General features: G+C 32.9%; 1 protein-coding gene across 2 annotated transcripts; it reads right to left on the bottom strand.

Moving 5' to 3' along the window:
• Positions 1 to 7,344: 7,344 nt before the first annotated feature.
• Positions 7,345 to 10,685, bottom strand: LOC149568559 (putative protein phosphatase 2C 2). Of its 2 annotated transcripts, XR_016362580.1 has the most exons (6): positions 9,714 to 10,685; positions 9,346 to 9,525; positions 8,876 to 9,046; positions 8,610 to 8,789; positions 7,925 to 8,499; positions 7,345 to 7,748 (listed from the first exon to the last, which is right to left on the bottom strand). XR_016362580.1 is itself a non-coding variant. In XM_089821457.1 (5 exons), exons 1-5 carry the CDS (start codon positions 10,470 to 10,472, stop codon positions 8,329 to 8,331), a joined length of 1,461 nt encoding a protein of 486 aa, XP_089677583.1. In that variant the 5' UTR covers positions 10,473 to 10,685; the 3' UTR covers positions 7,901 to 8,328. The 2 variants fall into 2 exon arrangements, 1 of the variants encoding a protein (XP_089677583.1); XM_089821457.1 differs by lacking the exon at positions 7,345 to 7,748 and having other exon boundaries at positions 7,901 to 8,499.
• Between the last annotated feature and the right edge of the window lie 133,494 nt (positions 10,686 to 144,179).

Below are 144,179 nucleotides of genomic sequence, written 5' to 3'. Positions count from 1 at the left end.
AAGGTATCAAGTTGATGGGCTATACTGATGTAGATTGGCTAGGGAGTACAACGGACAAAAGGAGCACTTCAGGATGTTGTTTTAGTTTGGGATCAAGATTTGTATCTTGGTTCGACAGGAAGCAAAAGTATGCGGCTCTAAGTTCAGCAGAAGCAAAATATATAGCAGCTAGCATGGTGACATGTGAAGCTATATGGCTTCAAATTTTATTAGTAACCTTGTTTGGTTAGAAGGTTGAGACTATTATGATACACTATGACAATCAGAGTTGCATCAAGTTGTTTAAGAATCCAGTGTTTCATGATAGGTCTAAACATATAGACATCAGATATCACTTCATCAAAGATTATGTACAACAGAGGGTTGTTCAGCTACAATACATACCTATGGAGGAGTAGGTAGTAGACATTCTGACAAAGGCATTGGGGAAGGAAAAATTCATCTTCTTCAAAGATAAGTTGGGTGTCATGCAAAATAGCTTCCTCGCTAAGAGGGAGTGTTAATTTTAGGTAGCTTGGACAATTGTTTGTCCATATGTGATTAATTGGCAAATAATTCTTAGAGTTATGAAAAATAATTTTTTTTTTATTAATTAACTCCTTTTAGAAGCCACTAGTAACCTATTGGTTAGGTTGTTTTAATCGAGAAGCAACTAGAAACTTCTTAGTTGAGTTTTCTTTATCAAGAAGCAACTAGAAACCTCTTGGTTAAGTAGTATAAAAGGGGGGTCAAGGGAGGCATTTTGAGAACAAAACAGTACAGAGAACAACAAGAGTTGTAGAAGCATTTGCAGTGTTAGCAAATGATTTTGTAGTGATAGCAAACACTCTTGCAGTGTTAGCAAGGTGCAATGATAGCGTTGGGGATAGCAGTGGGGAATATCAGCTTGAGAATTAGGAGGTTGTCTAAATTCTACCTGTGAGAGGCAAGGAATTTTGTGTCCCTTGATTTGTTGAAGTTAATATATTTTCCATTTGCAAAACTGGTTTTCCCTTAGGGTGTTTTTTAGGGACGATTTGTCCAAAAATATTGTGTTCTGAATTTCTTTCCATATTTTATTAGTGAAGTTGCAGTTATTTTATTTTTCAATATTAGTTGCGAATTTGTTTCTAGCAGTTTAATAATCATTTACAATAGGATATTAATAATCAATGACTGCAATAGTGTTTATTTTCACACAAACAATTTCATATCATTTGTTAAATGTCTTCACTCAATAGAAAATTTGTTACATTTGAATTGTATTTCATGAAGGTGTATTTGAAGTCATAAAACATTTTAATTCATATAAGAAAGAGTGTGTTGTGAACTATAAAGAAATAAAAATGTAATTAAATTATAAATTATAATATTAGAATTGTACCTTAAATTTTATGTTTACTTGTTTTTGGACTTGGTCTATATTACCATACTAATCCATCTATAGATCTAACAAGTCCATGACCCTTATGATTCAATGGACTTATAAAATAATCATTATAAAGACCACCAATTCTTTGATGAAGGGTACTCCCCTTAATACCATAAACACATAACAAAAATCAAGAAAGAACTGCAAATGCGAGAATAAAATATCAACTTCTTATTTGCACCGCAAATGTAGAATTATGAAATTCACAAGTACAATATGCTAACCCACATGGGTACCTCACTATGATGCAAGCTACCACCCAAAGTTGTCCCAGACAATGTTCGATTCTTACTTAAATAAGCAATTTTATGCCACTCAGGAAGGTTCTAGACATTAAAACTTATTACCTAGGGCCAGCAGACCCTAACAATACATATAGAGTCGGCCAAATACATCTTTGACAATTATTTTAGATATTTTAGGTAGCCCAACTTTGAAAGGTCATAACTCATGAACCGTTGTTCCGATTGGCACTTTTCAAAAATGCCAGCTTATGATCTACAAGCTTAAAATTATGCAAGTGGCCTTCCATTGAGTTTTCGAACCTCATCCAGGCACTCTAAGGCTTCCAATGGTGAGCCTGAAGATTTTTTCTCCAAATTTTTCCACTGAAAAATCCGTAATAACTTCTCTGATACTTAAGTTAGAGCAATGAGATTTTCATGGTAGGCTTATAACTCTAAAATAAACCTTCATATAAAAAATGAGAACATTCCAAACTTGTATGAAAAACTTACTAAAAATAGCATGTTCCCATAAATAGTAACCACCTTGTCTACTAGTCCTTATTAAAATAAAAAAGACTAAAAAGAAAGTTTTTTTTTTTTTTGGATGGAGGGTTCAGACTTGTGAGGCAGCCCAGTGAGACACGAAACCTATGAGCTACCAACCAGCGAAGACCACCACATAGACTTTTTAGGAACCCGATATGGGCCCACTCATGCTTGAAACCTCTTTGGCTTAGAGCCAAGGACTGAGGGGCATCCATACCATCAAAATCACCCAAGGCACGATCTTGACCTCATCCCTTATGATGTCAGAGCCTTGCACTCAACAAGACTTGATCCCCAGTGGGCTCTTTGTGAACCATTCAACTTCACTAGTATACCAAAGTATTTTTGGTTGATGAAAGATTGCTCTTACACCCAGGATGTTCCTGCATCATCTTTACTATGAATTAATCATTGTAAAGATAAAATAAAATGTAACGCCCTGCTCGAGAACCCAAGAGAAATAAACCTAACATGTTACAATGTTTACTGAACTATTTTTTTTTTTAAATTTAAAAGTTTAAACAACATCCAGATAACATTAAAGCGGAAGCAATATGAACATACACATCAAATCAATTACAGATATAGTTTCAATTCCTCAAAGGTTCCTTTACGTTGAGTCACATTTAATGATTTTAAATTAATTAGTTTAAGTTCCAAGTACAATGTCTCATGATCATAAAGAAATAATAGATACATAATCGCATAAGCAAATGCATAAGTATAAACAATACAATGAAAGTACATCCAATCAATAACATCCACTACACATGTCGCAGGGTATGTGAAAATAGATACTGTACAACAGAATACATGATAACATATATACATCATCTGAAAAGAAGTCTGTAAGATAAGAGATAAGAATGATAAAGGTACATCTTCTGCAACGAACATCCAATAGCTGGCAATGTGAAGGGGGAACCCAAATGGTAAGAAGGCACTACCTCCCGACCGCGTGGTTACCTAGTCAAGCTTCCACTCCCACCATGCAAGGAAGATAAAGAATGATCCACATACGGCTATCAAACATAAAACATTCCTAGGCATGGAACTCCTAAAGGCCACAACTATCTCAAAGGTAACACATGCTACTAAAGAAGATAAAACAATCCAAAAGTAAGAACACTCAATCCAATACCGACACCACATAACCAAACATCATACACAAACCAAGTATAAACCAAATACCAAGATCATAAGATAAAGCCAACAAAAGATAATCATCTCAAGTCAAAGGCCACATGTCAAAAGTACAACATTCATGAATCACCAATCATCATCAATGAAAGTAAATAACCATGATAAACACATCCGACAATAGATACACCACCAAAGATACACAAAAACTACAGAGGAGACTCAGGCTACATACTAGGGAGTGTCATCACATGGCTGCTTGACTTACCCTTGACTGATCTCTTAAGAGACCCCGAACCCTCAAGCGTTGAGTTACCCAGGACTAGTTACTTTGAACCCCGGACCCTCAACATCACACATATGGAAAACTAGAAAGCCCTCTCAAGAAGACGAGGCACTCATCTCATTCCCATCCTTAGTCTATACAAGCATTCAAGGCATGGGTAGATCAAATATCTCTAACTTATCTTTTTAGTGTGTTTTCCCCCCATAAATTTTAATTACTAGGTTATCACTTATTACATAACTTGCATTAGGTTACCCTGGTACTGACCACTTTGGGTCCCGGACCCCTATGCAAGCCACTCCCAAGTCACGTACCTAGACAACCTCTCCTAAGCACATAAATCCACAGTTGTGTCCCATACCACAACATTCATAAAGATCAACTCGGTTCCTTAACAGGCAACCTGATAACAAGATGGTTCTCCCATCCAAGTACACATCATGACAACTAGCCACATAAATGGTATAACAGAAATCTCACAAAACCTCTGGTGTACGTCCTAGGCGGGTCAACACCTAATCGACTCCAAAATCCAAAAGCATAGATAGTACAAGCAAACAGTACAGTTCATAGTTTGGTTTGTTTCGAAAACATATAATTGAGTTAAATGTAAGGTTATAGTTTCGGTTCAACGTTTGTTTCAAGTTATAAGATTCATAGTTCATTCCACCCAATAACCCATTCGCTTAATCGACTCAAATATATAAAGTTATGATCACTTTTCCTTAAGGAATAGTGTGAGTATACCCATTTATTTAAATTATTAAAATAATAATCATTGATTTTTTAAATAATACTACGTTATTTAAAATCAATTTTATTGTTAATAATGAAGTAACAATATTAATCATTAATTAAAATTCAATTAAACTAATTTTAATTAAATTAATTAATAATTATACAAAACCTAACTATATTACCAATTTGCCAAAATTAATAATTACTGATAAACAAAATCTATTATTAAAAAGAATAATTAAAGTTATTAATATTTAATAATTGATTATTACAACTCGTAATAATTGATATTTAATAATCTTTAATTCATTATATATTAATAATTAATGATCTAAATTTAAATCCAAATTAATTTTTACTATACTAATTAACAACTTTATAATAATAAAATTTAGCATCCAAAACAATATAAATCTATTCTTATAAAGCGATTTAAAATCGCTGTCTCATACTAAAAGTCGTGCGACTAACGCAGGCCTGTTGGGTACTGCAGTGACGTCAGGTGTATGGAAAGAGGGGTGTGGTGGGGTGTAAGCCCGCCCACCCAATTTGCCTTGTTTATAATATATTTTTTTTAAAACAAAACTAAACCTATCGGCCCTTAAAAGAAGTCGTGCGGCTAGCCTTAAAGGCTGCCGCAGGCTTTAATGTCGCAGCATTAAACAAGCCATGCGGCTCCCTGCATCAGCAGGTCCGCCAGCCAATGAAAAGGTAAGTGGTTTTATAATATTTGTTGATTTTATTTTATTTTTATGTAATTTTATTTATGAATTATTATATGTGAATTTTAAGAATTACTTCATAATTTTATAATTTTTATTTTATTTAAAAAAATTAATGAACTACATTTCACAATTTCACAATTATATATATATATATATATATATATATATATATATATATATATATATATATATATATATATATATAACATTTACCTAATTATCCCGATGAGAAAATTAAGTTTAACCTTTCTAATTTCTAATTCAAAATTTTCTTTTTTCTTTTATTTCAAATTATTTTTTCAAATTAATTTCATTCTTAAAAACTATTGAGAGCGGATGTTTATCTTTTAAATCTCAAGCTTGATTTCAATATCCAATAGATTCTCATATTTAATTAATTTCTTATTCAAATACAATCCTCCAAAATAAACTCAATGAAGTATCCATCTAAGCCATGTACAGATATTTCTCAAACAAGAACAATATTGCATACCCGAAAAACAACACATGCAAAAGACACGGAGCAGACAAAAACTTGAAGAGCAAAACTACTATACAATTAAACCACAAGATCCTACCTGGATCTGATGCTAACCTCTGCAAAATTCCTACCGTAAGCAAAATCTTTCAAGCCATGTAAAATTCGTTTCTTTCCAAACCCTTCAAGTTGCCCTCCATAAACCTGTGTCTGAAAAACTTCTCTCCCCAAAATGAACCCTCAAATCCCTCTAATATAGAATCTAATTACCTTTAGGGTTTCTGTCTCCACAACTCTAAAATAATAATTACTTTATTTAATTAATTCTTTCATGCATAATTAATTTCCTTTTTAAATTAAAATATTCTTTTTATTATACCTTCATGCACTTTAAGTGAATTGTTAAATTACTTTATTTAACTTTCCACTTTACTTCACTCTAAATTAATTTATTAACTTTAATCTCATGTGCACATTATTAAATTATCTTTATTCAAGTTCACATGTTTTTTTTTTTAATCTTTTAATTAATCTCTTATATTTTAAACTCATTCATGCGAACTTAAATCTTTTTCATAATTTAATATATTTTAACTTCTTAATTTATTTTTGAACGTTTAAATTTGATAAATATTTATTAACTTAAATAACAATAATATTTAGCATTTATTTAAAAATGAACTCTAAATATATTATTATTAAATTAAATAAATATTATCACGTTCTAAATTTAATCTTAAAATTTTTATCTTCAATTTAATTCTTTATATTTAATTAATTTCTCAATTAATTAAATATAATTAAATATTCATAATATCATAATAATTTTCCATTAAATTAAAACATTAATTTAATCTATTAATTAGACTTAATTAATAGAAATTCATCAAACACTCACAAAACAACATATGCACAAAAATACTCACGGGTTTAAAAAGGGTAGACAGTATGTTACGAGTCCTCCTTGCAGGACAAGTATTTTAGGCTATGGCTAGGATTGGACCTGATCATTATCTTCCCATTCTCACCATTTGAGTATTTGTAATAGGGCACGCTCATCTTGGCAATTCAGGGAAGTCGATGCCCGGTACCTGCATCCTGCATAAAAGACGAGCATGTACATGTATATAATATATCTAAACTAAACAGACAATGGCGGGGAGTGGTTCATCGTGTAGATCCCGACTAGCAGGTGACTATGACTCCCTCCCTTAACCACATCAAACACGTCAGACAGAAAGATAAAATAAACACGCACACCATACACATGCAAGTATGTGGTAAGTATTGTAAAAATCACAAGTCTAACATCAAATGCGTACATATAACAATGCATCTCTACCAATACAACATAATCATCATTAAAGACATCATGTTAACATTTTTATGAAAGAAACCACATTTACTAACTAGGATCATCAAAATACCGTTAACAACACATGAATGAAATCAACTAAGAAATAATAACCGATACATTTGTAATTCAAGACATGAAATAATATCATAATATTGTAAATCCAATATCTCTAAACTAATCAATGCATAAAATCAACCTAAAGCAAATTGACAATGATAACAGAAATGCGAACTAGGGGCAGGCACTACATAAAATTCACTTTATATGTAGTATCTCAATTAAATTTAAATATGTTTACTTTTATTTGGATTTAGTTTATATTACCGCACTAATCCATCTATAGATTTAACAATGTCCATGACCCTTATGATTCAATGGATTAAAAAATAATAATTATAAACATCACCAATTCTTTAGCATTCAATGGATTTAAAAATAATGGTTAAAAACATATCCAATTCTTTACTAATCAAATGAAATTCACTCTATACATAGTATCTCAATTAATTTGAATTCGTATCATATTTACTAATTCAAATTTGAACTTGTCTAATAAATGATTAACTCTTTCTTTTTTATGATGGGTTTAGACCTGTGAGGCAACCTAGCAAGGCACGAACCCTGTAAGCTACCAACTAGCGAAAGCCACCACATAGTCTTTTTAGGAACCTGATACGGGCCCTCTTATGCCTAAAACCTCTTCGGCTTAGAGCCAAGGACTGAAGGGCATCCACACCGTCAAAATCACTTGGGGCACGATCTCAGCTTCATCCCTTATGATGTCAGAGCCTTGCACTCAGCAAGACTTGATCCCTGGTGAGCTCTTTGTGAGCCATTCAACTTCACCAATAGACCAAGGGCCCATTAACAATGATTAACTTATTAGATAAATGAACTTTTTAAATAAATCACTATACAAAAACTGCAATTATATTCTTATCACAGAAAAAATGAACTTAAAAAAAATTAAAACATACTTGTAGATTATCTCATAACAAAGGCCCCCCATCCCTTACCTTGAAGGACTAATTTCTTGTATTATAGTGAGATGAAATTTTGTGAAGAAGACTGTCCTCCTTGATGGTAAAAGAAAGTTTACCCTCTCTGAAATGTTCGAAAAAGATTGATGGTATTCTACGCCCGATTCATTTTAAATGTAGTGACCTCCATTGTAAAATTCCGCTCAGCCGCAATCCAGCTGAAAGCATTATGGAGGTGTGAGAAAGAATATCTAGACATGACGTCTACAGGCGTGCAACTCCATCTCAATAGATTGTTAAGTGCACACAAAATAAGAGAGATTGTGCACGTCATTCTTTCCTCGTACAGAATCGAGGGCAACAACAGTTGTCCCTCAAAACAAATAATTTAATTGTCTCGTTGATTCGATTCGTTACGTTTCCAGCAAGTGAAAGAAGAATCAAGTGCAGAAGTGTTTGAGGTCGACGATCATGACAGTGACATCATCCTTGCTTCCTCTTCTCACCGCCACATCCACAAGCCTCCTGCATGCCTCGCTGAACCCTTCTCTGCTTCTATCTTTCTCTACACACAGATGCCTTGCCGTGTCCACTGCCTCTTCATTGCTAACCTGAACAAGCCAAACACAAAGAAATGAAGAGAATTATTTGATTGATAACTGTGGAGAAGTTAGGAATGAGAACAATGGGTTTCGTAAGCAAATGGGTATGACATTATTACCTTGTCCCACAAGCCATCGGAAGCCAATATCAGAAACTCACAATCAGCCGTAATTGTGAGCTTCTTCATCTCTGGTTCCGCTGATATCAACTCCTTCATGTGAACGTCACCTATGCTTCTCGACACTGCAAGCAATCCCTGCACTCTCCACACGCCATTAACACAATCCACATATCCACCCTGCATATTCATTTAGAGATGTCAATGTAAATTATGACTAAAAGGCCCAAAGGAGGAAGGTGATCTTTTAAACAAGATAATTATACCAGTTCTTCAACCCTTTGACGCTCGTCTTCCCTGTCGAGCCTGTGGTCACATGTTAGGGCTTCAGCAGTCCCATCTCTGCTTAACACTGCGCGGCAATCTCCTGCGTTGGCGACCACCATCACATCTCCCCTGATCAGGGCCGTCACGCAACATGTCCCGCTGCTCATATTCTGAACAGTTAGACAAATCAAAATTTTGTAAGCAACGTTTTGATTCCTTTATGTTTCGAGTATGAACCTTGACTCAAACTTACTTAAATACAATTTAACCGACTTTCAACCTTAGATGTTCATTCATCCTTTGTAGTACTTCAAAAAGTTTACTCGTTAGATGTCAATTCATTCAATTATCAGGTGTTTCATTCAATGTAAATACGGCCAATAATTCAAAGGAATAAACTATAATTTTGAAGCAGAGACTGAGTGTAATATAAATTTGAAGCAGAGTTGGTATTTGGAATGTTTAATACCTGGTTGGAAAAGGCTTCGTCTGTGGTGAGGTAGGCTGTTCTAACCACGTCTTCCATGTCGAAGTGACGCTCACCTTTTCCCCTTTCCACCACTGCATCTGCAATGTTTTGGCCGACTCTCTCTGCTGCGAAATCCGCAGCCATGCGGCCGCCATGCCCATCAAACACACCGAAGAATGCCTGAAAAGACAAATATTTCAGGATTATGTTATTTAAAATCGAAAGAAAACTCTCATGGGTTCATGACAAAATATTAATGTAATATTCTTTATTGTTATTTCTAGATTTCAGTAGGCTCGAATTTCTAATTAACATCCTTATAGAATCGTCAGAGATGAGATTATATGCAGAATTAAATATTGACTGACCTGCCTGGAATTCCCCGAAATGTCAACAATTGCCTTGAAAGCGTCTTCCATAACTTCTCTTCGACCCTTTTTGCAGGCAACAGAGTAGTTATACCCTCTCACGTTCATTTCCTTTTCCAACTCTGCCAAGTTTTCCTTTTGAAAACACGGCGTTAAAGAGATGGGCAAGTGCGGTATTTGCAGCATTGGAGGACGCCGCCTGTTTGGGGCTACTGGAGGCCGATTCAATGTCAACCCATTTCCTTCAATAAATCCACTTGTTCCATAAATCTTGCACTGATCACCACATCCAAATTTCCCTGAAAGATCGCTTCCCTGCGAAAAGCCATCACAATTCTGGTTCAAAGCAGTCAAAGTGGGTCTTCGGGGAGAAGCCAATAGAAATTGGTCGGTGGGTATTTGGTTAATGGGTGTTCCCAATCTCTCCTGAAAATGCACAGAACTATTTCGAATTCTTTGTCCGGGAGAAGAGGTTTTTAATTTTCCATATGGAGGAGCAGAATTCACTGGAGGAGACGCCAGTGGCTGCGGGATTTCAGAACAGATCTCGACGCTCAAATTATGAGACGATCGTCTCCCAACAGAATTGGGAGAAGAACAAGTCGAAACTCCAACGGGAGACGACGAAACCCCTTCAAATGCTGCAGTTAACGCCATCTTCAATTTGCTGTAAGATTTGCACGTCCGGATAAACACAAAACACATTGAAATTCCCTGAAACAGTCGATAAAACAATCTCACAAGCCTGGCAAGATTCATTATTTAGAGCCTCTCTGATTTCCTCACAGGGATATCTCGTTGTCCCCTTGCAAACGAATTCCAGGCGTCTTGTTGAAACTCACCAGACTTTAAACTTGGCGTAACAATGCTTCCCAAACAAAACCTGTAAAAACGAATACCTTACGGAAATTGAGAACACCTATAATAAATACTTGTAAGCAAAATAAAAGAAGGCAAGATTCTAAATGTGTTAGAAAGAAGACTTAAAATGGTAATATAAATAGAGAACAAGAAGACTTAACGTCGAAGGAAGCTCGTGATGACCCGCCACTTATGACGTTGAAATAAGGCAGTTAGGTCCCTGGTACAGTTAATGCGCCGCGTGAGTAGTACATATTTTCTAAAAAGGAAACCGCGTGGGGCACCTTCTTTCCGACAAATGAGAGGAAATGGGTAGCAGCAGCCGCCTGTGCCATTAAATGTTTGAACGCCGTGGCGGTCGGGACAGTCCCACGACTTTCCACTTAAATTCTTTCAACCGGTCGCCTCACTCGGTCGGTCGCTTCTTTCTTTCAACCTTTTCTTGCAAATAAAAGCACTTTTTTAGATCAAAGGAGAAGATTTAATCAAGCCTTGGTCAAGCCAAGATAAGATTTTATCCCACACGAAAAGATATAAAAATTAAAATTTATCGTCTCCTTTTAATTACAATAAGATTGTATAGTTTGAAAAAGTTAAAATATAAAATTAGTTATAAAAGTAGTTAAGCGTAGGTGTGATTGAATTGCATATAGAAGATTCACAAAAAAACTATTTAAAGTAAATTATTTTATATTCTAATTAATTAATTTTAAATTGACAAATAGTTAAGAAAATTATGTCTTTTATTTGTAACTCGTGAGTCTCTTATGCATTTAGCTTTTTACAACTTTGAATACTTTAAGCTTTTTCTTCCAATGACATAGATTATAGTAATTATCAATATATTTTTAGAAAAAAGGACTAAATCTTTGTCAAGGCTCTCATTTCATATATTAGATTTTTTTATAATTTCTTTTGAAAAAATTGTTATAGATGAGATGCATGGTTGTTGAGTTGTTTCACAAAGATTAAGAAAGAATCCTACGTTAAGTCTAAATCTTAGTTTTTTAATTTGTTAATGGTGAAGAATAGTCGAGAATAAAAAATTCAATTTTTTTTAGAAGATTAAAGAAAATCCAATTTTTACAAGATAAGCCAATATTTTATCAACCATTTCGTTCCAATATAAGATTGTCATTTTTTTTAAATTCTTACCAAGGAATTTAAAATTGATAAATAGTTGAAGAAAATTAGATCTTTAGTAGGTGGATATCTTAAGCAAAGTATCTTATAGTTTTAAGAGTTCATTTTAAATTGATGAATAGTTGGAGAAAATTAGATCTTTAATGGGTAATTTTTTAGGATTTTGAACTCAATATTTTTCCTCCACTTCTATAGATTATAGTAATTCTCAAAACTGTTTGACATAGAAGAGATTAATTCTTGGTGGATGTCCTTATCCATAGATAAAGACATTTCTTTGTCCTTCCTTAATTAGAAATATTCATTATAGATGTTACGTAAATTTTTTGGGAGTAGTTTCACAAAGTTTAAGAAAAATTTGAGTAAAATTCTTAATTTTATTTTTTACTGGTGAAGAATAGTCAAGAGTCAACATTTTGAACAATTTGGGCCTTCTTGTAGTTTCTCTTGATTGTTAACTTTTATTGACCTTTGACCCTCCTTGTCCTTTTAGCATCATTTATATACTCTTGAGTTGATCTACAATAATTTATCTTATTATTTATCTTGCACTTCTCATCTTCATGGTGGATCATAGAGTTTGATTTGAAATGTTGATGTAAAAACACTAAACCCGATCAATCCTAGAAATTGCATTGATCCAATTTTATAAGATGAAAGAAAATTTTTTAATAAGAAAAACACTATTTACAAGACAATATAAGATCTTATCAAGCCTGGTCAACACTTTTATTCCAAAATGAGATTGCCCTTTTTTATTATAAAAATAAAATATTTATGTTTAAATGTATACAAATAAATAATATGATAAAGTTGTAACATTAAATCTATTTTAAAAGTAATTTCAATAAAGAATAGTTGTGAATCTATATAAAAAATTAATGACAATTTCATTTTTAGTAAAACAAGTTCATATTTTCAATCACCAGTCTTAAATTGACAAATAGTTGAAGAAAATTACATCTTTCATGAGTAAATACCTTTTAAGAATCTAACATTATAGGGTTTTGAACACTAGCTCTTTCCTCCTCTTTGACAGACGATGAAAATTCTAAATGGGATTCATTCTTGGTCAAGGTTCTAAATATAAGACTTTTTGGTCCTTTCTTGAAAAAAAATTCTTTATAAATGAAATATAAAATTGTTATGAGTTGTTGGTGCAGATTAAGAAAGAATATACTTTAGGTCAAATTTTTAATTCTTAATATCTTAATAGTGAAGAATAGGAAAATATGGGACCAAAATTTTTGAGCAATTTGACAAATTTAACAAGAAATATAATGAAAACATGATTTTTCAATTTCTATATTTAAAATCAAGGATAACCAAGAGCCCAAATCTCTAAGAATTAACTTCACATTAGAAATACTTATGAAAAACCAAATTCTCACAAATATGAACACATATCATAATATAAATAAGATATTGTCTCTTTACTTATGTATAAGATATAATTTTTGTATAAGTCATTTCGCAAAAATTAAAAAAGGTTGTGTTTTAACTAAAAAATTAATTTTAAATTTGGTAACAAAGAATAGTGAAGAATTTGAATCTCATACAACAAAATGCAATTTTTAAATTTCTTAAATAAAAATAAAAAATAAAACTTGAATAATCTAAATGTAAACTAAGCAAGTTTACATATATTATAAACTAGCATTTGCATATTTTTATACGTGCAACAATAAGTTGATAGAAAGAATATATGATATGTTTGAGGAGAAGAAAAGTGGACATAATTAATAATGAGAAAGATATAGACTTCATTGAATTTGCTTCAGTTCATGTAATATTTTGAATTTCAAGACATTTTAAGATCTCTTGTGAATATTATCTCCAAAACTATTTGTAACAATTTCATTTAATAATTGATTGTAGAAAATACAAAAATACTTCCTTTTTCATGTTGTAAAATCATAGTAATAAATATGAAATTATAGATGTAGACTTGAGCATCACCTTGACAATATTTAAATTAAAAATTTGCCAACTCAACTATATTACATTTTTTCATTGAATTGATTAAGTATATATTTTATAAAATGTTATGCTATGTGTTGGTATTTATGACATTTAGTTTAGTTTTATTATCCAATGATTGCATTCTATGTCTTATTCACATCATTTTTATAATACATCATTTCAATTGATATTGACCTTTCAATGCAAATATAAGCACTACTATCCTTTAAATATTAAAAAAAAGCTAAGAAAATGAACTTTTAATGCAAATATAAACTACTACTATCGTTTAAATATTAAAAAGGAGCTAAGCAAGTGAATATAATGAAAATAATAATAAAAAAGCTCTACGTTAGACAGGTTCAAATTTAAATATATAGGACAAATCTAAAACCTATCTTAAGATTTGAGACCAAATAAAGTATAAATTCAACATAAATTTTGAAAACATTTAATTAATTAAAAATTTTACATTTATAATACATTAATAACTATAATTTTAAATTGTAACAAAGAACAATATTTTTTTACCATAAAAGTAAATACATGTATTTACTTCTATAATCTAGCACTTCATTTTATATTTATTTTATAAAAATTATTATTTTTTAATCAAAATTGATTTACATTTAATTAATTAGTTAAATTAAACTTAAAGAAAATTTTATATAATTTTCTCTTCTACAAAGAAAATAGTGAATCCATTGTGTATGAACATGTAAATGATAGAAAATAAGCTTCACTTTATTAAAATTTGGGAGGAATATTTTGAAGCTAAAATAGTAAATATTTATGATATTTATTATCAATTTAGGATCAAATTATTTGGTACTATCATATGAGTAAATAATAAAGATTTGTCTACAAAACATATTTGCAAATCTTATATATATATAATCTTGTTCTAATTTAATTACAATATATTTGATAAAATATTAGATTAAATAATATTTAAGACTATATGGCAGTAGAGTGGGACAATCTATTAAAACCCAAGCAACAAATAATTCTTTATCGTAAGAGATTTATGCATGTACACTCTAATTATCATAGATATAATCAATGTACGCAAGAATGAAAGCTACAACTGATAGCCCTGCAACCACCTAATATTGCACCTTCCTCCCAATTAATTTAAACATGTTGTCAATTAAGAAATATAAAAATAAAATAAGTAGTTACCTTCTCCACTTGAATATGCTTATTGATAAATTTGAGGAATATATAGCCACTTTAGAGAAGGGAAAACATAGATATCTCAAATGCATGGTCTTCATATAGAATTATTTTACTTGCATACCATAATATTATACATTACTTTAACTATTTTATTTACCATATACTTTTATGAATTGTACATCTAAATAATAATAAAAGATACATTGAAAATTAAAGATGTGTATGCTATACATTTGAGTGAATTTTAAATCTTATTATTCCTAATCTAATAAATTGATGCAATTAACACTCATTTATCTTTTCATTAAAAATATAATAGTTAGCTTCATTACTTAACTAGAATTAATTGGAACATTTACTTAATTGATGGAGGTTATAGCAATGCAATTCCTAACGATATCTTGGTTGAAACCTTAAAACCCCCTTTGCATAAGCCAAATCCCCACCTAAGCATAACTTTGTAGAAAATGTGGGTGAAGGAGAGGAAAATATAGGAAGAAAGGAATAAATATGTATCTAGATGATTAGAAGTGTAGGGAGACAAAAAGTGAAAAATGATACTAGGGAATAAGGGTAAAACAAGGTGGTGAAGTAATTACCTATTGACCAAGGTGGCAAGGAGAGCAGGGAGAAAGGCACATATGCAACACCTCTTTAACTCCCCTTCCCTTCTCAATACTGAAAACTCAACTATCAATGCTAATCATGTGGACATCCACATTTCTGATACTCATAGCCACAACAATGGCCCTCACTTTTACAAGTAATTATGGCAACCACTTTAAACAATTTCAATGAAGTAGAAGTAGAAATTGAAAATGAGTATATAAGTTGAATATATTTGAATATGTGCAAGCATGAGGGGGATGATGTTTCAAGTGGAGAAAAAGTGCTCTAAAATAGTGGTTGATTCCACTAGCCACAGCTCTTGTAGACTAGTGACTGTGGCAATGTCTTGTAGTACAACAACGCAGGTAGGAACCTAGTGGCTAAGCAACTACAAATTGAGATGCTTCCATGGTCAAGATTGTGGTTTGGGGTCTACAGCTAAACTTTGTATGGTGCTTGGCTTAATTAATGGAGAATATTGAAAAGGATGAAGAGGTTTACAATTCATTGAGCAAGTAGTTTGGTATTTATGAAAAATTGAAAGCCCCAAACAATTGTTGTAGTCTAAAAAGATTACTTATGGAAAAGGGAAAAAAAAATGAATCCGATGAAAGAGGAGAAAAATAGAAGAAATAAAAATTATAAGAATAGAAATAAATAAATAAGAATAATATTATAAAATTATAAAATAAATGAAATCAAAATAAGTTTTTTCAGGCTAGACTGACAATTTACTAGTGAGAAATTATGAAATCTAGGAGAAAAGCTCCCACATATCAACCTATCAGCTTAATTATCAAGTAAGTTACCTGAACATTCATGATAGTGAAAAGTCTTAGAAACTTAGTCAAGTACACCTACTTTTAAATGAATGTAATGGGTATGTGCAGGATCATGGTGTACCAAACTATGGCCTTAAGTGGCAGTGAAAAATCAGAAAATCAGGGTTATGTCAACTTGACACATAATTTTAAAGTGGTTATGGACTTTATATCAAAAAGTTGTAAGAAAATAATTTGTAAGAAATTGAATGTAGTTTCTAAACAACTAGGCCTTATCAGGAGAAAAAAATAATTGATTGGTCAAAAGGTTGAATTTTAATGCAGTACTACAAAAATTTCAGGGCAAAAATAAAAAGTAGGTGTATGTCTGACCACCTTAATCAAAATAAAATGATAATATTTTTTTAATATAATTATAGATATGAAAAGTAGACTCATGCCCAAATGTGACGCATATTTTTTGGTATTTTTATTCCAAATAAATAATTAAATATGAATTTTTTACCAAAACTTTTTCGGAAAAAAAAAGTTCCGTGTCTGACCACCTTAATTAATAGAAAATTTTACCAAATTTAATTTTATTTTATTTTTTCTTATACTAGGCGAAGCATAGAATGTGACGCAACTTTTAGATTTAAAAAATGTTATACCTTTTGAAAATTATAGCTGTTTTTCAATCAGTATGTCAATCAGCACTTTACAATAATCTTCATTGATAATTAACTAATAAATAGTTATCGATCTCAGAATTTGACAGAAATTATATTGATGGAATCTTCAGAGCGATATTAAAAAACCCTTTTCATTTCATTCAATTTCAATCAAAATAGCATTGTCAGACAACTACCCAAAGTCTGAGTATCACTAAAACCCTCTTCAAACACGTCTTTTGGGTTGACCGGGTAGGCTTGGTAAATACCAAGCCTAATCAAATATCGGATTTGAAATCGGATATCGGATTTCAAATCGAATATCCGATATGGCTAGGTGAATTTTGGTGAGAAATTTGAAATCCCAACCCATTTTGGAGGGAAAACTGGATTTAAGACTTATAGCTTATGATTTATAAATTATTTTTATTATATTACTATGTAAATATGTATTATAATATTATATATATATATATATATATATATATATATATATATATATATATATTTATAACGTAATGTAAAGATATAACATATAATATATTAATATATAATAATATATTATGTTATTCTCATTATAATCTATAAATATAATTTATATTATTATTATTTTTATTAAATATAATAACGTAATATATATTATAACATAATATTTTATAGCTTATAATTTATATTAAAAAAAATTTATATAACTATGTATATATATATATATATATAATAACGTAATGTAAAGATATAACATACAATATATTAATATATAATAATATATTATATTATTCTCATTATAATCTATAAATATAATTTATATTATTATTATTTTTACTAAAGATAATAACGTAATATATATATATATAAGTATGTTATTAATATATATATAATAACGTAATATTTTTATTAAATATAATAACCATATATATATATATGTGTGTGTGTGTGTGTGTGTGTGTGTGTGTTATTAATATATATTATTATATTAATATGTATGTTATTAATATATATGTATATTATTAATATATATGAGTCAAAGGGGGTCATAGGTTGACCTATGACCCCCTTCGACCCATTACATAACAACATATGTCCCTAGCGGTCCTAGGAACCCTAGTGACATATTAGAATCGTTCTTATGGATCGAAGGAGGTCATAGGTTAATCAATGAACCCTTTCGAGGCATTACATTATGATGTCCCTAGGGGTCCTAGGACCCCTAAAGACATATTAGAATCGTTCTTATGGGTCAAAGGGGGTCATAGGTTGACCTATGACCTCATTCAACCCATTAAATGATGACATATGTCCCTAGGGGTCTAGGACCCATAGGGACATATTAGAATCGTTCTTATGGGTCAAAGGGGGTCATAGGTTGACCTATGACCCCCTTTGACCCATTAAATGATGACATATGTCCCTAGGGGTCCTAGGACCCCTAGGGACATATTAGAATCGTCCATATGGGTCAAAGGGCGTCATAGGTTGACCTATGACCCCCTTTGACCCATTACATGATGACATATGTCCCTAGGGGTCCTAGCACCCCTAGGGACATATTAGAATCATTCATATGGGTTGAAGGGGCTCATAGGTTGACTTATGATTCCCTTCGACCCATTACATAATGACATATGTCCCTAGAGGTCCTAGGACCCCTAGGGACATATTAGAATCATTCTTATGGGTCGAAGGGGGTCATAGGTTGACCTATGACCTGCTTCGACACATTACATGATGACATATGTCCCTAGAAGTCCTAGGACCCCTAAGAACATATAAGAATGCATCATATGGATCAAAGGGTGTCATAAGTTTACCTATGACGCCCTTCAACCCATTAAATGATGACATATGTACATAGGAGTCCCAGGACACCTAGGGACATATTGCAATCATTCTTATGGGTCAAAGGCGGTCATAGGTTGACCTATGATCCCCTTCGACCCATTAAATGATAACATATGTTCGTAGGGGTCCTAGGACCCCGAAGGACATATTAGAATCATTCTTATGGGTCAAAGGGGGTCATAAGTTGACCTATGACCCCCTTCGACCAATTACATGACCACATATGTCCCTAGGGGTCCTAGGACCCCTAGGGACATATTAGAATCGTTCTTATGGGTCAAAGGGGCTCATAGGGTGACCTATGACCCCCTTCGAGCCATTAGATGATGACATATGTCTTTATCGGTCAAAGGGGGTCATAGGTTGACTTATGACCCTCTTCGACACATTACATGACGACATATGTCCCTAGGGGTCCTAGGACCCCTAGGGACATATTAGAATGCTTCATATGGGTCAAAGGGTGTCATAGGTTGACCTATGACCTCCTTCGACCCCTTAAATGATGACATATATAGCAAGGGGTCCTAGGAGCCCTAGGGACGTATTAGAATCATTCATATGGGTCAAAGGGGGTCATAGGGTGACCTATCGCCCCCTTCAACCAATTACATGACGACATATGTCCCTAGGGTTCCTAGGACCCCTAGGGACATATAAGAATCGTTCTTATGGATCTAAGGGGGTCTAAGGGGGTCATTTAAAGGGTCAAAGGGGGTCATAGGACAATGTATGACCCCCTTTGACCCATAAGAATGATTATAATATGTCCCTAGGGGTCCTAGGACTGCTAGGTACATATGTCATCATTTAATGGGTCAAAGGGGGTCATAGGTCAACCTATGACCCCCTTTGACCCATATGAAGCATTCTAATATGTTCGTAGGGGTCCTAGGATCCCTAAGGACATATGTCGTCATGTAATGGTTCAAAGGGGGTCATAGGTCACCCTATGACCCCCTTTGACTCATAAGAACAATTCTAATATGTCCCTAGGGGTCCTAGGACCCCTAGGGACATATCTTGTCATTTAATGGGTAAAAGGGGGTCATAGGTCATCATATGACCCCGTTTGACCCATATGAAGCATTCTAATATGTCCCTAAGGGTCTTAGGACCCCTAGGGACATATGTCATCATGTAATGTGTTGAAGGTGGTCATAGGTCAACCTATGACCCCCTTTGACCCATAAGAATGATTCTAATATGTCCCTAGCGGTCCTAGGACCCCTAGGGATATATGTCATCATTTAATGGGTCGAAGGGGGTCATAGGTCAACCTATGACACCTTTTGACCCATATGAAGCATTCTAATATATCCCTAGGTGTCCTAGGACCCCTAGGGACATATGTCATCATTTAATGGGTTGACCTATGACCCCCTTTGACCCATAAGAACGATTCTTATATCTCCCTGGGGGTCCTAGGACCCCTAGGGACATATGTCGTCATGTAATTGGTCGAAGGGGGTCATAGGTCAACTTATGACCCCCTTTGACCCATAAGAACGATTCTAATATGTCCCTAGGGGTCCTAGGACCCCTAGGGACATATGTCATCATTTAATTGGTCGGAAGGGGTCATAGGTCAACCTATGACCCCCTTTGACCCATATGAAGCATTCTAATATGTTCGTAGGGGTCCTAGGATCCCTAAGGACATATGTCATCATGTAATGGTTCGAGGGGGGTCATAGGTCACCCTATGACCCCCTTTGACCCATAAGAACAATTCTAATATGTCCCTAGGGGTCCTAGGACCCCTAGGGACATATCTTGTCATTTAATGGGTAAAAGGGGGTCATAGGTCATCCTATGACCCCATTTGACCCATATGAAGCATTCTAATATGTCCCTAAAGGTCTTAGGACCCCTAGGGACATATGTCATCATGTAATGTGTCGAAGGTGATCATAGGTCAACCTATGACTCCCTTTGACCCATATGAATGATTCTAATATGTCCCTAGGGGTCTTAAGACCCTTAAGAACATATGTCATCATTTAATGGGTCGAAGGGGGTCATAGGTTGACCTATGACCCCCTTTGATCCATATGAACGATTCTAATATGTCCCTACGGGTCCTAGGACCCCTAGGGACATATGTCATCATATAATGGGTCGAAGGGGGTCATAGGTCAACCTATGACCCCCTTAGATCCATATGAAAGATTCTAATATGTCCCTAGGGGTCCTAGGACCCCTAGGGACTATGTCATCATGTAATGGGTCGTGAACAATTCTAAGACGTGGGAAAATATGTCATCATGTAATTGGTCAAAGGGGGTCATAGGTCAACCTATGACCCCTTTTGACTCATAAGAATGATTCTAATATGTCCCTAGGGCTCCTAGGACCCCTAGGGACATATGTCATCATTTAATGGTTCGAAGGGGGTCATAGGTCAACCTATGACCCCCTTTGACCCATATGAATGAATCAAATATGTTCCTAGGGTTCCTAAGACCCCTAGGGACATACATCATCATGTAATATGTCGAAGGGGGTTAGAGGTTAACCTGTGACCTCTTTTGAGCCATAAAAATGATTCTAATATGTCCCTAGGGACCCCTAGGGAGATATGTCGTCATTTGATGGGTTGAAGAGGGTCATATGTCAACCTATGACCCGCTTTGACCCATATGAAGTATTCTAATATGTCCCTAGGGGTCCTAGGACCCCTATGGACATATGTCGTCAGGTAATGGGTCGAAGGGGGTCATAGGTCACCCTATGACTCCCTTTGACCGATTAGAAGGATTCTAATATGTCCCTAGGGGTCTTAGGACCCCTAGGAACATATGTAGTCATGTAATGGGTCAAAGGGGGTTATAGGTCAACCTATGACCCCCTTTGACCCATAAGAATGATTTTAATATGTCCTTAGGGGTCCTAGCACCCCTAGGGACAAATGTCATCATTTAATGGGTTGAAAGGGGTCATAGGTTGACCTATGACCCCCGTTGATCCATAAGAACAGTTCTAATATGTCCCTAGGGGTCCTAGGATCGGTAGGGACATATGTTGTCATTTAATGGGTGAAAGGGGGTCATTGGTAAACCTATGACCTCCTTTGACCCATATGAACGATTCTAATATGTCCCGAGGGATCCTAGGACCCCTTGGGACATATGTCATCATGTAATGGGTCGAACAGGGTCATAGGTCAATCTATGACCCCCTTTAACCCATATGAATGATTCTAATATGTCCCTAGGGATCCTAGGACCCCTGGGGACATATGTCGTCATGTAATGGGTTGAAGATTCTAATATGTCCCTAGGGGTCCTAGGACCCCTAGGGATATATGTTGTCATTTAATGGATCGAAGGGGGTCATGGGTCAACCTATGACCCCCTTTGACCCATATGAAACATTCTAATATGTCCCTAGGGGTCCTAGGACCCCTAGGGACATATGTCGTCATATAATGGGTCAGAAGGGGTTAGAGGTCAACCTATGACCCCCTGTGACCCATAAGAATGATTGTAATATGTCCCTAGGGGTCCTAGGACCCCTAGCTATATATGTCATCATTTAATGGGTCGAAGGTGGTCATAGGTTAACCTATGACACCGTTTGACCCAAATGAAGCATTCTAATATGTCCCTAGGTGTCCTAGGACCCCTAGGGACATATGTCGTCATGTAATGTGTCGAAGAGAGTCATATATCAATGTATGACCCCCTTTGACCCATAAGAACGATTCTAATATGTCCTTAGGGGTCCTAGGACCCCTATGGACATATGTCATCATCTAATGGGTCAAAGGGGGTCATAGGTCACCCTATGAGCCCCTTTGACCCATAAGAATGATTCTAATATGTCCCTAGGGGTCCTATGACCCCTACAGACATATGTCATCATTTAATGAGTCAAAGAGGGTCATAGGTCAACCTATAACCCCCTTTGACCCATATGAAGCATTCTAATATGTCCCTAGGTGTCCTAGGACCCCTAGGGACATATGTCATCATGTAATGTGTCGAAGGGGGTTATAGTTCACCCTATGACCCCCTTCAAACCATATGAAAGATTCTAATATGTCCCTAGGGGTCTTAGGACCCTTACGGACATATGTCATCGTGGAATGTGTCGAAGGGGGTCATATGTCACCCTATGATTCCCTTCGACCCATATGAATGATTCTAATATGTCCCTAGGGGTCTTAGGACCCCTAAGGACATATGTCATCGTGGAATGTGTTGAAGGTGGTCATTGGTCACCCTATGACCCCCTTCGACCCATATGAATGATTCTAATATGTCTCTAAGGGTCCTAGGACCCCTAGGAACAAATGTCGTCTTGTAATATGTCGAAAGGGTTCATAGGTCATCTTGTGACCCCCTTCGACCCATATAAACTATTCTAATATGTCCCTAGGGGTCCTAGGATCCCTTAGGGACATATGTCATCATGGAATGTGTCGAAAGGGGTCATAGGTCATCCTGTGAGCCCTTTTGACCCATATAAATGACTCCACTAGAAATAATATAGTAAAAATAATAATAATATAGTATAACAATCATATATATATATATATATATATATATATATATATATATAATTTATAGATTATAATAATAATAACATAATATATTATATATTATAATTTACATATGATAATAATAATGATAATATATTATAGATTATAATTTATATATGATAATAATAATAATATGTATTAATAACATATATATAATATATTACGTTATTATATTTAATAAAAATATAGTAAATATAATAATAATATATTATAATAATATATATTATATTTATAGATAATAATAATAATAATAACATAATATATTATTATATATTAATATATTATATATTATATATTTACATATTTCATAACTCAAATTAGTTATATCACTTACAAATTTGTTTTTCCCTCTAATTTTTGTCCCTTTTCCCTCCAATTTTTATGCCGCCGATATCGGATATCGGATCTCATATCGGATATCCGATATGAGATCCGATATCCGATCTCATATCGGATATCCGATAAGGCTTGGGCCTTACTTTCCAGGTTTGGTACCTGGATAGGTGAAAAAAAGTCAGAGCGGATTTTGAAGCACTTTTAGACGTGTTCAAACTCTATTTTTTTCACATTGCCACTTTTTGGGACACCATGATCCTGCACATACCCTAATCAAAGTTCTATTTTTTGTTAAACACCTTCTAGTAAAAAAATGTATGCCAAAGGCGTACCTATAACGAAGAAAATAAACTCACTTTATGAAGCAACAATTAATATCTCAGGAGAACAATGCAAGACAATTGTAGAAGTTTTAGTTGTTGATATTTTTATGTCATATTTTCCTTATCACCGGAAAAGAGAGAACATGCATGAAATTTTTGTGTATATTCATTCTTGTTGATTGGAATTTAGAACACGTGATGGACGTGGTTTTAGTGTGTTAAATATTTTAATATAGTTGTCACCTACATATTTGATAGTTGATTGACTATTTATGTTGTTGTCCTAAAAACTCAAAGTTCTAGTCCAAATGTTTCTTGCTTCATATTTTTTTAAATTCTTTGCATTTTCTATTTGGTAGCAAGGGAGAGAGTTTGTACTTGGTTCATTTTAACGTTTTTTGTTTACAATTTTTTTTCATCAGTATTATTTTTTGTACTAAATATTGACAATATTAAAACTATTCATTTCTTGACATTCTCTCTCTTCACAGGGCCAATCACAACTTAGCTTCATAAAATTCATATAGTTTAACTTTAAAATGGAACGTACAATGAAATTTATAAGGAGTGGATTTTATATGCAAGTTTATATTTGTAAGATAATCATTACTTCTTGTTTTTCCCTCTTATGTCTAATCTCTCACATGCTATAATAGATCTCTTTTACTGGAGTTTTTAACAATTATTTAAAATATCTAGTTTTAAAAAATTCTTTGCTATATTAATAATGTTTATAAAATATTATAGTATTCAATGTGAGAATTAATTAAAATTTAAAGTCATAACATAATATATTTAAATAAATGTAATGTGTAATTATATTAGTATAAAAATATATAATATTTTATAAACATTATTGATATATCAAAGAATTTTAAAAACTAGATTTTTATATTATTGTTAATTATAATAATATGGTTTAATTTGAGTGATTTTTCCTAAAACATTGCTATATAAGCAAGTGCAATAAACGTAGAATAGTCATTTAGAATTTAATTTTAGGGACATTCAAGTGCATTTAACACAATATCAAGTATCCGTTAATGGAACAAATATTTGAATTTATCTAGTATTTTTTTTTTCTAATATATTTGTGTTATCTCTTGTATCATTTTTTATTATATATTTAATTTACATAAATTTAATTTTATTATATAGATTAAATATAATATAAAATATAATATATCATTAATATACAGTAATTATATGGTGTATATATGACATTATTAAATATAAAATTTAACCATTGCAATATAATAAGATCACACAAATCAATAAAATAAAACTTATTTATAAATGTATTATTTTTTGAGTTTATATGACAATTTTTAATCTTTATAAACTAATTTCATACTCTCTTCATATCAATCTTCAAGAGACTTAAACTTATGGACCAAGGTCACTGAACTACTATTTCGTTCAAATGTCTTATTTATATTATGGTTGGATTCCTCTTTCATGTAGATATTTTGATATATTTATCAACTTTATAAGTTTGATATTTACCTAAACTTATTAAATAATAAACATCGCATATTGATTAAGGCTTACATGATGCTTACAATCATCATTAGAGCTAGGGTTTTAGTAAGGGTTAGAGTTAGAATTATGACTTTCTTTTATGTTTTAGGATTGTGAATTATAATGAGGATCATGCTTAGGGTTAACGTTTACATCATCATTATTGTTAAGATTAGGATTAGGGTTTATGATTAAGATAATGGTTAGCTTGAAGGTTTATATGTCATTGTTATAATTTGATTAAGTTTAGGGTTTTGATTAGGGTTAATAGTCAGGGTTAGGATTACAATAAGAGGTTGGGATTTACACCATTGTTAGAGTTATAATTGGGTTTTTAGTTTTGGTTGTGATCTTTCTTAAGAATAGGGTTTGATGCTCATTAGGGTTAAGGTTAGATTTAGGGTTGTCATTTGGATTGTGAATAGTGTATAGGATTACAATTATGATTAGGTTAAGGGTTTTTCTCATGGTTAGTATTTTGGTTTGGGTTAGGGACAAGGTTAGGTTTGCCTAGGTTAGATTTAGGAATATAGTTAGTTTATGGTTAAATTTAATTTTTTTTGGTAGGGTCAGGATTAGAAAAATCACTAGGTTTACGTGATGTTTAGGGTTACAATTGTGTTTATCTTTTGAGTTATGATCTTGTTGTGGATTAAGATTATGACAAGGATTATAGTTAAATTTTTCTAGTAAGATTAATTCTTATGGTCATAAAGCATGATTGTCTTCCTAATTTAGATGTTTTTTATATTTATTTATGTACCTATTTTGAGTGTTAATTATGGGACTTTAATTCCACACACACTTTGACATGATCATTATTTGTCAATAACATCTCAAAATGAATATTAGATTATTCATTCGGTATGTCTACACATGACGATCTATAATCTTCTAACTAGACAAGGTTTTACTATACACTCTCAAAAATGAGAATTCAGTAACTAGACCAAACTAGTACGAAGGATTTGAATGAATGAAAATGTATTCTAATCTATTTTTTTGATATTTTTGTATGCAAAGATATGGATTAATCTAAATGATTTTCAAATTAATCTACGAACAAAGAAAAGAAAATTAAGTTAAATGACTACAATGTAATCTAGATGATGAGCATGTAAAAGTAAAGGAGTTTTGAATGCAAAAGTGCTTTAGTGATCAATCCACAAGCATTTCAATACTCTTCATATGTATACTCTAAAATAAGAGGCCAATGGTCTCTTTTTAAAGAATCTTGGATCGGATCAACAGTTAAGATTAAACTGAGAGTACAGTTTAGATTGAATGTGAGATTTATTCCTCTATTTTTTTATGGAGTTGAATGAGATGAAATAGGAGATCAAATTGATCCATTCAAATATGTGCTCATAATTACTTTTCTAATTAATTAAATAATTAGTTTCAACAATTATGATGAGCATATTTGATTAAATCAAAAAGTTTAATTCATTTTTCATATGAGATTAATTATGAAAGAATATTGATCCTATAGTGCCCACCCATTGTTTACTTTTCCATTATATTTGCCAAACTATGTTTATGGCCATTTCATGCATGTGTTAGTTTCAAGGGTATTGGATTTATAATTATGAAAATATTTCATAACTTGGATTAAATGTATATCAATAAAGAATTACTTAATTGATTATATTTCACATGTTGATTAATGATTATGATTACTGGTGCATTAATGATGCTTTAATGATTCATAGTTAATAAATGTGATTTCTTTCATAACAATGTTAGATGATGCTTTAATGATGATCACTTCATATTCGTAATGATGCATTATTTTATCTAATTATTTGATGTTTGACTTATAATTATTATGTTACTTACCCCAAACTTGCAAGTGTATGGTGTGTTTGTTTGTTTTATCTTTTTGTTTATCATGTTTGATGTGGTTAAGAGAGGGAGTTGTAGTCACCTGCTAGTTAAGATCTACACAATGTACCACTCCCTACCATTGCTTGTTTAGCTTAGATATATTTATATACATGTACATGCTTGTCTTTTATATATAATGTAGGTACCAGACATCAACTTCCCTAAATTCCCAGCATGAACATGCCCTATCACAATAACTCAATGGTAAGAATGGGGAGATAATGTTCAAGTCCAATTCCAACCATAGCCTAAATACTTCTCTTGTAAGGAGGACTCATAACTGACTTTCCACTTTTTTTAAAACATGTGAGATTATCTTTATCTATGCTATTTGATTTTGAGCTTGAGTCTATTTTGGTAATATTGCTTTTATGTGGATTTCGCTATGTGATTTATTTGGTAAATGATTTAATTATAATATTTGGGTTAATCATATGATTAAATATTATTTGATTAAAAAGAAAATATTAATGCATGGAAATATTTAATTAATTAAAATACTAATAAAATATGTGCTTTAATTTAAGTCTTAATTTAGAAGTCTAAATTTAAAAAATCAATTAAAGAGAAAGTAGAATATGATGATATTTAATTAATTATAAATTAATCAAATATGTACTTTAGTTTCAAGATTTAATTTAAAAGTTCAATTTAAGAAGTTGGACAAAAAGAGAATTAAAATATAAAACTATTAAAGAATTAATATTGCTTTATTTAATAATAAGTAAATTAGAGTTGCATTTAAACAATGATCTTTGATTATTATTATTAATTTAAATAATAAACTATGCTTTAATTAGTGCTTTTACTAATTAATAAACTGGACGAAAATAAAACATAAAAAGAATGAAATTTAAAGATAAAGTTATAACTTTCTAATTATGGCGTAGTTATATTTATTTAATTTAATGATAATTATTTAGGATTTTTATTTTAATAATAAACTCTAAATAATGTTATTAATTAAATTAATAAATATATTATTAAAAACACTTCAAAAATTAATTAAAAAGAGAAAGCTAATTATTCAAATTAAGATATTTTGTAATTAAATATCTAAAACAGTTGTGCATGAAAAGATAAAAGGTAATAAAGTAATAAACAGTAATTGATCAATGAGTTCCCTATGGTGATTGCACAATCAAAGCCCCAATTTAGGTGAGAACTCTTTATCAGGGGTCTAGAGCTTATTTTGCAATTACACAGATTTTGGAGAGCAAAGTTCAGAATGGGATCAAAAGAATTGTTGAGAGTTTTGGAGGGTTTGGGATTTACATGCATTCACAAATTGTCTCAAATTTTAGCTGTGGTTTTCAGGTTTTGGGAGTGAAAATTCAAAAATTGAATCAAAAGAATTGTTAAAAGTTTCAGAGGTTTTGGATTTGCATGCATTCACATATTGACTCAGATTTTAGCTGTGATTTTGGGGTAGGGTTTGATAATCCATTGTAAAATTTTATTGAAAGATATGTCTACTTCATGTCTTTCTAGGTGTTTACTTATTGCTTATTAATTTACTATAGTAATTGTTGAATAAGGAATTATGTTGTAGATTTTGAAAAGGAAAACTTATTAATCAATAAAACTTGACTAAATAAAATTATAGAAAAGTTGTAGAAAATTATTGTGACTATATTCTTATAAACCCCTTTCTAATATAACAGAAATTTTGATTATTGAAAATTGGAAGAAAATAATAAATTGAACAGTTAGGGTTTCAACTTTAAATTTGTTATTAGAACTATGTGATTATCATAAAAATTTTAAATATAAATGAATATTCTTCTTACATCTAAAATAATTTAATTGCAAAATTTATTGGAAAAAGAAATAAGATTAATTGAGAAGAATGCATATTGTAACTAAACTTATGCATGTAAGTGAAAACAAATATACTAAAAATAGAAGTTAAGTAGAGTATGGTTACATGTATATGAAAATAGATATGCTAAAAATAGAAAACTAAGTATAGTATAGTTACATGCATGTGAAAATAAATATGCTAAAAATAGAGAGCTAAGTATAGTATGGCTGCATGATTTGAGAGATCAAAGACATACAAAATTATTAATTGCATGTATATTTTATTTTATATGATTTAATTTTTAGATTTATTTATTTTTAAAATAATAATAATAATTTATTAATTTCTAAAATTAAATAAATATTATCCATTTAGTTATAAAGTGAATGTTAGTATTAGTGATTATTTAAGTTTAATTAAACTTCTAGTTGCATATAAATGATTTTATATCTATTAATGCAAGAGGGAGGTTGATAAATAAATATTTATAATTTTATTATATTTTAAGAAAAGTTGTGATAGAGTTGACATTGTAATCATTTAGTTAATAACTATTTGACTTTATGAGAGAAATTATAAATAATTAAATTAAATTTATAATTTTATCTCTATTTGCATTATGAATTAAAGGAAAATTAAATGCTAATATTAGACTTAAATAGAAGTCAAATTAATATTTTAGAAATGAAATTAATATTAATATTTAATCTAGTAATATATATTTATATTATTGATTAAATCATTTATAATTTAACATAATTTAAATTAATAACATTATAATATTGCATGATATTTTATATGCACAAAAAGATTGGATATTTAAATACTTATTATTTTTAAAAAAGTATATTAGCATAACAATTTATACTAACATGTATATTCTTACTTTATTTCTAAACACATCCTTATGACCCAAACTAAACAAGAGAAATTGGTGAAATTAAATCATGTGGCTAAAAACTATGTGTTTTCTAATATTCTATTTATAGTCTTGTGATGTTTATTTTCTTGATAGTTTTTGCTTTGTGGTTTGTTTAGTTGGAAAAGTTAGGATGTGCACTAGAGGCATTTTTGAGATTTCTTTTATGATTATTTGACTAGATGTCATGATGAACTTTATAATTCGAATTGAGATTTATGTTTTATGAACTTTATGCTATTGAGAATTTATGAGAACTTGGATTTCAAGAACCAATGTTATATTTTGGGTTGCCTATTAAGGAGCCAAATTAAATCAATATTACTCTTGTGGTATGGGACACTATTGTAGTTTATGATTTTTGGTATGGTAGTCTAGGTGCATGTCTATGAGAGTGACTTGCAATGGGGGCCAAGGCTCAAAATGGCCACCAAGATAGCTCATTGTAAGTTGTGTAACAAGCGATAACATAGTAATTAAAATATCTTGCCTAGCCTTTTTCTTTAAGATACATTAAAAAGATAAGTTAGAGATTTTTTATTGTCCATGCCTTGAGTGGTTGTATAGACTAAGGATGAGATGTAGATAATACCTTGAGAGCTATGACTAGTTTCCTCATCTTCACGAGAGGGTATCCTAGTTTCACAAAGACTCACTAGGGGGTAGGGTCTTGAAAGTCTGCCAAGGTAACCTTAGAGTTGTCTCATGTGATGACACTCCATAGTATGTAACTTGAGTCTCCTTCATGTTTTTTTTTAGAATTTCTCTAGTGGTGTACTCGTTAGGTATTACCTTTGATGGTGTAGTTATTGTGATTTGTTACTCATTGATTGGATGTCATTTATTGTTGACAATTAACTTTTTATTAATGAGTGATTAGGTATTCATTAGTGGTGTTTTCATTGTTAGAGTTAGTGATCGGCGATTTACTTTTATTGATGATAGTTGTTATCCATTGGTTATTGTGCTTGTGATGCTTGACATTGTTTTGGAGGTGATTGTGTCTTTTTGGATTTTGATACTTGATTTATATTTGGTATGTAGATATTGACTTGGTATGTGGTGTTGGTATTGAATGAGTGTCCTTTTGATTTTGATTATCTTTTCTTCTTGAGTAATTTGTGTTACCCTTGAGGTAGTTTTGGCTATCATGATTCCTTGCCTAGGATTTTTATGAATTAATTATTTGTCTATGGATTGCACATTATCTCTCCTACATGGTGGGAGTGGGAGCTTGATTAGGTGACCACACAGTTAGGAGGTAGTCTATTCTTACCATTTGGGTCGCCCTTAGATTGAAAGATGTTGGATGCTCCATGATACAGGGGTACCATTATCATTCTTTCTCTTATCTTGAAGACTTTTATTCATTTGATGTATCATGTGTTTTGAGATCCTATGGGATATTGTATTGTATAATGATGTACTTGTATCTATTTTCACATTAGATGTGCTTTCATATTATTAGTTGTACTTAATGCATTTGCTTATATGTTTATGTATGTGTTTATTCATTTTATGATTATAGACATTGTAATTGAGATGTAAAGTTATTAATAAAACTTTCTTAAATGTGACTCAACATGAAGGAACCCTTGAGGAATTGAAATTGTATTTGTAATTGTTTATGTGTATTTGATGTGTATGTATATATTGCTTCCATATTATTGTTACTTTGATGTTGTTTAAACTTCAAAAAAAAAAGTTCAGTAAACTTTGTAACATATTAGGTTTATTTCTTTTGAGTTTCCAAGCAGAGCATTATAAATCCAGTCAAACATAACATCATAATAAGATATTCTAATTAATTAAATAATTAGTTTCAACACTAATGATGTGTGTGTGTGTGTGTGTGTGTGTGTGTGTGTGTGTGTGTGTGTGAATGTATTTTAATTTCTTTTTTATGTATATTAGCTAAAGAGGGTGGAATTAATTTTTAATTAAAGTATTTAGGACTTATAACTAAATTAATTCAATTTAGAGATCAATTTAGCGAAGTGGATTCGATACTCTTCATATGTATCCTCTCGAATGAGAGGTCAAAGGTCTCTTCTTATAGAATCTTGGATCGAATCAACAGTTAAGATTGAATGTGAGATTGAATCCTCCATTTTTTATGGAGTTGGATGAGATGAAATAGGAGATAACATTGATCCATTCAAATATGTGCTCATAATTATTTTTCTACTTAATTAAATAATTAGTATAAACAATTATGATGAGCATATGTGATTAAATCAATAATTTAAATTCCTTTTCCATATGAGATGAATTAGGAAAGAATATTGATCCATTCAAACATGACATCATAATAAGATTTTTTTTTATAAACTAAATAATTAGTTTCAACAGTTATGATATGTATGTATGTATGTATGCATGTATTTTAATTCCTTTTTTATGTGTATTAGATAAAGAGGGTGGATTTAATTTAATTAAAGTACTTAGGACTTATAACGAGATTAATTCAATTAGGAGATTAATTTAGCTAATTCAATCAATATTTAGGAACTAAATTTAAAGTGTGTGAATAATACACATTAGGGATTTTCTGCATTCAACACTTAGGTCAAGTAAAAATGATCATAATCATAAATGCCTAATACAATAGGACTTAATTTGATCAACAAATACTAAAGAAAAAAAGGGTGACATATAGAAAGAACTGGAAGAATAAAAAATTAAGAGAACCCAACTGGAAAATCAAGTTGGGAACATACGTGAGAAACTTAAAGTGTATGAAATAGAACTTCTGCAGCTTGTTAAAGATAGTGGGAAAAAAGTGGAGATGGTGACCTTCAGCTTATATGCCACAACTACCAATTTTGGCAAGAAGAGTAATGAGGAGATCATGTCTCCAAAGATAGAGTATGAAGAAGACGGTTGTTGAGGTTCCTAGTTTTTTTGTAGAAGATATCCTTCAGAGCACAATGGAGGCTAGCAAGGAATTAGCTAAGGTCATTAAAGAGCTAATTTAGTTGTTGGTCTAGTTTGAAGGTGTCTAGTCTATGGTTAGGTTGTTGGTTTTGGTTTCCTATTTTTTGTCATTTCCATCTTTTTACTATTTTAACTCTAGGTTCCAAGTCCTTGTAAAAATAGGGTTAGCATTATGTTTAAATCTTTTCTAGTTTCTGGTCCCTATAAAACCTAGCTTTTTTATGCTTTTTTGTGAACTTCGTCTTTTAGGTCCTTGTAAAACTTGGTGATCCCTCTCGTATATCTTTTGTTCTTGTATAAGGCTTTAATTTCCCTCAAAACCTATTTTTTCTTTAATCTAAAATACATAGATGATGTAAGATTGATACATCGAAATTGGTTCAAAATGCCAATATGTCAATTTATGGGTATTATATTTGCCCCTCTTTGAATAAATTTGCAAGGAGCACGTTGATTCAAAGAAATTAGAAGTCTAAAGTATAGATCACGAATTGAGATTGAGTCTAAGGTTCATGACACAGATACCAATTGATGAGATTTCTAGAGTTATCTCCAGAATGAAGCTTAACCCTTCAAACTTTAGATAGAACACCTAGATATCGGTCTTATAGAACAAATATTGTTAAAATTCACAACATTATTCCAAGAATGAGACTTAATTCTCAAGAGTCAGGGTTAGAATGCCTCGATACTGATCCATTAAAATATGACAAGATTAATCATGATTCATAGGATTGTCCCTAAAATGAGGCTTAATCCTTAGGAGTTAGAGTTAGAATGACCTGATATGTGTCCATTAAATTGTGATTGAAAGAAATCTTAGAATTATCTTCTGGAAAAAAAATTAATCCTCAGGAGTCAGGGTTTGAAAGCCCCAATACCTATCCATTGATCTATGATTAGAATTGTTATGAGTTTGATTAGTTGATCAATAAGTAATATTAGATAGAATATGATGCTAGATAGAGGGAAAAAATCTACCTAGAGTGATGAGATTCCCTTAGCAATTAGGACATTATATTCATATTAAGTTGAAGCCAGTTTTGAAAGATTCAAGGATGTAATCATCTTGCCTCCTCAGGGACAAAATTGAAAGATGACACAACAAAATAGTGATGCAAAGCATTAGATTGGAAGATAATGACATGATTAGAGATTTAGAAGAATGTAGAATAGATCAAAAGAGCATGAAGAAAATGTGAAGTTGATTCAGAGTAATTTTAAGGTCTGATTGACAAAGTTTGACCAGAGTTGACTTTTTATGATAATTTTGCAAAATGTGGAGAAATGTTGAATTGATTATGTTTTAATATTCATAAAGTATCAAAAAGATAGGCTGCACAAGAATTCAATCACATCAGTCCCTAAAATTTGAATTGTAATTTTGAGTTGTTTAAGTGTGTTAGATTTTGACTTTGATCCCTAAAATGAGTTCATAGCAATCCAAATAGCCAAGGGGGTGATTTTCAAATCCATATGTGAACTTTGAAAAATTAGTTCAAAACCTCTATAAGGGCCAAAGGATCATTTTAAAATCATTTGTGCATATGTCTTTTGTGGAGAAACAACTCTAAGGCAAAAATGGTTGCCCTATGCACTCTTGTTGTTTCAAGTGATCCAGGCGACACAGTCGATTGACAATCAACAAACCTCTAGTGATCATTATCATCATTTTTCAATAACATTTAGAAATGAATATGAGATTATTCATGCCATATGTCTGGACAAGGCAATTTGTTGCCTTCTAACTTGGTGGGGTTTTACTATATGGTCTCAGAATTAAGAGTTTAATAACCAGACCAAACTAGTATGAAGGATTTGAATGAACGGAAATGTAATCTAATCTATGTTTTTGATATTTTTGTATGAAAAGATATTGAATAATCTAAATGATTTTCAAATTAATCTAAAAATAAAGAAAAGTAAATTAAACTAAATGACTGCATTGTAATCTAGATGATGAACATGTAAAAGTAAAGGAGATTTGAATGCAAAAGTGCTTGAGTGATCAATCCACAAGAAATTTTATATTCTTCTTATGTATTCTCTCAAATAAGAGGTCAAGGGTCTCTTTTTATACAATCTTGGATCGAATCAATGGTTAAGATTAAACTGAGAGTACAGTTCAGATTGAATGTGAGATTGAGTCCTCTATTTTTTATGGAGTTGAATGAGATGAAATAGGAGATAACATTGATCCATTCAAATGTGTGCTCATAATTATTTTTCTAATAATTAAATAATAAGTTTCAATAATTATGACGAGCATATTTCATTAAATCAATATTGTTAATTCCTTTTTCATATGAGATGAATTAGGATAGAATATTAATCCATTCAAACATGACATCATAATAAAACATTATAATTAATTAAATAATTAGTTTCTAATATATATATATATATATATATATATATATATAAAATTAAACCAATGTGTTTTAATTCCCTTTTTATGTGTATTAGCTAAAGAGAGTGGATTTAACTAAATTAAAGTACTTAGGACTTATAATTAAAGTAATTAAATTAGGATATTAAATTAGCTAATTTTGATCAAAATTAAGGAATTAAATAAAGTATGTGATTAATACAGATTAGGGATTTTCTACATTCGACACTTAGGTAAAGTAAAGATGATCAAAATCATAAATTCCTAGTGCAATATGACTTAATTTGATCAACAAATAGATTTTGTAAGATTGATGCACCGAAATTGGTTTAGAATGTCAATGTGCCAATTTAGGGGTATTACACCTATCATTTATGTATTAGGACCTCTTGCATAAAATATTATTGACTAAATAGATCATCAAATGACTTATTATATATATATATATATATATATATATATATAATCTACAAAAATTTCTTTCTTATCATCATCAATATTTCTTTGGCATACCCATTGCACCCTAAGGTGTGATTGCTAGTTATATCTTGGTGCATGTTTTTGTCTTAGGTTGAACATCAAATCAATATAAGCATTCACACAAATTCCATTAATACTAAATTTAGTACAAGACTAAATGACCACTATAAAGGATTTTGGCTATACAAGAAAAGACTTGAATGAAAGGACTACTAGTTAAATAAAACAAGATAGTAAATTTAGTGTATATTATGACTTTAGTTTATAATAACCTATTTTGAATAATGTTAAAAGAAAATAGATATTTCATTTAACAATTTTAACAATGTTTAATTGAATTGGTATAAGATTAAGAATCAAAGCTTTAATATAAAAGGAAAGTTGATTTTGGCATAAAGTGATGATCAAGTTGTATTGTTCTTGTTCTTGTCATTAAAGTTGAATTTTATTCGGCTACTATTAATGAATGTCGAAATAGAGATGCAACATTTCATTGTTTAAATTTGACATTTTATAATCCTATAATATTTTTTAACACTTGTAAATATTATCACACATTAGTTTAGAGTATTACTTTCTTTGCTCAAGTTAAAAAATACAAAAGCTTGAGCCTTCTCTAACATTTTATTCATAAAATGATTGTTGGGGTGCTACATTGTCAGATTCTAAAAGAAGGAAGGATCCAAGGAGAATTACCAAATAAAGGAAATCAATTGAAGAAAAGTCACTGAGGGTAAGCACATGTTGTCACACTTTTCATCAGGAAACTAGAGATAGGAGAGTTATTTTAAGATTCTAAATGTTGATTTGAAGCTACAAATACTAGAAAATTATGTTATAGGTGAATGGTCATAATATTATCATAGAGGCTACTAGACTGAGGATTCTGAAGATAAGGAGAGGAATAATGAGAATCCCTCATCAAGTGGGACTACGAGCACAAATTCAAAACACTTCCAACATTGGTTGTGGGACTCTATATAACAAGTACAAACCAATAAAGAATCAAAATTTAAAGGATAGAGAATGACTATCAAAATTTGATAGATAAGAAGTCATTGCTTCTAAAGATGAAGTTTACAAATTTGAACTTGATGACATGATCATAGTTTTAGAGAATTAAATATACAAAGTGTCATGTCCAAAAATTAGGGCAAAAACACACCAACAATTTTTTTTAAAGACAATAATAACTAAGTTTATTACATACTAACATAAAATGTGTTGTAGAAAGATAAGTACATGGTAAAATTGAGTTCAAGTCTTAATGTTGCACAATTAATTTAATAGTGTTCTATGGTTTCAGTTTTAAAATAAAATTAAATCAAGGATATATTAATTAGGTGTGGTCAAAGTACACATGAAAGGATTCATTCGCACTTCTAGGTTTACACATACAAATTTATTTTAGTTAACATTTAATTATCAGGTAGAGTCAGTTTTGAAACCATACTTTACTAGTTCAAAACCATAATGTTGTTGTGCTAGAGGAACTCTTAGTACGGATTGATACAGTTCGATTGATTATACTATTAGGTCATGAGAAATAGGTACATCATTAAGCCAAGGAGATAATTAGGGTTTCAATTCCTTCTATCAAGTTTGATCTAGTTAGGTTATTATTTAAAAGATTAAGTTTATGTGTTTCTAATCAACTATTAATGGATTCAATTCTTTAACATTCAGAGAACCTTATTGCTTACTAGCATGTGACTAAAGATAAAATAGATAAAATAATATCTTATTCAATACCCTTGTATTTTAATGTAACTTCCTAATACTAATTACTTAGAGAAACCAGATATGCATTACTATGTTATTTTACAAATATAATATTACCTAACTAAAAAGCTATTAAATCCTACTAGTAACTTATTAAAACCATTAAATAATAAACCAATGATTAACTATTAACATAATGAACTTTAACATTACTAAACTTAAACTCTAAATAACTTCCTAAATACCCTTGAATATGTTTGTCAGAAAAAATAGTCTTGACAATTGAGTGTCAACACACTTAACCATTTTCACTGTATATGTCGAGTACACAATGTATGTCGAGTGATCCAAGAACATTCATGTGCTGAGAAATACATGATATAACAGGTGCAAAGAAAACCAAGATATAACAAGTGCCAAGAAAACCGAGATATAACAGGTGCCGAGCAAACCATAAATGTAGTAGATGTCGAGTAATCCAAAAATAGTATGTGCCAAGCATCAGGAATACAATATGTGCTAAGTAACTCAGGATTAGCATAAGAGTTTGTGCCATCACAAACTAAGATGTAAAACAATTTTTTCATGACTCATAAAAAGATAATAAGATAAGATCGAATCCTTACAATTACCTATTAAAGCAACATGCAACCAATCAGAAAATTGGAGATAGCATGCAACCAATAGGTGAAAACAAAGGATTTGAGCGGGAAGTTCAAGTTTGTGAGTGCATAACAAACCCTAAGTCCACAATATCTTTATAAGGAGACCACAAAACCATATTGAAGTTGTTGAAGAAGTTGTTAAAATTGCTAAGACAAGAGTTGAGAAGGTTACTGATGGAGTTATCAAATTGCAAAATAGAGCAATCAACAAAGATGTCAAGGACTTAGTGAAATGGACTGCAAATATACATCTAGTTGATCATAACAAAGCATTCAAAGATCAGATCAAGTAGAGACCAGAATGAGAAGAGTAGATCTAGTACCTGAATCCAAAAATTTGATATTGCATTCAATCAAGTCAAATATTCTAATACTCTCTCACAATTGTATTAGAGGTTGAAATCCTATGTTGATAGGTTAGCTTAACAGCTAGGTAGGAGAACCTTTGGAGAAGGTCATGAAAGTCCTATTAAATTAGGTGGGTTTAACAACCTATTGTAAATCCTTTAATAAGGTGGCACTTCATGTAAGTGTTTGTAAATCCTCTAACCAGGTCACTATTGACATAGTGTAAAGCCTTTAATAGGGTAGGCCTTTCACAACGCAAACTATCAGAAGTGGTTGAACATTGATTGTTGTAGTGATTTTTATGGGTATCATCCCCACCCCAATTTTACCTTCTTATTCATGGAGAATTTTTGGGTTATCAATTTTGGTGTTATGTGTTATTGCATGTGATTGATTTTATGTTCTTTTATATGTTTACATGCATGCAATTTGTTTTTTAGTTATATGTTTAAAGGATAAAAAAGGGTTAAAAAGGTGTGGTACTTCTGATTCAACCCCCTCTCAAAAGTACTCTTCCCATTTGAATATTCCAACAATTGGTATTAGAGCATTGGTTCTCACAAGGAGAAGCCTAATAGCTTGGAGAAAAAGTCAGAAGATGGAAGTCTTCAAACTTGGGAAGACCATTGACAATCAGGTGATTGATGTGTAACTAGCTCTACACAAAGTAGAGGAAGCCAGGGAGGAACTGAGAAAATTCTTGAAAAGAAGGAAGGAGATAGCCATAGCTGAAAATGACATACACTTCCAGGAGATTGAAACCACACAAGTGTTTTCCATTGGAGATTCCAAGGAATTTGATGCAACAATAGCAGAATTAATGGAGAAAAATAGCGCACAAGCTAAAGAAATTAGATTACTCAAGCTTGAAAAAGAATCACAAGCCATAATGCTTTATGAAATGACTAAACAAAAGAAAAAATCTATTAAAGACAAGGCCACGATAGAAGATGACAAGAGAAATCTCACCAATAGGTTGGAAGAGAAGACAATTGAATTTGAAAAGATCTCAAACATGCAGCTAGACACCTTAAGCCAGATGATGAATGCTCATCATGAGCTAAACATGAAGGACATTGAGATCTCCACCTTGAAGATGCAAAATGAACAATTGTAGAATAAATTGAAGAGAGAATAGTAAATAGCAGAAAGTTACAATAAACCCAATCAGGCCATCAAGTACTTTGAGCAATTAACCTACTTTTCATTTTTATGGTAAAAAGGGACATACCTCTAATGTGTGCAAAAGAAAGAATAGTCATCAACATGATAAGCCTACAAATGCAAACTTTTGTCACAAGTGCAAAAAGCAAGGACATTCAACACAAGACTGCAAAACTAAGACCATGAGGACACCAAGATTTGAAGGTCACTGCTACAACTACATAAAGTATGGACATAGAGCATTTGAATGTAGATCAAAGCCTATGTGGACACCTAATCAGCCTGCAAGAGGAATCAATCATGCACATCACTAAATTTGGGATTTTAATACCAGGTATAGCTGTCACTATTGTCAAGAGTATGGACACATTCCTAAAAATTGCATAAGGATACATTTCAAGGGATGTTACAATAGGTGGCTAAACCAAACTACATGTTTTAGTTCTTTGAAGACTAGTCATATCAGCAGAAACTATCCTACAAAGTCAAAAGCACCAAAGATTGAAGTCAACAAAGGAAAAGAGAAGATTGATGTTGAACAAATAAGAGGACAAATGAACAAGACATGGAAGAAGAAATCTTAATGCAACATATCAAATGGAGAGATCACTTCACCCAAGAGGTCAAGTGATCACACCTCATCCAATTAAGCACAAGACAGATACATGGGGTACATGTTTTAGTTGTTTAAAGACTAGTCATATCAGCAAAAACTATCCTACAAAGTCAAAAGCACCAAAGACTGAAGTCAACAAAGGAAAAGAGAATATTGATGTTGAACAAATAAGAGGACAAATGAACAAGACATGGAAGAAGAGAGGTGAATGCAACATATAAAATGGAGAGATCACTTCACCCAAGAGGTCAAGTGATCACACCTTATCCAATTAAGCACAAGACAGATACATGGGGTTGATACATATAAAGATGTATCATACATCAACCCAAGAAAACATAGAAGTACTACAAAGAAGAAATATGCATGAGAAAAGATGCCAAGTTAAAAGTTAGAAGATGATGTCAAGCTACCTTTGGTTGCCGAGTAAAACTTTAGTACATGGTGAGCTGAACAAACTAGTAGATGCTAAGTAAGAGATGTTAGTGGCTGCCAAGTAATTAAAAATGAACCTGTTGGTGCTTTGTCAATCATTCCAGACAAAATTGTAATGGTCCAAGATGTCAGAAAATGCTATAACTATAAGATTGGAGCCATAGGTGACTTAGAAATTTTCAATGCCTTTAATAAGCTATGTGACAAAGTTATATTGAAGGACGAGTTTCAAATAGTTGAAAAGAAGGGTTTAACTAAAACCCTAGTTTTCCCCATTTTGTTTAGGACTGAATGGATCTATATAGTCTTGAGTTGAATTCATGATGGGTCATTTTGGTTAGAAATAGGGCCAGTGAAGGTTACAAAGAAAATTATTCATAGGGTTACTGGTTTTTGAACCCTAGATCAGCCCAAGACCTTGAGAAGTGATAAAAAGGAGGCCATAGAGAATAACATTGGTGCCAAATGGAATAACAGGGGAATGACCATTGATACCATTACTGATCCACTACTTGATTTCACTATTAGAGTCATATCTCACAAATTCTATCAATCAAGCAGATTGAATAGCGTACCATGCACAGCAATAGATGTTACATATAAACTTGTGAAGAAAGACCACACATATGATCTAGAAGAGCTCATGCTATAACAAATTAATGAAAATTTGGGAGCTATAAGGAAATCAAAAGGAGCTCAGTACAAATTTGGATCACTGTTGGTCTACATATTTTTCTATGTTATGAAGGAATTTCCATTAGTTGGAAAGGTTAGATCAGGGAATTTTTTAGTGGTGATTAGTCACCAAATGGTGAATATGTCCTGATTGGGCTATAGAAATTGGCGAAAAAAAACACCATATACTAGTTGACCGGTTCGCCCAGATTTTATAAAATACTCATATAGTGGTCAGAACATTTTCCACTATTATTAGATGATTTTAGTTTGGTAGTCGGGTTCTTCGCCCATATTTCTCTTTAATGTTTACTCTTATTCACCACAGAATTAATTGAGTGTCTCTTTCGACGATCATCATTCGCCAAATTCCCATTTTCCTATGTGAAATTTTTATTTGTCCTAGGACCCAATTCGTCATGCATCACACACAATGGGGTCCCAAATTCCTACCATATTTGCCCACTCGATTACTTGAAATTACGTGGGCTTCGCCAAATATTAGTTCTTATCATATGTAACGGTCGACCCATTTGCCAAAATGAAAATGGTTTATTTGTAGTTGTCTATTTAAGACATGAGTTTCATTATTGAAACATGCCAAAAGGAGCCTTCTTCATAGTATTGCAATCAGTAGAGAACCGGAATGACTACGACTACGAGTCCATAGTATTTTATTGCAGCCTTAATTTGATGGAGATTTCACAGTCAAATTTAAATAGGAAGAGGAGTAGGACTAATGAAGGTGGAGATGTCCGAGAGAGGCCAACAAAATGCAAAAATATATCTTCATAATTTGGCAGGGGTAGATGCAACAGTGTTGGTCAAAGTAAGGAAGGTACATCATCAGAGGAGCCTGTACAATCTCAACCTACACAGGAGTCCATTCAACAAATTGGGGAGCCTAATAAATCTGGTGACAGAGTTGCCGAACCTGATATCTCTAATGAAGATGACTTTGAAGAAGAATATCCAATAAATAACCAGTACCAGGACGAATCAATCGACTTCGGTGATGATGATGGTGCAATTAACAGTAATAGTGACACTAAAGGGAGAGGAAAATCGAAAGAAAAATCTAATCGTCAATAAGAGATGGCCAGGAGATTTAAATTTGATTGGGTAGCAAAGTATCCATTCATTGAGCTCGTGGACAATCCAATTGTAGGTGAGCCACCAGTAGAATGTAGATGTGCAATTTGTAGTTGGAAGTATAAAAAGGAAAAGCGGTTGCAGCTTAAACTAGACACCATAGAGAAACATGTTGGTAAGATTTACGAAACCTCAACTGTAGATGGTAAGGAAATAAAAGTGGTAAGATATAAAAAAAAGGAGCAATGTCAACATAAAAGGAATCCTGAAGAATATTATATGTTTCAAAAATTTTAGATGAAGCTTGGTGAAGTTCAAGGTTCTATTAATGCTATTTTTGCAAAAGCAAGTGAAGTAGAAGAACGTGGAAAAGTTGTTCAATTAAGTAATGTTTTCTATCTTTTGAGCAGAGGGCGTCCAATGACAGACTATCCAAAAATGAGTGGTTTTTTACACTTTCTGAAAGTTCCTAACTATCCTGTCATTCATTGGTCGATAAACAGTAGATGAGAATGGGCAAGTTGTATTGTGCAGGTTGAAATAGAGGATGTACAAAGAAAAATAAGAGTCAAGCTTTATTACATTGTCGTTAGATGAAGTTATGGCAATAGATAATATGTCATGGGTATGCATGCATGTTTATACTATATAGAATAATGTCCGCCAACCACATCTACTATCTGTTGCTAAATTGAGAGACAATGCGACAACAAAAACTTTATTTCAGTTAGTAAAGAGAAATTTAATTGAATATGGAGCTATGGATGAATTGACAATAGTGAACAAGTTGGTCTGTGTTGGAGCGGATGGAGCTTCAATAATGCAAGGTCAAAGGAATGGTCTTTGCACAAAGATGCAGGCTTCTTGTTCACCATATGTTGTTGCCATTCATTGTATGGCCCATAGGATGAATCTTGCTTTTAGAGTTGTGAAGAATTTTCCTTTAGTAAACAAGGTTGAAGATTTAGTAAGAGAGTTGTATGCATATTTTTGTCAAAGTCCCAAGCGTTTTAGGGAATTTCAACACTTTGCTGATGGAATTACCGATGGAAACAAGCTTCTAAAAGATTTTGATACCAGATGGATCTCTTTGGATGGACTAGCACATCGAGTATTTTTCGAATATCAATCTTTGATTGGACTGATGTAAAAAAATTGGGACAATGCAGAAAATCAGAGATGTGGCGACCTGCTTCAGAGGTTAAGCAATATAGAGACACTTTTGACTTTGGCATCTCTTCTTCCCATGCTAGAAGAAATGAGGTTAATTATGAAAAAAGCCCAGCAAAGAGCCATGTATATTGCAGAATATGCTCAGTTGCATAAAATGTCATGCTGAGCCCTCGATAGTCTCTATCGTACTGACCTAAATTTATCTGATGATAGATTTAATCACTGGTGGAAACTAATAGATTTGGATGATCCTAATAATTATTTAAAGATCATTGAAAATGGAGATTTATGTGTTTGTGTAAGGGGATTTCAGATACCAATGTACTACAGTGCCCCAAAGAAGCGAACTACAAGAGTTACAAGGGAAGAGTTTACCAAGATCGTCGAGTCTATAGCATCTACTGCAAGGGGCATAGCCTATAGAGTTTCCTCTAAAATAATATCATGATTCCCATATGATCAATTTCTTGAGGCCATGGCAATTGTGTTTCCTCAATATTGGTCCTTCAACAATAAGGAAGATTATCGTAGAAGGCTGTTGATTTTGATAAAGGAATTTTGAAAATCTATAGAATTCAATGGAGTGACTATCAACAAAATATTAGATGAGGGTCTTCTTAGATAGCAATCAGGCACCTTTGCAAGGACCATGAAGCATCAATATCAATTAATGCGTAACCCACATGAAGAGGGCTCGACAACAAAGCTTTGGACAGAACTAAAATAGACCACATTGTTGCATGAAGAAATTTCAGAGTACTTCAAGCTTGCTGATCTATGTCAAACCATGATATTGGGTTCAGTGGAGGATGAGAGAGTTTTCAGTGCTTTGGGCTTCCTAAAATCAAAGCTAAGAAACAAACTAGACAAGAATTTGGAATCATGCTTGAGGGTATACACATCTAGGTATAATGTCAATACTTTTTGTTTTCATAAAGCAATGGAAATCTAGAAGAAAAGATGCAAAAGAAGAAGGGTGGGACTAGGCGACACCATTAACCAATCTCCTACAGCAACTCCAAGTTGGACAAGTACAATTCGCAGTGGCACTGGCCATGGGATTGGGAGTCTGAGTCATAGAAGCAGAGGTCAGAGTGAACTTGAAGTTGAAGAAGACACAAACGAAAATGAAGAGAACAATGAAGCAACTAGACTACCAGAACTGGATGATGATGACAACATAGAGATGAATTGGAAAATTTAGGAAATTTCTGCCAAATTAGTAGTGGCAACCAATAGGTATTTTTTGAACTTATTAACTACTATATGATATCCTATCATTCAATGTTCATTTTAGAAAAGAAAGAAATTAGAATGTATTATGTTTCATCATTAAAATTTGAGAACAAAGAGTATTATTACTGTAGAGTGTAGTTTATATCATGTCATCAATGATCATTCATATTTGAATTTGAAATTCCTGAATGCAATTTTGTTTTCTATTTTATTCATTTATTCAACATACATTGAATTGGAAAACATGAAATTTAGATAGAATCATAGATTCAATTCCACAATTAATAATTATTAATGGTTTTCATTTGCAATATTTAGCTAATATGGTACAATTCTTGTAAGCCAATGACCATGAATTCCCTTTTATAGAAAAAAGGGAGCAACAATAGCTTCAGGTCGATTTGCCTAATGTGAAGTCTCAAAATCTAAATCAGTAAGACATCTACAAGTCTAAAACATCTCTACAAATTTAGTTGTACATTTCTGCATTTGACAGGCCGGTTTAGTAAATTAGCAATTTTAGCATAGGCAATAGCATCTGCAAGACTACAACATTGATCCTGTTCAAAAAACAAAGTTCAAACTTGTTACTTTAAACTCAATTCTAGAGTCTAGACTGTAGTATGTAGGATAATATGAAAGATATTCATATATAGTAAAGATATAGAGATGATTGAAACTGAAAGTACTTTCACATACAGACTATAAGTTTCTGTAGTATGCTCCATTCTTCTTCAGTTGGAAGGGAAAAAAATTTGATGTTATGGTAAATGACCTGCATTCTCGTCAGCATTCCATACTTGGAAGAGCGAGTTTTAAGCAATGTTCGTTCCACTAGTGCATGCAAATTTGTGAATGTTTTGATGCACTTTGCAATGCGTTCATGAGTTCTTTCCTGAGGAAGGTTGCCTAAATCAGAGGTTATTTGGTCCTCCAACTTTTGTTTGTAAACTTCTCTTCCAGTGAAACCTGTTGTTGAGAAATCAGGTCCAGGACTCGATAAACCACACTAGTAAATTTAGGCCTAATTTGCGATGTGAAAAGGTCTCAATTTTGACACAAGTTGGTCACTAAAGCCACCAAAGTCATCGTCGGACAAATTTGGTCAGTTTTTTGCCACATTCATTGCGCGTTTAAATTTTGACTACATAAACGTCAATTTACCAACACAAATTTCATCCATTTCTCTATCCAGCCTAAACTGTTATTTTCCCAATTTTGACGTAAATTTGCCCAATTTTGAGTCAAAATTCCAACGACAAACCCTTAGCTTTCGACGCTGGAGCCATACTCGGGACGTAAATGTTGCCAGTTTGGTGTCTCAATTGCGACGAAGATTGGTCGCAATTGAGACCAACATATGTCGCAATTGAGACGCGCTGTCCCATTTTTTTTTAAAGCTTTGCTCTCATAGGAGCGTTCAAAACTGCACAAAACTTGATTACAAAGTGTAATTGCTTGATGCATGAGAGTCAAGGTATCATGCACATTTCTTCCTCCACACCATTGTTTCGTTCGTCAAATGATTTATTTTATACAAAACAATGGGAAGGAGGAAGAAATGTGCCCGATATCTTGTTTCCACCGAGCAATTATGCTTTACAACTCAAATTTTGTGGAGTTTAGAAGGCTTCTATGAGAGCAAAGGCTTTGCAATAATTGGCATAGCGCGTCTAAATTTTGGTTCCTACAGGGAAGAATAAAATTAGGAAATAATTATTTATCAGGAATGAAAGCCAATAATTTCATCTATTTTTCAAACAGATAAACGTGACAAAAAAACTTACAGTCCCAATCACATCATCATAAGAGTGCATATATAACTATAACTATAACTATCTAAAACCAACATAATTTACAAATATCCACAATTCAAATATTATCCCTTGATATTTTCTTTAATAATGCTCCAATGTCATAGGGAATTTAGTTAGAAACTTTAAAATTAATGCTATCAAGTTATGTCATTTCATAGCCACCAAGGATAAGGTCCATAATAAGATTCAATATCTCTTCATCCATAATGTATATTAATGCTATCAAGTTAGTTGTTATATTAATAAGATTCAATATCTCTTCATCAATATACCTCTGGTTCTCGATGGAGACGTGCTCCAATCAATAGGAAACGTCATCATGAAGCAAGAGGTGAGGTTGAAGGATTTTATGGAGGCATTCGAAAGTTAATTACAGAGGAAGAGATTTTAGCCTAGAAGAAGTTGTGGCCAAAAGAATCACTAGAATGATTGATTGTTACATTAGAATTATCTTCATTTAACATTAAAGCTGCATGCATATTGGAATGGCTGACATCATCGTTAAGTGCATTTGATGATAGCACATTTGTTTAGGATATACATAGAGAATGTCAAGAGTGTTGTTGACAAATTTTGTATTTCTTTTGGCTTTAACATTGATGACTATGTTCCAACTGTTTTGGGCTAATATTTGCTTCACAAAGGGCCAATGTATATGAATCTTGTGCTAATAGAATGACTTTTGTTGAAGTTAACCATAATGTATACATATATTTGTAATCATTATAGTTAGGATGACAACTGTTGCAGTTCACTTGCCCATTGAAGAGTTGATTTTTTTATGACGGCACAACAAAATGTTCTGAACCATAGATTGATTATCCTAAAAATCTTTCATCATCCTCTGAAACTGATCAATAATAATGCAATATATTGTAGTATTAACTATTTAAATTATTCTTGCAAATGAGGAACTTAATATAACTTGATTGAGCAACCTTACATTTTGTACGTCGCCATTTTGTATTATACCTCAAATAAAAAAATGATGGTGCCATGTGATCAAGACAGCAAAAATCTCTATGGAATGTACAAACCTTGGCACTGGACTTCTTCTCCATCTAAGAGGCATTCAATGCTAGAGATAGAACCTTGTATCTACTCCACAAATAATGTGCTTACTAAAGTTGTTGCGGCAGAAAGTTCTCATAGGTTAGTTCTAATCAGGTCTGCTGAATAATATGTGAAAACATCAATACAACCAAGGCACTAATTTTGCCCCATTTTCCTCATGTATGAGAGCCTTGAAGAGAAGCTCGGATAAAAAGAAATTAGTCATATGGATTAACTTAATAGTAGAAAAACTGAAGAGAAAAATTGTTGGCAGTGAACTACTTAAGCTGCAAATACAAGAAAAAGACTGGTCGCAATGTATGGGCTATCCTAAGTGGCAAAAATGGTCATATTATAGTGAAGTTCACAGTTTCAATTAATCTAATTTGTAATTAAAAAGAAATTTCACTGTATGGAAATATGAGGGCTTCTTTTACAAACTTTTTTTCATTTATAAGAATTTTAAGAAACTTTTTTTGTCAAATTTTAAACCAAAAGGATTGCATTGAGCTAATGTTTGAAACTCTACCAAGAGGAAATTGAACTAGGGCATCCAAATCTTAACACACTATATTACAACAATTTCATAGTTAAGAGTTGTACTTGTAGACAACATCCAAATCTTATCTAGTGGGTGCCTCTCATATTAAATTTTAAAATTATTTTTTTCTAGTTCAACATGGAATGACCTTTCATGTTGGTTAGTCTACTAATCCTAACTCGTCTCATCTAGGTCATATCAGATCTTGATAAAGGCTAGTTTTCAACAATTTAACTTCTAATAGTTAGTTTGTAAAAGTAGTTAAAATAACTTGTTAGTAATATAATTATCTTCATAAGGAGGTCTAATTTGCATTCTCAGTACAACACTCACCCAAATATGCTTTCAAAAGGTATTTAAACAACAATTAGATCTTGAAAAAATTAGATATGAAAGTGGAAATGATAATCAGGTCATGTACCTCTTCTTCATCTCATTTGCGCTTGTTTTCCTTAACCTTTTCATGAAGATTTGCAATGTACTTATCAAATATCTCCCGACAGAAGCTTTCATCACTAATTGCCCTAAATATTCATATCCAATATATTTATAGCTACTACTAGTGTAAGGTATATGATAACTACCTTTAATTACTCACAATAAGATTAATTCCTGATAGTGACTCTTTTACCTGTATGCTTCTGCATCTTTGAGAAAAGGTATGCAATCCTCCCATTCTGAGGAAGCAACAATTTCTTGAAATGGAAAAACAATATATAACTAATTTATCGTTACATAGATAGAAATTCATTTATGATAAGAATAGAAATTCATTCATATTCAAGATTTTTAATTTACAAAACTCTGTGAAATTTTACTCCTAGTGTAAAAGTAGTAGAGGAAAAAGAGACTACATTAGAAGGATTTTTTCCAAAATGAATAATGTAAACCTTCAAAGAATAAAGCAAAGCCGTGAAATCATCTGCCAGCCTTTCCCTCCTTTTTGCTTCTTTCTCTTCCTTTTCCTTTACTTGTTCAATCATTTCTTCAAACACAAGCTGCAAGCAATACACAGGATGTCAGTAAGACCTAACAAAATCATATATCCCAAAACAACTTGCATTACTTTCAACATTTGCAATTTTTTCAGTTTAACCTAATAAAAATCCATTATCCACTAATGAGAATAGACTAATACATTTGTGATATCGATTCACTTCCAACAACTACTTACCAGTGCAAATGAGTCAAAACATAATATAGCTGATGCAATGATCGAATCAGTTAGGAACCAAAGTCATATGGAACATAAGGATAAGATCCTTGTTTGTATAAATAGTAGTTACTAGGAACATAACAATATGTGACAACATTGTTCAAAGGCAAATACCAAATATAGCTGAGACAAAAAATCTAGAAATGTAACTAAAACAAACCTTAAGATTTGTTTCAGATGCAGCAGCCAAATCATATAGTTCCCCAATGGAGGCTTTGAACTTGTTAAGAGTCCATGCTGATGTTACTGCGAGCTGCAATCATTACATCAAAAAGATTACAATATATTTTACATCCAATGGAAAATCTTAAAGCACAAAAGGCACACCTTTCCTGACTCCATAGCATCTTTTATGTTTGATTTGTCCTCCTGGTAGTGCGAAAGATACATATTCAAAAAATGGTTACATAAAAGGAATCAATCATACATTGCCTTGAGTAATAATGATTGCAAGCCTAATTGTGAAAGTGTAATTAAATCCTGCAATCAAATCATTAAAATATATGCAACTTTCTTACCTGCTTTTTCATCCCTTCTACAACATCTTCAAACAAATCCTTGGGTGGTGAACCAGATGTATTTGAAGCAGGCTCTTTGCTTTATGATCCTCCAGTTCTTTGCTTTATCAAAGAATTGGAGGATCATAAAGCAAAGAGCCTGCTTCAAATGAAGTGTGTCTTTGCTGTAAGCATGCCAGTTGCTTTATGATCCTCCAACAATCTTCAAAATTCATCCCGATTTTTACGTTCTTTTTGGCATAGTTCTTCCTGCATTTAAAAATATTCAATTCATTCCAATATACAAAAATAAGACAGATGAAAACTATGGAAGCACACTACTCTCTCATTCTAGACAACCTTTTGAATTGTTTGTACTTCTTCCTCCTCCAAATCAGATATAACACATCAAAATTTCAAGATGTTCTCAGGTCATTAGGTATGACAACTTTTGGAAAGATAAGATGCCCGTAACCGAAGCCATTATCCACATAATGACAGCAAACAATTCATCAATCAAGATAAAAACCAAACAGCTTTCCAAACACAGGCATTTCACAGCTATGCCATCTCCAGCGTGCCTTCCAAATTTGAGTACAACAATATGGGTTCTAAGATTACACCAAAATCAGGTCCAAAAAGAAAGTCAAATAAATTCATAGGTTAACATGTGTATTCAACACAAGATCACAATTTCCTACAGGCAAGACTTTAAGATAGAAAAAAAAGAATGTGAATTTGAGATTTGTTGGGATACCTTGCAAAGTCATTACAATTTTAGAGATTCCTGACTTCAGAATTCATAAAAGAAATGGAATAATGTTTTAAGGAAAATAAATTGGGGTTATAAAACCCAAGCATGAAATTGAGGAATAGGACAAAGAATGAAATGTCATTAGTTTATCAGGCTAATTTCGTGTTCATGTTTTCTGCTCACCATAACCTTCCTACCCATCTCAAATATTATAATGTGAGCAAATGCTGAAAACTCACCTTGGTTGAGCAACTTGTCCACCCTTTTGATTCCCTCCACTATTGAAAGAACTAAAATATATCAACAAATTAAGTGTTAGTGAAACTACTTGAACAAATGAAAGGGAAAAGTTAACAAATTTTGTAAAATCTAAGGGATTTATTGTGAATTAAGTAGACTTCGAGATCATTTGATTTCTAACATATGATAATAGATCACACTATTGAAACATTGATATAAAAAGCATACAATATATTGAAAAATAACAACAAAAAGCATTACATATTGTAAAAACAATAATATGTACCAGAGATGCAAGGGGTGAGGACGCCATCTCCTATAACCATACAAGTCCCCACAAGGGCTAGTATTAACAAACATCTCTTGGCAAAGTTACTTTGTTCAAGAGCTTCCTTTATCCTAATGGCTCTATTGGGTTGTCTACTTGCAACTTCAAGTGTATATGAGGAGAGTTTCCTATCTTCTTCCTAGTGATTGGGTATCATGCTGACATTTTCATGGCAGAAAATCAAAGAATAAAGAGAAAACGTTCCACCTACAAAAGAAACCATCCCTTTAAACTTAGAACACATGTTTTCACATCAAAAAGATCAAACTTTGACCTAAAAACAAAGTGAAACTAGAGCTGTTATAATCTTACCATCTCCATTATCATTGGCCCACAATACAATGAAGACATATTTATGAGGGGCAAAAGAGTGAGAGAATATATGATCAAAGGCAAAGCCCCATAAACCACACCAATACTCTGAAACGCCAATTGCACAACTGCAACCATGCTCAACATCTGAGAAACAGGATTTGTCATAAAGCGATGTTAGAATAGTTACTAAAATGGTCATAAATTATGTTGTTATAGTAAAAGAATACTTTAACTTAAGAGAAAAAAACTATACAATATTAAAACATGATATCGTGCTTTAAAAACTAAAAAGGTACCTGTAACGAAGAACTTCATTTCGACTTGCTAATTGGTTGTCACTATTAACTATAAGCTTATCTTTAAAGTTTGAGCTTCACTTGGTTTCAAGAATAGTTAAATATTCTCTACTTAACAGGGCCAACCACGTGAAGGTGGAAGCTCATTTGGCCCCTCCCACCCCCCCTAACATCACTCTAAATTCCCCATTAACATTTAATAACATTCAATTCATCCATTTTTGAAATAGAACATTCAATCATTATAATCACATGATAACATTCATTAACACATAAAATTCATAAACACACAACATTCATGAATAATTCATTAACACGCAACATTCAAGAGTAAGTCATTCATGAATAATTCATTAACACAATATTCATTAACAATATTCAAGAGTAAGTCATTCATGAATAATCATCTCTTTTTTGCTTTCTTGCTGTTTCTTTTTTTATAAAATTTCTAAGAGGAATATCAATGTCCTCTTTAGGATCCCCCTCCTCTACTGGTTCTAACACATGTCTCCTCCTCATCCGTTCAAGAACACCATGAGGCCGCTGCACCAAAGGGGGGTCCGCTGCAATAACAAGTACTTCATGAGGTTAAATTCCCACTATTTTATATTAGTGAATTATGAGTTTTTATTTAAGTAAAAGAACTATAAATCAAAAAATTAATTTAAAAGAACAAAACATAGATTTTCTTTACCTGAATGTGCCACATGATCTACCTGTTGATCAGTCTGAACATCCTCTGGCACTCGTTCAGCACGACATGATTCTATATCCTCAACACAAAAAGGTTGCACCAAGTTCAATTAAAGATGTTAAATTGTATTAATAATTACATAATTAGTTTTAAATAACAAATGAGCACCTCCATCGATGGTACGATGCACATCAGGGGCTTCATGATGCTGTGTATGATCTGTGTTAGGATTAACAGGCTGCATTGCAATGTCATGCACATTATTATCAAATAAATTGTTGCTCAAGTATTCAATTTCTAATATATTTTTTGGCATATTTACCTGTGCACATGATGTAGGAGATTGTTCGGTTGGGTCAATGGAAGCTTGCCATAGGCATTCAGCCACCGCTACATAGCCTTGCTTGAAGGCAATTTTTTTGTGTTCTTTTATGGCCTCCAGATTAAAATCAATGCCCTGCATTTTTTTATTAATTAACAAAATTATTTGCATTTTATAAATAATTTTTCTTTGCAATTCATTTATTTCTACTTACAACGCGTGCTTTGATTTTCGAATATCCCCCAGAGCCAAGTTTGTGCTGCCCAACCTTTTCCAACCTCGCCTTTGTTGCCTTTGATGTGTCCTGCAACCTATGAAAAGTTTGAAATATGTTAGATGATATAAAGAGAATACTAGAATCATTGTGGAAACATTTACTTCACTTGGGTTTGATCTCTTTGGAGGAAAAAATGCGCCATATGTATGGGTTCGATTTCCTGGTCAAAATTCATGGGATATTTTTACTGAGATCCTTGAGAAAGCACATATAGTTACAACTCTAGGAAGTGGGTTTAGACCCGCAGGTGAAGGTTTTATAAGGGTGAGTGCCTTTGGTCATAGAGAGAACATATTAGAAGCTTCATTTGTCAATATATCTTCATTTGTCAATATATCTTATGTAGGATTTATGCCCAGATTGAGATTGAGATTTATAAGCAATTGTGTTAGCATATAAATAACATACCTTTCATATTTACAATAACAAAATTTAAATACCAAAATTGAGGATTATGCATGGTAGTATGTTGGAGAAATAAATCCTATTTTAGGGATTTTGACAAAACAGCATAGCGAGAAATATTGAATTCAAAAGGATGAGAATGTGAAGGAACAAGAGGTGCAGGTGAAGGTTCAAATCACATGAAAAGTCATTTGTACACACTATTAATTTTGTTGTACATTATGTTGTATTTTAAGAGTGCTCCCCCAAGGTAGATGTGTTAGGCTTGGTACTTTGTCTCTTTACTTCACTGATATATGTGTTTGAATTAGTCTACACACAAATAATTAACATGTTACCAAAGCTGATAAACCTTTTGTGAGCTTGCAAAGAGCTAAGGAACGGAAGAGAAAGATTGGAAGCAGGGTGATATCAGGAAAAATCTCTTAATGAGTTTCCATCTTTATAGTTTCCACAGGAGAAAAAGCAGGGATTCCCTAAAAAGGATAATCTATTGGTTGGGTATAGACACATAATCCATGTGATCAAAGCTTCAATAGCAACAAAAAATACTAAAAAAGAAGAATGGATTTTAGATGTGGTGGAAATGCTCAGCTTTAAATTCTTTAGGATTCTCAGACTACATTGTTATCTGAAGATAGAGATTAGATTTTGTGATACTTCACACTTAAATCTGATGTATAGTGTATATGCACTTCTTTTTTGATATGCGACAAAGCACAAAATGGAATTGATGACAGTATAAAATAACAATCACTAATGACAACATTATATACTGTTATCATAGTTAACAGAATACTACAGAATATGGGATTTGATTCAATGATGGATTTCATCAGGATTTACATGTAGATTAAGTGCAGATTTGATGCACACATGACCCAAAAGAAAATAGGGGATAGGAAACTCAAGATAGCGAGCAATTATTGTAAAAGAAAGGGAAAGTCAACAAGTATAGTGGTCAAGGCGTTGCCTATTTTTATGACTCAAAATATAACATGGTACATCATATCACAAGATTCGGTTGTCACAACTTTGAGTAAGAATTTCTTAGTTGAATTAGAGTTTGAGTTTAGGGAAGATAAAATTTGAGAAAAGAACCCATAGGAGACATAGGCTCTAAAATTTGTCACTAAATATTAATAAAGGGCTTCATTTTGTCAATATATCTTATGTAGGATTTATGCCCAGATTGAGATTGAGATTTATAAGCAATTGTGTCAGCATATGACTTACATACCTTTCATCAATAGATAAATTAAATTGAGCTAGTTGAAATTGTTGATACTGAAGTTGAACCCTAAATTTTCTCATTAATGTACTAGTAGTTAATACTATTGCATACCTTTTTGGATTTGCTGGTGCACTTTCTTTTGGCAGACGTTGCCCTTTCTCCTTTGCATCCAAAATGAACTCATTCCAGTCCCTCACTGAAACAAAGGGAGGATGCTCGTACTTTGGGTTGTGGATGAGGCTCTTTCTATATGTGTCCCTCACAACCTTAAGATGTCTGGCAGCTTTTTGTAACAATTTCTTACGATCAAAAATATTACTACCAAACTCATGCTCTATATCTTTGATGAGCTCATCTTTTAATTTTTGAGATTGGTAGTTCCACCTTTTAAGAAAAAACACAAAATTGTTAGATATAGCTAGTATAAGAAAAGACTCGAATGAAAGGAAAAATGTTGCACCAATTAATGATATAAAAAAAATAGTGGGATAAAATTAGTTTAGTTATGATGTACGACAAACTAGTACATATGGTGGGCCCGAATCTTCGTAGCGTGAGGTCATAAAGCCTCCTATAAAATGTATCATTTCCTGCAAAAAATGTCATGGGATAATTAATAGTAAAAACCATTAAAATGAATCATATGAAAGAAGACTCCCACTTTTGGTTCTTTGTAGAAAAATTAGTTAGTATCTTCTACTCAAAGCATGAAATTGCAATGTACCATATTACTAAACTAGAGAATTACTGGTATAGACAAAAGGTCATTGATAATTCAGATGATCCTACCAAACCCCTAATAAAAAGGAATTCCAGAATAATTAAACAACTTGCACAATAAGACACACTAAAGGTCATGAGGCATCACTCCACATCAAAAGCCCTTGCATTCACCACTTCCTATCATGTTTACATCTTGCAAGAAAATCCTTATTACAATAAAAAAAAAAAATTATTTAAAGTGCCTGGAAGCTTAGGACATTTCAAAGGCATTAATTCATTATGGTCAATCAACAACGATGTCTCCATAGATCTCGTGCTAGAAACATGGGTAGCTCCAGGAAATGATAGTGAATTATCACCAATAGATGTACTATGATCTGCATTTCGTGGCATACCAAACGGTGCATCTCCTACCACAAAAAAAACAATACACTATGTGATGCATCCCAAGATTAAAGTGCATATTATCAACTCATAATTAACACAAAACCAAATATAGCAAAACAAGGATTTACCAGCTAGATGTCCCCTTGTTGCTGACATTGCAGTCGGAAATCTCGTACAGGCATCCGTCAACCTCGTAGGAGTCTCCTGCACTAGATGACTTGAACAATACATTGTTAGCAAAGACATTCTGAAATAATAAAAGTAAGAGTTAAGAAGTTTTGAATGTTTGAAATAAAAAATTTCTTCTAACTTGTCAACTAAAAGATTATTTTACCAGTGGCAGCCAGAACTCTGCTACTATCACCCTCACCGCATTGTCCTTGACCACGTTCTGGATCAATTCCCAAAAATTCCTGTATAACAAGAATTTAGTAGTTAAAGTTTCTTACAACTCTTTAAAAAAATTGCATCAATAATTTATTTTTTCACATCTTACATATTTTACTTCACAACATAAAACATTATAAAATATAAATCTTTATTGAACTTTTGTTATAACTAAATATTCATTGGAGCTTACTTCATAACACTGAGCTTGCACTTTCAATTTTTATAGCCTCTTCCTCATCTCCTCGGGTTCCATATTTGCCTCATCCAAAATTTTCATTGCTTCTAAATTAATTTTCCTAATTTTTTTTTCAACATTTTTATAAAATTGGGAGTATCAGCAATATCGACCTCATCAGAATGCATAGCTAGTGGCTCGATGGTCACTGCTACTGCTTTACCCTTATCCTGAACATCAAATTGTGAGAGCAATATCAGTAAAACTATCATAAAAACTCAAAAACCGTAAATAAAATAATGTAATAATAGAACATTTTTCAACTATCTAATTTGTACAATTTCAAAAAGGTTTACCCTCACTGAAGAAGGGGTGGGAGTAGCATCCTGCTGACCTCTATCATCTGTCGGATCCATATCATCCTGTCACAAAGATTAAACATAAAAAATTCAGCTAACTGAAAGCAATAGACAACAAAAAAAAACTTATTAACAAAATGGTAAATAGTACTTACACCCCTCATGATAGTAACATTGTTTGTATCTATGCAATTTAAATGGTAATCAATTAGCAGTTCTTCCCCTGCACTTATTGATTTTATTGCACAAACAAAAACTTAATTCCCCTTACGCGCCTCAAATATGCAATTGGGTTGCTTACTAGTTGAAGCAGGTCGCGTACTATTTATAAAACCTGCAATATTACCTATTGCTTTTGGTCTCCCATCAATGTACATAGCAAATCTTTTACTTTGATCATTTTCTTTCCATTGTATATAATTAGCTGATACCCCACAGCTACTCATACTTTTTTTATATCGAACAATCTGCATCCAATCATTGTAATTGTAACATGGACCAACATACTTGAACAATTCGACAACTTTGTTGTAACATACCTTTATCCCATCCATGCAAAATAGGCCCAAACCATGTAATGAGCATGGAGCAATGTGATATATCCTCTCATTAACACAAAAATATGTGTTAATTGGAGGTAGCTCATTGGGTATCCATTCTTTCTCAATGTGTGAGTACTGAAAGGGCACCTTGATGTCGCCTTTGGTCTCATCATCATAAGAACATGACCCCCCATTAGCAAGGAAAAATTGCATGCATTTATCAATTTTTTTCCTATTCTTTTGACCTCTAGTTGATCTCCCTCTTTTAGCCGTACTACATGTAGAGATTTCATCTACCATTTCCTCATTTCCCTCATTCGATGTAGGTAGATCTGACAAGTACCTATTTGGTGGGTCCTGCAATCCATCAAATGGAAAGTGAAAGTGACATATATAAAATGTAGTAAGTTGAAAGTGATTATACAATTATATTTCTATACGGACCTTCTTTGTCTATATATACATTATATGATTATATAATGTCTATTTATAACATACGTGCTCAATGATAAACAAGAAGAATATAAGACAATTATGTCTATTTATTGACTTATTCCTGCTGATCCATGTCACTATGCACAATCCAAGCCAAACGGGTCAAATCTCTTGTAGTCAATTGACTGTTTGCAAAAAGGGTGACAATCAGACACAATATAAACATTGGTAATTATAAATAACCTATGTTGTAATCATTACAAATGAACACAATAAATATGTAATAAAATTTCCTGAATATGTTAATCATTTACCTTAAGTTAGCTAAAAATTACATGATACACGTTTGCTACAAATAACTTAGAAGACAACATGAACAATAGGCAACATCGCAAACATGTCAACAAAAGGGGTGATGATGTACCTATAGTCAATTGACTGCTTGCAAAAAGGGTCATAATCAGACACAACATAAACATTGGTAACTATAAATAACATATGTTGTAATCATTAGAAATGAACACAATAAATATATAATCAAATTTCTTGCATATGTTAATAATTTATCTTAAGTTCGCTAAAAATTACATGATACATGTATGCTACAAATAACTTAGAAGACAACATGAACAATATGCAACATCATCAACATGAACAAATTTACCTTATATATGGAATGCAAGATTGTCAATAGAAGGGGTGATGATGTTTGTAGTCATTGATTATCTTCTTCTTCTTATTCATCATCATCATCATCATCATCATCATCATCACCATCATCACCATCATCATCACCATCATCATTGCCATCATCATCACCATCATAATCGCCATCATCACCATCATCATCACCATCATCACCATCGCCATCATCATCATCATCGCCATCATCATCATCATCATCACCATCACCATCACCATCATCGTCATCACCATCATCTTGATCTTCATCATCTGCTTCTTCATCATCTTCAATATCTTCTTCTTCCATAACATTATACTTTATTGGCCTTCCTCTTGGATCATGTCTAACAAAAAATGACCAACCCTGTTTATTTAGAACCTCTGAGTAAAACACTTGCTCACATTGGCTTGGAAGAACATAGGGCTCATCTCCAACTGGCTCAAACAACCTTGTATTGATCATTGTAAATCCATTATCATGTTGAATAACCGTTCTATCTAGATCATTTTGATTTAGTCGTAACCTGTACCATTTGACGACGAATAGAACTACTTTGAAGGTGTTAAATTCACACTGAATTATATCATCCAAGATGCCATAGTATTGATTTTGAGATTTTTGAGGATGTATGTCGCTTCTAGATGATATATTGGTGACCTCGAAAACTGCAGTTATCCCAGAATCACAAGTTTTCTTTGTGTCATCCAACCTTTTTATGCAGAATTTGTGGGCATGATAGTACATAGCTTTGTGGAGCTTGACCTATAATTTTTGAAGTCTGTGTAAATTATTTGCATCGTGAGTTGATACGAAACATATGTCGAGTTATGATCATTAATAAATTTCTACGTACCTCTCCACCTCTTAAACCATTTACTAGATCAACTACCATCATCATAACATTGGAATCTCCATTACGATGAGCTTTTGTAACCAATGAAGCAAAACCTTCCCATGTTAATGAGCAACCATTTTTTTGACATCGTTCAATCCATTCCGTCATCCAATCAAGATTGTTTGCAATATACAAATGTATTGCATCCCACTCTCGACCACCTGTTTCAAATAAATACGCCAATTAAAAATAACTTATATTGAAGATTTATATGAATTAATTAACTACAATAAAATCTTAGATTTACCTCTCACTTTCCTCGATCTACCTTTGCCCATCAAGTACTCCCCTTTGAATTTGTTAATTGAGTTGGGATCCCAAATACGATCTACATGGATGTTTGCTGCAAACTTAGGAAGATATTCAGTAATGTACACCATGGTTTGGTATACCATATATCCCTCCACCATAGAACCCTCGGGATGTGCTCTCTTTCAAACCAAGCCTTTCAAAAATTTCAAGTGCCTCTCAACCATCCACATTGACCTGGTTGGTACAGGTCCACACAATTCAATCTCCTCAACTTGATGTATGAGGTAGTGTTCTTGTGCATTGAAAAAACTTGGAGGTAGACACTTTTGCATTTCACACATCAAAAGACGAATTTTTCTCTTCCAATATTTTATATCTTCTTTATTGATTTCTTTAGATGACAACCACCTCATGTATTTTCCAAGATCATATATAACCTATTTGACATTGTTGGCAAAGTGGTGTGGGAGAGATAAAGGTAGAACGTACTGTAATATTTGTAAAATGATCTTGTCAATATTTTATAAAAGAATGCAATTGAAACTACATGTAGTATATAAATATATAGTCAATACAAAATAACATGAATTACCTTAATAAATGTATGCCAATCGTGTGTTTTCAACCCTGGCCCAAATTCACTTTTATTTGATATGACATTGTTTATGTTCGCAGAAAATCTTGTGGGAAATCATATTTTTTTATGACTTCTTCTATAGCATTGCTCTACTGCTCTAACAATAACCAACTAAGGGCACTTGTATCAATCTGGTATCCATTGTTATTTGGTTGAATACCATTTTTCATTGCATGGTTGGATTCTTCAATGTCACTACAAGTTTTGACAATTTGATCTTTGTCACACCTTCCATCCAAGATTTTTCATAATGTCTCTGCTACATTCTTTCCAATATGCATAGGATCAAACAAATGCACAATTGGGAGTTTCTCATAGTACGACAACCTATTAAATTGTGTAGGATAAATTTTTAGTCCTTTTGGAAGTTGGACATTGATGTCTTGACTATCTTCACAACCATTAATCACATCATCAGTAAACAAAACATAATATCAAAATATAAATTTGAAACAAAAAGCATCAAATGGAATGACATGACCTCAACGATTTATTTCATTGTATGCCAACTTCCATAGGCAAGGTGTCATTCTTTGTGGCTTTGATGTAGTCTCTTCTAGACCATTGAAAAGATGTTTTTCAGTAATTCAGTACTTATGATTTCTATGCACAAAGTGTATATTCTCATCAAACACCTGCTTTCTTAAACTTTTTGAATGACGAGATTTCATCTTTGGACCACAAACTGGACATGCAAATTTACCCTTTTTCTGAAGACTTACAAGATTGTGTATAATTAGATTAAATGTGTTAACTTTGACATACCAAAAAAGAGGTGTCAAGAAGAGAACATACCACAAAAATGTGTTAGCCCAGGGGCATCGTGTATTGTCCATACAAGCATTGCATGAAATTGAAATTGTCTTTGTCCTATTGGTCTACAAATGTCATACATAGTAACCCCATTCCATAACACCACCAACTTTTCGATAAGGGGTTCAATATATACGTTGATATCTTTGACTTGGTACTTACCTAGTTGAATGAGCAAAAACATTAGATAAATTATTTTGACCATTTGATGGATTAGTAATAATAAATTAATTTAGATGACCACTAAATCAAAAAATACCTGGAACAATCAGTGTCAACATTATGTGCTCTCTCTTTATGGACAACAAAGGAAGGTATGTTATTGTTGATAAAAAAAATAGGCCACACTGAGTAAGTAGATCTCATCTCTCCATAAGGATTGACACCGTCTGCTTCCAATGAAAGCTTGAGATTACGAGGTTCTTCTTTAAAGTGTGGCCATTTTTCCTCTATTTCCTTAAATGTCAAACCATCTGCAGGCATTCGCATAATGTCATCTTGACTTCTATTGTGTGCATGGTAATCCATAAATTGTGCCAAGCTATTGTACTTGAATAATCGTTGCAGACATGGAATAATGGGAATATGTTGAAGAACCTTGTGAGGCACCTTTTTTGTTAATTGATCTGATTGATATCTACTGATATGACAAGTAGGGCACTGTGTTGCAAATTCATGCTGCTTATAATATATAATATGATTGTTCAGACATGCATCTATTGTTTGATACTCCTTTCTGATATCTTTCATGATGGAAAATAATTCTTGGTACAAGCGAGGTAGAATGTTTGATGGTGGTAACAAACACTCGCTTATCAACCTATGACCAAAAATATAATTTCTTAATTTAAAGAATATTAATTGCTACATGAACCCAATGTTAATTGTAAGGAAACTACGAATAAAATAATGAAAGAAGATGGCATACCTTAACATACGTGTCATTGCTACATTGGATAAACCATTCATTACCTTCAACTTCACCAATAGCAATATAGTGGCAAGAAGAGTTGTTTTGGAGCCTTCATATAGGGCTTGCTCTACCTTCTCAAGTAAAGGTACATCAAACTCTACATCATCATCACCATCATCATCATCATCATTATCATCTTGATCATCGTGATCATTTTGATCATCGTGATCTTCATCATCCTAATCTTCTTCCATGGTATCATTACCTTCTACTTCAATATTCACAGCTCCATGTTCCCTCGTTTGGAAAACTGCATTCTTCGAATTGTCATGGTCCATAACATGAAACTCAAGGATGTTGACCTATATGAAAATGATGACCTTATATTAACCATGACCATGATGTCATCATCAAATCATCTCTCATGTAATTTATAAACTATTAAAATACATACCAATGGGCAATACTCGTTTCCCCCTTCAATGTGACCATGTTTCCTACAATGTTGCTTAGCTGTTGTGATTAGATATCTTCGAGTCTTTAACCCCTTACACATTTTGCAAGGACAATAACATTTTCCATCACCTTTTCTTTTTAAGTTAGACTGCATTCTAGCAATTTCCTCCCTATTTTTTTGTGCATTGATATCGTCAGACATGGTCTTTCTTGAATGGAATGACTCGTTGGTGGAAGAAGGATGATTTGTTTGCAACCTACAGATGGAGTAGTAAGAGAAAGACACATATAAAAAGGAGTTAGGTCTCTGAACCAAGTAGGAGTTAGGACATGCTAGAGTGGGGTTAGCCCAAGATATTTTGGAATCTTGAAGAACCTAGTAAAGGGTATCTGGAAAGGTGAAAATAAACAAGTATTTTTACAGCTACAAAGGAGGAATCGAGAGCATTATAAATAATGAAGAAGAAACTTAAATCCATACAACTTCACCTCTATTTACAATTTGACCTTTCTACAAGTGAAATATGACAATTTACAAAATTTCCAATCACATTTTCACTTTAAAAAGAACACCAAATATACCTTTTCTACAATATCTTCTTCAAATTCTTCGCTATCAGATTCTTCAGAACTATAAGCTCCTATGTAGAAAAAAGATGAGATGTACTAAGTAATTTTTGATGGGCAATATTTAAACAAATCGACTATCAAAAAAATAATTTATGAAATTTAGTTGCTTTATTATGTACTGAAGACTTGGCAAGATGTTCCCAAGTCTATCTATAGAATGCCTATCTGCATGGTTGTTTGCAAATAGTCTAGTATAGTGCCTCTTTTGAACAACAACAAATGTCACTGGGGCTGGTAATTTGGCTCAAGAGATGCACAAGCCTATTGACACCACAAAAATTTTAGTTCATCATATAGCATTCAGCTGTCTTCTTTAACAAAATCCAAAGAGAATACAAACAAACTAATGAGCCATGTCTATCTCAATTGAATAGCAAGTACTATAGTGAGTATTAGAAAACTGACCTTGCGAATAGCATCCAGTTCATAAAGTATTAGGAAAGTGACCTTGCTAATTAGTTTAACATAGATTGGTCAACAAAAAATTCATAATGAAAATCTAATTTTTTTCTACACTTGTTCAAACCATATAATTAAACGACAAAAAATGAATTGTATACAAAGACCATATTGTAGGCTGTCCAAGTTGAAAGTGAATAGATGACCTTTATGGGGTGTTGTACCAAGTGGAGCAAGAATGTGAGAGCTTGAAGATGAAGGGCTCCTATTTTGGGGCCAATATTTGGTGGTTTCGAGGTGCCTAGGGAGAACCTTTGATGCTAAGTCTTAGTTATGTAGACTTTGGCGAATCTGGTGAGCTTTCTACGAGTTTGTACCTACTGTATCAGCAGCCACTATGCCCTATTCTAGACCTTTAGTATTATGATTGACATCAATTATAAGTGTGCATCCAAATGTTAGCTACAATTGATTGGGGTGGCTTTTAGTGTGTATCAGTCTAATTTGACATGTGTGATGGCAGTATCAATGTGTTATCAGCATCTTACATTATTTAGAAGAGGTGTAGTTCAATGGGTAAATGTTCAGTCACTGTGGGAATAGTATTCTATGCTTTCTGTTAGGTTAATTTGTGTTGTTGCAACAGTCTGATTTTATAATCTGAATGTTGTATCAGTTTGTTTCAATAATGTTCTTGTTATTTTGCTATATTGTAATGCATCTCACTATAATGTCCCCTTTTTGACATGACATTCAATTATTTAAAAATAAAAAGTAAAAATATAAAAAATTAAAATAACATGTAATATAATTATAATTTAATTAAGTTTAGTGAATGATCAAAATGAATGCAATAAAGAGTTATGAGTATTGAAGGATTAAGATATAAAGGAGAGACCATTCAATATTTAAATTTATATTGGATAAGGTAGAAATGAATACTTATTGATTTAACTCAATTTATAATTGTTATTTAAATATTTCTTAAAATCACATAATCCTTAATCTTTTTTTTAATTCTCTTCCAACTATCTCTATTTAGTGCCTACCATGTTTATGTGCATGTTTTTTATGTGTTTTGGATAATAAGTCTAATTTAATTTGTCTATGGACTAAGACCTTAAATTATTGAGCTTCTCTTTATTTTGTGAAAACTATAGCATTCTCTACTTAACAGGGCCAACCACGTGAAGGTGGAAGCTCATCATGGCCCCTCCTAGGAGTCTCTTATGACCCTTTACGACATTTTAAGAGCTCTAAGATTTATTCTTAGGGATCGTAAATGGTCATAAAGGGTCATAAGGGATCTTAGGACACAACAACTAAGAAATATAATTGTAAGCATCATGGTCACATTTTTTTGGAATCAATGTAATTGAGTTGTATACCCAAGTGACGAAGTGCATCTAGAAAATGAAACTACAACCTATTGGGATTGAGACAAACCTTATAAAACAAAAGCAGCTAGGAATGATCACTTGCCAATATCTGTTAAATAGATTTGTTGGAGGACCTTGTATTCATGAGCTAGGAATGATCGCTTGCCAATAGTTGTTGAATAAATTTGTTGGAGGACCTTGTATTCATAAGCTACAAATGTATTCAGCAACTATTGGCAAGCGATCATTCTTACAGATGAATTCGACTTGGAATCAAAGGTGTGGAAGTTGCTTTGCATTGCTTGGGTACACAACCCAATTATCTTTCCAAAAAAATGTGACCATGATGCCTACAATTATGTTTCTTAGCTATTGTGAAATCTACATATTTGATAGGAGAAGCATTTGAAGTTTATGTTGTGAATCCACTAAATAGGGTCAAGATTTGATTTGGGAATGTTGGTCAGATGATCTGAGAGAAAGAATGGACAGACAGATGGAGAGAGAGATAATACAAGTGGTAGAAAGAGCCATGCCATTTTCAGGATGCCACCATCCTTTTGGTAGATCAAAGGAAAACATGGTAAGGACTATAATACACATTGTCCTCAAGAATATTATCTAGGAGTCTTTCTCTCACTTGTATTATCTCTCTCTCCATCCGTCTCTCAACTCTTTCTCTCAAATCATTAGACCATCATTCTCAAATCAAATCTATTAAATCAACAAAAATAAGTTTGACCCTATTTAGTGAATTCATAGTTTCTTTTGCATTCAAGACTGAGATTAATGCATACGCAGTAGCCTGCCACCCATCACCCATTACATGTCAACTATTAAAGCTTGTCAAATAGTTGCTGAGTTGTACTTCATAAGAGTTAGGTGCTCCTGCACCACAGACAGAGATGCTAATGCAAGGTATGATGTTACTAACTTCCCTCTTAGTGCCCTAGTCCACTAACTCATACATGAAACCATGGGACAAAAAAGAAAAAATGTTGGATTTAAAAGCTTTTTCGATCAGTTATTAGGAGTATGAATGAGGTCTGCATGTTAGATTTGAATGAAGCCCTACGATTCATTCAAAGCCCCCACACCAATATCGGCATGGAGGCTTTGAGTGAAGCCCCTTGAGACCTTCATTCAAAGATTTGGCTTCATTTGAAGCCTCTAAAATTTGGCTTCCCCACTTTCCATGATAGAAGCTAGTTGTTTTACAAGAGTCAAAAATAGTTTGTCCTCCATTGTAGAAGCCACTTGTAATACACAGTTGTTTCATGCAAATCAGAGTCCACAGAATTTACCATCAATCTCTTTCAATAGCTTAGTCCATCTTATCCACTACACAATAATTTAGAGGAATGTGCCAAGGCATTCCAAATCTTTGCCAATGTATAGACATGTGTCTTAAAATGGACCCACATATCAGATAAGATTCAATGTATATCTGCACGAAATGAAGTTGAATTTTGAAACCATTTAGCTTTCATTTATTTCAGTATGGCCCATTTAATTTGCTATATAAATGTCAAAAATGCAAGAGATATTGAATTGAGTATAATAAAGTAGGGAGGAACAACTAATGTCTTTGGTAAATGCAGTGAAATTGAAATGTGTAGCATTTGTTGCACTGCAATTATTACCAACACAAGTATCTCAGTGTAAAAGGAAGAGAAGGCAATCAAGAGGTCGGGTGAGGTATGCATTCAATGTGAGTTCAAGTAAAAGTGTGGAAGTGGAAAGAGAGGAGAGGATTGAGATTGTGGAAGAGATTTTGTCTGGAGAGTAGCCTGAAAGTCTTTCTATACTCAATTTTGAGGATTTGTCAGTTTATTATGAACCATTTGTCTTCCAAGCTTAGGTAGATTTTGTTATAAATGTTTTTGTTATTATGTATTAAGTTTCTATAGATTCAAATCTAAGATTTCCAAGATGAAAAATTTACAATTTAATTTGATTGTCTCAAATTGCTTTTATCAATTTTTGAAATCACACCCATCATTAGAATTGTATAGATCTCAGAAAGTAGAAAAAAATTATGAACTATAATTAATTTTCATGATTCTTAATTCAGATATATAAATCAAAATTGAGGTGTCTGTAAGTGTAAGGAAGCCAAAACTTATGGACAAGAGATTTTTCTATTGAATGTTTATGGCAGAAATGATCAAAGGCCCTATATTTGACAGTCACAAGTTTTTGACAATTTGTATAAAGTTTTCCCTTTTATCTAATACAAGCTTATGAATTTTGAATCTATTTTAGTAAAAAGAACAGCAATACGGGCATCCACTTTAGCTTCCAATAGAATCCTAGGTGGATCCATTTACCACTCAAATTTATGTTTGCTCACTCCTTAGCTTTTTCCTTGGAGTCGAGATAAATTTTAAAGAAAATATTAATAGATTATATAAATAAATCTTTTAAATTCACATATGTGCTAGTTTTAACATCTGAAAAATTTAGTTAATTTTTTTTACATTTACACTAGCCTATATCTTTTTCATAAGAAATATTTTGGTATTATTTTTTTTTTGTAAAGATTTAATTTTTTCTTATAATATATTACTATAATAAAAATATATTAAAGTAAATATTAATTGACATTGTGGTGATCTATTTAGAGCTGGGTCAAAATACATAGGTGAGGTTGTCATCAAGGTTCAAATTTTCACTGGTCCATTGTACTTATAGATTTGTGTCTATGTTGGGTGGCTATACTGAGGAACTTGAATGACTGAAGTGTTTGGCAGTCTTAAATTGAAAAAACAAATGAGTAGTCTAAAGTCTTAAAATTAAAAATAAACACAATTGAATTTATAAAATTGGCATTGAAAAATGTTACCATAGTGACCTTACTTTCTATTAAGAATTTTGTTTTGTCCTGATTGGCATGCAGTTACAAATTCTGAATAGGTGGTGGAATTAAAGATTTCTCCAGATAAAATGACAAGAATTAGATGGAAAGTTTCAAGGATTAATATAGGCCACCCACGTTGCAGCCCTATATGATTGCTTTCACAACCTGCCATCTCCGTGCATTTTTTCTATATGTATGCTAATTTGATTTAAGGAACTGTCAGGCTATGTAATTGTATGATTTGATCATGAGAAAAACTTTGTGGAATAATGAAATATGATACAAGAAACAAGGAATATGCACTATGTTTCAATGAATTTTTAAAAATGTCAGAGTTGATTTTGCAAGATGAGCATCATAGAACTTCACAAAATTATGAAGACAAGGCAGATTTTGTGTTGTTGAACAAGAAAGTATATTTCTAACTGAAGTATTGACATAAAAAGTTTAGTAACTATCCTAGAAAGTAATCTTGATGAAAGAGAGCATATTCTTAAAGTAGTGACTTGGTAGAAATCCATTAAAAGTGTCCATTACAAAACACAATACAACCTGAATATGTCAGTATATGGCAGAGAGTTTTACATGGCATTCTAGGGATAAATAGAATAGTAGTCAAGCCCTATTCAAGAATGAAAAAGCTTGTTATTTTCCAAGGAGAGGACTTCTATCAAGATGAATCATTAAATGTGGAGTGCACTTTGTAACAGACACAAAAGATTGCATGAAAGTTGTGAAAGGGGTGCAGAAGATACTCACTTTTTCCTTGCAGAGTAACAAGTAGTTGGTGTTGCTATTTCTATTAGTGTGAATTATGCAAAGTAGCCAATTGCATTTGATAAGAAACTCAGTGTCAATTCAGATGACATCCATTTCAAAGGAAGAAGACCTGATAAAGATAAGGCTCTTCAAGCCGTAAGGAGATCAAAAGTGTTCCAAATTCTAGAACCCTACACAATCGAGAGAAGACAAAGTGTGCAGAGTTTCCTCTAATAGTTGAGATCATGAACATAATCTAAATAGGAAGTTCATGGAAAGTCGCATAGTATGAGTGAAGAATCTAATGAGATGATACATTGCATATCATAAAAAGGATGCCCCAAAAAAGAGTTACAGACTACAATCCTTATCCCTAATTATGTAATCTGATCTATGCCAGAAGCTAATCATGTCACTAAACATCTCTTTGACTCCCTAAAATCTCTACCCTTAGTTTCACCCTTTTAAGATTTATGTATTCACCCATGTTTTATATAATTTTTTACATTTTTATGTGCAATTTTCCAATTATTCCCTCAATAGACATACCCGTAGTATATGGTAATAAGTTGAAAGATTGACCACATGATGACCGTTTTGACTGTGATGTTAAACGATGTCTTGCATGGGCTATATAATTGTGATATTGAATAAGTTTCAGGAAGGTCCATTTTTATTATGGTGCGTGATGTGGTCTTGTTGAATAAAAGATTTGGGAAAAGATGTGCGGTGTAAATGGCATTCAACTATGAGTGTTGTGGCCTACCACCCAACTCATTTGTTCCCCAATACTATGAGAAGCAATCTCTTCAAAGATTTATGTAATGTTGTTTGGCTTCCTATAAATGCCTATGCAACCATCTAATTCAAGTAAAATATCAGAAATTCAGAGATAAAAGCTGTTTCTTTGAAAAGTTGTTGTTCTGAATGACCCACTGACCATTTTTATCACTATTTGATATAAATGGTTAGTGATAAAAATGGTACTGTGATCGGTTGGAGTTCCTTCACAAATGAGAATAAGTGGAATGTTATGCCTATACAAATCAAAACATTGAGCCAACTTTAATTTTATACAATAACCAATTAATATGAATGCAAACTATCATAAACCCATCAACTAATGTCAAAGCATGATGTAGTAGACTATTTGAAAGCAATTTAAAATGGAAATAGAAATGAAATGCACCCAAATAGATATTCCTAATCAGAAATTAGGAATCCATTAACCGCTGCTCCAAACCAAAAACATGGTAATAGTAATGGAATCACATGGAACTCCTCAAAATTTCAGACGTGCCCTCAAAATTTCTACAATCAAACGCACCAGATTAGTTGTGCTCTCACACCAAGACATGCCCTCACGCCAATGTTGATGCAGACCCTCGCGCCAATGTTGATGACCCTCGCGCCAATGTTGATGGAGACCCTCACGCCAAAGCCAGATGAAAATGATCTATAGTAGAGCCAATGTTGATGGAGACCCTCGCTCGTGCCAAAGCCAAATGAACCTCGCAAAAAAAGCCAAATGAAATGTTTTGCCATTTTTTTTTGTTTTATGCTTCCCTGTGTGTCACAATTCCGACAAAACTAATTGGTCGCAATTGTGACCAACATGGGCTAGTTATTAAAAAAAAAAAAGAATTTGCCCATTTAAAAAACTTGGTTGTAATTTTTGGTCGCAAAATGACCTCAAATGCTTAAGTGCCAAGAGATATCAATTTTTTTGTTTTATTGTTCATCTTGGTGAGCTTTGGCCCAAATAAAGCAAGAAGTTCTTATGCTTCTGTTAGTTTTTAACATTTATGAAATACAGAGGTCGCCTTTATTATTGAACCAATGCGGTCCTGAATTCCCTTACTTGCCAAATGCCTGTCAGCAGTGCTGTTGATTTCTTCCATAATCCGCTTTGCAGTCTTCTGTCTCTAACCAAAACTTTTGTTCTCCTCAAGTTGCTCTTTCAACTTCCCAAAAACATCTATAAGAGCTTTGTAGAGTTCGAACCAATCACACAACCTATCAGCAGAAGTCTTTATGTGCCCCCAGAAGTAATTTTTTATTTTCTTTACTGTATTATTTACATGGTCATTCAAGTCATTTTCATATTTTTTAATAGTATCATTTGCCTTCTTTAGGTCTTCTTTCATTTCTGAGTACTGGTGTTCACTATGTTTTCTTATTTGCTCTGCTTTATTTTCCAACCCTTTTGCTTTCTCTTCCCACTCTTTTGTTTTTACCCTCTCATTTTCAAATTCTTTATTTAACTTATTGTTTACATTTGTAGCATTCTCCAAGTTTCTGTATAACTTTGGTGAAGATTCTTTTTCATCTTGGAGTTTTTTTCCCATTTTTTCCAAATTTTCCCTCAGAGTTTTCAGTTCTGCGTCCATTTGTTCTTGCTGTTCAATTGCTTCTTTAGAGCCAGAGGATGAATTTTTTATCCTTTTCTCTAATTCTTTGCATCTGTTTACTGCTGCTTTCTCACTTTCCTTTACATTTTCTAGGTCTTCCTTTAACTTATCTATTGTGCCCTGAAGCTTTCCTTTCTCTCTCTCCAACTTCATCACTGAACTGTAGACCACTTGGTTGGTCATTTTGGACACATTTATCTTGTCCACATTTTTAATTTTGGATAAATCCATTTGGAGGGTGCTAACTTGAAATTCAAATGAATCTAACTGACTCTCTGGTGGATTGTTATCTCTAGTTGGGGACATAACAACCATGAATTATATCATATCTTTATCTAGGTCATATGTGGGAAATATCCTATTGGTTGCAAGTTCTACATCACGAGCTGTAGTAATTGCTTCTATCTTCATTGTCTTACTATTTTGTCTATTCTTGTTTTTTGATTTTTCATAGTTAGTTACAAATTCATTGTAACAAAAAATCAGGATTTTGTGAGACAATTGAATGTTTGAATGGTGAAATAGCAATAGCACTTGCTCTGATGTATGAGCTTCCACCAATACCATGAGGATAACCAACACCTAGACCCATTAGTGGGGTTTGTGGACTATTTTGAGGGTTTTTTCCTAAAGGATGGGCAATTGTTGGACTCACAGTCACCATTGGCATTGTTGTACTAGTAGTACTACTAATACTTGTCATAACCTTATGCTTCTTTACACTTTCTTGATCTCTGGGACCAATTTTTTTTGCATCTATATACAATGTCCTTTTCGGACCACTAGTTGTAGTTGTACCCATGATATCTACAGCTGTGGGAGTGACAGTTGACTTGGATTGAATCTGAGTGCTTGGAAGTGGAATTGTAAATGAAGTAGGAACAAATTTAATTAACTGAGATGAATCCAATGTGGATGGAATTGACTGAGTTGATGATTGATCTCCATGCCCAAGGCCTAGTTTCTGACCATGTTTTGGTGCTACAGCTGGTGGTTAAGGTGGTAACCAAACCCCTTCTCCACTGGGACCCAGACAACCAAAACCTTGGTAGCCCATTTTTCTACAATTTTTGCCCCTTTGCTATATAGAAGTTTGGTGGATGCATCAACTCCTCTCTGAATTTGTGTACTGGATGAGGGATTCAAAGAATCTTAGTCATCATAATCATCATCAGTATCACTGTGATGTGCTTTAGGTTGATGCTCCTTATTCCACAATTCATCAAATATTCTATCCTCTTCAGCCTCATCACGATCTAAAGAGGTCTTTGGCTCACCGAGATTCTTCCTCATTTTCAAAAATTGATAAATTTTGCTTCGACTCCATCCAACATCTATACAATCATTCGTTAGCTCTTTTGGAATAGGTTGTGTAGATGGTTTATCAGCTTTCTTGTAGAAATTGGACGATGTCATGCCCTGCACTTTTCCTTTCTGTTTGTGCAATGCCATTATTTGTGATGACAATTCCTGTATTGACATATTATTTTCAGCAGCATATTTCTCCATCTATTTTTTGACCTCCTCCTAGGAGTCCATGTTTTTAAACTTTTCAATCAAAGGCATACTTTCATGTTGATATTTTCTTGCAGAAGTCCCAATGCCCTTAAGCCTTGCTCCAATTATGTTCAGTGGATCATACTACCAGTGACTGTCAACATCAAATCAAAAAATTGAAAAAAAGGCTTCTGCCACTTTGAATCCTCTTCTCTCAAATGCGAACCCTCCAAAGGAGAAAGGCAAGGAGGGAAATATCATTTTCTTTTTCTGACCATGAAAGAGTACATCTGTGCTCTCCATTTGTCGTACATATTCCAATGCAAATACCCTCTTCATTACATGTATTGGAATTTTGTAGGGTTCTACCCATGAACCGTAAAACCTTAACACAGTGTACTCTTCCATTAAGTACCAGTCAGCCAATTGTAGTTCACTTCCGAGTTGAATGAAATTGCTATAAGTAACAGGCAATCTAGGCATTGGAGTGCCTGTAATTTTATGGTACATTGGTGCCAAAAAGAAGTCTACAAAATTGTTGTCGTTCCTTCTGTTATCAATCATCCTTATATGAGGTGTCCACTCATATATTGGATTTTGGCCTTCAGTCTGACTGCAAAGCTTGTTTACCTCAAATAATGCATGATGCTTTGCTAGGAGAAGATAGCACAAGTAGGTTGTGAATCTAAATGTCTTCTCTGAACCTCTTTGAATCATTAGTAATTGATGTTGCATGCAACGAACAATGTGCTCAATAAAATGATATCTTACTGGTTCTTTTTTAAAGGGAATATGATAAAGCATTTCAAGAATGTTGGTATCCACTTGTTTGTTACTATCCAATCCCAAACAAAATGCTAGCAAGGAAATACTGTCCTGTGCCCATGGCACAAAAAATTCAAAATCATAAGGAGGCATGTGATTTGGACTCAGCCTACAACCGCTTGTTATTCCTCTGATATAAGAATCTCTCTGTTCTACATCTAATTTTTCATAATCATCTGCCAGCTTTCCCAGGTCAATATGTATGTTTGAATGTTGTTGTTGAAACCCTAGGTTCAACAGACTAGCAAATTCACTCTCAGTTATGGACAAAATTTCCTCCTGAGTAATTTTATTCACAATTGCTTTTCTATTTTCATCATAATTTTCAGTGTAGAGCATAACAATTTTTGGGCAAGGGAATACTTAAGGTAATGCCATGTGTACCGACCCAGCTAGCCACGACGCAATTTTATTTGTAGTTGCATTTACACTAGGGTTAAATGAACAAAATTTTCAAGCCTTATTTGGATCGTTCCACTCGTTTTCAAGTGCAAATATTTTCTCCATTATACCCTTATTTCATGAATAATAGGATCATGTATATCATGGAATAAATCACTGAAACCTGGTGTTTTAAGCATATTGTGGAATTCTGTTATTTTGCCCATGTTATTCTTGGTATTTGTTTTGCCCATCATGGTAAATATTTAAACATAGCTACAAGCCTACAGGGGTGATTCAAAATTAAAACCTTACAGACTAAATTTTTTTATATAATATAAACAATAAAGTTGTAAAATTTAAAATGCGGGATGTAATTTTTCAGGATTTTAGTAGTTACACTTACCCGTTCACATTCACGTTGCCCTTAGTTTCAATTTTTGCAGAGAGCTGAGAGTCTAGAGACTGTAGTTTGTTGCTTTCCTCGGTCCACAATCCTCAACCCAGAAATTAAGAATCCATAACTTTGTTGCACTGTAACTTTGTAAATTGTAATTTGTAACCCCTTTCTAATTTTTAAATTTGCAAACAACGTATAACTGCAAAATTAAAGAAACTTAATGCGCCAAAATTGTACAATCTGTACTCTATAGTATATAGTCGATACACTTGTCACACAGTGCACTTTCAGTATAAATGTGAGTGGAATCGTGGACCACTAGTGTTACCTAACCCGTCATAATGTATTAATGTCATTCATAACATCACTGTTAATTGCAAGTGGAATGTGATTATGTCAATGTGTTAACTGAGCAGTGACACATGTCATGTTTCTGGGACGCGTTTGAAATGACAGGGTTTCTTTTTCCTTTTCATCCCGAAACTCAACTTTGGTCGTTGATCTATTAACATCCAACGGCACCAGTGAATGGTGTGGTGGCCCCATGGGTCATGGGTCCCACTCCCATTAACTATGGTAGTCAGGTATCAGGATGACTCACATCACGAGTTAGACGTGTCAGTGTCACGTCATCACCAAATTGAAACTACATTGTTATTTTTGGTCGACCGAGGAGTTTAGTGACATGTGTCATGTTTTCAGGACGTGTTTGAAATGACAGGGTTTCTTTTTTCTTTCATCCCGAAACTCAACTTCGGTCGTTGATCTATAAACATCCAACGACACCGGTGAATGGTGTGGTGGCCCCGTGGGTCGTGGGTCCCACTCCCATTAAATAAGGTAGTTAGGTATCAGGATGACTCACATCACAAGTCAGACGTGTCAGTGTCACGTCATCACCAAATTGAAACTACATTGTTATTTGTTGGTCGACCGAGGAGTTTACTGACACATGTCATGTTTCCGGGATGCGTTTGAAATGATAGGGTTTCTTTTTCCTTTCATCTCGAAACTCAACTTCGGTTGTTGATCTATAAACATCCAACGGCACCGGTGAATGGTGTGGTGACCCCGTGGGTCGTGGGTCCCACTCCCATTAAATTACGAGTATAGTTAGTATATTATTGTACTTGCCAGTAGGCTAGTACTATTGCATTCAATTTGAACAATAAGTGAATTAGTTTAGAATCAACCAACCAATGAAAATGAACTATTTTTCTTTTTATCAAATATTTCTAAAGTTTTTATATAAATTTATTATTCTCATATATTATCTATACTATTTATCTGAATGATAATTGGTTCTTTTAATTTAGTGTTATAAGACCTCTTTTCTCGGAGGCTACCTCCATGTTCATTTATTTTCGGCTAGATTCTCGCATACTTTTTGACATAAATTTTCTTTTACATAGATTTCAATATCACAATTTGTAAATTGAATAAGAAATAATTATATTATTAAAAAAATTAATAATTCAAGAAAAAAGAGTTTATTGGGTTAATCCTAAGCTAGGTGATTCTGATAACATTTTGATATGCAATAATCTATAAATTATACAATTTTAAATCTAGAGAAGGATTGGTTAGAAACTTCTTCACTAACTTAGTTATTAAAAATTAAAATTAAATAATTTAGTAAACTATTTTAAATGTATATTTGTATAATTATATATATTCTAATAAAATATTTTAATTATTTTAATTAGAATTTATTTTAATTGAAGTTAAAATTAGTAAATTTTTGTATTTATTTTAACCAATATTTGATATGCAAATTAATAAACCTTTTGCAAACATTGGTATATCAATGAAATTTTAAGATTATAGAACTAATATGGAACTAGGTGATTCCATTAGTTTACTAATAATATTTTATATTCACATAGGCTTTTATAAACAATTCAATAGAAAATTAAAAAATGCAAAATATTGCAATGTTACATAAGCATAAGAAGTTAAAACAATGAAATACAATTTTATATGGAACTGAAACTCGAGAAATTTCATTGATATTTCTTGAAATTTACAAATTTACAAAATCGAGGGAAAACCCTAGACTCTAGAAGTATGGTACTATTCATTGTAGAAACCACTAGAATTGATCATGGTTGTGAATTCTTGTAGCCAGTTGTTGCCATCTTCCACTTCATCCAGGAAAAACCATTTTCGAAGAAAATTCAACCCAATTCTTGCGCATTTCCTATGGTGTTGCAACTGCCCAGCAGTCAAGCCCAGTAAAAATGGTTGTAGGACCACATTTTGGCTAGGTTCCAGAAGCTTGTGGACTTCACCAGCCCAAGAGATCCCCACTCCTGAAACTACATGAGCGACAATTTCAATGTCATCACCCAAATATACTACTTTAAAAATCTTCCTCAGGAGCAGCAGAATTTCGGCCCTTGCTTCTCCGAGGTCAAGTAGAGAGGCTAGAAATTGTGACGTAATGTCACTGTTGACACGATACTGATTCTCATTCTTCAAAAACTCACGCCCCAGAACCATTTTGACAGCAACAATAACAAACTTCACACCAGAGCATGGAACAACCTCATTGCAAATTGACAAGAGGTTTTCCTCAGGAACGTGACCTAGAAAGGCCTTCTACTCCTCTTCCAAAATGCATCTCAGGTGAATAGGGTTGTTCATCTTTAATAAAAAGTTCAAACTAACACCAAACAATTAACAAACTAGACCTATCGACTACCAAAAATGATATGAGCAATGATGAAAGAATTAGCTCAAACGCCTATAAATAAGCTTGGTGGGCAGGGTGCCAGGGATTATTTGTTTGTTTCCATCCGACTGCCAATTCAATTACATTAAATTAGCAAATATTCTCAAATCTTGAACATAATTGCAAGTACGTGCCAAAAAGGCCAATTTTAATTAAACACTAATACTGTCCATTGTCCTGTAATGCGTGTGAAGCCACTTAATCGATGGAAAAGGCCAATTGTAATTAAGACTAATAGTAATAGTACTACTTCTAGTGGACTGTAGCATGTCCTGTAATGCGTGGGAAGACGCTTCATCGATGGAAAAGGCCAATTGTAAATTGTAATTAATAGTGACAAGACATCAATATACTATCTCCTGCAACTTAAGTGATACGTGATGGACAGAAATGTGTCACCATTTCAGACACTTGAACAAGGTCGAGGCTTCACATACTAGCGAGAGAATGTCGCTATCACTAACATGGCATTTAATTCTTTTCGGGTGCACTGTACTCTGCATACAACTTACCTTGATACGTGTCAACATTTCGGTGACTACCTCGGCAATTCTTCTTCCTTCAAGAAATGTTGGCCAAAATTAAACCTCAGCCATTGATCTTGGATCATCAGACGGTCTGAGTTCTCAAAAAATACATTTAACATAATTATAGTGGTAGTGGCCAATAATTTATGTAAGTTGGTATGTTAGGTTAGGCTACTTATTTCCCATCTTTTGAAAGTAGCCATACCAACTATAACTTTCTAAAAACCATTCGCCATAACAAATAAATTATTCAATTATTTGGAAAATAATTTTTCCACCTTTTTATAAAAAACGTATCGGTTATTAAAATATTTTCCAACCAATATCCATATTTCAAAACATAATTCGCCATTAATATTAATAATTTTATTAAAAACAAAAATTATAATTGCCATTATTTTATAAAAATTGTCTAAACTATTAAAACAATCGCCACCAAATATCCATCCATTTACACATAATTCGCCAACACTATTAATTTTTTTTTCACCTAAATGACATGTGATTCACCACAATTTTATAAATTTTGGGACGGGGGGTTCCTTAAAGTTATCCCTGGGTTAGATGGGATCCTAACAAGACAATTGTCACACAAATCAATGACTTCTTTGATCAAATGGGAGACAATTTTGATGCTTAGATGACAAGTTACTTTGAGGACTTCAAGAAATCCATGAAACAGAGGATGAGGATACTAGTCTCACTAGTTGAGCAGCATGTAAAGGACATTTTCTTTCTTGTGGATATTGATTACACTTATATACAAGCAATCATACCTAGAGTGAGATGGCTTAGGCCACTAGGTTATGAACTTGATGTTGATCGGGCCTCAGTAGCAATAACAACACTACTTGCAAAAGATACTGACAAGGTAGAAAAACATTTTGGAACTTATGATGTTGTTAAATCTAGAGTGGTCACAAACCTTAAAATGGCCATTGTAGTGAAGAAGAAGGACAAATTGATCAAGAAGATCAAGAAGAGATTTGGTGTTAAAGTAGCAGGCACAGCTGAGGAAAAGGAAGCAGATGAAGAGGATGACAGTGAAAATGAAGAGGATGAGCCTTAAAAAGAGCCTCTACAACTTACACAAGGCCTAGGTGAGGACAAGGAAGAAGGTGCAGAGGAAGAAGAAGCCAACGAAGCACCGATCAGAACCAAGGTCACTAAAAGAAAGGCTAAAGCTCAACCTGCTCCTCAACCCAAGGCAAAGAAAGTGACAAAACCTACAACAAAGAAGCCTACTACCAGAGCCATCACCAAAGCCACTACTCAAAAGGCTAAAGAAGAGGCAAAAAAGAAGAAGAAAGCCACCAAGAAGACTAATGAGGAGCCAAGGAAGAGAAGAAAATATGTAGCTCAACTTGACTCAGATGAAGAAAAGACAGAGTCAGATGATAATAGTTAGTTCAAAGTGGTAAGTCGTCCACCTAAGTCCTTAATTGATAAATTATGTGCAAAAATTAGGAATGGAGACTTAAATTTTTTGAAGAATTTAGATTTTAATAAGCTCACGGAGGAAGAGCAAAATAAAATAGAGGAATCTGTGCATACAATGATGGTAGAGTACAAGCACACACCTCTAGAGGTAGATGGCTCAATGCCCAAAGAGTTGTATAAAATAGTAGAAGACAAATGGCATTTTTGCTTGCAAATGGAAAAGGAAATAAGGGAGTCTACTTTAGCTAGATTATTGCTTGATTTGACTAAGGGTCAAATAAGTAATGCAATCAAGAGGCACAATAGTAGATTTACTCCAAAGCATAGGGCATTTAGTATTTTGCAGAATAAAATTGAAGATGTTGTGAGAAAATCCACATAGTTGTGGAAAATAATTTATAAGAAAATTGATGATGCTTTTGATGAGGAATACAAGGCAGAAGCAAGTGCCAAGATAAAGGAAATAAAAACAATAGGAAAGAATGAAGAAGAAAAGAAGGAAGAAGAGAAGAAGGTTGAGGAAGAGAAGAAAGTGGTAGAAGAAAAGAAAGATGAAGAGGAGAATAAAGAGGAGAAAGAGGAAGAAAAGGGTACAAATGAGTAGCAAGAACAAAGTTGTACAAGACACACAACTGTCACCCCCTAGCCCTCCTCATGCTATTATCACACCTGCAAAGAGTATCAAAATAAAGGATGTTATTGACACTTCTTGTCAAAACATCAATCCATTGAGTGTAGAGCATCTCACAAAGATCCTTGACCAATCAACCCAAGCAGCTAGACTATGCACAAGTCCTATACTAGTCAATGTTGATGAGTTGCAAAATTCAATAGTAAAATTAAAGGAAGTCAAGGTGAAAACACAAGAATTGCCTTCGACCACTCAAACTATTGGACTCCTATTCCTTCCTCCACCATTTGCACCAAAAGCAATCACAGATGCACTTCAAGTGTCGAGTGCAACAACAAGGGAAGACAAAGAAAAATTAGTACAGTTAGTAGGTACACCCCTAGCCATTCATAGTGAAAATGTGAGACAAACAGAAGGGAAGGAAGATACAAAAGATGAGGAGGAATCTGTAATACAAACTTTGGTTGAACTACCCAAAACAGTTACTCCCACTCAAACTCTTCAGAACTCGAGCATTGACATGCTAGCATTGCAAGTTAGAACACTAGGCTCAAGCTCAACAAGGGTAGCTAGGACACTTCATTATTGAATTCTTAAGCTAGATGAAGAAATTAAAATACCCTACTATGAATCTAGCACCCTCACTGAGGAAAAGATTAATGAGATACAAAGTGCATTGGATAGAAGAAGGAGACAAGAGGTATTGAGAAAAGAATATAAATATAAGCAAGCACTAAATGAGATAAAGAACATCTTTAAGGATGTCTTCAACTTCCAGACACCTGATGAGTCAAGGCCAATAGTAGAGAAACTATCTGACATAGTTGACTAGGTGACAAATGAAGACCATGATACAAATGCCAAATTAATGGAATGGTTAGAGAGGAAGTTCCAAGGTAAAGTTAATGAGAATATATCTGGTGATATAACACTATCTCAAGTTGAGTTGGCTAAGGAATTGGAAAGAGTAAAGATTGTACTTGGGAATATATTCTCCCTGTGCAACAAGTTGTATGATTTTTCCAATTTCACATAGGAGACTAGCCAGAGAATAATGAGCTTGGAAAGAAATCTAAAGATTTCTAGTATGCAACTCCCCACCAATCCAGCTCAAAGTGAGAAGCATTTTGCTCAAATTCTTTACACTCAAAGAGAATTAGTTGTATTAATAGTAGAGGAGGCTAATACAAAAGCTAACTTGATGCAAATCAAGTCCTCTATAACCCCTCACTTGGAGGTACTCCATAAGGAGAAAATGTATGCAGAAACAATCCTCAAGAAAGATTCAAATCTTTCTACCTCACATGGACTTTTACATCTAGCAACAGAGATTTCCATCCAACATAAGTCATGGGACATTGCATTAGCAAATTGGGATGCAACTCTGAACATACTCCTAGAGGTAAATAGCACATTTTTTGCTAAACACGGTATTACTCTATAGAACCCTTTGACATCAATGTCAAAAAGGGGGAGAAATATGTATAGGGGAAGAAATAAGGAGATATGTATATAGAAATATTGGAGAATACCAAATTTTTTAAAATTTTACTCATTTTTTATTACATTCTTTCATTCATTTTGAGAATAGAGTGGAAAGTTTGTAAATAGCCAAAGAGGGGGAGTCAAGTAATAAGGAGAAAGGGGGAGATGCAAAATTTTGAACTTCACATAGATCAAATACAACATACAGGCTCAGACTGTAGAAATAGGACAAAGAACACAGAGGATCAAGCACTTAAGCACAGAATTTCAATTTCAAGATTGGACAAGGCTTAATCAACTCATGGGGAGTCATAAGGTATATTGTTACTCGCAATATTTTTGAAATTTTGCATGAGTGCCAAGAAAATAAAGAATGTACTCAATAAGGTTAAGTTCATAAATGCTTAGCTAAGTGTTTTTGACACTCATGTCAAAGGGGGAGATTGTTGGTCAAAAAAAATAGTCTTGACAATTGAGTGTCAACACACTTAACCATTTTCACTATATATGCCGAGTACACAATGTATCCTGAGTGATCTAGGAACATTCATGTGCCAAGAAAATCAAGATATAATAGGTGCCAAGAAAACTAGGATATAATAGGTGCCGAGCAAACAAAAAATGTAGTAGATGTCGAGCAATCTAGAAACAGTATGTGTTGAGCATCAGGAATACAATATGTGCCAAGTAACTCAAGATTAGCATAAGAGTTTGTGCCATCACAAACTAAGATGTAAAAAAAATTTTGCATGACTCAAAAGGATAAGAAGATAAGATCAAATCCTTGCAATTACCTATGAAGTCAACATGTAGCCAATCATAAAATTGGAGACAACATGCAACCAATAGGTGAAAAAAAAGGATTTGATCGAGAATTTCAAGTTCGTGAGTGCATAGCAAACCCTAAGTCCATAATATCTTTAGAAGGAGACCAAGACACCATATTGAAGTTGTTGAAGAAGTTGTTGAGATTGCTAAGACAAGAGTTGAGAAGGTTATTGATGGAGTTATCAAATTGTAGAATAGAGCAATCAACAAAGGTGTCAAGAACTTAGTGAAATGGATTGCAAATATACATCTAGTTGATTAGAATAGAGTAGGGGATACATTCAGAGATTAGATGAAGTAAATATTAGAACAAGAAGAGTAGATCTAATACCTAAATCCAGAAATTTGAGATTGCATTCAATCAAGTCAAATGTTCTAATACTCTCTCACAATTGTATTAGAGGTTGAAATCCTATGTTGATAGGTTAGCTTGAAAACTAGGTAGGAGAACCTTTGGAGAAGGTCATGAAAGTCCTATTAAATAAGGTGGGTTTAACAACCTATTTTAAATCCTTTAACAGGGTAGTACTTTATTTAAGTGTTTGTAAATCCTCTAACTAGGTCACTATTGACACAGTGTAAAGCCTTTAACAAGGCAGACCTTTCACAAAGCAGACCATCAGAAGTGGTTGAACATTGATTGCTGCAGTGGTTTTTGTGGGTATCATCCGCACCCCAATTTTACCTTCTTATTTATGGAGGGTTTCTGGGTTATCAATTTTGGTGTTATGTGTTATTGCATGTGATTATTTTATGTTCTTTTATATGTTTACATGCATGCAATTTGTTTTTCAGTTATATGTTTAAAGGATAAAAAAGGGTTAAAAAGGTGTGGTACTTTTGATTCACCCCCCTCTCAAAAGTACTCTTCCCATTTGAATTATTGAACAACATCTCCTTTCTTATAAACACATAGTAACATACACAACTTGTAAATTATAACTAATAAACCTACTTTCAATTCAAATGAAAGTAGTACTTTAACTAACTAATATAAAATACAATCAAAACCTATTAAATATCACAAAAAAACAATGATCAAATCATTCTAGAAGGGAATGAAATTGAATAAGAGGTAGATTCACTGAATGCTACCTAATCTATCCTAAACTGAAATTGGACGATGGAGAATGAACGACAAACTATCTTAATTCTCTATTTATAGAGATGGTTGGTCAAAACTAAAGGTTTTCATGTGCAAAAACCTAAGGAAGACAAGGACTCTAGGGTATTGCTTGATTTGGTGACCTAAGAGAAGAGTTTGCATTGGCAAGCAAAGCAAGAAGGCTTAAGGGTATGGATACTTGATAGGTGAACAAGCTATTAGAGCTGAAATGTGTGATTGCCAAGCAGAATGGATGATTGAAATAGAGATCTGTAATCTACAAATGGAGTTGTAAGTTGTTATTAGATGAAGCCATACTATTACTCTTTAATAATTATATCAGTCTAAATAATTATATCAGTCTAGGATAAATCCTTTGGATTAAGGTTGAAATAACATTCATTTGTAAATCCTTTAACCAGGTGACATTCCAAGTGAATGGTCTAAAGTCCTCTAGCAAGGCTCACTCTTAACAAGGTGATTGAAATCCTTTAACTGGATCACATTTAACGGTGTGCATTGTAACCTTTAACAAGGTTGGTTTTTCACAAGGCATCACTTTAGAAGAGTGAGAAAGAGTAGCATGTTATTGGTGGTTTTCCCCAAATTGAGTTTCCACGTAAGTCATTGTGTCAAATGTGTTATTGAATCTATTATATTTCATGTTTACATTTTTGCAAATTGATTTGATAGTAACCTACAAGTTTTAAGTGATTACATAATCTTATGGATGCATGCATGATGATAAATATTTCATGGAGTTCACTAAGCTGTGAAAAGTTTTAATAATACATCTAGACCTTGGATAACTAATTCATTCCCCCACCTCTCAATTATTCTAAAGAATTCCAACAATTGGTATCAAAGCCATCTTCTTAAGAGGACTAGTTTGAACACTAGTACATTTGACCTCATTTTTGGACAAATATTGGTCAAAATTTTGACCCAGGTTTGTCAAAATTTTGAAGAACCAATTGGTCAAAAAATTTCTCGTAGAAATTTTGACCAACTTACTAGTTGGTCAAAATTTTGACCAATATGTTGGTCGAAAACTTTTAAAATTCTTGTTGCAATTTCTACCAAACATTGGTTGAAATTTCGACCAATACTTGGTAGAAAACTACCATGAATTTGTCAAAATTTTGACCGATACATTGGTCAAAACTTTTAGAACTCTTGGCATGGTTTTTACCAAGCATTGGTCAAAATTTTGACCAATGCTTGGTAGAAAACTATCAGGCATTGGTCAAACTTTTGACCAATGCTTGGTAGAAAACTATCAGGCATTGATCAAACTTTTGACCAATACATTGGTCAAAACTTTCAGAATTCTTAGTGTGGTTTCTACCAAGTATTGTTCAAAATTTTGACCAATGCTTGACAGTTTTCTACCAAGCATTGGTCAAAATTTTCACCAATGTTTCATAGAAAAAACCCAAGCATTAGTCAAAATTTTGACCAATGCTTGGTAGAAAACTGCCAAGTATCGATCAAAATTTTGACCAATGCTTGATCAAAATTTTCTTTGAGGCATTCTATAAAATAGTTCACATGCCTTGCCTATGATTTAACATTTTGCATGCATCCTGTACTCTCTCATCCTGATGATGGATTACAGAGAGTGATTTGAAATGATGATGGTAAAAAGCACACACAATCAAATCCAAAATAAACTTGCATTACAAATGGATTGTGTGTTGAGATAATGGGTGTTGCACACATTGCATAATATTGTTATTTTATTTTATTTTATTTTATTTTATTATGTAATGTTGCGCCTAGATGGACGTGCAACATGTAAAGATTCTCATGGCATATTATTGATGAGTTGTATTGTAACATTGTGACAATATTTCATGTAATTATTTAATATTGGGGAAAAGAATTAAATGTCCAATATTAAATGTGGGGTCAGTGGGTTAGGTAGCACATGGTTTTAGCACATGGTTTATGTAATACAACTTAGTGGTTTTGTAGGACTTGCTACTATATAAGCAACCATAAGGGTAGTTGTTGTAGAGTAAGAGTGAGAAAGGCAAGAGTCGAGCGGGACAAGGCTTGACAGGTTAGCCAAGGGAGCATTTGTGACGGTTGAAAGCATGGCATGGGATGTGTGGATTCATGTTTGTTCACATAGTTTGCTTGGTTGTGGCTATGGCCATGAAGGCCATGAAGGCTTCCATGGTTGTATGGCAATGGTATTTTTTGTTGAATAATACATGGTGATGGATGCTTTTGGAGGCTGGGTTTTTCCCTCAATGAGGGTTTCCCAGGGTATATCTTGTGTCACATTTTGTGGGTATGTTGTCTATTCTCTTGCATGTGGATTTTAATTCCGTATTTATTTCAGATCTATTATGGATTATGTGAAAACGGTAGTTATATTCTTTAGTGCCAAGTTTCATTACAAGTGGTATCAGAGCTATGGTTTTATTATTGTAACCCTAGATTGAATCCATGGGAATGCATGAGAGGATAAAAGAAAGGGCAAGATATACGAGTTTTTATTGCAGATCTGAAGGTTTTGGATTTGTTGTTATGATGGGATGTTAAAAGATTTTGGGCATGGGAAATTGTTGGGAAAAAAGATTTTTTGGATGTTTCATTTAAATGAGGGTTTTGGGGGGTAGCATGCAGAAATGACCTCTTGGGTAAAAAAAAACCTCACCATTGGATCCGGGTCGACATTTCCATAAATTTTGATATATAATATGCCCTAGTTTGGCCATGTTCAGAGGAAATGAAAGAGTTTTTTGGTTTTAGCCCATGATGGCCATCAAATTTAATCCCGTCGGAATTTTCGTCACTGAAAAAAAAAAAAATGAAAAATCGTACTGAAAATGGTAAAAAGATTGTCTTAGTAAAATGGCCATAACTTTCTCTCAGAATATCAGATTTTAGAGTTCTTATAGGCGTTGGAAAGCTAATTCAGAGCACTATAATATGGTGTAGGTTTGGTTCTATGATTTTGAGATTCTATTAGGTTTTAAGAGTCCTAAAGTTAGATGTTATTTATTTTGAGCACGGATTAGGGCATAACTTGGGCATACGGAGTTAAATTTTGGACTTCGAGTAGTCAACAGAAAGCTCTTGGAGAGCTCTACACATTGGTTTAGATTTGATGCAGGTTTGACATAATTTATTTGTTGATATATTGATCTAAATAGTTTATAGGTATATTTTGACTATGGTAACATTGTGAGTTTATGGCATTAGAAATTTAAGATTTGATGTCATTGTATACTTAGTTCATATTTTAGATTGGTCTCATGATGATATGGTTATCAGTTTTTGGTTTGGATATGTATGATGACTTGTTGGATCTACAAGTTGTGCAGTGTTGTAAGCGGTCTATACTTACAGGTTGCATTTATAGCTTGGTTATGGGTTGTCTTTGCCCATTGATCTTTCATTATTAATGCATATTCAGATTGGTGGCTTGGATTTGGGTTGTCTATGCCCTAAGTCACATGATTTGTTGATTTTATCTTCATGTAGAAGGGATGAGATGTTGTTACTAGGGACAGTCGTGGTGGAGGATTGTGGTTGACTATTTTATGCTAACAGGTTGGACACTTTGAGAGACAGATGCTCGGTTCATGGATGTAATCATGGTGCCATAGATTTTTGGCATGACATGATTGGATATACAGGTACATCTTTGATGTTCATTAGCTTGGATTTTTGATATAGTTATGGTGGTATATCTTCTTGTTTGAGGATCATGGTTATTTAGTTTCTTTTGAGGAGCTAATGATGTGCACTTTGAGTTCTTCGATGGCTTGATGCTTTGGTTGATTCTCATGGTTAGAGGATGGTTTTTCATCATGATGTCATGGATAGCTTGGATACATGGTTTAGTGGGAGCTTGTGACAGTGATGAAATGACAGTGCAGGATTAGTTCCTAGTTTGGTTTGGATCTTCAAGTAGGAGATGGATTTTATGATGCCATGGTAGACTTGGTACCATGGTTGAGTGGGAGTTGTTGGCATTGATATATTTATTGAGTGTTTGCAAATGTCAAAAGTTTATCTTAGATCCTATTGCTGTAGAATTATCTTTGACATTTGCATGGTGCACTTGTTATCTTCATGGTGTGTGAAGATGGATAGATCTTGAGGACTCATGGAGTTCTTGGTTATCTTCATGGTATGTGAAGATGGTTCTTCATGGTATGTGGAGATGGCTCTTCCTGGTATGTGGAGATGGTTTTCTTCATGGTGTGTGGAGATGGTTGCATCTTGAGGACTCACAAGGTTCTTGGCAAAGGTGTGGTTTATGCTTTTATTTGACATGTTATCCTTGGTATGAGGATGGTTTCATTATTATGTCATGGTATACTCTTGATATGCATTTAGAGCTGTGACATGTTATAGTATGTTCATGTAGAGCATATTATCTCTTTGGTTGAGATGGTTAGATCATGTTGTCATGTTTATATTCCTGAAGCCATGGTTGGAACTTTGACATTGATCTTGGTATAGTTTCTTGGTATTGAGTACACTGATCATAAGCTAGATACTTCATGATATTGGTATGTTGCATTCGGAGTTGGCATGGATTGATTGGTTACAGGTGCTCATGGATACTTAGAGACGGTGGTGATGCTGATTTCTCTTGGATTAGAGAAGTATTTGTTGGGATGGTTGATGGTTTCAGCAGGAAGTCCGAGGGGTAGTCACCTGATATGGACTTGAGAGGAGATTGTTCTTAGATGAGTCTTGGTTGGAGACTTGGGTATCTTGATGAGCATTCTCATTCCCCACTCTTGGTCTACTTGGCGGTTTGCTACTTGAGAGGTATAGCACATTATTTTCTCTCAATTGCATTATATTTATGCTTGTCTTTCATGGATATGGATCTTGATCTATGGTACATGAGTTAGTTCTAGAGAGTTCATTTGAGAGATAGTTTAGCATTGGTTATCTCCATGTGCATATGTTGTTATGTTGGTTGAGTTTGGGAGATGGTTTTATATTGGGCATATTCCTTGGATTAGGAATGGTTATTCCTTGATTTAGGAATGGTTTATGAGTTTGATCTTCTTGTGAGAGGCTTACATCCATGATTAGCTATATGGTATGGTTTGGGTGTTGTTAAGGCTTCTTGTTGGGGTTTAATGGAGGAGATCATACTTGCACAGTTTACATCTAGAGGTGTGTGTAGAAGGACATGATACATGTTATGATTTGCATGGTTTCTCTGGTCTTGGTTATCTTCCTTGGATGTTCAATTTTTCCTACATTGGATTCGAGATTGGTTGGAGATTGTGATCAGTGGTTTGTGCTCATGCATGTCATGTGAGAGATGACATGGTTATTTCTTTCTCTTTCCTTTGTTAGTTGTGGAGAATTTGGGAGACTATTGGAGACTTGTTATGAGAGTTTTTTCTTGCAGGATATTGGTTTATGTATTATGGATGTCCTTGATACTACATGGATTCACTTCTTTGAGATGTGTTGAGTGGATTGGTTATAGATTTAACATTATCTTTTTGTAGTGGGAGCTTCTTGGTATATATGTGGCAGGTATTGCTCTTGAGGCTTGTGATTGCAGGTTATAGATTGACTATGTCGGTTATATGAGATTCACTTGTTATACCTTAGAGGTATGGATAGTTGAATGGGTTTGGCACTTGCTGTGGGTGCTGTTTCAGGTATGGATATTTTGACAACTATGGATACATGTGATTACCCTTGGATCAGGTTATTTGTGCTTGAAATTTTAATTGGTACAGGATTTTATGATCTTCTAATGCGATAGGTTGGGTGGTTTTCTCTTTGGATGGCTTTTGTGTATGTCTAGTGGTAGTGGCATAATAGGAGGTGAGATCATTCATGTTTGAGATGCTGGATACTTTGATTTTGTTGTGGGTACCAAGATGGAGCACTTGGTGTATTTTGATCCATGATGGTGGATGTGCTGGGAGGGATTGTTCCCTTGTTCATTTTGTGTGGCTACGGATTGACCCTATACAATGTATACAACAAGTGGGAGATTGTTGAGATAATGGGTGTTGCACACATTGCATAATATTGTTATTTTATTTTATTTTATTATGTAATGTTGTGCCTAGATGGACGTGCAACATGTAAAGACTCTCATGGAATATTATTGATGAGTTGTATGGTAACATTGTGACAATATTTCATGTAATTATTTAATAGTGGGGAAAAGAAATAAATGCCCAATATTAAATGTGGGGTCAGTGGGTTAGGTAACACATGGTTTTAGCACATGGTTTATGTAATACCACTTAGTGGTTTTGTGGGACTTGCTACTATATAAGCAGCCACAAGGGTAGTTTTTGTAGAGTAAGAGTGAGAAAGGCAAGAGTCGAGCGGGACAAGGCTTGACAGGTTAGCCAAGGGAGCATTTGTGAAGGTTGGAAGCATGGCATGGGATGTGTGGATTCATGTTTGTTCACATAGTTTGCTTGGTTGTGGCTATGGCCATGAAGGCTTCCATGGTTGTATGGCAATGGTATTTTTTTCTGAATAATACATGGTGATGGATGCTTTTGGAGGCTATGTTTTTCCCTCAGGGTTTCCCAAGGTATATCTTGTGTCACATTTTGTGGGTATGTTGTCTATTCCCTTGCATGTGGATTTTAATTTCATGTTTATTTCAAATCTATTATGGGTTATGTGGAAACGGTGGTTATATTCTTTAGTGCCAAGTTTCATTACATTGTGAAAATCTAATATTGTTAATTTTGCATGCATGTCTACCAGGACAATCACAACTTAAACATATATAAATCTTGTCCTGGTAGACATGCATGCAAAATTAACAATATCAAATTTTCACAATCCATTTGTAATGCAAGTTCATTTTGGATTTGATTGTGTGTGCTTTTTAGCATCATCGTTTCAAATCACTCTCTATAATCCATCATCAACCTGATGAGAGAGTGTAGGATGCATGCAAAATGTCAAATCATAGGTAAGGCATGTGAACTATTTTATAGAATGCCTCAAAGAAGCTAAGAATATTGAAATACTTACAAGGGTATGAGGCACTTCATATTTGTTGATCGCACAATATGGTTTAAGAACTCCTCCTCACTAATTATTGCACCACAAACCGACAATCTTCATCTTTGTTGTGGGCTCATATCCCCTATGTAAGTGCTAATGTAGAAGCCGAAGTGGATAAAATAAGTGAAAGTGTTTTGAATAATGTTTCTAATCTCAACTTGGTCAAAATTGTTTATTTAAGGGCTATGGACTGGGCAATTCTTCAATGTCCGACAATTAGGGGTAGCATTGCATCCTCTTTAACTATTACATATACATCCCTAGGAGGAAATAGGTTGTTGGCTGCTTCTTCTAGCCTAGAAGGATATGACTACAATAAAGACTAAGCTCAATCAAATATTCCCAAGTTCATAGTAGCTTCTACAATTTCAATTGATTAGAATACAAATGTAGAAAATAACTGTTTACCAAATGTATGTACTAGTGGAGTCAATGTCAAGCACCAAAAGAAAACCATATATATAATACATTCCATTCGGACACATGATGACAAAAAAGATTTTGAGTTCATTTGAATATCCTCAATTTAGTGCAATAAGCTAAGCAAAATGATTTAATTAAGCCAATGAATTTTAAGTTGCTTTCATGATTTGAAATCTGCATTTTGATCCATGTCTAGAGAGTTTGAGCTAAAAAATGGATGACACATTAGCTGCAAATTGGTTGAAGCTAGTATAATTATAGCTGGGACTTGAAATAGAATAAATATTTTCATCAATTCTCACCTCCTAAGCTTTGCATATAAATTACTACAGAGAATAACTCCCTCTAAAGTTCAACAAAGCAATATCTTTCTAGCTAAAGTAAATAGCTAGACTGAATATAATAAAACTAACACATCAAAGATATGTAAATTGATTACAAAATAAACTTATTTGGATGCACATACATGCAACTTAAAAATTGCAAATGTGAACTTACTTCAAGTATTTTCAGCCATCAAATCCACCAGGAGCACCCAAAACTGCTCTTGCTAAAGCAAATTATAGCCAAAGAAAAGATCCTTACAAACAAAACACAAAAATTTTATATTAGCAATAAGTACAAACATATTTAGTAAATAAGAAATGTTGGAATATTCAAATGGGAAGAGTACTTCTAAGTGGGGGGGGGGGGGAGGGGAGGGGGTGGTGAATCAGAAGTACCACACTTTTCCTTTATTCAAACCTTTGAACATATAACTGAAAAATAAAATGCATGCATGTAAACATATAAAGAAAATCACATGCAATAACACATAACACCAAAATTGATAACCCAAAAACCCTCTAGGAATAAGAAGGTAAAACTGGGGTGGGGATGATACCCACAAAAATCACTGTAGAAATAATAGTTCAACCACTTCTGATGCTCTACCTTATTAAAGGCTTTACACTGTGTCAATAGTGACCTAGTTAGAGGATTTACAAACACTTTACATGAAGTGTCACCCTATTAAAGGATTTACAATAGGTTGTTAAACCCACCTAATACATAGGATTTTTCAATCACCTTCTCCAAAGGTTCTCCTACCTAGTTGTTAAGCTAACCTATCAATATATAGGATTTTAGCATCTAATACAATGGTTAGAAAGTATTAGAACATTTGACCTGATAGAGTGCAATCTTCAATTGCTGAATTCAGGCACTCAATCTGCTCTCTTTTGATCTTGATCCTCTGTGATCTAGTATCTGATCTTTGTCCCTTATCCCTTGTGCTATTTTAATCAACTAGATATAAAAATGTTGCTCTATTTCTCTAAGTCTTTCCTTCTTCTCGCTGAATTTTTTCTATATTCTCCCCATACATTGTTCTCTTCTCCTTATGCAATGTGTTTTCAATCTCCTTTTAAATAATGCAAAGACTTAGGGTTAGGTATGGATCTACAACCCATATTGAATCTCAAATTCCTGCTCATACCTTGCATCTTTTTCATTGGTTGGATGTCTCCTCCATTTTTTTGATTGGCTAGATGTAGATTTCATAGGGATTGTAGATGATTTATTCTTTTCCTTTTTCTTTTTCAAAATCTCTCTGTGTCAGCTCCAAAAATGGTTTACATTTGAGTTTGTGAGGGCACAAACTCATATGTTGATTCTGTGTTACTCGACACATATTGGACTATTGGTGTTTAGCACATACTATCGTGGATTTCCTGGCACCAACTACACTCTGTCTTTCTCAGCACATATATGATTCTAGCTCACTTAGCATATATTACATTCTGGCTTGCTTAGCACATACTGTGACTTAGCACTTGTATATCACTCAACACTTATAAATTGCTCAACACCCGAAGTCACTCGACAAACATTGTGGCTCGGCATACATGGTGTTCTTGGCTTCAATACAAAAAGTGATTAAGTGTGTTGACACTCAAATGTCAAAACTTTCTAAGGGCTAACAATCTCCCCCTTTGACATGAGTGTCAAAAACACTTAACTAATCATTGTTTTTCTATCCTTATAAAAGCCTTATCCACAAAATTTTAAAAATGTTCAAAAAAAATTCAAAATACATTATGGAAGATGACTCTCTCCTCTAGAACGTCATACAATTTTTATATTTTTTTAATATGATTTAATAATTTTTTCTTTCTCAAAATTGACATCTTTTCAAGCATTAAAATAGTGCTTGTAGAATTTTTTAATTATAATATACTCTATCTAATTAAAACACTATAAAATCTATATGAGAATATTCTTGACTTTGAGCTCTATAAAATGGCGTTTATATGTTAGTAAAATAATATCATTAAAAATAGTAAGGGTTATTGAAACGTCAATTTTATGAAATAATTTTATTTCTTTAGTAATTGGATACAAACTAGTAGAAAACATGCATTTAATAGACATTTTCAATTGGAAAAGTGTGAGACCATATGTAACTTAGCTATAATTAATTTATCTAGATCATATCTTTGAATAAAATTGACTTTTAAATAGAAATACTCAAATTCAATCATTCTGATAAGTCAGCTTGAAAGGTGAAACAATTTTATACTTTTACCCGATAAATTTTTCAAATGTTCCCTGATGAGTTTTGAATTGTTTGAGCTTAGAAACCTATTAATATTTTCAATAGCTAATCTCAAGTTGGCCAAACTAACCTGCAGATGTGTCTAGATGAAACTTGCACAACAGATTTCTTTCCTTTTTCCCCTAAATTTTTTTCAAAAAGTGTCAATCAGCAAAATAAGATTATTATTTTCGTCCTCTAGATCAGCTATTGTGGCAAGCACTTCTAGATTACTGAAGCTCTTGCATGTCCAAAAAAATTCCACTAAAAAAATGACAAACATGTGGAAAATCTAGAATGTTCTAATAAGGACAAACATTTAATGCAATAACTTTAGATATCACCTTTGAAATTACTCCCAACAAATTTTTCCCTATTTATCTTATCAAAAAATTATTTTACGTCTTTCTTTTTTTCATAAAACTGAATAAGATATTAGATAAATGACATTTTTTATTTTTAAAAATATATTCAAAATTCAAACTTTTGTAGAAATTTAGAAGCTTGAAAAATTCTATAATTCTATTGGACAAATAGATTTTTATGGAACTAAACAATTCTATTAGTTCTCATGCCATGACAAGAACTAACAAAGTAGGCATAAAATGTCATCAATCTTTTTGGAAAAATATAGACAAAAGGTAAAAGTTATCTTGAGAAACCACCAAACTATGTGAATGATTCTATATATATATATATATATTGATGTTACATCTCTAACCATGAAGTACCACGAGGACAATTTCCTTCGAGCATGGCCATAAATTTATTCCTCCAAGGAAAGAATAATAATTTGACATAGTTGACAAGTTAAGTATTTTAAATGATTTAGCAAATTCAATTTTAATATTTTTATTTTCTGTTTCTCATCAAAATCTATTTTAATTTTGTATGGTGGTGTATTGGCAAGTTAATCATTTAGATCTAGTTATTAGTGAATATATTTAATTTTAGATTTGATGAAGGTCATGTTGTGATAGTTTTAAAAAATTATTTTTATTGCTATTAAATAAAATAGGATTTTAGATGATAACAATTAGTAACTTGAATTTGTAAATATGCATTAAATAAAATTTTATGTTTAAAATATTTTTTTCATAATTTTATAATTCTTGATTCATGAGAAAGAATTGGTAATGTTTAATATATATATATATATATATATATATATATATATATATATATATATATATATATATATATATATATATATATATATATATATATATATATATATATATATATATATATATATATTTATGAGGGTCATGTACTCCATTAGATCTACAGATCTATATTTGATCAAGCATATAAGACACCAAAGAATTCCACTAATGGGGAACTTGATTCAAATTCGTGAATAGCATAATAAGTGATTTAGCTTCTTTTTTTTTTAAATATAAATCTAAATATGATAGTGCAGCAATATCTATTAATCAATATGATTATAATTGTTATTATGATTATAGTTGTGAATAAATAAAACTAATAATATATGCTTCTTATATTGGTCATTTATTAAAAATGTAGAGAGTTCAAAGTAAGGAGAAAAAATATCATATAATTCAAAAGTAAATGATGTGTCCATAAAACATCATGTAAGAATCAATAAGTTTGTTCGTTGTTATTTTCTAGACTAGCTATGCATGAGAAAACACAGAATAATTTATTATCCTCCCATGAATTTAATTATTTATTCTATTTTATTTTTATAGGTAAAAGGTCATAAGGCCCAATAGCTAAAAATAAATTGTATATCCATTTTTGTGAGATATCCAAGATTAGGGATGAATTATTATTTTATATTAAGTTTTAACTAATTTAATCATTTGATGCCAACTTTATAACTTCCATATTTGTAGTTCAACTTTTTTGATATCCTTATTGAACTACCTATCAAAATAAAATAAGAAAAGATCAAGTTGTTAGAAATGTGATTACTACATTATCAAATACAAGTCATCATTTTCTAATCTATTGTACAATCAAAATATACTTTAGTAAATTATTTTGATTATACATATCTATATTTTATTTTATTTTTATTTTGATTGTTTTAGAACATCTATATTTAATCTTTAGTAGATTATATCCCAAAAAATTTTTTATCCCTCTACTATTATTACTATCTATGCATAATTATCTTTCTAATTACTAACTTATCAATTTTATCTTATTATTATCTCTTCTCCATTTGCTCCTTTATTAGCAAGGTTATCTACTTCTTTATTTCCTTTTCTATAAATTTGTTTGAAGATTGTTTGTTCGAAATAATCAACTATATCTAAGACATACTCAATTTTAGAGTTTAGGATCCCATTAGAGGTTTCCCTTTTTCTTAGCATATATAAAATAATTTGTGAATCACCCTCTATAATTAGTTTCTTAATTCTGATATCTTGACTGAGTCTTAAGCCTTCTACTAGGGCTTCTAATTATGGTAGATGGTTAGACATTAATCCTAAGGGTTTTGCACATTTAATTAGACATAGTTCATTATCTAAATAAATTATACATCCTAGGCCTACTAATCCTAGATTACCTCTAGAAGTCTCATCAAAAGTTAATTTTGACCATCTGACAAGAGGAGATTCCCATTTACATTCTTTCCTAGCAAATCTTATTTGTTTGAGTATAAATAATTAGAGGATTTACTATATTAAACAAAATTTTCTACATTCCCAATTTGAAAAGGATCCTTCCTCCTTATATGAATTTTTGAGATTATTATTGGCTACCTCACTTATGCATGTCTCTAATTTATTAAAGACGTATGGTATATCCATCTTTGTGTTACAAAAACTTCTTCTGTTCCTTTATTTCCATATTTCCCATAGAAGAATAAATGGGGTTATTTTCCACAAATTATTATAAACATTAAAGCTTCCCTATTTTGGTCAACTATGTAAAAATTATAAAAGATTTTGAAGAAATGCATAATTCCACTTTAATTTCTTACATAATTAGTAAGAACATTATTTAGAAAATGTACATTTGAAAACAAGTGTTCAATCATTTCATATTCTTTCTCACAAAGAAGACATCTTGATGGTCCTTCAAAACCCATTTTAGTAACATACCTAGTGTTAGAATTATCCTTTGAAGAGCTACCCAAAGGAATATGCCTTCTTTTGAAAGACCTATCAAATCCCAATACAAATTTAGAGGAATATCAGTTGTATTCCATTTTTTTAAGTTTATTATCTTTTCATACCCTTATTTGTACTTTCCATCTTTCAATGCTCCCCAAATTATTTATCTTCCCTTTCTTTATGATTTGTTTGTCTTGTATTTAAAAATTGACTAAATATGTGTTTCTCCTAACCTAATAAAGGGATTTCATCTAAAGATTTCCATTGTCATTCTCTGTATACGTTATTATTTATTTTAATTTTGTAATCGCACACATACTTACCCCATAGATTTGTTAGGATATGTTTTATGTTCAATGGTAGATTTTCACTATTTGGAGAAGGAATCCCATCCTATAAGTTCTCCCAAAATAAATATTTTTTTCATAAACAAATATCCCAAGTTAAAGATTTTTAGCTATTAAAGGATGATAACTTAAAGTTCCAAATTCTTGATCCTTTTAGAAGATTTATTGTTCTAAACACAAATAAAGGATTATTGTTGTCTAAACATAAATGATATAAAATTTTGGCCAATTTATTCTAATTTTGTTCTTTGAAGATTATCCAAATCAGTTTAGCCCCTAATTCTTCATTTTGCAAACTCAAGTTTTTAATTCCTAAGCCTCCACACTCTTTAGGTATACATATTTTATTTCTTTTTTTTTATCAAAGATTGTTTTTTCTTTTCTTCAGTTCCTTGCCAGAAGAAATATTAAAGTTTAGAATCTAATTTTCTTTTAACATATTTGGATAGTGGTAGACATGACATATTGTAAGAATTTTCCTAAGGGCAAAATTCACCCAGTAACTAAGAACTCAAACACAAACACAACTATAGACCAAAAATGTATATGATCAATTAATCAGAGTATGTCTGAACACATTGCTCTATTCAGAATGTAATGATTAAACACACTAGGAGTGACTATATATAAAGGCCTCTCAGGAAGCACCTAGAATGTCTCTAGAAACAACCAGGAGATAAGACAACTAAGCACCTTATCCAACATTCTAGATGAATGAATAAGAATGACAAAGTGTCATATGTGTGTAGAAGATTCATGTGTTGTAGACAACATGTGCTTAAAATAGGTGTGGACTCCTTATGATGTCATCATAACAACTCACAAGAGTGCACAAACTCTTAAGTGTCTCACAAATAAAATAATGCAAAATAATTAAATAATGCATTAACCTAAGTAAACTTAAGTAAGTGTAATAAGTAAATACTTATTTACACCAACACCCCCCCTTAAGTGCAACTTAGGGAAATGCCCTTAAGCTCACGAACTAGGATGAAATGCATAATGGGTCCCAGCTACTAGGCCATGTTAGATACCAATGTACATAATGAAAATGCAATCTCTCATAAAGCAGGGAAAGAGGGAAAACCTCATGGGAAAAACCCTCCCCCAAAAAGAGAGATAAATATGGATGCATGGATGGATGGAGTAATCAAGAACCCCCCATTATGACATACATCCATGTATATACAAGAAAGAATGGAGAAGGGAAAAACCTCCTATGAGGAAAAAGTCCCCCCCAAAAAATAGAAGAAGGAGATGAGGTAGTCCACCCCCCCCTTAAAAGTAGTGTGTTGATCAGTGAAGAATGCTCCTATGTAGAAGCTAATCCATGACCATTGGATGATGTTCCTCCCCTTTAGAAGAAACAAGAGCAAGAGTAGCTCTGAGATACATCCCCTGGATGCAGAAGGAATCTCAATGATGAGTGGTATCTCTGAAACCTGTTCAAAAGTCCCTGTGTCAATACTAATGATGGCTTCCTCCTAAACTGCTGAAGAGAAGTGCAGATGGAACAAGGAGTGTGGTAGAACCTATCTCAGGAAACCAATAGTCTTCTCAACTGATGAAGAGACCTCCTGCAGATGCTATACATAAGAATCCACAATCATGCCAACCTAGAAGGATTGATCATGTAGAGAATGTGCAATAACTATAGAAGAATTTTCCTTAGCAAAGAGAAGCGAGAAATCATCATAAAAGTCTCCCATGTCTACTGTGTGTGACTCCAAGAACAGAGCTGAAATGTCTGGCAAGAAATCATCACTTGGAAGACCATGAGTACCCTGCAGTGCTGAAGTACATGAATCTTTCACTGTGGATAAGGATGAAGTATCTACCTCAAATAGAAGACGAATGTCATCAAGAATATCTCCTACATCTTCAATGTGAGACTCCACGAACAACTGTGCAATGTCTGAGAGGAAGTCTTCACATGAAGGTAGAGTAGGAAGACATAAAGTATCCTATTGCACTAATTCAGAAGCATCTATAGCTGAAATAGGATCAGCAGGAGCAACAGGAGCTGGAGGTATGATCTCATCTGAAGAGGAGTCAACTACAACTGGTGGAAGAAGATCTTCTAGGAATGGAAGAATAGTTGGATCTCCATAATGCTCCCAAAGATACATCCATAAAACATATGGATCAGATGACTTAATTTTGAACATCTTTTTTAGAACTTTATACTCCATATAGCAATAAAGAGTAGGAATAAGGAGGTCAACTTGATCAACAGTATACTCAAGATCTGGTGCATATGGCAATACATTGTGCTGAGAGAGATATATGACCATAAGTTGACTCCATTCCTTATAGTTATCTAGGTTCAAGTAGATCAAATCTGACTCTTCCATGATGGACCAATCAAAGAAACCTCCAAAAAAATCAAAGAACCCCCCTTGAAAAAGATGTTGTTGACACTTGAAAGCCACTTGCCAATTTAAGGCCTATTTCTGAAAGTAGTATTTCTATCTACAAAACCTTTAATGTGATTGCAGATCTAGAAAGTAGACAAAAAAATATGCACTTTAAAAAAAATGAAACCTAATTTGGAGTCCAGATGAGCCCGTACCAAGCATTTTAAGTGGCAAAATTTGAGATTTTGGAGTTGCAAAAAAATTCAAAAATAGAGATCTCAAACCACCTACACCAATGTGTAGATCACAAAATCCTACCCCAAAATTAAAAAAATTACTCGCAAAAAGGAGTCTGTATGAGGAAGATATCACTGTTTGAAAATTGTTGTTGCTATTATTTTTTCTAAATCACCGTCACACCTCTGAAAAACAAATGGCTCTAGATTTTGCCTCTGATGTCTGATTTGGATGAAACAAAATCTGATTTGGGGGTTTTTGGACCTTCTGAATGTGATGCAAATATCAGATTTGCACCAACAAGCTTTAATATTCACCTACAAAAAATATCTTATGGCCCCATGGCCAAAAAATTTCCAAAAAATAATGCAGATCCAAAAAAATAGGAGAGATGCAGATGAAAAAAAGTGTAGATCTGAAAATTAAATGTACACATCTAAAATGATCATACCAATTTTGCAAATCGGTCCTTCAGGTGCCGATTTGCAAAAAAAAAAATTGCCTCACAATCGATTTTGGCCTAGGGTAGGTAGCTTTGTAGTCGATTTTCACCGATTCAGCATTTCAGATGCAATGGTGAGGTCAAATTTGGCTCTAGACACTCCCAATTTTTGCAGCACTCTGAATTTGGGCTAAGGTGATGAAGCAAGCGAGGTCTTGAAAGGCTATGTGATGAGAAAATTTCCAAGTTGCTCTAATACCATGTAAGAATTTGTTTAAGGAAAAAATTCACCCAGGAACTAAGAACTCAAACACAAGCACAACTATAGACCAAAAAATGGATATGATCAATTAATTAGAGTATGTCCGAATACATTGCTCTGTTCAAAATGTGATGATCAAACACACTAGGAGTGCATGTATATAAAGGCCTCTTAGGAAGCACCTAGAATGTCTCTAGAAACAACCAGGATATTCGACAACTAAGAACCTTATCCAACATTCTAGATGAATGGATAAGAATGACAAAGTCTCATATGTGTGTAGAAGATTCCTGTGTTGTAGACAACATGTGCTTAAAATAGGTGTGGACCCCTTGTGATGTCATCATAGCAATTCACAAGAGTGCACAAACTCTTAAGTGTCTCACAAATAAAATAATTCATCGACCTAAGTAAACTTAAGTAAGTGTAATAAGTAAATACTTATTTACACCAACACATATGATAAATAGGAATAGTTGAAAGAACTTTGATCATTTTCACTCTTCCAACTTTAGTTGACCATTTGCCTTTCCAACTTCCCATTTTTTTAATCAAATTTTTCTATAATCAATTCCCAAACTTTACCTTCTCTAGTATCCTTTTCAAGTTGGATCCCAAGATATTTACAAGGAAAGGTTCCTTTTCTATATCCCAAAATTATATAGATGTCTCTTTCCACTCTTTTTTTGTATTAATGAAGAAAATTTCTCACTTATTTTCATTTACCTTTTGTCCTAAAAGCTTTCATGTATCTTTTTATTATTATTTTAAAATTGTGAGTTTCTTCCTTAGTACTTTCTCCTAGTAAAATAGTATCATCCACAAATTGTTGGTGGGTTATTTTAGGAACATTTTTAGTAATTGTAATGCCTCTTATCTTCCTTTCAGCTTGAACCTTTTTTATTTCTCTACCAAATGATTCTGCCAAAATTATAAAGAGGAAAAGTGAAATAAGATCCCCTTATTTGATCCCTCTAGAAATACTAAAAAATCTTCAGGTGTGTCATTTATAAGAAGGCATATTTTTGGAGTTGATATATAATTGTATATTAAGTTGATCCATTGATGAGAGAATCCAAAAGCTTCAAGAAAATATCCAATCTACTTTATTATAAGCCTTTTGAATATCTAATTTTATTAGCATAAAAGATTCCTTATTTGATTGTACAGAGTGAATTAATTCCTAAATAACAACAATACCATCAAAGATTGACTTATTAGGAAAAAAAAATTGTTTGTTCCTCTAAAATAAGTTTTGAAAGAACTTTTAAAGTCTATTAGCTATCATTTTTCATTGAATCTTGTAAATTGTATTACATAAAGCTATGGGCCTAAAATCTCATGGATCGTCATATTCTTAATTCTTTGGAATTAAAAATAAGAAGGTATTATTAATTTCTATCAGAAGAGATCCAGAATTCCTAGTTGCCTTAATTGTTTTCCAAAGATCATCTCCTATGATATCCCAACACTTTTGAAAGAAAGAGGCTCAAAAACTATCTGATCCCAAAGATTTATCTAGATTACGTTGAAAAAATAAATCTTTAATTTCTTCTTTAGTAAATTTTCTATTTAATTTCCTATTGTCTTTTGAAGTTATTATTTTAGTGATCGATCCTAACATCTTATTCTAAGCTATTAGATTTGAGGATTCATACTTATTAAGAATTTAATATAATATTTAATAAAATTTTACATGTTATCTGCTTAGGGGTTTGTGTTACCCTACATACATGATCCCTAATTTTTACTATTCTATTTATATTCCTTCTATTGATAGTACTGTAATGAAAAAAATTGTATTCCTATCCCCTTCTAAAAACCAATAATTTCTTGATTTTTGTTTCCAAAATATTTCTTCTTTTGTTAGAATAATTTCTTGTTTAGCCAAAAAGTTCTTTTTCTTTGATAAATTTATCATTGTCTATTCCCCCCTTGATAACTTCATTTAAATTTCTTAATTCCTCTTCATTCTCTAATTTATCTTTTAAAATTCCATTAAAGCATTCTTTATTCAATTTTTTATTTTTCTTAAAGATTTTAGTTTTGACATAAAACATAACATTCACGATCCTTGAAAATCCTCTTCATTCCACCATTGTCTAATGTTATTGAGAAAATATTTGTCTAAAAATCACATTTTTCACATTTAAAAGGATTTCTTAATGGTTTATGTGGTTCACCTATTTCTAGTCTAACCAAGTAATGATCAAATTCTGCATTAGGAAGAATGCTTGAAACCAAAAGCATAATTAAAAGAAACTAAATTCCCTAATTAGAATATAAATCTATCTAGTCTTTTTGCTATATTATAAAAACCTGCTCATGTATTCTTCTAAGTGAAAGTTCCATTAGTTGTTGGAATATCTATAAATTTTTCTTTTGCAAAACTATCTTCGAAGTCTAGCATAACTTGGGAAATGGTCAAGGTATCACCTTATTTTTCTCCAAAGTCTAGGATAGCATTAAAATCTCCCACAATAAAAATATTTTCTAAAGGATTTGTTTCTAGACACTTACTTATTTGATTCCATAATTCTTTCTTATTAAATGTTGAAGTTGTTCCATATACATATTTATTAGAATAAATTAAGTTTTGTTTTTAAATCTTTTAACTTTCCCCCCGTCCAATCACTTCTTCAAATGATCAGGTTAAATTCTTCCTTCCTAGGATCTCATAAAATACCTACCCACCAAAGGCCCCAACTTATTCAACAAATTATGATTTCCAAAATCCCAATTTTCTTCTTAGTTTCTTTCCTCCTTTATTAAGTTTTGTTTCTTGAACTAGAATTATATCATGTATTCAAATAATGACAAGTTATGCTTTAGTAAATGATTTTTATTAGTGACATTAAGACCCCTTATGTTCCAAGTTGTTAACTTCATGCTTAAGTAGAAGGGAGCTTCCCTTTTCCTACATTCAGCAAGTTATTAATCTTTTTCTAGTTGCTAGCCAAACTTGTAACTGCTCTAAGTCCAGCTACAGATTTCCTACTTCATTTCTAGCTTTTCTTACTACATTTTGGTTGAACTAATCCTTGTATGTTAGCTTTAATTCCTAGGCTCTCTAGATTATTACTTGCATTATGCACACTTTTAGAAATAAAATCATCTTCATCTTTATCTAAATAATATTGTTCTAATTCTTACAAGATTTTGTTACTTCTTTATCTTTTCCTACCACTTCTTTGATTATTGATTTCAAAGTTTGACAATTTACTTAGTTTATACTATCCTTCTCTTGTTGAAATACATCCATAATCCGAAAGTCTTCCTAGTTTTAACTTCTAAATGTATCATTTTCCAATTTATTCAACCTCCCATAAATTTATTATTATTATTTTAATTTTTTTTATAATATTAATAATGATCCTTCTTATAAAAAAGAAAAATTGAACATTTTTCTTGACTTCCTCATAACATTATAATACTTTCTAACCTAATTCTTATTTAGAGAAAAAATTAATGTATGGATTAATTCTTATTAAGAGAGAGATTTGAATATAAGTTTATTTCCTTTTAACTTTTTGTTGTTATTTTATAATTAAAAAATATAAGAATTCAATACTTTAATTTTAAAATAATAACATTTAACTAATTTTAAAATTATTCTAAGTAATATTTTATAATGATAATGTTTTTTATTAATTAAAAAATAAATGTAATAAAATAATTATATAGAAAATAAATGTCAAATGTCAAAGTAAAATTAGTAGTTATTTCAAAAATATTGCTTAATTATTGTTATTATATATCTATATGTATATCCCTAAATACCCACATGAAACATTATACACTTTTCAAGGTTTATAATCAAAAAAATTCAATTTTTTTAAAAACCTTGTCAATATCAATAACAACATACTATTCAATTTTTCCCTAAAGAGAAATTCCTAAAAGTGTTTAAAACACCACCATTTTCCAAATATTACAAGTCACAAATAAATTGTAAAATTACAAATAACAAAGCAAAATCCATACAAAAGAGTATCAAGACCAATATAGTAATCCTATAAATGCTATTACATTAGAAAGGATAAAACCACACATAATCATTACTATTAAACAAAATAAATATAAAGATTCCTCACACCAAGCTTTAAGGAATATAATATAAAACTCATCAAAAAAAATTTATCTAACTCTAATCATATTTCAATAGCACAACATAAATAAACTAAATAAATAAAATTATTAGTTCATGACATTTGAAACCAATAAAAAACCTAATAAAAGAAAAGGAAATTTGAAAGTAATAAATTAAAATTAAATCAAAACTCTTATTCTTTCAAATTCATTGCAAACTTGAATAAAGGATTTCATGTACATTGTCTTAAAAGGGCATGGATCCAATTTTATTAGTATAATATATTTATAAAGTATAATTTCTTGTTTTAGGGATAAATTTCCAAAAGGTAAAGAAATCAAAATTAGAAATTTGTTAATTTGAATTCATATGAGGGTAATGCTAAATTTGTTCATTTTAATGATGAATTATTGTGCAAACAAAATTTCCATTCATAAATTGAGTTAACCAATGAAATAAGAAATTTATTATTTGAAAATTGTTAATTTAGAAATAAAATTAAGTTTTGGATTTGAATTTAACATAATGTAGGAAGAAAAATACAATTCTTGATATTAAAAAGTAAAAGAAAATCTATGTCTTGATAGAAGTAAATTTTTATTTTGAAGACTAGTTAATTGTCAAAGAGGATTATACCCTCTAATTCACTTTCTAAGTCTTTCAAATGATCATACCCTCTATACCATAAACCAATCTCAATTTCCTATGTGAAATCCAACAACTTTTTTCTTCTATAGAGGACATGCTGAAAGATAGAGCTCAATTCACTTGCTTTATGTTGTTCGTCACTATAAAAATGATGCCCTAGATTAGATTCCCCTTCACATTATCATTCACATAGGATAATTTGCAAATTCATGACTCATGAATTGAAAATTGATTCATTTATTCTAGAAAAAGACATTCCATTTAAACTAGCAACTTTGTGCATTTAACTCTCTGAAACTATGATGAATAGAACACATTAAAAGCTCAAATTTATGAACTTCATCTTTAGAAGCAGTGGCTTCTTCTTTGTCAAATTTCTATAGCCATTCTCTCTCTCCTTTACATCTTGAATATCTATTTCTTTGTCTTTGATTTATAGAATCTCGCGAAAAATGTTAGAAGTGCTTGGCTTTTCTGCTATAGGTCCCACTTGATGAGGGATTCACATAATTTATATCCTTACCTTCAGAATCTCCAGTGTAGTAGCATCTATGATGATTTTCCAACAATTCATCCATAACACAATTTTCTAGTATTTATAGCTTTCAATCAATGTCCAAAATCTGAAAACAATCCATCTATCTCTAGTTTTTTTTATGAAAGGCATGATAACATGTACTTGACCGTCAATTATTTTTCTTCAATTACTTTCCTTTATTTGAGAATCATCCTTGGCAACTTGGCTTCTTTTTCCTTTCAGAATCCAACAATGTAGCACCCTAACAACCATTTTAGGAATGAAGCATTGAAGAATTGTAATGCCCCACTTAGGAACCTAAGAGAAATTAACCTACTATGTTACAATATTTTACCAAATACTTTTTTTTAACTGTGTACAACACAAGATAACAATGTGGAAGCAATATACACATACACATCAAGTACACATAGGAAATCACAAATACAATTTTCATTCCTTGAGGGTTACTTCAAGTTGAGTCATGTTTAAGAAAGTTTTTTTTATTTGTTTCAATCTTAAGAACAATGTCTACAATCATAAATGAATAACAAATATACATAATCTCATAAGAAAATACATAAATACAATTGATGTGATAAAGAACATCCATGTGACAACATTCATTTCACATTACATAAGGTATGCAATAATAAATACAAGTACATCAAAATACAATACTATATCGCATAGGATCTCAAAATACAAGATACATGATACATTGATACATCAAATGAATGGAAGTCTCCAAGATAAGAATAATTATGATAATGATACAACTACATTAGTGAATATCCAACATTTGACAGTCTGAGGGGGACCCAAATGGTAAGAAGTCACTAGCACCCAACCTTGTGGTCACCTAATCAGGCTCCCATTCCTATCGTGCAAGGGAGATAATGTAAAATCCACATATGTTTATCAAATCATAAAATCAATCCTAGGCAAGGAATCCTAATAGCCAAATCTACCTCAAGGGTACACAAACTATTGATAAAGAAAGATAACCTAAGTCAAACATACATTCAACTCAATCAAATTTCACTATATACTAAACTCAACAAAAGATACCAAGTATAAATCAAATATTGAAATCAATGAAATAAAACACCAAAAGAATAATCATTTCCAAACAAAGTGTTAAATGTCAAAAGCACAATAATTAACAAATAGATTATGTCATAAAAGCAAGTAAATCCTCAATCAATAACTTTAACAATAAATATAACACCAATGAATAACTGAAACTCATCAATAAAAGTCTATTGTTAATGATAAATGACATCCAAATAATATGTAACAACCCATAATAAAAACATCCAACAAGTACAGCACTAGAGACAAATATAAAAAAAACCATGAAGGATACGTAGGCTACATAGTAGAGAGTTTTATCACATGGTCAAACTACTTGAGTTACCCTAGATTGGTCTCTCACTAGATCTTGAACCCTCAAGCATTGAGTTTTCATGAACTATATAGTCACTCTGGACCCTGGACCCTCAATGTGACCCATGTGAAACCAAAATATCCTCTCATGAAGATAAGGAAAACTAGTCACACCTCTTACTAGGTATCATCCCATTCTTATCCTTAGCCTGTACAAGCACTCAAGGCATGGGTGAGGCAACATCTCTAATTATCTTTTTAGTATTTTCTAAATATTTTTATTAATGTATCATCACTTATTACACAACTTATAACGAGTTATCATGGCAACCACTTAGGGCCCGACCCCCATTACAAGTAACTCCCATAAGATGGACCTAAACTACGTTTCCAAAACTCACAAACCATAATTGTGTCCCATACCACAAATATAATAATGATTGAATTCGATTTTATAACAGAGAACCTGAGAAAAATATAAGTTGGTTCTTGAAACCCAAGTCATCATAAATTCTCATCAAATAAAACTCATAACCATATCTCAATGTTGCATCATAAAGTACATCATGACATCCGATCAAATAATCATAAAAGAAACCTCAAAAGCCTCTAGTGCACATCCTAGTTGGCTAGCTAAACACTACACAACTCACATAAAACTATCACAAAATAAACACCACAAGATTATAAATAAAATATTAAAAAATACATAGTTTTGCCTATATGATTTAGTTCCATCAGTTTCTATTGTTTATTTTGGGCCATAAAGATGTGTTTAGCAATAAAGTAAGAATATAATATTTATATAAAAAAAAAAATTTATATACTTATCTAAATTAATAATTATGTAAATGTCAAATATCTTTGTGTATATAAAATATCATGTGATATTATTCTATTATTAATTTAAATAATCATAAATAAAAATTTTAGATTAAATTTTAGTATCAATTTTACTTCTAAAATATTAATATGACTTCTATTTAAGTCTAAAATTAATATTTACCCTTCCTTTAATTCATAATGCAACTAGAGATAACTTACACTTGAAATTATAAATTTAACTGAATTATTTATAAGTTCTCTCATAAAATCAAATAATTATAACTAGGTGATTACAAAGTGAACTCCACCATAACTTCTCTTAAACTATCATGGAATCACAAATATATATTTGATAAATTTCTATCTGCATTTATAAATATATAATCACTTATATGCAACTAAGAGTTTAACTAGGCTTGAGAAAACATGAATACTAAGATCCACTTTACAATTAAATGAGCAATATTTTTTTAATTATTGAAATTATTAAATAATATTTTGTCAAAAAAATCAACTTTCAAAATTAATAAATAATTAAAAAAATATTTTATTTATTTATTTATTTATTTTGGAAAAAAGCTCTGCCCTATAAAATGGTGAAAAAGGTGAATTTATGAATCAATACAATCCACCCCAATTTGAGAACACACATGTACGAGCAACAGAAGAAGCCCTTTCCCCCTCTACAAATCGGTAACAAGTATGATGCTCTTTCATCGTAGAAAGCTAACCAAAACAATCCCCGCAACAATGGCAAAGGAAATTTTGAAACCCTAGTCAAGCAACATTCTAAACAGAACAAAGAAATCCAAGATAGGCAAAACTTCAAAGTCGAAAAAGGATGGTAGATGGTGATAAACAGGAAAAAGCGAAGCCAACATCAACTTGAACAAGTCAGAAATGAAACAAGAATCCAAAGGTAAAAGAATTTTTTTCATCAAAACTAAGTATGCACCAGTCACAAAGCTAAACCCTAGCCTTAGGATGTGCAAAAATCCCCACTAGGAGAAGCAAGCAGAATGACCCAAAATCATATCAGAGGAAAATTGTGTCCCCTTAGGGCCGACAGCAAAGAGTTTATCCAAAGCTATAAGCACACCTGATCATCAAAAAAAAAAATGCAACCACAATCCACAGATAGCATTGCCTTTTAAAAGGAAAGTAGTTTATATTCTGTCACATCAAAAGAAAGATCAAGCAATAATTAAGGAAAAAGTAGCCGGAAGAAATAGGCAAAGATTCTCACCAAAGAATAGAGACTGCAAAGAAATCATTATCAACAACTCATATAATGAAGGGAAATGGAAGGACTACGAAGAAAAGGGCATTTACATGTATTGGAATGGTCCATCAAGGAAAAGCTTCAATCTGGTATGCATCATAGCCAAAAAATGGGGCCATAAGGTAAGTAGCATTACTTCTTTTGTCGATCATTATAGGTTCATTCTATGTAAATATGTTAAGGATAAAGAAGAAATCCTAAAATCTGATAACTATTTTTACAAATGACACTATCAATTTCCTAACATGGAAACCAAATTTTAATAAAAATCATATTAAAAACATAAAATTGATCAAATGGGTGGAAAGCTTAGAAATTCCATCAGAATTAATAGAGGAAAACACAACCAAGAAAATTGGTAATTCTTTAAGAACAGTTATAGGGTTTGAAGATAATATAAAAAAAGAAAATACAATTAGGGTCTTGATAAAATTAGACCTTAACCATCTAGTATGTAAGAAGATAATCACTAAAAAATCCATTTATTATTTAACTTTTAAAGAATATTCAGGAGAAATTGACTAAATTCTAGATCCAAATTTATTTAAATCACATATCAAAAATAACATTAAATATAGATTAATAGTTAAAAGATGCAAGAGCAAAAGAAAGCACAGGAAGATGAGGCAATCATAGAATCAGAAAAACATAGAGAAAATAGGAATGCAGAGAACGAAGCCAACAATTTGAATAAAAGGCAGCTAGAAAATAATAAAGGATTTCTACAAGAGGAGGAGGAAAAGAATGAATCTAGAGGGGATGGTTGGATGGATAACATAAGCTACAAACATTCACTAAAAAAAATTAAGAAGTGTAAGGATTGTCAATTGGAAAAAGAAACTATAGAAGAAATGGAATCAAATATCATGAAATTAAATAAGCTCTTGCATTAAACCCTCATGATATAAAATGATCTAATTGATCAGAGTGTACTAGCAGAAGAAATCCACAAGGAACATAAGGGGAAAAGAATAAGAATTACAAAAACAGGGGAAACATAAGGAATTAACAAGGAACATATGAAGGAACGGATGCTTGATCAAACAAAGGATCCAACTAAAAATGCAGACATTGTGTATTTGGCTCAAAGATCAAGTAAAGAAGATAAATAGATCATGGACATTTCACAAGAAAGAGCAACTCAAAACAAAACTTATGAGAAAGAGGTCATCATCCCACTAGCAGATTCTACCCAATGGAGCAACATAACGATTAGGAAAAAAGGGGAAAAGAAAAGGTACAAATTCTGGAAAACTCCTAGCAATGGAAAGGATATGTTTGCATCAACCCTAGAGAAATTAATATTAGATTCAAAAATGAGAGGGTCATCTTCAAAGTAGCAACATCCTTCAAATGAAGAACAAATAATGTGGAATGAATCACGAGATAGTCTAGGGGAAGATGGTGGCAATAGAGAAATCAAGGACACTAGGTCATATTGACCCTCAGAAAGCAAGGAATACCAAATCAACAAATTAATGATCAAAGAAATCATATCAGAAGATTTGCAAGAAAGAGAAGATTTAGCAATTGCAAAAAAAGGTAATAAAAGAACAAAATCTTGAAAGGATAGGCATCTCAGTAAATCAAGAAGGAATGAAAACACCTAACTATGGAAAGTCAAAGCAGAAACATGGAAGGAAATCGCTAAAGAAACTCAGAGAGGCAGTTGGTCAGGTAAAGGATCAAACTAAGATCTTCGATATTCTACAAAGTGGGAAGGGGAAGATCCTTCCCAAGGAGCAATGAAGATCACAACATGGAATGCTAGGGGCCTAAATGCCCCTACCAAAAAATTCTTGTTAAAGTGTAACCTCACCTTATTCGATTTTGATATTGCATTACTACAAGAAACCAAATTAAACAATGAAGAAGGAATAAAACTTAGTCAGAAATTGAGAAAATGGAAATTAGAATTTCATCAATCACAGGGAGCATCTGGAGGACTTGGAATGATTTGGAACTCACAGCATATTAATTCAGAAATCCTCACCTACCATACCAATTGGATGGGAGCAAGAGTAATCAGCACAAAAACAAATCTGCAGGTAATCCTAATAAATGTGTATAGGCCTACCCAAATAGTAGACAAACTAGAAGTCTGGAATGAAATCAATGCTTTTATCAGTTCAATGCCCCAAGAAACATTCATCTTAGGAGGAGACTTCAATGTGGTATTAAGAAAGGAAGGGAAATATGGAGGAATTAATCTAGTACATAGAGCCATGGAAGATTTTAAAAACTAGCTCCAGAAGGATTCCCTTATTGATATCACTACAAAGAATGGAATTTATACATGGAATAACAGAAGGAAAGGATTTTGTTATATAGCAGAACGATTAAATAGATTTTTACTTAAAGGAGATCTCAGCATGAATAAGCTTGTAAATGTAGAAATACTATCTATGGCAAGCTCTTATCACTTCCTAGTGAAACTGGAAATAAAAGAGCAGATCGATCCTTTCAAATGTGAGAAAATGTGGTTTATGGACAAATCATTTATGGATTAGATTAGAGAATGGTGGTAAGAGGAACAGTTTCAGGGATCGAAAATGTTTTGCTTTGTATCAAAATTAAAAAGTATTAAAGAAAAAATTCTAAAATAGAACAATACACATTTTAAAAACATCTTTAAAGAAAACCTAGACATTGAAGAAAAGATAAATAATTTGAACAAAGAAATTATCAAGAAAGGTATTATTGCAATCAGATTTCCACAATCCATGATTTAGAATGCTAAGTTTCTGGAATAGATTGTGTAGAGATTTTTCATCAACGTTTCGAATCACACTACGTGATACATCATCAGGAAGAGAGAGCAAGAGGTGTCACATAATTTGACACCTCTTGCTCTCTCTTCCTGATGATGGATCATGTAGTGTGATTCGAAATGTTGATGAAAAATCTCTACACAATCTATACCAAAAACTTAGCATTAAGAAAGGTATTGATAATGAAGCCTAGCATCTTGAAAAAGAATACCTACTAAAACATGAAGAAATTTTAGCTAAAGAAGAAATATTATGGAGACAAAAATCCAAAGAAAAATGGTTACTAGAAGGTGACCGTAATACAAAAAAAATTCATAACAGCACTATCCATAATAGAAGCTTCATCAATATATCAAAGATTAAGAATTTGGAGGGGGATCTAACTAAAAATCCAATAGAAATTGTAGATATCTTTGTCAAATATTTTAACGACACACTTAACAATTATGACTCATTAAATAGAACAACCCAGGCGGAGATGCTTAAATATATTCCAAAGCTGATTTCAGTGGAGGACAATAGATACCTTAACAAACCTTTCTCTCTCTAGGAGGTCAAAGTAGCACTTTTTAATAAAAACCAAGACAAATCACCAGGTCCAGATGGCTTTCAAGCCTTCTTTTTCCAGTAATGTTGGGACATCCTAGGTGAAGAACTATGGAAAGCCCTAGAAGCTACTTAGAATGGAGGATCAATACTAACTGAAATTAATCACACTTTTCTTACTCTTATCCCCAAAAAAAATGAAAGTGTAGTGCTTGGGGATTTTAGACCAATCACCTTATGCAACAAAAATTTATAAGATATTCTCAAAAATTTTAGCTAACCATCTAAAGAGATTCCTTCCAAAACTTATCTCAGAAGAGCAAATTGGCTTCATCCTTGGAAGATCCATTTTAGATGGTATCTCCATCATTCAAGAAACTATCCATTCAGCAATTAAAAATAGAGAAGCTTGCAAGTTGGGTAAGTGCACAAAGTAGTGGTGCCAAAAGGGGGGTATAAGTGGACACCTTTTTCCTGAAATCAGCAAATTCTGGACTTCAACAAGAATTTGAAGATAGTTACGCTCAAAATTTTAAGATATGACAAAAACAAAAGTCGTAGTCCTTTGAATCTAGTTTCTAAACTACTAATTTTTTTTCAAAATGGTTTAGTTTTAGGTCCTCAAAAAAGGGGGCCACAGAAAGTGGTACTGTTTATTCCAAAAAAACATAACATAGTACAAAGTGTGGCCCCCCTAAAATTTTAAATTTTTTTTTGAAATTCTTTAATCGCTCTGGTCAAAAGTTACCTAACACTATGTAGTTTATCCCATATTTTTCGGGTAATTTTATAATGTGTATTTTTTTTTTTAATGAATTTTTTAATTAGACCCATCCCAAAAACATGAAATATCTGTGTGCTCCCCCTAGAAATGATTGAAAACTAATCTAAAGTCAAAACTTCTTTTTTTCAAAGTGTGTAGAATGGAGTCTAGTTTCTAAAAAACTAAGTTGTTACAAAATTCGATGAATGAGCTAAAATCTATAGCCCAATTAGTACATGGTGATTTTTGACAAAAAATGAACATACATTCAAAAGAAATTATAGATGAAAGACTTAAAATAGTTCAAATTAAAAATAAATTATATGGTTAGATAGCTAACATAGAGACCTATAATGTTATGTAACCTAATCTTATCGATACCCAACCACGAGGAATCTTGAAGGGGAGCACACAAGAAAAATCAATCATTTTTTGTATGTTTGCTGGAAAACACATCTTAGACCTGTTTATAAACTCCAAACCTTTGGGTTGGATTTCCAAGGCAAAACCAAGCCTTAGGCTTGGTTTTAATGCAAAGCTTTGAATAGCGTGTGCGCCCTATAGCACACACACACTATTAAAATGCTATTGAATTCAAGGTAGTGCGTACGCGCTATAGTGTGCACGCACTATTGAGACCTAAATTGCAAACCAAAACCAAGAGAGAGCTAGGGGGGTGGGGCGAGGGAATGACTATTTGTGTGTGTGAGAGAGATAGAGAGAAAGTAGGGGATGGGAGAGGGGAGAGAGGAAGTGAGAAAGAGTAGGGGTCGCAGAGAGAGTATAGGATGGGAGATAGAGGAAATGTGAGAGAGTAGGGGTGGCAAAGAGAGTACAAGATGAAAGAGAGAGGAAGTGTGAGAGAGAGAGAGTAGAGGTGGCAAAGAGAGAGTATGGGATGGGGGAGAGAGATTGAAAGTAGGGGATAGGAGAGAGAGGAAGTGTGAGAGAGAGTACAAGTTGGGAGAGAGAGATTGAGAGTAGGGGATGGGGGAGAGAGAGAGTAGGTGGTGGGAGATGGAGTGGGAGAGGAAGAGCGAGAGAGAGGAGGATGGGAGTGCATGTGTGTGAAAGAGAGAGAGTAGGGAATGGGAGAGGGGGAAGATAGAGTAGCTTGAGAGAGAGTAGGGGATGGAAGAGAGAGTAGGCGATGGGAGAGGGAGTGGGAGAGGGAGAGAGAGAGGGGGGATGGAAATGTGTGTAAGAGAGAAAGAGAGAGTGTGTGAAAATGTGAGAGAGGGTAGGGGGTAGCAGAGAGAGAGTAGAGAGGGAGAGAGAGAGAGAGAGAGAGAGAGAGAGAGAGAGAGAGAGAGAGAGAGAATGAGAGAGTGAGAGTAGGCAGTGGGAATGGGAGAGCGAGTGAGAGAAAAAGTAGAGGATGGGAGAGGAGAGAGGGGGGATGGGTGTGTGTGAAAGAGAGAGAGTAGGGAATGAGAGAGGGGAGAGAGAGATAGAGAGAGTAGGGGATGGGATAGAAAGAGAGTAGGCAATGGCAGAGGGAATGGGAGAGGGAGAGAGAGGGTGGATGGAAGAGAAAGAGATTAGGCAATGGCAGAGGGAGTGGGAGAGGGAGAGAGAGGAGGGATGGAAGTGTGTGTAAGAGAGAAAGTAGGGGATGGGAGAGAGTGTGAGAGTGTGAGAGAGAGTAGGGGTGGTAAAGAGAGAGAGTGAGAGTAGGGGATGGGAGAGAGAGGGAGAGAGTGAGAGAGAGAGAGAGATAGTATGCGATGGGAGAGGGAGTGGGAGGGAGAGAGAGAGGCGTAATGGAAGTGTGTAAGAGAGATAGAGTTGGGGATGGGAGAGAGTAGGCAATGGGAGAGGGAGTGTGACAGAGAGAGAGAGAGGGGGGAATGGGAATGTGTATAAGAGAGATAGAGTAGGGGATGGGAGAGAGTGTGAGAGTTTGAGAGAGAGTAGGGGGTGGTAGAGAGAGCTTGTACAAGATGGGGGTGAGAGAGAGAGAGAGAGAGAGAGAGAGAGAGAGAGAGAGAGAGAGATAGAGAGAGAGAGAGAGAGAGAGAGTAGGGGATGGGAGAGAGTGTCAGAGAGAGTAGGGGATGGAAGAGAGAGTGAGAGTAGGGGATGGGAGAGAGAAAGTAAAGAGGGAAAGAGAGTACTTGAGAGAGAGAGAGAGATAGTAGGTGGTGCAAGAGGGAGTGGAAGAGGGAGAGAGAGGGGGGATGGGAGTGTGTGTGACAAATCTAGAGAGTAGGGGATGGGAGAGGAGAGAGAGAGGGGGGGGATGGGAGTGTGTGTCTATGAAAGAGAGAGAGTGGGGGATGGGAGAGGGGGAGAGAGAGAGTAGGGGATGGAGGAGAGAAAGTAGGTAGTGGGAGAGGGAGTGGGAGAGGGAGAGAGAGAGAGGGGGGGAATGTGAATGTGTGTAAGAGAGACAGAGTAGGGGATGGGAGAGAGTGTGAGAGTGTGAGAGAGTAGGTGGTGGCGGAGAGAGCTCGTACGGGATGGGAGAGAGAGAGAGTGAGATTAGAGGATGGGAGTGTGAGAGAGAGTAGGGGATGGGAGAGAGAGAGAGAGTGAGAGTAAGGGATGGGATTGGAGAGAGAGAGAGAGAGTAGAGAGGGAGAGAGAGAACTTGAGAGAGAGAGATCTAGTAGGCAGTAGGAGAGGGAGAGGGAGAGAGATAGGGGGATGGGAGTGTGTGTGACAGATGTAGAGAGTAGGGGATGGGAGAGAAGAGAGTGGGGGGATAAGAGTGTGTGTGTCTGTGAAAGAGAGAGAGTAGGGGATGGGAGAGAGTGTGAGAGTGTGAGAGAGAGTAGGGGTGGTAGAGAGAGAGTACGGGATGGGAGAGACAGAGTGAAAGGATGGGAGAGATAGAGTGAAAGGATGGGAGAGAGTGAGAGAGAGAGTAGGGGGCAGCAGAGAGAGAGAGTATGGGATGGGAGAGACAGAGTGAAAGGATGGGAGAGAGTGTGAGAGAGAGTAGGGGATGGGAGAGAGTGTGAGAGCGAGTTGGGAATGGGAGAGAGAGAGAGAGTAAGAGTAGGGGATGGGAGAGAGAGAGTAGAGAGGGAGAGAGAGAACTTGAGAGAGAGAGATAGTAGGTGACCTAGGAGAGGGAGTGGGAGAGGAGGAGAGAGAGGGATGGGAGTGCGTGTGAAAAATCTAGAGAGTAGGGGATGGAAGAGAAGAGAGAGGGGGGATGGGAGTGTGAAAGAGAGAGAGTAGGGGATAGGAGAGAGTGTGAGAGTGTGAGAGAGAGTAGGGGGTGGAAAAGAGAGAGTACAAGATGGGAGAGACAGAGTGAAAGGATGGGAAAGAGTGTGAGAGAGAGTAGGAGGTGGTAGAGAGAGAGAGAGAGAGAGAGAGAGAGTACGAGATGAGAGAGACAGAGTGAAAGGATGAGAGAGAGTGTCAGAGAGAGTAGGGGATGGGAGAGAGAGAGTAGAGAGTAGGGGATGGGAGAGGAGAGAGAGAGGGGGATGGGAGTGTGTATCTATAAAAGAGAGAGTTTAGGGGATGGGACAGAGAGAGTAGCAGATGTGAGAGTGTGAGCGAGAGTAGGGAGATGGGGGAGAGAGAGAGAGAGAGTAAGAAGTGGGAGAGGGAGGATGGGAGTGTGTGTGAGAGATCTAAAGAGTAGGGGATGGGAGAGGAAAGAGGGTGAGAGAGATAGAGAGTAGGCAGTGGGAGAGGGAGAGCGAGAGAGAGTAAAGGATGGGAGAGGGGAGAGAGAGAGTGTGTAGGGGATGGGAGAGGGGAGAGAGAGTAGGAAGAGAGAGAGAGTAGGGAGGGTGGAGAGTGATGTGTTCTCACATAGTGCGTACGCGCTATAGCATGTACTCACTATGTGAAATCACCTAAAAACACTCAAAAAGCAACTTTGGGGCCCGTTTCATTCATTCTCTGCTTTTGTTCTATTCTGCACTCTGTTATCCTGACAAAAATTGTGGGTTTCAACACAGAAAACACTCTTTCAAGGTGGCAAACACTATTTCAAGCTAACAAACACTATTTCAAGGTGGCAAACACTTTTGGAAGCTAGCAAACACCAAATTCAATCATTGGATACACGATTTAAAGACTTTTTGAATATTCCTTGTATAGAAAAGGTTAGTGCAATCTATTTTAAATATTTTTTGTTGATATATGATACAAATTTGATTATAATTTGACATGTTGTTTAATATATAGTGAATTCATTGAAATTTGTATGTTTCAATGAAATGTTATTTCGAAATGGTTAGAAATTTGACAAGTCGTTATATATATATATATTGTGTATTCATTCAAATAATTATAATTTTTATATGTATTTGAATAATTTGTAATTTACACATTTTAAGTAATTCAAATGTTTGAATAATTTGACATGTAGAAATCATCATCATGCCAAGGAAGAAACCAAAAAATCAAACAAATGAAGATAGGGAGAGAGATTTGGAAATTAAAAGAGATAAAATGAAATTACTACATGAGCAAAGAAAATTGCAAAGCAATAATGAAGAATTGACTTTCGAAGAGGATCAAGAACCACCGGTACCAAGAAACAAAGAGGAAGAATTGGAAAGACAAAGAGAATGAATGAGACTATTACGCTCAAGAAGACAATTGAATTGTGAAGCTACACCATCTTCTAATGTTGGAGTCATATCGTTTGCTACACCATCTTCCAATGTTGAAGTCATATCGTCCTCTCATGTTGAAGAGACACTGATTTGTAGATCCGATGATATACACACTCCATCATGTCATGTTGAAGAAACAACATCAACACATCAAGTAGGTGATATTCCATCTTTTGCATCTTATTGCCAAGGCACATCATCTTCGGTTCAACATACGCAATACACTCAACCTTATGTTGATGTTCAAAATGTTGAGAGAATTGAAGAGATTATAACACCTTCTAGAATTCATTTTAGAAGACCAAAATATTTGATTGATATTGATAGTAACATTTTGAAATCAATGCCTGACAAGATTAGCAAGCGTACTTGTCAAAGAAAAGTTAATCGTATGTGGAGATTATTTTTTGATGAATTAAATATTATAGGTCAATGCCAATTATTTGTTGAAATGATGAGGAATTTAAAATTCAGGCCTATCATGAAGATTCTTGGGCTAAGAATGATGGATGATTCAAATGAAAAAAACATTGTAAAGAATCTAATGAATGCTTATGACAAACTGGGTTCTAAATCACGCACCAAAGATAGTAATATCGCAAGACGAGTACTTACATCGACAATAGTAAGTAGCCAAATGAAGAAAGCTCAACTCATGAGAAAGACAAGAAAAATACTAAAAATTGGTGGAGGTACTCTAAGGAGAGCCATGCTAAGGCGTGAGAGATTGGAAGATCCAACAAAAAATGAGCTATGGACATTTAGCGGTAGACTACCGTGAAAGGATAAAGAAATTAGTGAATCCTTGAAATCATTGATTGAAGATTTTTGGAAAAATAACACACGTGTTTCCCCTAATCAAAGAGATGTTGTAAGAAGGAGGATTGGTAGCCAAAATCGCGAGCCACATGCGAAACATTTTTTGGACACAACTCAGACACAAGTTTTTGCAAAATTTATTGGTATGTATCCTCAAATTCGAATAAGTCAAAGATTTTTTGAGATGGGTAAACCTTCTTATGTGAAGATAAATCACACAAGCACAACTTGTTGTTGTAGGATACATATTGAATTTTCTAACCATTTTGATGTTTTTAGGCATATATGCGTAATTTTGCATTCTCAGTTTGTTTTGCAAGATTGTGACATAAATGAGCCACCAAGATCTTCAAGGGAATTCATATTCAACATTTTATGTGAAATAAGGGACGGCCAACAATTTTACAAGACATCATGCTTGGATGGTAGGTGCTTATTTTGTGGTTCTTTGCAACTTTTATCAACTTGTCAACATATGGATAGTACACATGCAATTGGAAATGAAATAGTAGATTACGAAAAATTTAAGACAGTGACATATGCTCTAAAAGATGGGAAACATGGTAAAAGATGTGATTTAGTCATTGAAAAGATTCCAGTGTATGAGTTCATGAAAATTTTTCATGAAAACATTATCTATGAGTATGCAAGGCATACCCATAGAGCTCGATGGTTGGATTTGCAATTCAAGTTGTGCAAGGATACATTTCCACTGGATACCATTGTTTTGGTTGTAGATTTCACAAAGAACTACACACTACAACCACAAAATGAGGTGCAAGAAAAGTATTATACTTCTCAACAGGTTTCCATATTTGTTCACATAACATTCATGCATTCACCTACAAGTATAGAGGATGACAGGAAGATTTTGAGGGAGTACCATTTTTACATCACCGATGATCGATCACATTCTACAGAGTTCGTACATGGTTATTTTCAAATATTTTATGGAGATTTGGCTAATAGGGGCATCACATATCGTCAGCACATTATTTGGTCAGACAATTGTGCATCTCAATTCAAGAATGCACAGATGTTATATTGGTTGAGCAGGATGCACAAGTTGTGTAGAATTCAATACATGTGAAATTTCACAGAGGCTGGTCATGGAAAGGGAGAGCACGATGGTGCAGGCGCATGCATCAAAAGAGCCTTAGCTCGTGAAAAACTAAAGTACAAAGATGGAGCAATATTGACAGATGCAAAATCCATCGTCTAGTGGTGTAACGCTACAATAGGTCCAGGTAAGGAAGGTGAGTCTACGGTTCATAGATTTTTTTGGTTGATAGATAATACTAACATTGCACCATATCAGGATTGTTGCACACTAATAGGATCCAGTGAGTTGCACTCTTTTAGAAGCTCTAATGCAGGTTCATGGAGTATCCACACACGAAAAATGGCATGCTATTGTCCATCATGTGCAGAGGAAAATTGGGATGACTGTGAGTCGACTGAATGGGTGGACAAATGGGAGATACGAGTTTTGGACCCAATTGACACCTATCGTCCCCTACAAGAACTGGAAATGGTACAGATGGAATCATTTATTGACTTTGACCGCTTGTCTGATCTAGTGCAACCTGGTAATATATATATATATATATATATTTATATATCTTTGTAATTTCAATATGTAACTTTATAACTTTTACGCAAGTATTTTCTAAATTAATGACTGCATTTTGTACATTTGTCACTGTAGGCCATGTTTTTGTTGTTATTGCACCTGAAGACAATGAAGAAGGGACATATTATTATTTGTGTCGTTGTGTTCAAGCCAAACAAAAATTGGATCACTTGGTTATAGATGGTGAAGGTTTAGAGTACCATGTCGGTGCGGTGGTTATAACTGGCACATGGCTTAGACGATATTCTATGAAGAACCCTAACTTGTGGTTATTCGAGGATTGGAAAAAAGAGAGGAAGATTCTTCATTATTCAAATCTTGTTGTCGCATCAAATCTCCACTTGATAAAATATGGTGGAAAACCACATAATAAGAATCTTTGGAAAGTTCATGAGTCAAACCACAAGGCAATACTTGAGACATTAAAATGTCGAGCAGATCCAGTTGGCTCATTAGATTGAATACAAAGAGAGGGAGAGAGAGAAAGAGTGATCAACTGGATCCAAATACATTGTTGCAAGCTCTTCCCCAAGACTGTCCACATGACTAAGGTGGACCGTATTGTTATGATGTGTAAGTGATGAGATTTAGTTTAAATCATAGATTTTATGTTTTGATTTGTTTAGAATCTAGATTTTATGTTTTGATGTCTCCAATTTTTTTAAAGCTAGAACAATATTTTTCATATTTTCTTATTGTGACGATATCTTTCTTTCATTGCATGTTCTCTTGGATGACAAGAGGGAGAGAAGAAAAATAAGTAGATTTCCAAACAGCTAGCCACCCTTCTTCATGTAATTTATTCATTTAAGGTAAAAGTCCCATTTCCTTTGTTTGGCTTTGGTATTTGGTTATTTAAAATCATTATTCTAGTTGGACCTTCGTATGTTTGAATTTGGGATTGTTTAGTGTCTATTTGTTATGATTATACTGAATTATTAATTCTATGATGTTTCTATTATTTAATTATTTAAAATAAATTAAAAAATTTTGTATAAAATTATTATTTTTTATTTCTATCTATTTGTTATGATTATTTCTATTATTTAAAATTAATTAATTCTATAATATCTCTATGATGAACTATTTATATTTTTAAACTTTACATATTTTAAATTAGATATCTCTCGACTTAATTTACCAAAAAAATTAATTAAAATTTTGGGTATGCTAGTAGTACACCATGACCAACAATCAAACTATTATAACAATAAATACATTTAAATAGTAATGTAAGAATTGTTTAGTTCACATAAAAAATAAGTCTATCTTAGATATTCTAAATACATCACAAAACTTTATCGCTTCAAAAAAATTGGAATTTCTCCCATCTACTTGAGTTCCCATCAATTGTCCATAAAACTGGGAAAGGGAATAGGTGCTATGCTCCCAATCCCAACATCCTCCTATACACTACTAGGAGATGTGTGTAATGTAGGATTCAGCTCCATCAACTTAGTCATTTTTTTCACTAGTTGATTGGGACTCTCACCATTTGTTACCAACTATGGTGACAATTCTTGGGGTTACACTTATTAAGTAAGAATATTTCCTAATCTAGGGATTAGAGCATTGAACATATCAGAATGTGATTTATTCTATGGAGAAGAGGTATGTTGGGCATACTAATTGATTCTAGGGCTAGTGCAATTACATCTCCTTCCACTAGTGTTGTAAATATAATTTCTATAGTTGTTGAAGGTGCACCTCCAATATTTGGTCTATATCTCTTTCAAGCATTTAGATTATCCTCTCTTTCTTTCCTCTTCTATTCCTTTAGTGCAACCTTCTCCGCAACTCATTTTCCCCTCTCTATAGCATCTAAGATCTCATTTCTTGCAATCCTTTCCTCTCTCCCATCTTTCCTATCCCTGATCTTCTCCTTCATGTAAAGTGCATTAGCCTCAAATAACTTCTTAGTCTCTCTTGTTCCTTAGAATTTTGTATCCTTTTCTTTGGTAGGTATAGGAATCTACTGGGTAAACCACTATGTTGTTTTCTGTCTAGTGGCATGTAACGTATAAAATCAACATCTCCATCATAGTCATTTTGGGCCTGGGTATCAAAAAATTGTTAACTATTTATTTCATCATGGTTGCCACCATTTGCAAAGCATTAGATGACGTCCTTGGGGTCAACATGTGGTGGGGATGGAATTAAAAGGGAAACATTTTCATCCCCACAAGTATTTGGTTACCCAAGGTTTGTGACAACCTCCTACAACCAATCTGGTTGTGAATCTTGCATTAGCAAGCTTAATCTAATATAAATGTTTGTTGTATGCTCAAGGTTTTATCTCCTATAATAGTCCACTGGCTGGTTCAGGTTTTCTGGTTGGGTATTTTTAGGTGCAATTGTACCTAGTCCCTTCATATTTTCTCCATAACTCCTCAACAAAGTGTTAATTGGTTCATCTAATAAGCCATTGATTTTTAGGAAGGATTCAATAGTGATTTCCTCCCCCTCGCTTTACAACTCATCAATATTTGCATCATCTACAGTAGTTGTTTCTTCTGATCCACTACTTGTGGGTTGTGGTTTAGATCCCTATTTTCCATCCTCATCAACAATGAAGCACTTTCTTGGGCCTATATCATTCACTAAAACCTCCCTATTCAAAGACCATATCCCTATCCTATGGAAACCACTCATTATATTATCGGGTGTAAGTGCCAAATTGGAGGCTTTGCTGGATAACATTCCTAACTCCTCACGACGAATATTGATTTGAGGGTTCCTAGCCAACCACACATTCCAAATATGTTTTAAGTAAGATTTTAATGGTGACAAAAAACTAACATCCAATGATTGACACCTATAGATGGTATACGCTACAAGTGACACACAATCTATGCCCAACTTCTTTGCTTTATCAATTATTTTCCATGTCATATGGATTCCATGATCATCAAATACTAGAAGACACCTTTTTGAGAGAAACACCCCACATGGAATTGTTCTTACAAAGTGGTCTAGCCAATTCAAGAATAATTATTTCATCATCCATCCATGTACTTGGACTGCCATGCAGGCCTTGAGATCATAATTGAAAATGTAGTTTTTTATATGTCTATTAGCCTTGAACAAATAAAAATTGGAATTCTCTAACCAACAGTAATGTAAGGAGACCCACCCTGCTAGTTTAGGCCACTATGCCCAAACTAACCAATGACTTCTTCTGATCCTATAGGGTTTCTTCTTGACCCTATTCCCAAGAGGATATCTCCCAACTATCCCCTTCCCTAGGATCTATGCACACCAATTGACTATGTCAACTTCAATCACCCCAATATTCAAATGAAGGCATTTTCTCTCTACTAGGAAAAATTGGGCACAAACCCCAATGCAATATCTAGGATTATTATATGGTCCTCAACTTGATATTTCCAAACTCATCTAATCATCACAAGACTCCACTCACCAACCCAAATCATAGATGTCCTTTTCTTTGTTACTTGACCTACTAGGTCTAGAGCCCCAATTAGGCCAAAATTTTCAAACTCACTAGGTGCTCTTGCACCATTCTCCCCATGTGACAAAGAACTCATGGTGGATAAATCTGAAGGAATTTCGTAGGAATACCTTTCTTTCCAAAATCACTCTCATCTATCCATGTTACTTCAGATTCTGGTTGATCCTTCCATTTGATAAGATGCTCCATATAGGTGCCATGACAAGTCTTCTTCTTGATTCTTGAATCCATAACCTTTTCATCTTTTGGCTGAGATTATAATGGGATAGTGACTTCTTCAACCTTTGATTTTGTTTGTCCTTCTATGAATGTAGGCCCTTTATATTGAACTTAGTCCTTGACATTAAAGATAAGATAAATTTCCAAGTTTGGTGGGAGTTCTATTTTGTCGGCATTAGAACCATAATTTGCAAGTACCTTACAAGGTCCTATCCTATGCATTTGTAGCTTGGTTGGAACACGCTATGCAAGTACCAAAACTCATCCTTGGCATCATATCATGGCCTCAACACCTTGGATCATCTCAAAACATCTCATCTAACATGTTCCAACTCCTTGCACACTCTCATCAACTCATCTCTTACACTTTCTCAATTTTGCCTCTTCTAGGCTTGTTCCAACTAGTCCTTGCCAATCACTAATTTTTTGTTTTCTCCAAAATTTTCCGTAGAAATTCCTAAAATATTGGGTGATTAAAATACCCTTTTCCTCACTCTAAAATATACTCCAAAACCAACTACACTTGTTTTGTAAAATATCACTCAAAACTGGCTATTTCAGTTTGCTAACTAGGCCTAGTTTGAGGCCATTTACAAAGCAACTAACAACCCCTTGACTTTTGGAACTCCCATGACCCAAAAAAAGTCTTAAGACACGACTCAAATGCAAGGATTCTTCTATTTTTTTGGTCTCATGATCAACTTTACAATGGTTTTTACAAAACCCTCCTTTCTAGCCCCTTTACCCTAGGGCTTTCTAGAACTCTTACTTTGCAACGTCTCTAGAACCCCAAAATGGTTCAAACACCTTCACTTTGGTTATATTAGATGACTTCAAACATAAAATGCAACTCTTGTTTGGAGAAAACACTAAATCCACCTTGGGAGCAATCACATACCCCTTTTTATGCACTCAAATTTTAGGGAAAACTATGCAAATACTTCTTAAATGATTTCAACACTTGACTTTTCAGATGGAAATGGTTATTATAGACTCAAAACAACAAGAAAAATCCCAAACTTGAGGTTTCTCAACAATCAACAATCAAATTTCAAAACTGTTACCAGCACTTACTACTAGGACAATTTCTAGTTTTAATGGTCAAACTCCCAAACCATACAAAGGACCCCCCACTATTTTTGCATTTTTAAACACTCTTTTTGGAGACCTACAATAACCTCTCTCACTTTTTGGAGATCACACTCCATTTTCATTTTACGACGCCATCTTGGGTGATGCTGAAACTTGCAATGTCGGCTAGTACAAAGTTGCCAACTGCCAAATCTCTCTCACCTTTCCTCGTGGGGTCAATCTGTCTGCTCTGTTAGCTCTGCATGGATGGGTACACCCTATACCCAACCTCATCCTATCCCCTTCAGTGCTCGAACGTTCTCAGGCATGCCAATCCAGAATGTCCCCAAGGGTCACTAAATGCCATAGGGCTACGATCTTTGATGGGGCATATCTCGGAGCTCGTGCGAGGTATTAATGTGATTCTAGTTCCTACAGGACTGTGTTGTAGAGACCTACAATAACCTCTCTCACTTTTTTGAGATCACACTCCATTTTTGTTTTACAACGCCATCTCGGGTGATGCTAAAACTTACAGTGTGGGCCAATACAAAGTTGCCAACTGCCAAATCTCTCTCACCTTTCGTTGTGGGATCGAACTATCTGCTCTGTTAGCTCCAAGTGGATGAGTAAACCCTATATCCAACCTCATCCTATCCCCTTCATTCCTTGAACGTTCTCAGGCACGCCAATCCGGAATGTCCCCAAGGGTCACTAAATGCCATAGGGCTACGATCTTTGACGGGGCATATCTCGGAGCTCGTACGAGGTATGGATGTGATTCTAGTTCCTACAAGACCGTGTTGTAGAGACCTACAATAAACTCTCTCGCTTTTTGGAGATCACATTTTGTTTTCATTTTAAAACGCCATCTCGGGTGATGCTGAAACTTGTAGTATTGGCCAGTACAAAGTTGCCAACTGCCAAATCTCTCTCATCTTTCGTCGTGGGATCAAACTATCTTCTCCATTAGCTCCAAGTGGCCAAGTAAACCCTATCCCCAACCTTGTCTTGTCCCCTTCAATGCTTGAACATTCTCAGGCACGCCGAACCCGAATGTCCCTAAGGGTCACTAAATGCCACAGGGCTGCGATCTTTGACGGGGTATATCTCAGAGCTCGTGTGAGATATGGATGAGATTCCAATTCCTACAGGACCATGTTGCAGAGACCTATAATAACCTCTCTCACTTTTTGAAGATCACATTCCATTTTCATTCTACAATGCCATCTCGGGTGATGCTGAAACTTGTAGTGTTGGCCAGTACAAAGTTGCCAACTGCCAAATCTCTCTCATCTTTCATCGTGGGATCAAACTGTCTACTCCATTAGCTCTGGGTGGTCAGGTAAACCCTATCCCCAACCTCTTCCTATCCCCTTCAGTGCTCAAACATTCTCAGGCACGCTGAACCAGAATGTCCCTAAGGGTCACTAAATGCCATAGGGTTGCGATCTTTGATGGGGCATATCTCGGAGCTCATGTGAGGTATGGATGCGATTCTAGTTCCTACAGGACCGCGTTGCAGATACCTACAATAACCTCTCTCACTTTTTGGAGATCACATTCTGTTTTCATTTTACAACGCCATCTCGGGTGATGTTGAAACTTGTAGTGTTGGCCAGTACAAAGTTGCCAACTGCCAAATCTCTCTCATCTTTTGTCGTGGGATCAAACTGTCTGCTCCATTAGCTCCGGGTGGCATGGTAAACCCTATCCGCAACCTTGTCTTGTCCCCTTCAATGCTTGAACGTTCTCAGGCACGTCGAACCCGAATGTCCCTAAGGATCACTAAATGCCACAGGGCTGCGATCTTTGATGGGGCATATCTATGGGTTGTCAATACTTCGACTATACTTTAAGTCAATGATTATCAATATGTGAAAAAATGGAACTCGTTGTATTTTGAAGTACTGAGAAGATGGCCTTGCCCTTCCCCAGGAGTTTCAGAAATGGGAGACATTAGGTAAGAGAGTGAAAATGTTACTATCGCTTCAACGCACATGACGCAATTGGAAATACAAATTTTGATGGTAATCATTTTGTGATAAGGAAGAGACTAGGGATGATCATTGTTACTATCTCTTTAGTATTGGAATTTTGTTTTCTCTTAAATTTGGTGGTGAAGGATCAGTGGTAAGTCTCCTTGGATATTCCTTCTTATGATGTTAGTGACAAGTGTTGCTCTTTGAAAACACTTGTACAATATTTTTTAAATTATTAGATAAAAATAGAGAATTGTAAGTATTCAACATGATTAGCCTTTAGTTCCTAGAAGATCTTTATTTCCCCATCAATGCATTTAGAAAGTTAAGTTTTAAGAAGATCATAAATAGAAAAAATTAGAGAAGCGATTTTAACATTTATATTGATTGGAAACACGTGAGTCTTGAGTTTCCTCTACCTTTTAAAGAACGTTCCTTAGCTAGCAGACCTAATTCCACATTCCATAAGACTGTTATTGCGCTAAAGATTTAGGAAACCAACTGCTCTAAGATAAAGCTTCCTGGTCAATAATAATCTAGCCTATTGAGGTACATAATACTTCTCAATTAAACTTGTGTTAATTCAGTATTAATTTCGTAATTAACTACAATTTCAGTATCTGTATACAGGGGGTGACTGAGAAAACTATTTGAGGTCCAATTTGAAAATATATTTGTAAGGATCTCGACCAAGGTTCACAACTTCGATGATTAATACATTCATTTAGGCCAGAACCTGACTACAAAAAAATAATATATAAAAAAGGTAGTGAATAACGTCATGTCTAGACCCAAATCAACCAATGAAAGTCAAATTAGCATAATGTGGAACAACAATATATGCATTGAGTGGGTTGTCATAAAAAAGCTTCATAATAAAATTCATGTCTAGAATTAAAATACCTTAAAGAACATTTATGTTTGTAACACAAATGGCCATTCAAAACTGAATATGATTACAATATGTGAAATAGCATTACAAGAACTTGTAATGCTCTTGTGAACATCGTGTTAATTCTTGTAAGAATCCCTAAGATGCTTGTTATACTCAAAATTTTGTTGAAATTGAATTAATTTTTATCATGTCGGTTAATTGGCTTAGGGTGATATATGCTTCTTGGATGGAATAATGAGTTTGTGATTAACTCTGTATTAAGATTCATAGCATCTTCTAGTTATTTGCAAAGGAAATTTATAAATTACTTGCTAATGTCATATGGCTTGCTTGAGAAAGATGTATGTGTTCTTATTGATGGGTACTAATGACTATCCACATTTAGTTCTTCAATATCCTATTTGACAAGATTTCCATAGACATTTCTTTTCCATACTAAGTATTTTTGAAAACATATTTGAGTAGAAGGACTACAATAGATACTACATGATGTTTTAACAAATAAAGTAATGGGTTAAAGACTATTATTTCCAAGGTATTATGTCATAGTATTTTAATTGTAATGATCTTAGACTAATGATATTCTTGAAGGTAACTTCGACATGCAGCAAGAAAGACAACCTACAGCCAAGGCTATATTGTGCCTACAACCAAAGCCATAAATGCTCACAGCCAAAGCCACTAGTGCACATAGCCAAAGGCATGGATGCTTATAGCCAAAGTTACAAGTGTTCCCAGCCAAAGCCATGAGTACATGAAGTCGATGATCACAATTGTTTACAACTATTCACCAAAAACAACTTCTTTGCAGTTTTTGAGAAATACTAATAAAGCAAAAAAGAACATCTACTAGTTGGTAGACATAATGGCAACTCTCTAGCAATTGAATTTAATTTCATACATGCACATATCTAATTTAATGTCATACACAGACATATCTAATTTAACGTCATACATGAACAAACATATAATATAAAATGATAACCAATAATGTCATATACATTAACAAACACATAATATATTATGATAACCAATAATGTCGTAAATGAACAAACATATCATATATTAACCAATAATGTCATACATCAAATATAGAATGTCATATGTACATCAAATGTGTATCGAATATGTCTCTCAAATGCCTATATATATACATGGGGAAGGAAACAAGTCTCTATATATATGTATCAAATATCTCAACTACATCTTTTCCTTCCCACGAGGGGAAGGAAACAAGTCTCTCGACGTCCTCTTCCGTCGTGTGGAGGGAGACAGTGGAGATGACGGGGCCCTCCTGACACGCTCACTTGACCTCTTATTGAGGCTCTTCTCCAGGTCCAACTGATACAAAGAAATTAGATATGAATCAATATTTATTATACGTTGAAATCAAATATATGTACTCACAAAATCAATTATTTTCTTACTGCCAACAAATAGTCACTCTGTAAGTCCACCTCAAATGCTCGTGGACGATCAGGCGTGACAAGACCCTACAACAATTCAATAAATATAATCACTTATAAATAACATTAGAAATTTTGAGATTAACTATTATAAAGAACAACTAAAATGAAGAAAATTCTTCCATACCTCCGTAAGTGGCTGTAAGCTAGCCACAGCTGCAACCACTCCACTATCAACAGACTGTCGCAGATGAGGAGGTGTGTTCGACATCATGAGCTGCATGTCATACAATACACATTATATCTAACATGAAATATGGAATAAATATAATCAAATGAATTAAGTTAACATGAAACAACTGTACCTGTGTGAAGCTCGTATGATTTCTCTACTCTATGTCTATGGTAAAGGTTGAGGGTCCTGTGGAGAACTGATGCACATGCATATTTTTTTTGGTCAATCCTTAATATGATTACGTAATAAATATATGTATTAATTAAAATGATTAAATTGATACATACCTCAGGACTCGTCGAAGGGACAAAAAATGGGCCTGGAGGATCACTGTTAGGCCCAGAAACACTTTGACCCTAAATTTTGAACAATGTCAATAAATCCTAATTAATTAATCATTCACTATACGTATGAAATGTGATCAAATTAGTAATTTACCTATGTGTCAATACCAAATGTCTCGTTCAGGAACTGATCAGTGACAAGCCCATCATCTGCACCATCTCCGACATGAGTGCCAAATGTGCATAGGGATATGCATGAAGTGCACATGTGACCATGACGTATAGAAGGCTCCCCCTCAACTAATGGGCTCGTGGAATGGATGAGGGTCTACGTCAAAGCATTAATTTTCCCTAGAGTGTTGGTCTCTACATGTTCCTTCACAACTGAAGGAATAATCACATGCTCGCATTATGGATGGACCATGGCTGCCCTAACTACATTAGGGTCACGACGTGCTCCTGGCCTCTCAAATGATGACCCCCCACCTCTACCCTAGGAGTATAAATACCAAAATAATTGGGGATCTCCCCAAGGAAAAACTCACAATATAATTTCTTCAAAAAATACATGGGGACCTCATGATTTTTGCAAGGAGGGGCATCAAAAACCATCCGCCATCTATCCCAAAAATTATTTCTAATAGCATCATGTATGCACCAATGGATGGGGAATCATTTAGTACCCTCTCTAACAGTATTTTGCTCACCGAGTTTTCTAAATAATGCACATATACTACCTTTTGGTATTTCCTTTTTTCTAACATCTTCATATGACAATTTATTTGCATAAAATCTTTTTTGTTCATCCCTCTTAGCCCGCCAAATATCTAACTGACCACTAACTGAGGCTATTTGAGTGTTAATGGATTCGAGGGATGATGCCAATTGAGCCCTCATTGGATTGGTTTGTCCGGATTCTTTCAACCGAGCAATGATTCCTTCTAATTCAGTTTTGCCTCTCTCTATTTCATTTCTTATATTTTCTTGTGTGCCTGGTGGAGGTCTTGCAATTGGTTCGAGTTGTGGAATTTGTTCTTCTTCTTGAGGAGGGTTTTGGTTTATATCACTTACAGCATCGTCGTCGGTGCACTTGTGGTCTTGGATTTCGTCGATGAGGAGGCATTTTGGCAAATGGTGGTGCAAATGTTGAGTCTTCAACTCACGTACATGCTGCTCGCTATAGGAGTAGAAGAAAATGCTGATGAAAATGATGGGCTGCGGGTTTGTAGCCCATCATATATACTTTTAATTTTTTTTAAGCGCGTACGCGGTTTTTAAAATAGGAAAAAAAAATTCCTTGTCACCTTTTTGGCACCACAACTTGGTAAAACTAGACATTCAAAAAGCATATGATAAAGTAGATTGGAGATTTCTCTGTAAAACCTTGGAGGCCTTTGGTTTTTCGAAACAATGGATCAACATTATCTTTCAATGTATTTCAACTCCCAAATTTTCCCTTCTCATCAATGGTACCCCAGAAGGATTCTTTGATATTTCAAGGGGCATCAAAGAAGGAGACCCAATATCCCCATTTCTATTCATCATCATGGCAGAAACATTCAGAAGAGAAATCAAAGCAGTGCAAGAAGAAAGTAAAATTAAAGGTGTTAAAGTCACTAAAGAAGTAGAAAACACTACCCACCAACAATTTGCAGATGACACAATACTTGTAGGTATTAGTACCTTAAATGAAGCAAATCAATTGCAATATATCCTAGAGAAATACACAAAAGCGTCAGGGCAAGTGGTAAATGCCAAGAAATTAGAAATATTCTTCTTAAATACACCCAAAGATATAGAAGATCAAATATGTAATAAACTAGGGTTCAAAAAGGGCAATATGCCTTTCAAGTATCTAGGAATATTTCTTGATAAGAACAACAAAACCAACCCTGGTTGGGATCACATCCTTAGGAAAATTGACAACCAAATAGAATCATGGAAAGGAAGATGGTTAATAAAGGCTGAGAGGACTACTAAGATTAAAGCAGTTCTATCGGCAATTCCAACATACCAACTCTCTTATACACACTTAACCAAAAATATTAATCTAAAAATGGAAAAGAAATTGTGTGACTTCTTTTGGAATGGTCTAGAGGATAAGAAAAAAGTGACACTAATCAGCTGGAGTAAAATCTACAGACCTAAAATAACCGAGGGCCTAGGAATCAAAAACCTAGAATGGCAGAATGAAGCTCTTGGGGCTAAACAAGTTTGGAGACTATATCATGAAAGGGATGGGAAATGGGCTAGAATCCTATTCAATAAATATCTCAAACCCAAAGATAGCATATCCCTTTTCAGAGTTAAAAACCCCCCTAAAAGCTTTGCGGGGTGGAATTTTCTCATCAACTGTAGAAATCTGGTTTCTAAATACCTTACATGGGACATAGGGAAAGGTGAAAATTCTCTATTCTAGGAAGATTCCTAGAATGGACACCCCCCCTTAATCTTTTCGGACCTATCACCAAAAGCAATTACTTGCCTCAAAATATTACAAGGAACAAAGGTGAAAGACTACTTAGAGGAAGTGAACTCAAACAAAGGTAGGATATGGAAATGGAAATCCTTCTCGAATTGCGAACTTAATTAGATAGATAAAGAAATACTTGAAAGTATTCTAAAGAATCAACCAATCTCTATTAAGAATAGGGAGGACAAACTAATTTGGGTTGCATCAAAGGATGGAATGTATAAAGTCAAAGAAGGATATCGAAGGATTACAAAATCACAAAGATGGGAAGAAAATACCCTCCCAATCAGTCTATGTTGGGACCCAGTAGGACTTCCTAAAGCAAGTATGTTCCTTTGGGCTGCTATACAAACAAGAATATTGACAGAAGATAGGATTAAAAAGATGGGCTTTGAAGGCCCTTCAAGATGCATATTATGTAAAGAACATGAAGAAAACATAGAACATCTCCTTTATGAATGTAAGTTTTCTTAGAAATGTTGGAAGTGGCTCCAAGGCAAATTAAATTGGATAGCCCCATTTACAGGTAAATGGATAGACCATCTGATGGGATGGCTGAAAGAGGCTTCAAAAAAAGTATATGGGAAACTTTGGACCATCTCCCCAGCAATTATAACATGGGAAATATGGAAAGAAAGAAATCATAACATCTTCTAAAATCAAAGCCTCTCTGAGCAAGATCTAGTCGCAAAAATTGAAGTGGCTATTGCAAAAGTTATGAATATTGACCTTAGGAAAATACCTAGAGAAGAAGGATCATTCTCTGAATGGGATGTAGAGATAAAAAAATTTATGGCCTTTTCTAATTAACCCCCCTCCCCCTTTATTATAAAAAGAAAAACAATCTAGCCAAGCAAAGATGTAAATGGGAACCCCCACCACCAGGATGGAAGAAATTAAATTTCGATGGCGCCTCGAGAGGAAATCTGGGTAAGGCAGGTATAGGATGTATTATAAGTGATGAATCAGGTAATTGGCTAGCCAAGAGATCTAAATCTCTAGAAAAGGTATTGAATAATATCGCAGAAACTGAAGCAGTAGAAGAAGGAATTAATCTATGTATAAAACTAAAAATTAAAAAGATTATGATTGAAGGGGATTCCCATATTATTATTAATGCTCTCAGGAAAGGAGAAACTCCAAACTAGATACTAAATTCTAAACTCGAATCAAACATCGAATCACTCTCATATTTTGATGATGTAAGGCTTTTACATATTTATAAAGCAGGCAATAAGGAGGCCAACACTTTAGCTAATATAGGTACTGATGGTATTAATTCCCTATCATTTAACCATATCCTATAAATCATTGTTGTAAGTGGCTTTAATCATAGCCTCTTTATTTCTTGCATGAGATCTTGTTAATCATGAATCGGACCAAGTACTTAACTTCAAAGGAAATCTCTTACTCAAGTTAAACAATCTTCAGTATGATGATTTTGTGAGGTGCTCTGAAATTCATTAGGATGTCATCATAATTATCAAGGTCTCTAGATCTTTCCCCCTATCTATTTAATTATGAATTTGGACACTTTATTTAGTTCAGTCTAGATAGTGATCAGTATCAGTTTAGGTTTAGCTTGTGATTTACATTTGGTCTGCCATGGATACCAACATTTTCCCTTTCCATGCTTATGAAAATTGAACAATGGATTTTGATAGTCTAATCAAATAGGAAAGATGGAATAGGCTGCTTTGGTCCATTGATGACATGAGTCAAGTAGCAGTTAGCCGAGCATTGGGAGAAGGGGTTTTTAGTTACGAATACTCATGGAGGACTAATAGCAACATCATAGGGCTCTAGGTAAGGTGTTTAGCTAGGGTTAGAGTGGAGAAATCGAATACTATCTGGTTGACATATAACATCTTTAACCCCTGCTGGTTAATTGGGCTGGAAATCGTGGTGGCAAATATTGATGCTAGACTCTGGATTCCTCTCCTTGAGGCATACATGGAGCTTGAAGTGGATAGCTTAGAACTTGCTAGATGTTCGAGGCATCATTTTCTGGTCATTAGGGATAACATCCAATTTTTCAGAGAATGGTTGAGAATGGAGGCTAGTATAAATTTCTTGCTAAGGTGGAGAGGTATCATCGAAGACCTGGGCCAGGGATGCTCACCAATTATCTTAGGGCTTTTGATGCATATATACATCCGGATGCTAATCTCTCCAACCTAGAGGCTATGGAGTTTTGCCTACCCAACTATGACAAATCAAGCAAGGGAAGATCAGCTTATGAATTTCTCCTAGGCTCAAAGGCCAAAAAAAATTTTGAGGCCTCAGAAATTATCATGTTTTTAAAGAAAACTTAGAGCTTTGTGTAGTAGATGGGTCACTTTTGTATTAGAAATCGACCCACTAATATAGCCTTTAGTATATACTTTCATAAGGGTACCTCCCTGTTAATAGTGTTATGCCTTTATACTATGTTTAGATGGTAGGTTGCAGGACTCTTTTGTCATTATCCTCTTCGTATGCTCTCTACAGAAGTTTTTGATATTGTATATAACAACTCCACTATAAATGAAGATAGTTTTAATTAAATGAAAGCCTCAAAATGTGTTGCAATTATTTTGGATTCCATTATCATTTCGGTTATACTATTTAAGCTCTTGTCAATTGTATTCATGGCACATCCAAATTTTAGCAAATGACATGTGATCTCCGCATAGATTTCTGTTTTATCATATAATTCAGTGGATGAGTATCATGTTTTCAATTCGTTTTCCCTATGGCCCAAATTTGAAAACCTTTTCATTATCACTTTCATTTATTTTATATTTCAATCACTCATTAATATCTGCTATCACTTGGAGTTGGCTCCCCCGAGTTCCAATTAAATATTATTAATTGTTTTCTACTAACCCTTAACACATTTGTTGGTTATTGGTGTTGCTCTTTGTACAGGGACTGAGCAATCAATCTAATAGAGACATTTTAACATACATCAGAAGAATTTGGTCATCATTTTTTAACTCTTATTATGTAATAAACTAGGGTATGCCTCTTTTAACAATGTATAATATAGGACTTCGGTCCCGAGTAAGACTGGGGGTTTTCTTTCCCCGTTCTTTCCTACCAGTGCTCGTTAGAACAGTGGAGCACTTGTACTACTAATTTCATTTAATAAAATTGATCAAGGCTATGGCCATTTATCAATAAAAAATAATAATAATAATAATTTATTTATTTTTAATAAATAAATCTAAAAATTAAATTATATATTTTTAAAATACTAATAAGCCTGCAATTATAATTTCCATATCTATATGATCTCTGGAAACATGCAAGCATAAGTTTTCTATCTCAATTTTTTTTTTAAGAAAGATTTTCAACCAATAATTTTGTTTAAATTTGAGAAAAATATACATTTTATTTGATGAATCTTTACAAGAATTTCTATTGAAGTTTTCAAATAATTTTCTTTCAAACTCCAACTGATAATAATCACTTTTCTCTAAAATTTAATATTGAATTTTCACCGATTTCTCAGATCTAGGTTCTCTAAATGAATTTTCAACAACATAATTCTATAGTTTATATTTGACAACAATTTTCAAATAATGCATGAATCAATTCTATTTCTTAATTGACAATTAGAATTTTCCTTCATATTTTATTCCATAAATGTCAGCAATATGATAGACACAAGGTAGATAGATATTCCAAAATAATTTCCACAAAGGAGTTCTCAAACCTTACCTCTATTTGACAGATGAAATTCTAGAAGATCTAAGGATTGCATGCAATCTAAATACTCTTAAGCTTTCAATAATTCTTTAACTTCAATTTTCAAATTGCTCTCCCAAAACCTCTATGTGTTCAAATGAATGAAAAAGACCTCTAATAATGAGCCCTAACCCTACTTAGGATTTCTAACATCTAATTTACAAAAAGAAACTCTTTTTTAATTAAATATTAAATCAATCAATTTATTAATTATTCCATACACACTTAATGAATCTTTTAATTAAAATACTCTCTTTTTTTTTTCACTTAATTATTTATACAAAGCACTTTTAAAAGAATAATTTATTATTTTAATTAATAATAGTAATTAAAGTCTATTATTTAAATATGCCTCTAATTTAATCATTATTAATTAAATAATTATAATGAATCAATATTAAATCTTTAATATTTTATTTCCTTTTATCTAATTTATCAAATTAGACTTTTAAAATTAAAGCACATATTTGATTAATTTTTAATTAATTAGATATTATCATATTTTCTTTTTAATCAAATTAATATTAAATATTTATAATATCATAAGATTAATCCAAAAGTATTGATTAATTATTTACCAAGTAAATCACATAGTCAAAACTACATAAAAAATACATAAGCAAAATTGACCAAAGTCAAAGTCAAACAATACACACAAAGAAAGACTCAGTAGGAAGCTAGATACATGTCCTCCTTCTTAGGACAAGTAGTTTGGCTTTTCCTGGGATTGTATGTAAACATTATCTCCCCATTCTTACCATTTAGTTATTGCGATAGGGCACGCTCATCTTGGCAATTCAGGGAAGACGATGCTCGGTACCTACAACCTGCATAAAAGACATGTGCATGTATATATATATATATATAGGCAATAACACTAAATGGGTGTGTGTGTGTGTGTGTGTGTGTGTGTGTGTGTGTGTGTGTGTGTGTGTGTGTTTGTGCGCACGCGTACACACGCGTGTGTGTGTGTGTTAAACAGGCAATGAAACAGAGTGGTACATCATGTAGATCCTGATTAGCGGGTCACTATGACTCCCTCCCTCAACCACCTTAGGCACATCAGACATAAATATAAAATAGACACTACCATACACATGCAAGTATGGGGTAAGTATAGTCAATAAATCCTGATTATATAAGTAGTATTATATTCTATTATAAATAACTCATCATCATCATTTGAAGGCATATCGCATCAAATCATTATGGCAATAATTACATTTTTTAACTAAGAGTGATTTATGAAGGTAGTCATAATCATGAAATAGACACATTAAAGTATCATCATTGTAAGTAAGTAATCATTACTATCCAATATAATCAATTACCCTATATATTAAAGTATCATATATTTAAATATCAGTTCAAGACTGACATTTCCACATAAGAGTTAGGTAGAACTTTAACAATAAAGCCTACAATGATAGTAAAGGAGGGGTATGACAAGAATGCTTGAACATTTATGTTTCATTCTTTGTTTGTTAGATATTGATGAAATTAGAGATCATCCATAAGACAAAAATTACAACATAGGTGAATGGATTTTAGACTTAATAATCCCAGTGGATGGGAATCAAATGTGCAAGGTTGATTTAAACAACCTACAAGAAGTTGTTTCCCAAATTTCTAAAAGGTACCTAGATCCTAAATACTAATAATGAGGGAATATACTAAATGAAAACTCCATTTATGATTAAGAGTCTCTTAGGTCAATTTTAAGTACAAGGTATTAAAATTGGGCAACACATTTTTAATGATAAAAACTAAAATAATTGTGAGAAGTGATGTAAGGGGATATCTACGATAATGGTATTGAATGTTTTTAAATATTTCAATGAATTGCAATTTTTATAACGATTGATATTGGATGATTGAAATGACGTGGAGGTGGTCGTCTTTCATACAAGTCCTAGACACACTTTCTTTTAAATAGTACATAAATGATGGATGATTATAAGATTAAGCTAAGTTGGACTAAGGCCAGAATAAAATTGAAATGCAAGGATACAATTTTCCTAGAGGTCAATAGCATAGTTGTGTTCTTTACTTGGGAAAAGAAAGTACTACTCTAAACTAATGTGTGATGGTATTTCTAAGTGATAAAAAATAATGAAGACTAATACAATGTCAAAAGTGAAATAATTAAATATTGCATCTCTATTTAGATATTTATTAATAGAAACCCAAAAAAAATTCAACTTTGACAACAAGAATAACAAGAACACAACTTAATCATCACTCCATGCCAAACTAACCTTCATTTTTAATTAAAATTTTGATTCTTAATCTTTCCAATTTAATAGATCGCTTTTAAAATTGTTAAATGAAATATTAAGTTGTTTATTTTTCTTAAAATTATTCAAAATATATTATTAGACTAGTGTTCCCAGTTGCGGTCACAATTAATTATTAATAACAAAACTAGTGTCTTTCTAAAGTTGAAAAATAAGTTTTTTTTTTAATTGATTTTAAATCTGTAATTTCTATTTTTTGATTGGTTAGTGAGAATTTTCCCAAAGATAAATTTAATTTTAGTTTAAATCACAGAAATCAAGATGCATATGGGGAATCTTTCTTGTATAACATATCACAGAAATCAATATTTCATTTTAGTTTAAATCAATGCATATTCTATCAAGCACAAAAGAAAGTACGAGAAAACCAAACGATTGCCCTAGGCTCGTGCTTCAAGGTTGGGTATATCCTAATCACCTAGTAAGTAGCTATGAAAGAGAGGGAATCGGGATAGATATGACTAAATCAATCATGAATTTAACATTTGCAAAAGGAACATTTAGTCAAGCCCCATTTGAAAACTTTTGTTTCTTCATCTCTCCCTTCCATCAATCGCTTTCGCAACTTGCACTTCTTTGATTTCCCATTTGCTTGGACTAAAAGTGCAAAAGAAACTTAAAAATAAGGCAAAGAAATTAAATTGATATTATATATTTTGGTTTTTGTGTGGTTATTGTATAGAAATTTTCAATCCATGTCATTCTATGAATCTGAATCCAACAAATCTTCAATTTTGTTCCTTCCTAATCTCAATCAAGAAATACAATGTAGAATGTTACATTGTTCGAAACTCAACTATACTGAACTTTAGTTACATTTCACGTAAGTTGCAATACCAAACTTGAATTTTATTATATTTTCCCATTATTCTATATTTTCTCCTGTAGGATTCTTTTCATTGTGCATGCAGATGTCTTTTTAAGGAGTCTTCACTCTATTTTAAATAAAAAATAGCTAAATTTAGTGATGACTCCTAAAAATTTGAAATGATATTGAAATATCCCAACATGATAGAAAACAACTTAAACAATAAATTCTCTTACATTTAATTTTACAAATGACAAAGGTTATAGATATTAAATTTTTATTGTTTAAACTAATGAATCTTTACCATAATTTTTTAAATATTTATAATTAATATATTTATTTAATTTTACTAAAAATAAATAATTATTTTATATATAAGTTTTTTCTACTCATAAAAATATATTTTATTTTATAAGTATACATTTTTATTATATTTCTTTTACTACATAACTCTTTTATCTATCATATATGTGTACAAATAATATTTGTTCAAGATGAAAGAATGATTTGGAAGTCTGTACTTGTTAAAATGTCTTCTTTCTACAAAATTGACAAAGAAGAAGAGAGGGTACACTATGTCTTTCAAATTCTTTATTTTCATAAGGCTTCATTATGCCTTCTAGACTCTTCATTTTGTTTTGATTACTGACTATATATTTTTTGAAAACAAATATAATTTGAATTTATTTATATTAAATTAAATTAAAATCATAGAAAAATATAAAATATAAAAAATTATATTTGAATATTTTGTATATAAGGTTAAAATAATTTAAAATTAAAGTAAGCTTTAAAAGATTATTTTTTTACATCTTAAATTTAACTAGAATAAAAATTAATTATGTTTATGGGTAAAATAGATTTTCTTTTTTTAATAAAGAGGATATGAAGGTAAAGAGTAAAACATCTCAAATGTTTTTATTTTTAATTTATATTGATGGAATGTTACTTATTCCAATTTTATTATTTTAAAAATAAGTAGCACAAATAGTATAAATTCATTTTATTTTATTATTATTGTCTATAAGTTTTCAAATTGCTAACAGTGAAATCTTGTACTATGAACTAATGTTGTCATTTGAAGCAACTTAATTCCTCTTTTAGAAATAATTTAAGCTCTAAAGTTCAATTTAATTTTTTTTCAAAATAAACTTGTAATTAAAAACTTGCACAATCAAAAGTATTTCTTTGCATAAAATTGTAATCATTATTTTCATTTTCTATTGGTGACTCTCTTGATATGTAAAGTTTATAAATAGTAACCAGGGACTCTAGCTCTACTAGACCTCTTGTTATAAAGTTAACTCATAATATACCTTTTATTTACTATCATGTTTTATCATAATTACTAGTCCTTTTCTTGCTTGAGTCTTTTCATGTACTGTTAAACCCTTTATAGTGGTTTAGTCTTGTAACAAATTTTCTATTCATGGAATTTGTGTGAATGCTTTTATTGATTAGATGGAACCTAAGATGAAAACATGCACCACAAAAGAAAATTTAGAACTTTGACTACGTTTGTTCAAAAGTCACTATGTTTGACTAAGTTTCTAGAACTTCTCACTATTATGAACATTCATGGAACTTAAAAATAATTTTTAATTTATGTGAACTTGCCTAGTTTACATTTGAAGGATTCAAGTTTTAACTAATCTTTTCAATTAAGAAATTATATTATATTGTATTGTATGAAATTTAAGTTCTTGACTATTCTTTGTTGTGAATAACCTAAAAGTGATTTTTTAATTTAAAATAGAACCTTCCTTAATTTTTGTGAAACAATTTATAGAAAATTTATGTCTAATATATAAATATAGAGATAACATCTTATTTATTACGATATATGTTTCTATATGTGAGGATTTGGTTTATCTTGAATATTTGTAAATGTAGAGTTAATCATTAGAAATTTAGATTGTTGGCTACTTGATCTTATAGAAATTGAAAATTAAGTTTACATTGTATTTCTTGTCCAAACTCTTTCTTATAAGATACAAATAAAAAATAACATTTTTCTTAAAACAAGATTCTTCAATACTCTTGTTAACTTGTTCAAACTTTGGTCCTTTCCTATTCTTCACTGCTAAGACATTAAGAATTAAAATTTAACTTAAAGTAGATTCTTTCTTAATCTTCGTTAACAACTCCAACAATTCTACGTCTCATTCTTAATGAATTATTTACAAGAAAGGACAAAGAAAAATATTATCTTGAGAGTCTTGAACGAGAATGAATCCCTCTAATTTTTCACAATCTATCTAAGTGGAAGAAAAAGTTTAGAATGTTGAAAACCCTAGAAAGTTAGATTCTTAAAAGCTAAAGTATTCACAAATGAAAGATCGATTTTTCTTCAACTATTTGTCAATTAAGACTGGTTATTGAAACTATGAATAGTTTTAATTAAAATAGATTTTCATTAAATTTTATATATATTCACAAGTATTCTTTATTGGAATTATTTTTAATAGATTTTATTTTTTAACTTTATCAAATTATTTATTTATAACAATTAAAATGTAAATTTTTTATTTTTTTTAAATCTTACTTTGGAATGAAACACTTGACTAAGACTTGAAGAAATCTTATATTGCCTTGTAAATAGTGTTTTTCTTAAAATAGTTTATTCTTTAATTATATAATTTGTTCAAAGTTTTGATTCTCACTATTATTCATCATTAAAAAATTAAAAATTTGACTTAAACTTTTCTTAAATTTTGTAAAGCTATTTAGAACAATTTTACATGACATCTATAGTTAATATTTTAATTAAGAAAAGAAAGAGAAAAGTCCTATGGAATGAAGGCATCTACAATGAATGAATCTTATATAAAAAAACATTATAATCTATAGAATAGAGAAAAATGCTAAGTGATCAAAATCTTAAAAAATTAGATATTCAATTAGCAAAGATCTAATTTTCTTCAATTGTTTATCAACTTAAAATTAACTCTTGAAACTATGAGATATTTTGCTTAAAATAAAATTTGTATTAATTTTACATACAGTTTTACATCTATTCTTCACTAAAAATAATTTTATTAACTACTTTTTATTTAAAATTTGAAAAAGGCAATAACATCTTAAAATTAAAAAGCTTGACCAAAACTTAAAACTTTTAAAAATATTTTCTTTCTTGTAAAAAGTGTTTTTATTGACCAAAGTTCATTGAAGTGGAGAAAAAGGCTTGAAAAAAGTAACTACGAGTCAGGCGACCGGTTGAAAAGGACAAAGTCGTGGGACTGTCCCGACCGCTACGGCACGGGCGCCCGAGCATTCAGACGTTAAATGACAGAGGCGGCGGATAATTTCTCACCCATTTCGTTTGATTTGACAAAGTTTCGTTATCAGTCAGAAACAAAGTGCTTATGCGGTTCCTTTTTTGAAAAATGTCTGCTGCTCACGCGGTTTATTAATTGTACGTTTAATGACGGTACTAATTGGTGGATGTTTACAAATGTACTCGCACAGCTGTAGTCATCTCTAGATATTCTTGCATATAGAGAGGGACTTCTTGTACTAAATTTGATGATCATATTGATAAATTTTGGGTATTAAATACCATCAATCTTTTGGTAAACTGTGACACAAGGTAAACTTCTATGACCTTCAAAATATGTGAATGATAACAAGAGATGTAGTGCGTCATAGTCCCTACCTTACGCGTAGATGAGTGAGAATCTAAATTAACATTGTGAATGCATTAATTTTTGTCTATAAATGCACTTGTGATCTACTAAGATTGCTCATATTTTGTTGTTAAATTCTTATCCTAGAAATACGCTTGTGATTTGATAAGATGACTCATTTTGTTGTTAAGTTCTCATCCTAGAAATGCGCCTGTGATTTGATAGGATGGCTTATATTTTTAATCATTAGCATTGGACAAAAACTAGGATAGAGATATAGATAGAGATAAATAGCAGTATACAACAATAACAACATAAACATATATGTAGAGGAAAAAAAAAGATAGATAATATAGAGGAGGAAGAGGAAGAGAGATAAAATAGTAAGATAGAGTGATATTAACATAAATTGTGTTTGTGAGAGAGAGAATTATATATAATTTTTTCTTAATAAAACAAATAGTCAAAATAAAATCATGGTTATAATAAAAAATTAAAATATATTATATTTTAATTAATGAAATTAAAATTTTAATTTTTATATTAAAACTCACATTTCTATAAAAAAATGATATGTATTGAAATATAAAAATATTTTATAAGTAAAACTAATTGTTTAATTTTACACAATTAGAGAAGGTTTACTATTTAATGTTTTGTATTTCCAAATTTTCCATAAAATTAAGTAATTTTTAATTATGAAATAATATTTATATAATTTAATATGTACATTTGTTAATAATAAATAGATTTAATACATATAAATTTGATGTTGATGAATAAATATGATGTAATAAATAAGAAATAAAATATAACTAAATAAATTTAATACATAATTTATAAAAAACTTAATAATAATTTATATGTATTTTAGAAATGAATTATTTCTTTTTTGTGGTTATTTCTTTAGTATTTTTTTGATATAAAATATAATTATTAATTTAATATTAAAATATATACTTAAGTTTTAAATGTATTTAAACTAAATGATAAATTGTTTAAATTAAAAATATTAATAATAATAAATGATATAATTTATAAATTGTAACACTTATCAATTCTACATATTACAAATACTATTATAAAATATAATTAAAAAATAATATTGTTTAATTTATTTTTATAAAAGTAAAATAATAGTAATAATTTAATTACTTTTATTAAAAAAACAAAATTTAAAAAAAATAGAAATTCAAATAGAAAGATATAACATGTTGAAATTATATTAAAAAGACATTATATATATATATATATATATATATATATATATATATATATATATAAATTAATTTGAACTTATTCATTACAAGGAACAAGTTATATCAAATAGTAAAAAATAAGCATTAACGTAAAACTAATAATAAATATATTTAAAATAAGATTGAAAATATTTAATAGATTCTGATAATTAATATTGATTAGACATTTTATGTGAGGCGGAAGATAAAATGATTGAAAAAATAAAATCTTATCAACTTGTCACAAATGTGAAAAAGATAAAGTTGTAATTAATACATTCATTAATGCAAGATGAAGTTGTTAGAAAATATTTGTACTTTTTGTTGAAGAAAAATAATTTTCTCCCTCACCAAAAATAGTATGGATCAATAGAATGGATGAAAATTTGAAATCTGATATAATCTTTTAAATTATTTGATTTGATTGATTAGTATTCATGTCATATTTGCATTGACATGAATGCATAAGTATTTCTGTCTTGGCAAGTATAATTTGAACTTATGTATTACAAGGAACAAGTTATATCAAATAGTTAAAAATAAACATTAATGTAAAACTAGTAATAAATATATTTAAAATAAAAGATTAAAAATATTTAATAAATTCTCATAATTAATATTGATTAGACATGTTATGTGAGGTGGAAGATAAAATGATTGAAAAAATAAAATCTTATCAACTTATCACAAATGTGGAAAAGATAAAGTTGAAATTAATACATTCATTAATGCAAGATGAAGTTGTTAGAAAATATTTGTATTTTTTGTTGAAGAAAATTAATTTTCTCACCCACCAAAAATAATATAGACCAATAGAATGGATGAAAAATGTGATTTATAAAATA

This window comes from Cupressus sempervirens, chromosome 3, assembly GCF_028749045.1.
Source record: "Cupressus sempervirens isolate cs-2001-9-10 chromosome 3, ASM2874904v1, whole genome shotgun sequence".
In the NCBI taxonomy this organism is placed as follows: Eukaryota; Viridiplantae; Streptophyta; class Pinopsida; order Cupressales; family Cupressaceae; genus Cupressus; species Cupressus sempervirens.
Note: the sequence above shows the minus strand (reverse complement) of the source record. Positions and strands in the feature narration are given on the sequence as shown.

Coding starts and splice junctions, on each gene's coding strand:
- LOC149568559 (XM_089821457.1), bottom strand. CDS start 10,472: ATGAATCTTGCCAGGCTTGTGAGATTGTTTTATCGACTGTTTCAGGGA. Junction 9,526..9,713: donor TTTCGGGGAATTCCAGGCAG/GTCAGTCAATAT, acceptor TTGTCTTTTCAG/GCATTCTTCGGTGTGTTTGA. Junction 9,047..9,345: donor ACGAAGCCTTTTCCAACCAG/GTATTAAACATT, acceptor CTAACTGTTCAG/AATATGAGCAGCGGGACATG.